General features: G+C 44.5%; 3 long non-coding RNA genes across 4 annotated transcripts; 1 reads left to right on the top strand and 2 right to left on the bottom strand.

Annotated features, from left to right (window-relative positions):
* Positions 1-30,423: 30,423 nt before the first annotated feature.
* Positions 30,424-83,033, bottom strand: LOC135391437 (uncharacterized). The gene is made up of 3 exons (XR_010421946.1): positions 82,929-83,033; positions 56,746-56,922; positions 30,424-30,770 (listed from the first exon to the last, which is right to left on the bottom strand). It is a non-coding gene; the product is annotated as an uncharacterized LOC135391437 (long non-coding RNA).
* On the bottom strand, positions 77,763-81,623 carry LOC135393010 (uncharacterized). 2 transcript variants are annotated; one of them, XR_010422375.1, is made up of 3 exons: positions 78,814-81,623; positions 78,443-78,666; positions 77,763-77,868 (listed from the first exon to the last, which is right to left on the bottom strand). It is a non-coding gene; the product is annotated as an uncharacterized LOC135393010 (long non-coding RNA). The 2 variants fall into 2 exon arrangements; XR_010422374.1 differs by having other exon boundaries at positions 78,443-81,623.
* A 3,755-nt stretch (positions 83,034-86,788) lies between the features above and the next one.
* On the top strand, positions 86,789-90,232 carry LOC135393009 (uncharacterized). The gene is made up of 3 exons (XR_010422373.1): positions 86,789-87,276; positions 87,447-87,585; positions 88,266-90,232. It is a non-coding gene; the product is annotated as an uncharacterized LOC135393009 (long non-coding RNA).
* Positions 90,233-144,179: the final 53,947 nt, after the last annotated feature.

Raw genomic sequence — 144,179 nt, 5'->3', positions numbered from 1 at the left:
ATTTGAGAAACCGCATACTGCTATGGGACAAGTTTAACGTACGATTTATCAATGTGCAACAGCGTCGACGATGGTATGTAACGACGAAAGACGTAAAACGAAATACAAATCACATTTTAAACTTTTTGTGGGATTCTGTGCATTTTCCAGAAGCTTTCTTTGAATCACACACTCCCATGTCACGCTGCGTTGTGTGGTACGCTACAAACTACTGCATTTTATGTCTAACATCTGGATATTGTTTGTAATGAACACCGTCGCACAAAAACATACACACGAAAGCTCCAGTAGCCATGTGGTTGCACACTATGCAGACGCAAAAGAAGTACCAGAGCAGATATTGCCACTTAGAAATGTGGTGTCTGAAGAGTTAGGGCATAGCATAGATCCTAGAAATCACGTGCACCTTATCCTTCTGTAGAGTGCTCTTTCAATTCACAACTCAGCCCATGGGGTGTAAAAGTGTTAAAGGCAATTATGTGACTTGTCGTCCTGGGTGACATCACTGGCCAGCCTCGGGATTAATTCCGTGCTCAGGAATTATTGTACAAATCACTTTGTATGTAGGAAGTGATAAGCAATATGTAAGTAGCAACCTTGTCTGCAGCGTTCTCGATTGCCTCTTACCTTTACAGTTCGAGACACGTTACCAAACCTTTTGCAAAGGGCACTCTTACAGGGGCCGTGTAACTTGAGTTTTTAGTTTATAAAATTTATAAAAATATAAGTATACAATATGCAATATGAAATTTATATAAAATCAAAAATAACATTTATAAAAAGAATTGATAAAAAATAAATAAAAAGGCTTTATGGAAGCAATCCGTTAGCATACCCATTGCACATGAAGCACAATTATATATGCTTGGACATCATCTAATTAATCTTCTGGACCATATGTGTGGCTGCATACGAAATTTTTTATGCGCATCCTCTCGCTTCCTATTCCTACATGTGCACACGAATAACAGTGCATATATGTGAAGTGGCAAAAAGAAACGCTAGACTCTACCATCATTGTGCCCCTTTAACTTTTCCACATTTATGTCTGGTGAACAGGGAATATCTCACTAGAAAAGAAGACATTTGTGCATTGTTTGGCAAGCAAATAAATATATTTATTTACATTTTCCATAAATCAACAATGTTGTGACCTGGTGCAAATATTAATGTCAACAAGTAAAGTACTTACAAATTATTCCTATGTGCTCAAATGCAGATATGACAATTCTGTTTTTGTACCTCAGCACAGTACAGTTTCAAAGTTAACAAACTGCACAGCATCAGCAATGTTAAAGTATCTGAAGAGGCAAATCACATAAAGCTCGAATAATAGACTGTGCAAACAAAGCTAAAAAACAAAACAAAGTACTTCAAGAAAAATCTGAATAATCGGTTGCCGTTGTGATATGTACTACTATGCACAGTTCATGAATGGAACATGTTACCTCATTGCATTGCCTCCATGTGAGCACTAGAACAGGCAGCTTTTTAGGTCGCTCTTTCCGTGTTTTTCTATTGTCTTTTTTTTGTTTTCTGTTTTTGCAATAGCAAGCATGGCCATAGTGAATCACAAGCAACCAAGGACAGGATGAGACATCTACAATGCGACTGCTAGCTCTAAACTGATATATTTATTAGCAGACTCTGGAATATACACACATATGCTGCTAAGAAAATGACAATTTAACCAATAGAATAACAGACAAGAAAAAGGGTTATATATCTTCCCCTCTCCTCATTCTATTTCACAGGCAGCCCTAGTATCATTCTGAGTGTGTCCGTGCGTTCCCTTTGAGATAACGTATCTCTGACAGAAGCAAATCCAACAGCGGACTGCTTACGGATGCAACTGTCTTGGATTTCTCTAACCACTTGTTATTTAACCACTGCCTTGAGCTGTGTGTTCTGGAAATTTAGGCAGCATCCAGAGTCCCTGTAATGTGTTGCCATGTTTCTCGAGGGCCAGTGTTTCACTATGGCTCTCAGATACAAACTACCCCATTTCAACACAGTAGAAAACACAGATTTGTAAATAGCATCTGTTGATTGCACTGTACATACCCCCCACGTAAAGTATCATAGTGGATACTACATCTTGTGCGATAATGTCAGGATCACAAAAAAGCTAGATTTGAAACCACTCTTACGTCGTAGTAGTAGTATTTGTGTGAAGCTGCGCAATTCCTGTCCTGCAAATAATTTAAACCATATGTTTCATCTGCAAGCGTGATGATCCCCTGAAAAGCAATTCACACTTGGCGGGAACTACCGGTTCTGAAACCTATCCCTGACGTGTAGCCATCAGGGAGGAAACCCAAGGGCTGCTGTGGAAAGGACAAACACACACGGGCTATGTTCTCTCTGTGTATCAGCTGCTCTGGCTACTAAGAAGAACATGTTCCAAATCAATATAACATGGCTTGACATGATACGCCAGCGAAAGCTAACCAATAAAATTAGTAGTTAAATGTACAATACGTAAACACTTGCCATAACATGACAGTTTCCTTCCTGCATTCATGCGCTACCATTCAACCCACACAAACAGTGTACTGAATCTTTTTATAGCATTACAGGTTGTTTGACAGAACTTGAACAAGATTATATAGCACACGATAAAAGTAGAGTGAACATAATGTGCAGAAAAAATGGCTGCAAGCAAGCGAGCTGGTGAAGATGATGCATATGTAAAACCCCGAGACTAGGGAACACAAAGGGACATGTTTGTGTCTGTCTCTTCGTGTTCCCTAGTCTTGGGGTTTTACATCATGGATAATGTGCAGGTTTCTATTCACGCTTAATGGCCGTAGCAGTAATGCATGAAGATCACTGCTAAGTTGTGTTGAGAAACACCACTTTATGTTCGCCATGTCTAAATGAAACGTACCTGACCTGATCCAAATTAACCGTTCTGAGTCTGGAACACACAAAGAGAAAAATGCAACACACGCCACAACATTAACAGATAGCAAATGAGCTGTAGCGAGCTCCACCTTGGGACAAAGTCAACAAGTAATTCACCAAAAGTCAATGAGCGCCTGAAATGTAACATCTCCAGCGGCGTAGCCAGACCTCAAAGGTAGGGAGGGGGGGGGGGGGGCTCGATACGAAAACTCGCCCCCCCCCGCTGATCCTGTGTCCACAACACACACATACTTGTGCACACTGCAAACTGAGGATTAAAAAAGGGAACGAAAATAGTTGATTTAGACGTTCACAGTACGATTACATGTATAGGCTGTCATGACCAATGAAGTGGTGTCACGAGATTGGAAGTATTTCGAAAAGCTCATACTTTGAAAACCATTCAAGAGTGCTTCGTAGATAGACGCCATGAACTGCAAGAACTTTCGCGATAGTCACACGGGTCCCCCCCCCCCCCCCCTAATATATTATGTTCTCGGATATGCACGATTTGTGTGGGTCGGTCCGTGGCAGGTGGGGGGGCTCGAGCCCCCCCCTAGCCCCCCCGTGGCTACGCCACTGAACATCTCTGACTGGTAGCAGGACGGTCCACGTTCAATTCCTGGTCCTAGCACTGACTGGCTTTTTCATGAATTATTTGTTGGAAGTTTCGATGTGCTTGAGAACCATTCGTCAACCATTGTATCCTCATGAGGTGATGAGGGTTTGTCATCCCAAAGAGACTCTCTTTCTGGCATGTGTCCTTATGGATGCTCATCACTGCAGAAAAAAAGATCTGCAAAAGATCATCACGGCAGAAAAAGAAAAAAGAAAGAAAGAAAGGAAAAGCATTTAATGACAAGAAATGGGTAGTCGCATTTACTGTATAATGATTGTGCACAACAGAAAGAATACTTTTGCACAGAAGGCTGTACTTCTTGATGTCCAACATCAAGTTACAAAATTCCAAAATATATGACATGTTGTAAGGTAGAGAATAAGTAGAGTTATTGAGTTGTCAAGTTGAGTTGAGGGGGGAGTTGTACCCCCTTTTTATTTTATTATATATCATTACATAATTATCTTTATGTGTGTACCACCCCTCGCTCTCTACATTACAACATGTTTTATATATTCTGGGATTTTGTAACTCCATGTTAGACATTAACAAGAGCAGCCTTGTGCACGAAAGTCTCGTCTCATTAAAATTTAGATGCTCTCAACAGTCTTCTTTCTGTTGCGAATCTCTATCGCAGCATACCTGCACATTGCTGTTCTACGTACTGTGACTTTGCAGTAAGAGTATGGACTTCGGGTAAAAAGACTATACAGCACTGCTCAGGTATTTTTTCTATCGAACAGTATGTATGTATGCATTATGCACACAGTATTTGTGCACCGGACCCACTAAAAATGTAGTGAATGTGGCATTGCCCACGGTAATGCACCAAGTTGAACACAATTATTGTCGGATCCAGGTATTTTAGCTTACATGTCAAGCCAGTACCACACCGGTATCCAGTGTGAAGTTGTGACAAATAAATAGTTTCCATTTTTCTTAGCTCTCAGAAAACAGGCAGTGAATTAATAAGAGTAGACAATGTTAACATGAATTCTGGGCTGTTCTCCAGTTAAAGATTCACAGATAGTAAAGGCACCTTCCTCAATGGACGTTGATGACACTGAAAGTTCTAAAACGTTATCAGAGGCGACATCAGCTTCGGTGTGTCAAAGGATTGTATGTCCAACAGTAACAAAAATGTGCAAAAGACAAATTAACTGAACTAATGTAACGTACCTTCTATATCAGACAGTGAAGCTTGTAACACCCCATCCACAGGAACCAGTGTCCAGACACAAAAGTGCTTGAACTGGGAGATAGCAGCTAATCGGAATGGCGACCTTTTTTCTTCCACCCTGAAAGCACAGGTTGTAACTTTGAGGGCAGATTTAAAAGTGGTGTCAAGATGTCTGCATGCGAGTGCACATGAAAAGTTGAACATAGATGAATACTCAAATTATAACATCACATTGTCATACCTGTTGGTGGAGGTGGACTGCAACTAACGTGTCAGCAATTTCTTCATGACCAGATGCAAGCCAGATCATGCTTCATTTCCGCCTTCAGCGTGCACCTGTGATAATTCATAAGTTAGATTATCAATAGTACTGTTGTGTTGTTAATCGTGGTTATATCAGAGTAAGCGCAGTAGGACAGCTGCACAATCGATTCATTAAGCTTGCTATTCTTTATATCTGAACCTCGACTTACCTTTTTTTGCTCTCGTTTTTTGCCTTGATCCTCCGTGGCACGTTCAAAATGTTATGCGTCGGGCACCTCAGATTTTCATCAGACGATTTCGTGCCGAGATTCCAAATTGCCTCTGGAGTCGCGCGTAACCTATGATAACGTTCGTGGACGAAATCCTTGCAGTGGAAATCAGCAGGCACCACTGTCAGCCAAGAGCTTCGCACTGCTTGGTCATTTTGGCAGCTTATAATAGGTAACACTTGAATGATCCGATGAATTGTTCTAACAGCGTAGCACTGTCGCATCTTCGACAACTTCGCCGTGGCATATTCACGAATCATATCGCTCCAGCCCATAAAAGGCAAGGTCAGAACAAGGAAGTGCACTTTCCAAACGACGCTGTGCCAAAAAAAAAAACTTTCACATGCTTTGTTTCCGGCTTAGCAACAACATAACAGCTGTCCGCTCATGTACGATGCACAGAGGAGGAAACGAAAGAAGCCAAGCAGCCAAGCCAAGAGTCCATGCCAAGCCAAAGACAGACAAACCGAGAGCAGTGACGTCGGTGCGCCCGTGCGCAGGGTTTGCCGACGGTCTCACGGCCGGGCGTGGGAACTAAAAAAACTGTTTTCTAAAAAACTACGAACAGTTGGAGCAAGATATTTGGCACACACATAGTGTTGTAATGAACACACAGCGCGAGTATCGCTCAGTTCTGCTGCACTTCAAAATCGGCATATCTGACCTTTAACGAAGGTGTATGAAACTTTATGGCCTAGCGGCTTCCCTCTTTCACTTTGAATTCAGTAGTGGGTCCAGAATGAAAAAGACGTGTTTCTGTGATGTATATTTGCGCTGCGTGGTTACGAAAACTGTTGCCCTAAATTAATTACTGCTTTGACTTTGTTTCAGATGATCACTCGATTGATATTAATAAAAATATTCTATGAGTTTGGAAGGTACTTCTGTGTTGTGTCTGTTGATTTCCTCTGTAGAAACTTTTTACATTAAATTGCATTTCAGATGAGTTGTTTGCTTGTGGCTTCTGCGTGTTGAAATTATTGTTTCAAAGTTATCATCAAGATAATGTAATTAAATTTGTTTCTTGTGTCGAATTAGTCTTGTTTCTATCACTGTGTAAACTTGACTTTCTCTCTTGGCTTCAGATGTTCACTGGATTGAGATTTTGTGAGTTGAGAATAATGTATGCATGATAGTTGTGTCTGATCTGAAATACATTAAATACAACGTTTCTCGTTTTGATTGAGTATTGTTTCCACTGATAATATTTCTCGTTTGCTTAGGTAATATTTCTCTAAAACCAGGTTGCACTGACATGAAAGTCTGTTCTTAGATTTTTTTGGCGGGCTCTTGTTTGTTTTTGATAGAATTCTTGTTGTGTTCTTGAGGATCGAATAACTCTAACGTCTATTTGCGATAGTTGATCAATAAAAAAATTCGTCTCTGTACACCATTCATAAGAATATTTCCGTTTGGATGAAAGAATGTGAAAGAGAGAGAGAGTTCCCCACCCCATAGATTGACACAGGACGTTCGGTTTCCTCGCTTTGGGCTGTATAGAGGGAAATAGAGAGAGAAAGACCCCCACTGAGGTTCAAGTACCAAATATTGGCTGTACTGTGTAAAGGTTTGCTGTACTGCGGGTGTTGGATACCTCTGTCAAGGTAATGTTTATAGTGCCTGAGTAGGACGAAAATTCTATATTGTTCGACTAGATTAGGTCGCAAGGATGATTTTATGATAGTTCAAAAGATAGATTACTTCCATTTATTTTTTTAATTTGTTAATTTTGTAATGTTTCTTGTTTAATAGTTTGTTTCGATATTATTTTCTTGCGTGGGTCTGTTGTTTACACGTTGGTAGATGCGCCGTTTAGAGTGTTTCTCTGCTATTTAGTGTTAAAGAAACTGTAAAGTGAAATTCGACCCCTTGTTTCTGTGTGCGACCTGGTAGTGTTTGCCTGTGTGATACCTCACATAGAGCCTAAGCACTCAAAGCGCGTTAATTATTACACAGCATAAATTAGAAAAAATAAATCGGACGGTAGGTTGCGCCCCGCAACAGCTAAAAAAGTCATGATGGGAGTACTCCCGTCACGTGATACCTAAGTAATACACAATGAGCTTATCGCCGGCTACTAATCTCCAATAAACACTACTTTGAGAATCATAAGAATTACTGGGACAATTCTTCAAAATATCGATGAAACAGTATTCCAAAATACTGTCAGCGCCCTCTGTTTCCTCTCCTCCCAACCATATCGCACGGTGGCGGTCTTGCGAGGTTTGTGTTTGTGTACGCAAAAAGGTTCATTTCCTGCCGAAATTGAATAAAGCTTTACCTGACAGCGATGCCAGGTATCTACTGTAATGTTTGGGGATACACCAAGTATGCTCTTTCGACAAGGGACGTTGTGTACCACAAGATTCCAACGAAAAATGCGCGGAAACGAAAGTTGCTGCAAGCACTTGGTCAAGACATTCGTGAGCTACGCCGTATTTCTCTGACGACTCGTACGAAATGGTAGCGGCGGATGGTCGAAAACTTCTCAAACGGACCGCAGTCTCGACACCAGTGTTTCACCTTGTGACGCCTGACGATGCGAACACCAGTGCACACAGGTATGTTTATTTACCGATTCACAGGAAGAATACATGTATGTGGTTCACTTCAAAATAAAATCAGTTTTTGTGATGCATATATATGCTGTGTAATGTACCAAACGCAATATCCCCCTTCCCTGGGGAGTTCTGAGCTCTCGCAGGAGAATATAAGTGTCAAATAAATTATGCGCCATTGATACTGACCGTATTCTTCATTCATATCAGCGAGACAGGCTTCCATCGTGACTGACAAGAATGTGGAACTCCGAAGTAAAAGCGTGCAAACGCATGATTTACCGTCAACGCCTCTCAACCTGTCTTCAATGATGAATTCAATACCTATTGTCCATACACACTCGTGCTCACAGGTGGGTCAAGCTCTTGTTTTGTTTAACATTTTAACTTCAGCAATTCCTTGCAGGTGCATGATGACAATATCTGCACCACTGGTGGACCCAGCTGTTTAGTCATTCTGGAAATCTGAAGACAACAGTTTCGAGTGGCCTGCTGATACAAGTTTGCAGATACTAAAAGCTCATCTCTAGTTTGCAGTGTTGTGCCCTCTGCTTCACCAGACCAGAAGGAGTACATGAAATGTGCATCAAATTCAGAACTTCCGGTGCATCTCACAAAGTGGGCACAGATGTTCACGTCACGCTTCTCACCACAAAAGCCGAATGCCCAAGTGAACACAATTTATCTTGGAAACGTCAGTCAGAAGTGAACAAGGTGGCTGTGGGGAACATCTTGCTGTCTGGCGCAATCCTTTTCAATGGGACGAGTGCAGCCAAGATGTGAATTCATAGCGCCTTTCTTCACAGATTCAAATGACTCCTTGTAGTATTTGCTGTTGACCAGGTTCCTTGGTTACTCGAGCTGATTAACATTAAAGTCACCTCAACAGACCTCACCTACAACACCCATCAGAAGGGTCGCAGGCTCCCTTTCGTGACACAGGTAGGATTATCAGAACTCACGGCCATAAGAGACTGAAACATTCAAGTAATCTTACTGTAACACAAGCTTTCGAATAGAGTTCGTACTTCATTAGGCATGATACAGACACACATGGCACAGATATTTATACTGATGTACATTAGAGAATGGGAACGGAGAAGGTAGTGAGGAGGAAACCCATATTCTTGTTGGAAAGTATTGAGGGCGCAAAAAAATAATACAAAACAAGGCACGCGGGCTTTGCGTAGTTGACTTTTCTCTTACAACAATTCTATCTGCAACCATGACATAAAAGGTACGTGTAGTAAAAGGTAAAAAGATCAAGCTTGTACAATTGCAATCTGCAATTGCCATCCTCGGGAATGCTTAGTGGCCATGTAGTGCACAATAGGATCTTGTAACAGAGGGTTAAGAAAAAGCTTGAAGCTGCGGTCAAGTCCCGTTCATGTGCTGAGCTAAACTCGTGGATGCAGCATACTTGTAACCACCTTTACTGGTGTAGTTCCAATTCTGAAGGAAATGCAGAGCTTCTGCTTAGCATGTGGAGAAGTATGAGCTTACGTATACAAATGAGCTGTGATTCAGGAAACAGTGTATACAAGCTTCGAGATGTTCCGATATAAAGAGCATACTTAGCGTGACCATATCTTATCTTCGCAGAGGATGTAGATCACCTCCGGAGAGAAACACCAACAACTTGCAAAGATGTGAGCTACAGTGAAATAGTAGCGGTCTACAAAAGGCCTGAGCCCGCACCAGTGACTGCAATTGGACTGGTATGAGGGAACACATGGGAAGTTTATAATAAGAAATTGAGAAATGGTTGCAAAGATGGATGTGCACAGAAAAGGTCTACAATAGGGATGCCTCTGAAGAGAAGTCTCTGTTGATGCCCACCTGAGGTATTCTTATACTGATCAAGTGATGAACTCGAGATGTTTTGTAGGCAAGGTGATAGCCTATGTTCTCTTAGAGCTTATGGACTGGAACGTGTTTGTGGCAAACACATGTACAATGAACATAAGAAAAAAAAAGCATACATACATTTCGTTACTGGATGGTGCGAGGTGGCACTTGCAAATTGATATGAACACAGTATGGGGATGTTGTCCTCCATTGTTTGCTTGTTTACTGCTATTACTTGTATGCTCATTCATAAACAAAGTGATTAATAAAGCAATATTACAAGCTTTGATGTCTGTAGAATGTATTTTACTGCGTAGTGGCTGTCTGATTATTCCAGAAGGGGGAATATAGGTTGTGGCGGCATTGCCAGCGCCATCACATCAAGGCGCGAATAATAAATAGCCTTGCCTCGCTCAGCCCGAGCTCTCGCTCTGACCTGGCAATTCCACCGCCATGTTGTTGCCTGGTCTCGTTAGTGTTCAGTAGCACTACAGTGGTGACCCGAACAATACCTTGGACAATACCTGACGGACCTGGACATGGCAGTCGTCAATTCCTCCGGCTTCTCGGAATTGCCCGCTCCGCCTGTTTCCCAGGTCAGCTTCGAAAGCTCCGCCCACGCCTTGTCTCAGCAGGTTCGTCACCTTACCCAGCTGGTCGCAAACCTTTTATGCCGACCAAGATCATCAACTTCCTGACGCGCTGACCATCGCGCAGACTCCCCATCGGTTTCTGCGCGTTCCTGCTCGCGAACCTCCAGCAGACTTTGTCGCTACCATCACCGTTTCGGCGCCGATGCACAACGCTGCCTCCTACCTTGCTCGTGGTCGCGACAGCCGAATACCCTTTCCACGACAAGCGCGCCCGAGTCCACCAGCAGCCACCTTTTCCACATCATTGACCGTACCACCGGGATGCGCTTCCTCGTTGATACGGGCGCGGAAGTAAGAGTCATACCCGCCGACAAATTTTCACGCCGACCCCGACAGCAGTGCTTCAGCCTAAGAGCCGCCAACGCCTCAACCATACCCGTTTACGGCCAACGGTCTCTAACCCTCAACATCGGGCTCCGAAGAGATCTTAGGTGCCTTTTTCTTGTCGCCGACGTCACCCAAGCAATCCTCGGAGCAGACTTCCTCAACACTTTCAAGCTGCTCGTTGACGTCAACGGCAGGCGCCTCATTGATCGCTCAACGTCCCTGTCAGTCTGCGGCCTTAACCTCCCTGCACCACCATCCCGCGTACCTTGCACTGCGCCGGACGTCCCCTTCGCCTCTATCCTGAAGGATTTCCCTGCGTTGACTCAACCACCAGACTGGACGAAACCCGTACAACACGACGTTGTTCACCCGTGGCCCACCAGTTCACTTCCGCCCGCGGAGCCTCGCACCCGAAAAGTTCGCGTGGCAAAGGCAGAATTTGACCACATGCTTGAACTTGGTATCATCAGGCATTCATCCAGTATCATCCAGTGGCATTCATCCAGTACGTGGGCTTCGCCGCTGCACATGGTGCCAAAGAAGACCGGGGACTGGCGCCCGTGCGGCGACTATCGCGCATTGAACAAAGCAACCATCCCCGACCGCTATCCCATCCCGCACATCTTGGACTTCTCAGCTCATCTCGAAGGTGCCACCACGTTCTCGAAAATAGATCTCGTCCGCGCTTACCATCAGATTCCTATGGCAGAGGAGGATATACCAAAAACCGCCATCACGACCCCATTTGGCCTGTTTGAGTTCCTTCGAATGCCCTTTGGCTTGCGGAACGCTGCCCAGACTTTTCAGAGGTTCATCGACAACATCATTCGCGGATTACCATTTGTCTACGCGTACATGGATGACCTCCTCGTCGCAAGCCGCTCCCCAACAGAGCACGAACATCATCTTCGGGCGCTCTTTACCCGCTTACAACAGAGTGGCATCATTATCAACGCCGCTAAGAGCGAATTCGGAGTCGGAGAACTCGACTTCCTTGGCCACCATGTCACCAGCCAGGGCATCATGCCTTTACCATCCCGAGTCGCTGCCATTCAAGACTTCCCGCAGCCGGCTTCCGTGACCAAACTACGACAATTCTTGGGGCTGGTGAATTTTTATAGACGCTTTGTGCCATCATGCGCAGCCAAACTGAGTCCCCTCGAAGCTCTGCTCGCCACCAAGCGCTCGAAACACTCTGTGCTGGTTTGGACCCCTGAAGCGGCAGCTGCCTTCCAGGCAATCGAACAGGCAATCGCTTCATCGTCCCTTCTATTTCATCCTCAACACGATGCCCCAACGTCCATCATGGTCCAGCACAGCTGTCGGCGCCGTCCTCCAACGACGTATCTCTGGCGCTTGGCGCCCTCTAGCATTCTTTTCACGCAAGATGAAGCCCCAGGAGACTCGCTACAGTGCCTTCGGTCGCGAGCTCCTGGCCATATATCTCACCGTCAAGCACTTTCGCCATTTCTTGGAGGGCCGACAATTCACTGTATTCACCGATCATAAGCCCCTGGTCTACGCATTTTCTTCATGCAGCACAAGCTACACCCCTCGTGAGACCCGCCACCTCGCATTCATCTCGGAGTTCACCACAGACGTTCAGCATATCAGTGGTGCAGATAATGTGGTGGCGGACGCTCTCAGTCGCGTCAACTTCATTGGGACAACCTGTCAGTCTTCGCTCCTCGACGCACTGGCCCAGGCCCAATCAGCCGATCAAGAACTCGCATCTTTCAGAAGTGACCCTTCGTCTTCCTTAACCATAGAGGATGTCGACCTGCCAGGCACTACACATCCTGTCGCGTGCGACACGTCACAAGGTCGACCCCGCCCATTTGTTCCGGCGGTACTTCGACGAGAAGTCTTCTCGACCTATCATTCATTGTCCTCATCCTGGCATACGCGCAACTCAAGAACTCATTTCTCGGCGCTACGTCTGGCCCTTCATGAACAAGGACATCAAGCGCTGGGTTCAAGCCTGCATTCCGTGTCAGCGGACTAAGGTTCACAGGCACACCCGCCTCCATCCTTCTCAGTTTCCCGCGCCAGACAGTCGCTTCGCTCACATCCACATCGACTTGGTGGGACCACTCCCAATATCATCCGGCTATCGTTACATCTTCATCATCATTGACCGCTTCACCCGTTGGCCCGTGACTGTACCGGTACCCGACGCCACTGCATCCACAGTTGCAGCCGCCCTCTTGAACACCTGGGTGTCGCGCTTCGGTGTACCCTCTATCATCACGTCAGACCGAGGTCCCCAGTTCGAGCCCGCCCTCTTCTCTAGACTCGTCAGTAGTAATGTATCAGCTCAACTAGCCGGCAAGTCACATCTTTGTCTGGACGCCATTAATTAGCTCTAATTGCTAATTGGGACCCCCCACATTAATCAGGACCCACCAGGGAGTCATTTCACTTATTGGGGATCATCTAAGACACGTCCAGACGAAGATGTGAGTTGTGGGCTAGTTGAGCTGATAAAAAATAAAAAAATAGGTAGAAAATAAAATAAAAAGATAGAGATAGAGTGGAGAGAAGGAGTTTAGTTGAAGATCAACGACGTCATCTTGAAGAAAGCGGCCCGGAACGGCCGCTGGGCGACGGAGCACAGAGGCAGGTTGCAAAGCATCGCAGCACCAGTTCCGCACATCCTGTGACGTCAGCTGTGACGTCATCATGGCATGTCTGGGCAAGTTAGGACAGCTCTGGACATGCAAGGAGAAAAACACTCGTAATACAGAGGCTGGGAAAGCAAGAGTATGCAAACCATCAATAGCTAACAAGAAAAAACAATTAGTTACACAACAAATGAGCCCACCAGAACAGGAGCGCAGAACCGTGCGACTGCTCCATCCGAGAGGCAGGCAGAAACTGACTCGTAATGCTTTTTTGTCCTGTATAAAGCCCCGCAGCTGCACCCCCTAGCGGTTACTTTCTCAACTAATCTCACAACAAAATTATTAAGAATCACGCCAGCGCTACTCCCGGTCCCAAGGCAGAAGATGATAGAAAATGGCGGGAATGCCCGGACAACAGCAACCAGCACTGGCACGAAAATCGCAAACAAAGCGGGAACAAAGTTGACGAAAGCATTAGTTACGCAACAAATCACCTCACCACAGCAGGAGCGCAGACCGATGCGACTGCTCTCGTCGACAGCCAGGGATCAAGTGACGACGGAGCGAACGACCGCACGTCTTCTCCAAACGAGAGCCAGAGGTGGACTGACGTAAGCGCCACTCTACGGGTGCTACGCATGCGCGCGCTCGTAGCGCCCTCTGCGCGCTCCTACCGCCACCTGCGAGAGGCTAAGAGAGAGAAGAGCATTCCTGCGCCCCCTGCTGGCAGTTCTCATTGGTCCAGACATCATCCTATTGTCTCAGGGCTACACTGTTTTTTTTCCACTAATGCTCCTTTGGTCAATCTGCAGTGAAGCCACGGTATGACGTCATCATGCACCTGCGTGGCTCAAGGACGCGTGCGCTCTAGACAGGGGACCTATTATTTATTGAATCACTATCCCAAGATTATTTCCTTTATTCTTCTATAACGATTGCATAGGAAACTATTGCAGAAGAGCACCATGCATGAAAGCTGATCGTAGGAATTCCAAAGTCTTACTAAATGAGACTTGCAAAAGAACAAAACATCCTAACATGTAACTCCATCAATGGCTAATAAGAGGACTAGGCACTCAACAAATCAACGCGCGCAGAACTCGGGGCAGCACTATCGTCAAGACGACAATGTTCCTTGTCAAAAAAGAAAAAAATACTAAGCGTCAACAAAGGAAAGCATGCATATCGGGGCATATCAGGACACGTCAGGACAAATCGTACGACTGCTGGGCAACAGAGGAAAACAAACACTTGAACAGAGTGAAAAAGGCACTCACCATCATTTTTCCCGTTCACAGCATTCCCTCATTGTAAATCCGCTCGTCACAAAATCCACCTGCATCGTCGAACACCATTCACCAGTGACGAACCACACATCCGCACCCCATCATACGCTCTTCCACTGACGGCCAACGCCAGGAGCAGAATTTGCGTGTCGAGACCCGTCAGTGTCCAAGAGAGAAGTGAATCCTTGCGCCCCCTGCAGGCCGTTCTCATTGGTCGTAACGTCATCCTATTGTCTCAGGGCTACACAGTTTTTTTTCCCACTAATGCTCCTCTAGACAAGGTCAACCTGAAACAATAGTCTCTCGGTATGCGGTCATCATGCAGGTGCGTGGCTCAAGGACGCGTACGCTCTAGACAGGGCACCTGTTATTTATTGAATCACTATCCCAAGATTATTTCATTTATTCTTCTATAACGATTGCGTAGGAAACTATTGCAGAAGAGCACCATAGACAAGAGGAGATTGCAGCATTTCATTCCCAAAGTCTTACTGTACAGGAAAAAAAATGGTTCAGCAAGACATAAAGTCACACACCTGTCCCCCTCGCGGTTACTCTCTGAACTAAATGAATCGCAAAATTATTAAGAATAGCTCTACTCCCATTCAAGGCAGCACTATCGTCAAGAATATGCCTTGTACAAAAAGAAAAAAACTACATGTAGAAGGAAAGCATGTCAGAACAAGCCCAGGCATGTCAGCGCATGTTTGTCAGACAACAAGGGGGAAAAAGCGAAAAGAAACAAAGAAGGAAACCAGCATCAAACTATTTCCAAGCACACGCACTCCTCTTGTTCAAAAACAGTGCACATCATAAATCCGTCCAGGGCAATACACACTATTTTTCTATTGCCACACTTTTTTCCAGTGACGGTCAATGCATTGCTACAGACTGCGTGACGTCATCACATCCTGTCTGAAGAAGAAGACAGCGGCAAAGACTCCTATTAATTATTGAATCGCAAGATTATTTCCTTTGTCCTACTCTTAATGACATTGATTCTCTCATTAAAATTCAACAAAAAAGCACCCCGCATATTAACGATTTTCACCCCAAAGGCTCATCATGGTCATTAGAATTACAGTAAACTGCCACTGCTCTTTTAAAATAATAAGTGAGACCACTCAACATCACCTCCAGGCTTATGTAATACGTGACCCTTTCTATGCTCATACATTCGTTCTCTGAGGCTACACCTGCGAGCAAAAAAGGCGCGGAAGCCGGGTGGGCAAAGTTCCATTCGCGCATTGCGAGCATAAAGGCGGGAAAGGCTGCGAGCAAAGTTCTATTCGCGCATTCCAAAGCACAAGACAGAACGCCTTTACGGGAACACGATAGCATTCCTATACTATATTAATGATTATTGCATTGCAGTTTAGAAAAACTACAACTAAACTATAATTTTAGGAACCCAACTTTCTATGGAAACTATAATTGCCCTATTACTTGGATCGCTACTAATGAAGCGCTCCAATTTTTTCTCTCTTCCCATTTCAGCCTTGTCATGCAGGGAAGCAGACTCATATCCAACATAATTAATTTACACTGAGGGTGTCGTGCTTCAGGAATTCCTATCCTGCGCTCAGGTGCAAGCATTTCTTCACGGATACCTTTAACAGCTGACTTCCTCAACATATCGAACACCCAACAAAATCAAACAAACAATCAGAGAAACCCTCTTCTCAGCTGTACCATGCGACTGTCTTCTTCGTAAAATCGGTGATCTGAGGAAGAGAGCAGCGAAAAATTGCGCGCACTTGTGCTTGACTTTAAAAAAAACTGAAGCATATGCCAATAAACCAAGAAAAAGACACTCATGTCTGGTATCTGATAGTGCCACATACACAGACGCATTGTCGCAAAGAAAGCACAGGACAGGGATACACAAATTTCCTTAGGTGAGCAGGGAAAAGGCTTAAGACCTCAGGAATGATAGCAGAGTCACTGGACATCGCTACGCGGCTAACACAAGATAACAAGATAATAGCGGCGGGTAAAATTGCAACACTGCTAAACAAGCCCCAACATGCCATCATGACGTCGCAATCCAGGAAAAAGAAGCACGCGCGCGCACACAGCAGCTCAGGAATGCACAAGGAGAGGTGCTTTATAGGAATTTCTACTCCACACACTCAGATACCAGCATTTCTGCACAAATACCTATAACGGCTGACTTCCTCAACATATCGAGGAAAGCGAATACTAACACTCAACATATAACAAAAAACAAACAAATTCCATTCTCATGAACTCTCTCCTCTGCCGAGCGGCTTTCTCCTGCTCTACCTGGATGCTGACTGTTTCCCCTCATCTACATTCTGAGTAAAAGCCGTGAAAGGAGAAAAGAACCGCGAAAAATTACACGCATTTGTGCTCCAATAGCTACAACTGCAAGAAACCGTAGCGCACGCCAATACACTGAGAAAAAGACACCCATTTCTGCCACCAGATAATTCTTACCACATACACAGTCGCATTACCCTTGCGTAAAGAAAGCACAGGACAGGGATACACAAATATCCTTAGGTGAGCAGGGAAAAGGCTTAAGACCTCAGGTCACCACACATCGCCACGCGGCTAGCACAACATGACACCAACAAGATACTAGCAGCGGGAAGAACTGCAACACTGCTAAACAAGTCCAGACATGCCACGATGACGTCACAAATCAGGAGAAAAAAAGCACACGCATGCACGCAAAGAGGACAACGCATTAAACACACGGAGCGCTCAGGAATAATCGTAGCGTTACCGCACATCGCTACGAAGCTCAACGTCTAACACAAGACGACAACAACAACAAGATATTAACGAAGGGTAAAAATTGCAGCACTGAACAAGTCCAGACATGCGACATCGCATACAAAACACTGCTCATCGGGGAAAAGGCCTAAGCCCGCGGCGGATCATCATAGAGCATACACAACTTCATTTTTCTACTTCGCGTAAACTAAACGCGGTCTGCTTGGAAAACGACGTACAAATTTTCTTAAGGAGCAGAGAAATATAGAAATTTCTACTCCGTGCTCAGATACCAGCATTTCTGCTCACAAACCTGCAAAATTAAGCACTGCTTACTTCGTCAAGATATCGAACACCCAACAAAATCAAACAAACAACCCCACTTCCACTGGTAGAACACTATTCAGCTTTTACGCAGGAGGCTTTCTTCTACATAAAAGTAGAGAAAATAAGAAAAAGAGCAGCGAAATATTACACGCACTTTTGCTTGACTTAAAAAACCTGAAGCATATGCCAATAAACCAAGAAAAAGACACTCATGTCTGCTATATGATAGTGCCACATACACAGACGCATTACCCTTGCGTAAAGAAAGCACAGGACAGGGATACACAAATTTCCTTCAGTGAGCAGGGAAAAGGCTTAAGCCGTACCGCCTAGGAATAATCGGAGAATCACCGCTTATCGCTACGCGGCTAGCACAACATGACAGCAACAAGATATCAGCGAAGGGTAAAAATTGCAGCAAGAAAGACACTACTGAACAAGTCTAGACATGCGACATCGAATGCCAAAACACTGGTGATCGGGGAAAAGGGCTAAGCCTGCGGCGGATCATCATAGAGCATACATAAGTTCATTTCGCGTAAACTAAACGCGGTCTGCTTGGAAAACGACGTACAAAGTTTCTTAGGGAGCAGAGAAATATAGCAATTTCTACTCCGTGCTCAGATACCAGCATTTCTGCTCAAAAACCTGCAAAATTAAGCACTGCTTACTTCATCAAGATATCGAACACCCAACAAAATCAAACAAACAACCCCACTTCCACTGATAGAACACTATTCAGCTTTTACGCAGGAGGCTTTCTTCTACATAAAAGTAGAGAAAATAAGAAAAGAGCAGCGAAAAATTACACGCACTTTTGCTCGCATAGCAATAAGAGAAAAAAATAAAATAAAATATCGACACACACGCTAATAAACTGTGACAAAGACACCCATTTCTGCTATCAGATAATTATTGCATAATGCTAAATACTCATTTGCATTGTCCCTGCGTGAAGAAAGCACAGGGCAGGGATACACAATTTATCTTAAGCGAGCAGGGAAAGTCACTTCTACTCGAACAGCTTAATACCATAAAGTCTGAATTTTTGCAAAGCAAATAAAGCTTGAACAGCGCTACGAACGTGACAGACACATACTAACAAACAAACAAATAAACATACAGACAAACAAACAAACAAACACTTCTATTCATTTCTATTGATAAAGGCGTAAACCACACTACAAGAACAAAGCACGCTGCTTCAGGAAAGCGTATCAAATGCGTCGCAACAGGACCGGCTCTCATAAAATAGCCTGCCCAAAACGAAGACTTCACCAGGTTCGCGAGGTAATTCCATTAAAAACGCTCTCGGTCTATCCTACAGATAGCAATGCAAGCGCTGCTTGCCTTATTTTTTAAGCCACTATTCCACGCAATGGTACATAAATGTATCACTCGTGTCACATGAAAAAGCACACACACAAAGAACTTACTTGTCAAGTGGGATCCCTGGTTCAGGAAAGCGCGCGCGCACACACAGACACACACTCACATTTTCACAATCACAAACACAACGTCTATTCTCACAACCACATAAATCCATATTATTCCTCAGGTCAATAATTATCCTACCATCGTCAAAGGATGGCTCACTCTTGTATGCGATCGCAAAGCGATAGGTCCTCGTTCCGGATGTAATAGGATATCGCCACTCGGCCGACGCGAACCAAAAAAGAAAGAAAGGAATGCGCGTTCGCTATACCTCCACAAAGAAAACGGTGCCGTGCTTCTACGCAGCGCTCATCATACAGGAGTGAATTGTCTTCTTCGTTTTCCTTTTATTTTCTTGCACCCATATATTTTGCAAGAATACTATAGAGCAGAACGGACAAATGTGAACATCATTCGCTACACACTGTAGCTCTCATCATTTTTAAACCAAACCACTTAACATGTGTTCATAGGTCTTCACTAAATAGGTGAGCCGATAATGACTCAAAATGAAATGAAATCAAATAAAATAATCATTCCAGCATCGCTGGCTGCAAGCTTGGGTACCCTGCTTGGGTCTGCTGGCGCTGGAATAAAAGATTTATCGCGAGGGTACTACAATGGTGAGCTCTGCTGCTGTTTAAGTGATAAAACAGTGCTCCCGAACCGCGCCCCACGCGAGCCGCGCGCGGAGCCGTTCTCGGGACGCGACGCGCGCGATTCCCCGTGCGAGCGCAACGCGGGCCTCGCGGTTTGGACGCGCGCGATCCCTTTCCCCGAGCAGGTGGACTGTTTTATCACTTAAACAGCAGCAGAGCTCACCATTGTAGTACCCTCGCGATAAATCTTTTATTCCAGCGCCAGCAGACCCAAGCAGGGTACCCAAGCTTGCAGCCAGCGATGCTGGAATGATTATTTTATTTGATTTCATTTCATTTTGAGTCATTATCGGCTCACCTATTTAGTGAAGACCTATGAACACATGTTAAGTGGTTTGGTTTAAAAATGATGAGAGCTACAGTGTGTAGCGAATGATGTTCACATTTGTCCGTTCTGCTCTATAGTATTCTTGCAAAATATATGGGTGCAAGAAAATAAAAGGAAAACGAAGAAGACAATTCACTCCTGTATGATGAGCGCTGCGTAGAAGCACGGCACCGTTTTCTTTGTGGAGGTATAGCGAACGCGCATTCCTTTCTTTCTTTTTTGGTTCGCGTCGGCCGAGTGGCGATATCCTATTACATCCGGAACGAGGACCTATCGCTTTGCGATCGCATACAAGAGTGAGCCATCCTTTGACGATGGTAGGATAATTATTGACCTGAGGAATAATATGGATTTATGTGGTTGTGAGAATAGACGTTGTGTTTGTGATTGTGAAAATGTGAGTGTGTGTCTGTGTGTGCGCGCGCGCTTTCCTGAACCAGGGATCCCACTTGACAAGTAAGTTCTTTGTGTGTGTGCTTTTTCATGTGACACGAGTGATACATTTATGTACCATTGCGTGGAATAGTGGCTTAAAAAATAAGGGAAGCAGCGCTTGCATTGCTATCTGTAGGATAGACCGAGAGCGTTTTTAATGGAATTACCTCGCGAACCTGGTGAAGTCTTCGTTTTGGGCAGGCTATTTTATGAGAGCCGGTCCTGTTGCGACGCATTTGATACGCTTTCCTGAAGCAGCGTGCTTTGTTCTTGTAGTGTGGTTTACGCCTTTATCAATAGAAATGAATAGAAGTGTTTGTTTGTTTGTTTGTTTGTTGTATGTTTATTTGTTTGTTTGTTAGTATGTGTCTGTCACGTTCGTAGCGCTGTTCAAGCTTTATTTGCTTTGCAAAAATTCAGACTTTATGGTATTAAGCTGTTCGAGTAGAAGTGACTTTCCCTGCTCGCTTAAGATAAATTGTGTATCCCTGCCCTGTGCTTTCTTCACGCAGGGACAATGCAAATGAGTATTTAGCATTATGCAATAATTATCTGATAGCAGAAATGGGTGTCTTTGTCACAGTTTATTAGCGTGTGTGTCGATATTTTATTTATTTATTTTTTTCTCTTATTGCTATGCGAGCAAAAGTGCGTGTAATTTTTCGCTGCTCTTTTCTTATTTTCTCTACTTTTATGTAGAAGAAAGCCTCCTGCGTAAAAGCTGAATAGTGTTCTATCAGTGGAAGTGGGGTTGTTTGTTTGATTTTGTTGGGTGTTCGATATCTTGATGAAGTAAGCAGTGCTTAATTTTGCAGGTTTTTGAGCAGAAATGCTGGTATCTGAGCACGGAGTAGAAATTGCTATATTTCTCTGCTCCCTAAGAAACTTTGTACGTCGTTTTCCAAGCAGACCGCGTTTAGTTTACGCGAAATGAACTTATGTATGCTCTATGATGATCCGCCGCAGGCTTAGCCCTTTTCCCCGATCACCAGTGTTTTGGCATTCGATGTCGCATGTCTAGACTTGTTCAGTAGTGTCTTTCTTGCTGCAATTTTTACCCTTCGCTGATATCTTGTTGCTGTCATGTTGTGCTAGCCGCGTAGCGATAAGCGGTGATTCTCCGATTATTCCTAGGCGGTACGGCTTAAGCCTTTTCCCTGCTCACTGAAGGAAATTTGTGTATCCCTGTCCTGTGCTTTCTTTACGCAAGGGTAATGCGTCTGTGTATGTGGCACTATCATATAGCAGACATGAGTGTCTTTTTCTTGGTTTATTGGCATATGCTTCAGGTTTTTTAAGTCAAGCAAAAGTGCGTGTAATATTTCGCTGCTCTTTTTCTTATTTTCTCTACTTTTATGTAGAAGAAAGCCTCCTGCGTAAAAGCTGAATAGTGTTCTACCAGTGGAAGTGGGGTTGTTTGTTTGATTTTGTTGGGTGTTCGATATCTTGACGAAGTAAGCAGTGCTTAATTTTGCAGGTTTTTGAGCAGAAATGCTGGTATCTGAGCACGGAGTAGAAATTTCTATATTTCTCTGCTCCTTAAGAAAATTTGTACGTCGTTTTCCAAGCAGACCGCGTTTAGTTTACGCGAAGTAGAAAAATGAAGTTGTGTATGCTCTATGATGATCCGCCGCGGGCTTAGGCCTTTTCCCCGATGAGCAGTGTTTTGTATGCGATGTCGCATGTCTGGACTTGTTCAGTGTTGCAATTTTTACCCTTCGTTAATATCTTGTTGTTGTTGTCGTCTTGTGTTAGACGTTGAGCTTCGTAGCGATGTGCGGTAACGCTACGATTATTCCTGAGCGCTCCGTGTGTTTAATGCGTTGTCCTCTTTGCGTGCATGCGTGTGCTTTTTTTCTCCTGATTTGTGACGTCCTCGTGGCATGTCTGGACTTGTTTAGCAGTGTTGCAGTTCTTCCCGCTGCTAGTATCTTGTTGGTGTCATGTTGTGCTAGCCGCGTGGCGATGTGTGGTGACCTGAGGTCTTAAGCCTTTTCCCTGCTCACCTAAGGAAATTTGTGTATCCCTGTCCTGTGCTTTCTTTACGCAAGGGTAATGCGACTGTGTATGTGGCATTATGCAAGAATTATCTGGTGGCAGAAATAGGTGTATTTTTCTCAGTGTATTGGCGTGCGCTACGGTTTCTTGCAGTTACAGCTATTGGAGCACACATGCGTGTAATTTTTCGCGGTTCTTTTCTCCTTTCACGGCTTTTACTCAGAATGTAGATGAGGGGAAACAGTCAGCATCCAGGTAGAGCAGGAGAAAGCCGCTCGGCAGAGGAGAGAGTTCATGAGAATGGAATTTGTTTGTTTTTTGTTATATGTTGAGTGTTAGTATTCGCTTTCCTCGATATGTTGAGGAAGTCAGCCGTTATAGGTATTTGTGCAGAAATGCTGGTATCTGAGTGTGTGGAGTAGAAATTCCTATAAAGCACCTCTCCTTGTGCATTCCTGAGCTGCTGTGTGCGCGCGCGTGCTTCTTTTTCCTGGATTGCGACGTCATGATGGCATGTTGGGGCTTGTTTAGCAGTGTTGCAATTTTACCCGCCGCTATTATCTTGTTATCTTGTGTTAGCCGCGTAGCGATGTCCAGTGACTCTGCTATTATTCCTGAGGTCTTAAGCCTTTTCCCTGCTCACCTAAGGAAATTTGTGTATCCCTGTCCTGTGCTTTCTTTGCGACAATGCGTCTGTGTATGTGGCACTATCAGATACCAGACATGAGTGTCTTTTTCTTGGTTTATTGGCATATGCTTCAGTTTTTTTTAAAGTCAAGCACAAGTGCGCGCAATTTTTCGCTGCTCTCTTCCTCAGATCACCGATTTTACGAAGAAGACAGTCGCATGGTACAGCTGAGAAGAGGGTTTCTCTGATTGTTTGTTTGATTTTGTTGGGTGTTCGATATGTTGAGGAAGTCAGCTGTTAAAGGTATCCGTGAAGAAATGCTTGCACCTGAGCGCAGGATAGGAATTCCTGAAGCACGACACCCTCAGTGTAAATTAATTATGTTGGATATGAGTCTGCTTCCCTGCATGACAAGGCTGAAATGGGAAGAGAGAAAAAATTGGAGCGCTTCATTAGTAGCGATCCAAGTAATAGGGCAATTATAGTTTCCATAGAAAGTTGGGTTCCTAAAATTATAGTTTAGTTGTAGTTTTTCTAAACTGCAATGCAATAATCATTAATATAGTATAGGAATGCTATCGTGTTCCCGTAAAGGCGTTCTGTCTTGTGCTTTGGAATGCGCGAATAGAACTTTGCTCGCAGCCTTTCCCGCCTTTATGCTCGCAATGCGCGAATGGAACTTTGCCCACCCGGCTTCCGCGCCTTTTTTGCTCGCAGGTGTAGCCTCAGACAACGAATGTATGAGCATAGAAAGGGTCACGTATTACATAAGCCTGGAGGTGATGTTGAGTGGTCTCACTTATTATTTTAAAAGAGCAGTGGCAGTTTACTGTAATTCTAATGACCATGATGAGCCTTTGGGGTGAAAATCGTTAATATGCGGGGTGCTTTTTTGTTGAATTTTAATGAGAGAATCAATGTCATTAAGAGTAGGACAAAGGAAATAATCTTGCGATTCAATAATTAATAGGAGTCTTTGCCGCTGTCTTCTTCTTCAGACAGGATGTGATGACGTCACGCAGTCTGTAGCAATGCATTGACCGTCACTGGAAAAAAGTGTGGCAATAGAAAAATAGTGTGTATTGCCCTGGACGGATTTATGATGTGCACTGTTTTTGAACAAGAGGAGTGCGTGTGCTTGGAAATAGTTTGATGCTGGTTTCCTTCTTTGTTTCTTTTCGCTTTTTCCCCCTTGTTGTCTGACAAACATGCGCTGACATGCCTGGGCTTGTTCTGACATGCTTTCCTTCTACATGTAGTTTTTTTCTTTTTGTACAAGGCATATTCTTGACGATAGTGCTGCCTTGAATGGGAGTAGAGCTATTCTTAATAATTTTGCGATTCATTTAGTTCAGAGAGTAACCGCGAGGGGGACAGGTGTGTGACTTTATGTCTTGCTGAACCATTTTTTTTCCTGTACAGTAAGACTTTGGGAATGAAATGCTGCAATCTCCTCTTGTCTATGGTGCTCTTCTGCAATAGTTTCCTACGCAATCGTTATAGAAGAATAAATGAAATAATCTTGGGATAGTGATTCAATAAATAACAGGTGCCCTGTCTAGAGCGTACGCGTCCTTGAGCCACGCACCTGCATGATGACCGCATACCGAGAGACTATTGTTTCAGGTTGACCTTGTCTAGAGGAGCATTAGTGGAAAAAAAACTGTGTAGCCCTGAGACAATAGGATGACGTTACGACCAATGAGAACGGCCTGCAGGGGGCGCAAGGATTCACTTCTCTCTTGGACACTGACGGGTCTCGACACGCAAATTCTGCTCCTGGCGTTGGCCGTCAGTGGAAGAGCGTATGATGGGGTGCGGATGTGTGGTTCGTCACTGGTGAATGGTGTTCGACGATGCAGGTGGATTTTGTGACGAGCGGATTTACAATGAGGGAATGCTGTGAACGGGAAAAATGATGGTGAGTGCCTTTTTCACTCTGTTCAAGTGTTTGTTTTCCTCTGTTGCCCAGCAGTCGTACGATTTGTCCTGACGTGTCCTGATATGCCCCGATATGCATGCTTTCCTTTGTTGACGCTTAGTATTTTTTTCTTTTTTGACAAGGAACATTGTCGTCTTGACGATAGTGCTGCCCCGAGTTCTGCGCGCGTTGATTTGTTGAGTGCCTAGTCCTCTTATTAGCCATTGATGGAGTTACATGTTAGGATGTTTTGTTCTTTTGCAAGTCTCATTTAGTAAGACTTTGGAATTCCTACGATCAGCTTTCATGCATGGTGCTCTTCTGCAATAGTTTCCTATGCAATCGTTATAGAAGAATAAAGGAAATAATCTTGGGATAGTGATTCAATAAATAATAGGTCCCCTGTCTAGAGCGCACGCGTCCTTGAGCCACGCAGGTGCATGATGACGTCATACCGTGGCTTCACTGCAGATTGACCAAAGGAGCATTAGTGGAAAAAAAACAGTGTAGCCCTGAGACAATAGGATGATGTCTGGACCAATGAGAACTGCCAGCAGGGGGCGCAGGAATGCTCTTCTCTCTCTTAGCCTCTCGCAGGTGGCGGTAGGAGCGCGCAGAGGGCGCTACGAGCGCGCGCATGCGTAGCACCCGTAGAGTGGCGCTTACGTCAGTCCACCTCTGGCTCTCGTTTGGAGAAGACGTGCGGTCGTTCGCTCCGTCGTCACTTGATCCCTGGCTGTCGACGAGAGCAGTCGCATCGGTCTGCGCTCCTGCTGTGGTGAGGTGATTTGTTGCGTAACTAATGCTTTCGTCAACTTTGTTCCCGCTTTGTTTGCGATTTTCGTGCCAGTGCTGGTTGCTGTTGTCCGGGCATTCCCGCCATTTTCTATCATCTTCTGCCTTGGGACCGGGAGTAGCGCTGGCGTGATTCTTAATAATTTTGTTGTGAGATTAGTTGAGAAAGTAACCGCTAGGGGGTGCAGCTGCGGGGCTTTATACAGGACAAAAAAGCATTACGAGTCAGTTTCTGCCTGCCTCTCGGATGGAGCAGTCGCACGGTTCTGCGCTCCTGTTCTGGTGGGCTCATTTGTTGTGTAACTAATTGTTTTTTCTTGTTAGCTATTGATGGTTTGCATACTCTTGCTTTCCCAGCCTCTGTATTACGAGTGTTTTTCTCCTTGCATGTCCAGAGCTGTCCTAACTTGCCCAGACATGCCATGATGACGTCACAGCTGACGTCACAGGATGTGTGGAACTGGTGCTGCGATGCTTTGCAACCTGCCTCTGTGCTCCGTCGCCCAGCGGCCGTTCCGGGCCGCTTTCTTCAAGATGACGTCGTTGATCTTCAACTAAACTCCTTCTCTCCACTCTATCTCTATCTTTTTATTTTATTTTCTACCTATTTTTTTATTTTTTATCAGCTCAACTAGCCCACAACTCACATCTTCGTCTGGACGTGTCTTAGATGATCCCCAATTAGTGAAATGACTCCCTGGTGGGTCCTGATTAATGTGGGGGGTCCCAATTAGCAATTAGAGCTAATTAATGGCGTCCAGACAAAGATGTGACTTGCCGGCTAGTTGAGCTGATACATTACTACTCTCGTCAACACACTGGGCTGCAAGCGGATTCGAACGCCTGCCTACCACCCGGCGTCAAACGGCCTCGTGGAGCGCTTCCACCGACAGCTCAAGGTTGCCCTCCGGGCTGCTCCCGAAGCACCCTGGCCAGAAGTCATACCGCTCGCGCTCCTGGGGATCCGCTCCACCTTCAAACCTGACATAGGCTGCGATGTCTCCGAGCTGGTATACGGCACGTCCCTACGCCTCCCCGGAGATCTCATCTGCCCGTTGCCAGGCAGCACTGCTTTCTCACCAGCTGACTACGTTTCGCGGCTCCGCCGTACTATGGCCGCCCTTCGTCCAGCAACATCTCGGCCCTCGCGTGTGTCCTCGGCCTTCCAGCATCCCGACCTCGCCTCCTGCACACACGTCTTTGTGCGCTGTGACCCTGTACGGAAGCCCCTGCAACCGCCCTACAGAGGCCCTCACCTCGTGCTGCGCCGTTCACCCAACTTTTACACCATTCAGCTGAACGGCCGCCTTTACACTGTTGCCTTAGAACGGCTTAAGCCGGCGTACGTCGACGCTGTACCACCGTTGCCGCCCTCCTTCTCCGTGGAGCAACTCTACGACTCACCCTCCACGGCAAGCTGTCCGCTCACTACTCCAACTACTCTTCCCCCACCGTCGCCTCCTCGGCTGTCTACCCGACTCAGACCGCCCCGACAAGTCACTTGGGCTCCCAAGCTCGTTTCTATTCGCCAGCTTCCAGCGCTTGGCTAGGGGGGAGGCCCTGTGGCGGCATTGCCAGCGCCATCACATCAAGGCGCGAATAATAAATAGCCTTGCCTCGCTCAGCCCGAGCTCTCGCTCTGACCTGGCAATTCCACCGCCATGTTGTTGCCTGGTCTCGTTAGTGTTCAGTAGCAAGGTTGATGGCAAAGAAAAAAGTGTATGTGGCAGACCTCTATTGTGCATAAAAGGCATACTGTTGTGATCAAGCATTATTCACGGCCAAACCATCCAGTGTACCTTGTCAAGATGGGAGGCATCCAATGCTGCCTACAAGCACCTGAATGAAAAACGAGAGCTTCATGTCAGAGAAAGCAAATAAACACACATATGGTCAGACAGCACCCACTGCATCACACGTCAAAAAGGCAAAAACCTTTGTATGCTTGAGAAGGAAAGTTTTCCTTTATGGCATGTACTGCACATGCTTCAAAGACTTTTTTGCAGTGATTTCCTAATGGTCCCCAGAGTCACATGGTAAACTGTTTGAAGGCAACGTACCGAACCTTCCTGCATGCACAATGAACAGCGTAAAATTATGATATGTACAACTACTAATAACAAACCGAGAGCACACGTAAATGAACTCACTTGTTCAGTTTGCTGTTCCTGATAACACTACTACGTACTCGTCGCTTTCTCTCACGTAGCAGTACGATACCTGGAGCGACTCAGTCTTCAGCCACAGTATTTCAAAGTACAGATTTATTGATGTGCAACCGCTGCACTGCTTCAGTAACGTCTCATTTCGCGGCAACAGATGCATTCTTCTGCCGTCGGCATCGGCACGGATTTGCCGCAAGGACACCTGAACCGAAAGAGCAATGCCATATTTCCGCTGCGAGGTTCTCAACATTTTCATTACAACATGAAGAGTGTTTCCCACGGCGCCCAGGTAACGCCAATGACGGTAATTCATCCTCCGTCGACGATTCTGCGGATGATATCGTGTCATTCTGCGTCTCCCGCATGCACTCGTACGAAGGAAAGTTTTGCGGGCGTGACTGCTGGAGTATCGCAAGCTCGAGGGCATTCAAGTTTGGAAAAATTACACTCCAATGTGGACACTATCAAAAAATGTGGACCTCAAAACAACATTACGGCTTCGCCATAGACCGGCCGGGAGACGGACTAGAAAGGCGAGACTAGCCGTAGCCGACACGAGCCAACCCAGTCTTGTTGCTGAGGGAGTACTGAGCTTTGCGCTCGAATCTTTGAAATTCGATTACTCAAAACAAAAAGGGATTCAAAAAGAAATATTTCGTAACTGATACTCTTCCTAGGCTTTCATAAAATCATAAGATAACCCTGGGTTGAAATTCACTTTACAGTCCGTCCCCGGAACCACTCACGCACCGCCTGAAAAAATGTGAATGAAGTCCACCCAGGCAGAAAAATTGTCAAAGAAGTCGGCCCAGGTGAAAAAAAATACAGAATGACAAGGGCACGCGCAGCCCTCCGGCTCGGCGGTATGCACTCAGACAGCTCCTCACCCGCGTGTACGTACTTGCATGTGAACCACTCACGCACCACCTGAAAAAATTACGAACGAAGTCGGCCCAGGCAGAAAAATCGTCACAGAAGTCGGCCCAGGGTGAAAAATACACGACGATAAGGGCACGCCCAGCCCTTTGGACCGCTGGTAAGCTCCCGGACAGTCCCGCACCCGCGCAGCACCCACCGCGCGCTGGAAAAAAAAATTCGTGAGAGAAGACGGCCCAGGTTGAAAAATGCCCCACTGTAAACGAAGGCCCTCTGCCAACCCCCTCCGGTCACTTCATAAGAATCTGATTAATTGTGCTATATTGGAATACTAGCTGTTGTCTTGAAGTTACATACATCCTATCAGAACTTTGTAATTAAAACTCCACTATGGTGCTCACGTATAATAATGTGAGACTTTTTATAATAAAACTTGTAATTTCGATTGTAATAATATTGATTAAAAATATCTTCTTTGATTAGATGTGCTATCCCATTTTAGTTCTGCTTAATTGAAAATGCGTAATTACCACTAATAAAAAATATTGTGTATGATGTGTGATACCCCTTCAATGCTATTGCATCAGATCTGTAATAAGTGTAACCTTTGTTACGTGTATCGTATTGTGTTTCTTCTGCTTCAGGTATTTTTTTTGCTGGCTTTTTCACCTTCACATAGAGTCACAACCTACTTTTCTACACTATTGACCTGAATAAATGTATTTTCACTTGTACTTTTGTGTATGGCTATCTTTTGCATGTAAACCGCCTACTCTGCAGCTGTTGTATCGGGAAAAAAATTACGATTGAGCTCCGCACAGATGGAAAAATGACGAAAGAAGTCGGCCCAGGCTGAAAAGTGTGCGAGGGTAAGCGCGCACGCAGCCCTGCGGCCACGCGCCGATACGAGCCTCCACCCAAGCGCCGCCCGCCGGACGGGAGAAAAATACGCGAATGACTCGGGGCAGGGCCCAGGGGACAAGGTTGCTGAGTGAACACGGATCTCCTACGACACTCCCTCCTACTACCGATCTGACGACTCCCACGAAACCCTACATTTCGCTTGCTCGTTTCCCTGCGCGACAAACTGCTGCAAAGTGGCCTCCTTTATGGCATTTATTGCAGGTGACGTTCTTTGCAGGGCAAGAGTTTCTTGGGTGACGTAAACGTCCACACCAACGGCAAGTTCGCTGCTTGATCACAGTTCTTATGCGGTTCACCGGTGTAGATCGCTGTTGCTGTTCCCTCTGCGCAGGGCGTGACCTCCTACCGACACGTTTGGTAGCTACGTGGCCCAGTAAATAAACCCTTTTTAAGCGCTTCAGTAGAACGCAACGTATGCCCTCAACATCCGCAGTCGCTATCGCACAGGCAGGTGTTCGTGCACTTGATAAGACAAGAGCGCGCGTCATTGCTTATCACACAATCATCATCATCATATATCATTTGAGATCGATCAGCATAGAGCAAACGTCCAGGGTTTGGATGTATCACTGAGAACATGTGTATACCGATGCCAAGAAAGAAGAAAAAATCGCGCCATGAGGTGATGGAAATGCGAGAAATTTCTGACAAAGAAATTTTTGCTTCAAATGGTCCAAAACCGTGACCGTTTATTTCGCATATGGTGGTGGCGTCATTTCTTGTGTCGCTAGATGGGCCCGACGTGACCACTCTTGATTTGGATTGTACGTGTAATTCGTGAATCCTGGATCAGGTTGCTGTTGTCCCATTGTAGGTTGGAATCCAGGAACCATCACGACAGTGGGTGCAGCACTGGACGCCATTGCCGACTGTTGCACGACAGTGGTATTGGAGATGTGGGTGTCCTTCCTACAGCAGCCGCAGCAGAAGTGACAGATGCAGAAACACAATAAGATGAGGACGATCAGGCCACCTACTGCTGCCACAATTGGGACCCAGATTACTGAAAAGAGTAGTACGTGTTAGTGTAATAATTCCTTATTTCCAAGCCAAGATTATTCCCTCAGAATGCATAACGAACTGAAAACAAAGCTCGCGCTTCATTCGTACCCTAACAATGCAGGTGCATTTCCATCGACTGCTATTATGTAATCTAAAACTGCTAGTGACAAGATCACATGCAATTATAGTACGTTTAATGCTTTACAAAACGAGAGCAGGCGACCAGCCCCTTGATTGGCAGCACAATGATGGGTGTATGCATTGTATCACTAAATGCGCCGCCCTCGATGGTTTAGTCGGTAGCATGTCCGCCTGCTAATCCCATGATCGCGTGTTCAAACCCGATCGAGGACAGTGGCAACTTGGTGGAAAGGTGCCAGTTTATTTTACACTCAGGGTGTGGAAGTTCAGGGCCAAAAAGCCAAACATCTTGACCAGGTCCTGCCTCCCTTACACTACACTCAATATTTGATATGAAATAAGAGTCAAAATACAACACACGAAAATCAAAACTGCACAACAAAAATTTGAGATGGGACGAATCGAAACTTTTTCGAATCCGAATCCAAGGAAGGTTCAACGACTCCACGAGTCTTACAGAATCTAGAATCTTTCGAATCCTTTCTTCAAAAAAAAGTTTGAAAAGCAAGAAAAAAAAAAAGAAACAAACCCGTAGTGAAAAGTGTTTTGAAGCAGAATGTGATACCTAACAAGTTAAATAATGCTTCTGTTTCAGGAGAAAATATACCCATATAGTTCTTTTTAAACGTAACTTATTTAACATGTTGTTCATCGACTACAAGAAATGCATTCTCGAGTTTGAATTATTTCCATAAAACTAAGCAACAATCGAAACCAAAACCAGGTTACTTTTAAACTTGTAATGTAACAGTTCCTGCCTGAATTCTGTCAGACCAGAGCAATGTAAACAAACAAACAAGGAAACACCTGCCGGCCAATGAGGCTTTTGGCGGACTCCGGAGGCGCCAATTTGAAAAAGAAGCAAACAAAAGTGGTTGCTGGATTCGAAAGATTCGATTCGCCGTTTTCGGTACTGGGATTCGCGAATCTCGAATCCCTGCCTAGGATTCGAGGATTCGTGGATTCGCGGATTCGGTTGGCACATGACTAACAAAAATCATTTTCATGTCAACATTCGATAAAGCAAAAATATTAACCTCATTACAATATACCTGAATCACAATATAGCTGGTACGTCAAGGAATGTGTACCATAGGCCGTTTGACGGAGAGGTAGGCCAAAGTGTGGCGTATTTCTAACAGGACACGTACAGTGATATTGAGGAGCTATTACAGTTATATTGAGAGAAATAATATCCAAGTCTTAAAGGGGCTATGAATTCTACCAAGCCAGCCCGACGACTGTCTCGGTTCCAAAGGGCGATTTTAACTTGTTGGATGTGACACCTTTTGTATTGATGAATCTGATAGGTCCTTATCTTCACTACATATAGCACGCTGCTAACCAACGATCATCCCCAAGGACAACGTTCTCGCTCTTGGTTTTTGGATAACGCGAGGCGGAGTCTTTTATGTTACCATTATATGTACGTCATTATGGCTACAAAATAGGCTCTGTCTGCCGTTTTCAACAAATCAGGGACGAGAACGTTGCCATTCGGTATGATGGTCGGCTAGGAGCGTGCTATGTCGTGACGTTCATTTATTCAGACTGCAGACCAGAACGTTATGTGTACCCCCGTGTTGTCGTCTAATTGGGTGCTGCAATACTTCAGGATAGAGGTATCTGGATGGCGGTATGTCTACTTGCCCGTATCCGAAAAATAGTGCGTTTTGGTATTAACGCTGCACACGTTATGAGGAAGTATTGAACACTAAATTGTAAATAGAATTACTAAGCGTAGAAGAACAATATTACACCTATTATACCCGTAACTAAATACTTGCAGATAGGAGTTGTTACCCCCTTTTACTTTTTACCTTTGTCATCTTTTTCTAAAATTTTAACAAGCGCGATCCTTATACAAAAAGTTTATTCTTCAAACTATACGCGCGTTGTGCACGTCCCGCGACATGTTGTAAGAAACACTACTCCCAGAGTTTTAACATTGCCTACATACGAACTTCCATGTCACCGTACCAGAGTGGTTGATGCATTAAGAATCAATACCACAATGCCTAATACCACACCTCTGATACCATAACGAAAGCGCTTCGATAAGAATATTTTATGATCAATACAATCAAAAGCCTTACTGAAACCTAAAAAGGAACTTTCCTTATCTTCCGCAACCCCCGTTTGTCATCGAGGCGGATGAACACGAAATTCACAGACGGATAGCTGATCCAAAAAGCGCATTGGTGCACTGCTCCGCGCAAGATATATGTTAACCGAAACCAATTAATTACTCGGAAAAATCACTATGTGTCGACGCGGTTCTTTTTCTTCTACCAATATTTTTCGCTTCAGGTCCCGATGCGTACGACAGAGGTTCCGTGAGCGTGCGAAGTAGAATTTAAAAGTTAGGGTGTTTATTAAATTAGTGAGCGAACGCAAATGAGCCGCTGACTACTCAGTTCATAGCCGATGTCCCAGGGATCTTTACCAAAAAGAAATTTCTTCGATGACGCCATCTGTTCACGAAGTATTCAGCCACGGGATTTTCGTGAAACACCCTGTATCGTGTTAAAGTTACAGGTAATGTTATGCGAGATACATAATGGTACAGGCAGCACAGCATGACGATGGCAATGATTTAATGGGCAGAATGAGAATTCGCGTGGCATGAGTCGCGTGACATGAGTCGTCGTTGTCGTTGTCACAAGCTTCCTTGGTTTGTGCTCGTACTTCCGGCGATTCATCAAACACTTCGCGAGTAAGGCACGACACCTGAACGACCTTTTGAAGCAAGGCATTGCATTCTGCTGGAAAGACGCCCACGAAGCTTCGTTCAGTTGCTTGAAGTCGGCTCTCACTTCTTCACCGCTGCTCCGCCACTTTGATACACGTGCGCCAGTTGAGATCCATACCGACGCTAGCGGTACAGGCCTTGGCGCCGTGTTGACCCAACGTCCTGATGACGCTGAGCATCCAGTGGCGTTTGCCAGTCGTTGTTTGTCTGCTGCAGAACAGAACTACAGCGTCACCGAGTAAGAATGTCTGGCGGTCGTGTGGGCGGTACATAAGTTTCGCCCCTACCTCTACGGGAGCCATTTCAAAATCGTCATAGACCACCATTCGCTATGTTGGCTCGCTAGCATCAAGGCGCCATCTGGGAAACTCGCCCGATGGGCACTGTTGCTACAAGAGTACGATTTCGAGATTGTCCACAAAGCCGGTCGCAAACACCTTGATGCCGATGCTCTATCACGCGCTGCTCTACCGGATGTCGCTAATACCTCATCATTGGTGGACTCTACTCCCTTCGACCCCCTCCCGCTTTCTGGGGAATAACGCCGCGATCCCACTTTACGATCGGTCATCCAGATGCTGCAGGCCAACGCTCCGCTTTCTCAACAGCAATCCCGACGCTCAAGGAACTTCGCCCTTCGTGACTCAGTCCTTTACAAGAAAAATTACGATCCTTTTGGACAGCCATATTTGATCGTGATCCTGCGTCATCTTCGGCAAGCTCTTCTGCGGCCTCTTCATGATGACGCAACGTCTGGACATTTGGGATTTGCACGTACATACGACAGGGTGATCTGACGGTTCTTCTGGCCTGGAATGAGACGTTTCATTTCAGCGTATGTACGGCGCTGTACTGAATGTCAACGACGCAAGCACTAGCCGTCCGCGCGACCAGGACCCTTGCAGCCTATCTCTCCCCGTACTGGCCGCCTTTCAACGCCTGGGCGCGACCTCCTTGATCCTTTCCCTACTTCGAATGATGCCAACCGATGGATCATTGTCTGTGTCGACCACCACACCAGATACGCGGAGACAAAAGCCCTTCGGACCGGCACCGCGCCTGACATAGCCACGTTCCCTTTGGAGCAGGTTACACTGCGCCACGGGGCGCCCAGAGAACTCCTAATTGACCGAGGTGCGGCCTTCTTGTCGACCATTGTCTCAGAGCTACTCCAAGCCTGCCAGATCCGCCGACTCACTACAACCGCGTACCACCCACAATGCAACGGCACCACCGAGCGACTGAACCGCACCCTCGCGGATATGCTTTCTATCTACGTCGACGCCGCCCACACCAACTGGGACACAGTTCTCCCTTTCGTGACCTATGCGTATAACACCTCCCGACACGACGTCACCTCCTTCAGCCCGTTTTTCCTCGTCTTCGCCCACAATAGGGACACCACTTTGGACATGTTGTTTCCTTACCTCGATGCCGGCCACAGGACGGATTTTGTCACCGAACTCATGAGTCGCGCCGAAGAAAGCCGCCAGCTCGCTCACACGCATACGATGCTCTCCCAAGCCGACCAAAAGGCCCGTTACGACGACGCGCACGCCGATGCCCAGTACCACCCAGGAGCCCTCGTGTGGGTGTGGATACCCGAGCGCAAAGTTGGCCTCTCTGTGAAGCTCATGCGGCGCTATTTCGGCCCGTATGAAATTCTTCGTCAAATATCGCCGGTCAATTACGTCGTCCAGGTTACTGACAGTGCACGTCGACCATCCCGGAGAACGTCAAAAGAAGACGTCGTACATGTTTCACGCCTAAAACCCTACCATTCGTAGGCAGTTGATCAGGATGATAAACCTCTCCGTGAGGAGAATATTGTTACATGACGACGAGTGGTTCAGCGCGCGCACCGGTGATTCGGCTCTCTCTCTCTGGCTGCTCTGAGCATTAATGCAATCGTGTCTCTACTCGCGTCAATATTTCTTGGGAATGCCTGCCAACGTTTGCATAATGTTTGTTATATATATTAGCATGATTATTATTAGTGACAGTATTCCACAAATTCAGTACTATAGTTAGCTTCAGTTACAGTATTTCCAGCGGTAACTATATTATCAATTTCATTTGTATTTCCCGTGCTGACAATGTTTTCTTACAACATGAAACATCAAACAGATTACTGTAATAATTCTGTTTCACCTTTCTTAGTTCGCCATTTACAAACTTACACATTTTCTTATATTCTGATAACTTCGTTCAGTCCCTCGTTTTCAGAAAACCCGTCCATAATGGATGCTTTTTCCAAATGAGTGAGAATAATTTATGGGCAACCCAACGTTTCTTTGCGCGCTTAGCCTTGCGAATCCTTTTCGACGGATAGCAGTCACCATAAATGTTGATGATAATGATAATGATTACGGGTTTTCTGGCGCAGCGACTACAAACGTCATAATGCGCCAAACATGGTTATGAACACAGATGAATCTAGTTATAAGAATAAAGTGAATGAAATTCAACCTAAAAATATACTGATGTAATTAAAAGAAGTGTGTGTAAAGTTCCCTTGAGGAAGGTAACTAAAATGTTATAGGCTCCCAAGCAGGCCTATGTCCCTAAAAAAGTTCTGGACATTATCAAAAGGAATGACAGGCTCATCACCCAACAAGAGTGCTGGGTGAAGAGGTGTACAATGCTTGTAGCATTCAGTGAAGTAGCGCTGGCGATGAGGTTCGTGTTGTGGGCACGTGATGAGAACGTGAAGGATGGAGAGTTGCTCGTTATAATGGGTGCACCGCGGTGGCTAGTCTCCACGAAGTAGATGGCCGTGCGACCAAAATGTGTGCCCAATTCTGAGCCTGTGTCTCAGCACGTCCTGGAGCGTTGCTGGATTGCATGTACCTTATGCCCTACGTGTGGTTTTGTAAGATGAAACTTGTTCACAGCTTGTTCATCTCAGAACGGCTGACGTCTGTGTACGTCTGAAGTCATGGAAACAGATGTCGAATGGGCTAATTCTGATGAAAGAGCTGTTGCTGCGGCTTGGTCTGCAAGTTCATTTCCTGGGATACCCACGTGACTGGGCACCCAACAAAATGTTAAGTTATAACCTTTGTTTATTATCCTATTGGCCAAAGAACGTGCTCTCTGAACTAGAAGGTTCTTAGCCCGCTGCAGACTACTCATATCATGCAGAGAGCTAAGAGAGTCTGTGTAAATTACTCCAGATTCAATACGTGTTTGCAACATAAAATTAAGTGCCAAGATCAGTCCGTATACTTCAGCAGTAAAAATTGATGCTGCTGGATTTAAACGGTGCGACCGTGTCACCGCTGCAGATACCATGGCGCAGGAAACGCTGTCAGCAGTCCGTGACCCATCTGGGTATATTTCAGTGTGGTGACCAAAGGAATGTTTTAATTCGAAGAACTCTTGCTGAAGGACTAAGGGCGGCTTATCCTTTTTATTGTACTTTGTTAAGGAGTCGTTCAAGTGCTGCTGTGATTGCCAAGGAGCACTTTGTCACCCTGTTCTAGGATCCAGGAATCCTGATACAAAAGGTTATCAAACTCTTGATACTCCAAGGCTTGCATGCTAAAAGGTCGTATCACTGATGGTCTGTTTACAAACAGTCGCTGAAGCCCTGTGCCTTGGACACAAGGCAGGGCAGGATTCTGCCTGTGGCTTTTAACTTTAAGACCATAAAGAATACTAAGGTAAGACCGTCGTCTGTCCAGAGACCACTCATTAGACTCAACGTACAAACTTTCCACTGGTGAGGTGCAGAAAGCTCCAAGTGCTAATCGCAGGCCTTGATGATGTACTGGGTCAATTAACCTGAGGACTGACGTACGCGCAGAACTGTAAACAACACAACCATGGTCCATCTTAGACCGAATTACTGATGCCTATATCTTGTGGAGGGTTGTTCTATCTGCTCCCTAAGACTTGTGAGCGATAACTTTCATGAGAGGAATATTTTATGCGTTTTGCTTTAGTTGTTTGATGTGCGGAAAAAACGTAAGCTTTCTATCAAATACCATTCCCAGAAATTTGTGTTCTTCTCGGACAGCAATGACTTGACCATTCATGGCAAGTGTAGGGTTCGAAAGTAGTCACTTTTTTTTGTGGTAAACAGGATGCAGATAGTCTTTTCTGAAGATAACTTGAATCCATTCTGGTTTGCCCATTTAACCAGTCTGTTTATTGCCAGTTGTAACTGCCTCTCACAAGTTGCCAAATTTGCAGACGAGTAAGAGATTTGAATGTCATCCACGTTCAACGAATACGATATAGACGGAGGGATTGCAGTGGCTATCGAGTTCATTTTCACGGTGAATAACGTCACACTGAGCATGGAGCCCCGAGGAACTCCATTCTCCTGAAGAAATGGTTGTGAGAGAGTGGTGCCCAATTGGACTTTGAAAGTTCTGTGTTTGAGAAACTTACTGATGCAACGTAAAAGCCGGCCCGGTATCCCTAAAAAGTACAGATCTCAGATGATACCATACCTCCATGCGGTATCATATGCCTTTCCTAAATCGAAGAATACAGAGGCACAGTGATTCCGCCTGACAAACGCTGCTCGGATTGTGGCCCCCAAGCGAACAAGATGGTCTGTCGTTGAACGTGCAGCTCGGAATCCACATTGGTGCTTAAAACAGTTTAACGTGAAACAGTTATTGCATTCAAGTCTAATCGGTTGTTGACAATTCTTTCGAATGTTTTGCCCAAACAGGTGGTGAGGGCAATGGGCCTGTAGCTGGTGTGATCTGAAGCTTCTTTGCCAGGTTTCAGAAGTGGAATTACAGTTGCTACCTTCCATGTTGTTGGCATCTGTCCGTTGTCCCAGACTTTGTTGAAGAAGTTTAGAAGACACCCTTTGGATTCCTCTGATAGGTAGGTGTATCATGGAATATGTCACCCTCTCTTGACCAGGAGCACTGACCTACACTGAGCACAATGCTCGCAGGAGCTCAACCATAGTGAACGGCTGGTTGTATGCATAATTTTCACCACACACAGTTGAAACCACTTGCTTTTCTGCATTGTTCTTTACAGACAGGAACCTTTTGCTGTAATGTGCAGAACTGCAAACACTCTGGAAATGTTGACCTAGGAGGTCGGCCTGTTCGTCTAAATTCTGCCATGGAACACCACTGACCTGAAGGAGGGGAATGGAGAAACCCTGGTAGTCTCCTTTAACTTTCCGGACCCAATCCCATACTTTCTTTGATGGGTCCCATGTGTTAAAGAAGAAACGTTGTGCCAAGAAGGCCTTTTTGCTTGCTTTCTTGTCCACCTTGCTTTGACACGTGGTTTTTGAAGGCAAGAAGATTCTGTGATGTGGGGTATCTGCGAAAGGTACCGCAGCCACGATTCTGTTCCGTCTAGTCTTTGCGCAATCGTCAGTCCACGAAGGTTTTGGACGTTTGGGGAGCCGACCCAATGTCTGTGGAATAGATTGTTGGCGGCAGCCCTGATTGTGCTTGCGACAAGAGATTTACCTCTTTGCCTCTTCGATTGACATGTGTTCAAAAGAAGAGGACTGGAGGTTGGCTTCCCTTTGGAATACACTCCAGTCAGCCTGAGCTAGTTTCCATCGGTGTGGTCGCGTTGTGAGTGTATTTGTAGCACCACACAATTTCACGATGACAGGAAAGTGGCCACTCCCTCGTGGATTCTGCTCAACTGCCCAGTCTAAGCAGCTAAACAGAGAGGGACTGCACAGCGAGATATCTAGACAAAAAAGCTTTGTGTCGCTGCATTGACATAAGTAGCTTGTCCCGTATGGAGCAAGCAAATTGACCTTGACATCAGAACCGTTTCCAGCATTTCCCTTCTGATGTCTAACCTTTTGCTGCCCCACAGGGGACTGTCAGCATTTAGATCCCCAAGAATAAGGAAAGGTTGAGGCAGCTGGTCGCAAAGACTCAATGTCAAGACTCAACGCTCAATGTCTGTCTGGTGGATTACTACTGAAGGGGGCAGGTACAATGAACACGGTGTAATGACTCTGTCGAGGCATATTTGTACAGCTGGGTGATTCCATCTCAGCTCAAGCAAGCTGGTACAGACACCATGAGTGATTGTTATTGAAAAAAAAATATAGGTTGTAGCCTGACTCAGACTGAGAATGGGAGCGCAAGTGTTTCTTCTCTTGTCTCCGTAGTTCCCGAGAAAAAAAATCCCGGAAGAATATGGCAGGTCCGGCGCGCTTTCAGCCATTGCGGTTTCGGCGTTCAATATCTGTCCAACGAACGCATTCACAGCTTTGAATTTTTTTCCACGCACTGTCAGCTGTGTTGGCTTCTAGTGCTTGGGTTCGGTTGTGGCGAGGATTTTGTTATTGCGGAGCTAAAAATACCCAAAGTTGGTGGCGACGACGAAAATCGCTCATATTCTTGCGGCTATTGCGGCACTTCTGTGCATGCCAGTGAAACGAGAAAGGCATCTCCCTGTAGCGGAGACTGAGCTATATAATTTGATGCCAAATTTAAAAGTCTAGGCCAAGTTGGTGTCACGCATGGAGGCGTCTACATCACGTGACATTTGAAAAAATGCGGTTTTTGAGCGCTCATATCTAAAAAACCCCCTCCTCGAAAATTCTTCAAACTGCATAGGCACATGCTTCCGTATATGATATTTGAGTGCACAGAAAATCGAAGGTTTTTTCCTTGCACGATAAAAGTTAGAGCGCGCGAAAGTTTCAGTGTCGAACTGTGGTGCCTGTAATTACCATGGAAGCGCTGCGACAAGTTCACTGGTCGACATTCGAGTTTTTCTTGTGACAGCAGCCCGTGCTGTTCGTGCTGCTATTTGGGAACCCAACTAGTCGAATATTCTCGCAGGACTTCGAAAGCAGCACGACGGTTTCACAAGGACACTATAGAGAAATGTAGATTGAGTGTGTGTGTCACTGCTTGCCCGCTACGCGAAAGTAAATTCGATGTTTACGTCCAGCACTCTAGACCATGCCGGTAGAGATGAGTCACTCTTTATTTACATTGGACTGATTACATTAGCAGTTGTGGCAAAGATAGTCAGATTCGCGCCAGTTACATACTGTTCAGGCGTCAGAACGATTGTCATCAACGCAACGTCCAGCGAAGATACACGGGCGGAGTTCCTTTGAAAATATATCTTCTGTCTGTGCCTGTTCATGTAGTTCGCGCGGTAGACACGGTCTTTACTTAATTTCATGTCCATGGCGAAGATTCAGACGGCAAAGCGACGGCGAATCGAAACAGTGTCAAAACACACCTGTTATAAACGAAATCACTGCTGGCAAAAGCTAGAGGCAACTCACTCTCGTAATGACTACAAACTAACTTGGGTTTTGTACCTGAAGCCGGATACGACTCTAGAGCGGGTGGCGCGAATCCTGTTACTCTTCTGGCTGTTCATTAGCAGCGGTGGCGGCTCCAGCCACGGCAAAGTACTCGCCGACGGACACAGAAATCGTTGTCTATGCTTCAATGCTAACTGAAGGACGTCTCCTTGGGTAGACTACACTTACCACGGTCCGCTGTCTCAAGAAAAACTCGAATATCGACCAGTGAACTCGTCGCAGGTCTTCCATGGTCATTACAGGCACCACAGTCCGACACTGAACCTTTCGCGCGCTCTAACTTTTATCGTGCAAGGAAAAAAACTTCGAGTTCCTGTGCACTCAAATATCATATATGGAAGCCTGTGCCTACGAAGTTTGAAGAATATTCGAGGTGGGGTTCTTTAGATATGCGCGCTCGAAAACCACATTTTTTCAAATGTCACGTGATGTAGACGCCTCCATGCGTGACACCAACCTGGCCTAGACAAGTGGCATAGACAAGTGGCAGGAATGTGAGCGATTTTTGTCGTCTCCACCAATTTTGCGTATTTTTAGCTGCAAAATAACAAAATCCCCACCAGAACCGAATCCAAGCACTGGAAGCCAACATATGTGACAGTGCGTGGAAAAAAATTCAAAGCCGTGAACGCGTTCGTTGGACAGATATTGAACGTCAAAATCGCTATGCTTAAACGTGCCCTGGACCTGCCATATTCTTTCGGATTTTTTTTTTCTCAGGAACTATGAAAACTAGAGAAAAAAAAAAACACTTGCTGTCCCCTTCGCACTCTGAGCTAGGCTACAACACATATTTTTTCAATAAAAATTACTAATGGTGCCCGGACCATCTTGCCTGAGTTGAGATTGAATCACCCAGCTACAGCCTCAAAGTCTGTAACAAGTGGAATGGAATTGAAAGGAATGGACTGTGGAGTAATCAGAGCCATACCTCCAGATGAACGTGAGGTGTCCGCACGACCATTTCTTAAAACATATATTGAATGGATGGATGTATACTTTGTTTGTTCAGGTATGTCTCTTGCAAACAGAAACAGACAGCTTTGTACTTTTCAAGAAGGTCATGTATGTCATGTATGTTGGGGAAGAGGCCTCGAGGTCCGGAAGAGGTCCGTGAGTCTGTTGCCTCTGCCTCTACCACTCGATCTCTCGCGTTTCTCTTTTGATTGCGAGAAAGTGCCTGGGAGACTCGAAGACGACTTCTGTGAAGCACAGTCTTCGTCGTCGAGCTCCATGTTAAGAGCAGATGCCTGGGATGGGTCTTTGGGCAATCCATCCCAGACGGATGCCGTGCAAGCAACCTGAGCTGAGGCCGCTGCAGGCACATGGGAAGTAATGAAACTGGAAGGAGAAGGAGATGCTTCCGTATCTCCCTCTTTCTGGGGGGGGGGGGGTATGAGGTGGAAGCCCAGCAGTTTTGGTGTCCAGAGACCTCCTCTGTGGTGCCACTCCCTTGCGCACCACTTCGGAGAACGTGACCTTTTTCCTGAAGTTTGAATGCGCATTTGCATCTTTATACGGGATATTTTGCTCTGCCTTGATTCTAAGGATTTCTTTCTCATCTTTCCATCCGTTACCTGGACCTGGACCGTTGCCATCCGGATCTGGAGTAGACAGGATGGTCACCCTTACAATTTGCACACCGCACTTCATTTCGGCAGGATTCTGCTAAGTGATCTGTACCAGAGCATCTGGGACATGTTTCCTGTCCACGGCAGACCTGAGACCCGTGTCCGAAGCGCTGACGCTTGAAACAACGCCGCGGATTAGGGACATAGGGTCGCACGTGGCAGTTGAGGTAACCAGCCTACATGGTTGCAGGAAGCTTGTTTAGTTGAAAGGATAGAACAATGTGTTTTGTTGCGATTTCTTTACCGTCCCGGCGCATCACTATTCGCTTTGCTGCCACGACACCCTCTTCTCGCCAGCCTTCACCAATCTCAGAGTCGGTGCATTCGAGAAGCTCACTTTCCGAGATCACACCTCTGACAATGGTGAGGTTTCTGTGTTTTGCAATGGAGACCGGTATGTTACCAATTTTCTTCACAGCTTGGAGGGCCGAGCTTTGCTCCCTGGTTTGCTCCGATATGAAGGTCCTCAGATGACAGTTTCTTTGCAGTGTAGGTCTTTCCGATTGATTTTATTTATCTATTTCCCTGGCAATGACAAAAGGTGACATCTTAGTAAGTGCTTTGTCTCATCTTCAGAATGGAGTACCAGGAATTTCGGAAACCATGGTTCTGAAGACAGGCTGAATGAGTTCACTGGTGCTTCGGTGCGGCGCCGCTTATGGCGCTGATCATGTTTTTTTAAGCGTGAAGAATCCATACAAAGAAAGAAGTGGTTTGGTGCAGCAGGTGTGTCGCCCACCATCGAGCCCTACGAGGGAACGTGTCCCACACGCTGACACTTGCCTCTGCACTATACCCTAGTGCAGCTTCTGGGGGGGGGGGGGGTGAAAAGACTGCCCAAGTTTGACCCTTGCCGCCAAAGAAGGTGAAGGGAGGAAAATTAGATAGTGAAGGAGTGGAGAAAGGAAAAGTAATGAAAAGGAAGATGGCGACCAGCTGAATAATCCTGGCCGGGCCTTCCAGGACCACGGAAGCAGGGGCCAAAGTAGTGTGTTGTACTCCCGGAGGGACCCCGAAGGGTCCAAAGCAACCTCCGAGTCCACTCAACTGCCAGGAGCAGTTTTACCAGCAGAAATTTCCCCACACACGGGAAAGTCACGCACAGCTATACGTGGGGGTCTCCCTCCTGCGGCGACCCAACCGTGAGTGCAGGAGGGGGGCTACTGCGGCTGCTGCCAGGTGATGGGGGCGCCACTTACCCGACGCCGGGTCATCATAAATATGTTTCACAAGTAAAAAGAAAGCATCATAATCACTGCTCTTCTCTCGGTAAGGAGTCAGAAATTTCGAATTTACATAAGCAAATTTACAACAAAAAGTGTCAAGCGTAGCAGAATTTACGTCTTGAAATCTAAGCATACCTGTCTTGTGCATATTTTATACACGCAGACACTACTAGTGGTAAGCGATCATTAATATAATTTGTGTTTATCATCGTTTGTAATAAATACATCAAGAATGGTGCTCGTGGTGTCAGTAATACAATTGGCCATTTTGATATGATTTGAGAAACCACAGGAATGAAGCAGTGAAACCAAGTCATTTCTACTACGCGAAGTCCCTAGGAGGTCAATATCAATATCATCACTTGAAAACTGAATATATCTATTTCCACACCATATAAAAAAAAGTAACTAAAGCAGGTTTAAAAACTGAGTTATAGACAACAGTAAGTATCAGTAGTACTAGGTGGGGCAGAGCCCAGCCCGGGGCGAATCCAGCACCCCCCCCCTACCCTGAGCCCTGCGCGTATTTTTCCCTGCGCGGCGCGTGTGGGGAGGGTTGTCAGCGCGCTTATCGGTGGGGGAGGGTTGCGCGTGCGCTCATCGTAGCATATTTTTCAGCCTGGGCAGACTTCTTTGGCCGACTTCACATATTTTTCCGATACAGCAGGTGAGCGGTTTACATGCAGAGACATGCAAAGAAGGGTCATACACAAAAAGTACAAGTGAAAATATATTTATTAAAGTCATTCAAGTTGAGATATATTTATTAAAGTCAATAGTGCTGGGAATTGTGACGCCAATCAGGTGAAGGAGAAAAACCCAGCCGAAAAAACCTTCACCACCTGTAACAGGGTGGTGCTCGGGTGGAGGGTTGCTGTGGTGGGCGGAGCGTGGCCGGAGGGCTGCGCGCTTACCATTCATCCTGAGCTGACTTCTTTCGTCATACTTGGGCCGACTTCCTTCCCATGACAGGTGGGCGGAGCGTGACCGGAGGGCTGCGTGCTTACCATTCACCCTGGGCTGACTTCTTTCACAATATTCCTACTTGGGCGTCGCGTTGCCGGAGGGCTGCGTGTGCGTTTACCGTTCAGCCTGGGGCCGCCGACTTTCGTCATTTTTCAGCCTAGGCCGTCGACTTTCGTCATTTTTTCAGCCTGAGTCGACTTGAATCGTAATTTTTCCAGCTACAACAGGTGTGCAGTTTACATGCAAAGGATAGCCATACACAAAAGTACAAGTGAAAATATATTTATTAAAGTCATTAGGAATTATGTTATGACTCTGCGTGAATGGGAAAAACTTACGTGAATGGGAAAAAACTTAGCCAAAAATCTGAAATAGAAGGAACACAATACACGTAACAATACTTATTACAGGTATGATACATTAGCATTGAATAGGTATCACAAATCAAACACAATATTTTTATTAGTGGAAGTTTTCAATGAATCAGAATTGATAGCGCATTTAAGATATTCTTAATCAATACGATTACAATCAAAATTACAAATTGTATTATAAAACGTCTAATATTCCTATACGTGAGAACCATCAGTGCAATAGCGGGAAGTTCTGATAGTTGTATGTAATTAACTGTGAACAGCAGAGACACTGGAAGACTATGGGACACGAACACAAGACGAAATAAAATCTATACCACTACAAAGAAGATATTCCACTTCACCACATAGCACGCTCCTAGCCAACAAACAGAACAAAGAACGACACGAACACAAGAGGAAAATCAGAAGAAAAAATCAATCTCATCAGAAAATAGATATGTTAAAAACGAACTTCACCACATAGCACGCTCCTAGCCAACAAACAGAACAAAGAACGACACGAACACAAGAAGAAAAGAAAAAAATCAAACTCATCAGAAAATAGACATGTTAAAAACTTCACCACATAGCACACTCCTAACCAACAAACAGAACGACACGAACACAAGAGGAAATAAAATCTATACCAATGCAAAGAAGATATTCCACTTCACCACATAGCACACTCCTAGCCAACAAAGAACGACACGAACACAAGAGGAAATAAAATCTATACCAATACAAAGAAGATATTCCACTTCACCACATAGCACACTCCTAGCCAACAAAGAACGACACGAACACAAGAGAAAATAAAATCTATACCAATACAAATAAGATATTCCTAATCAAAACAACATAGTAATCTATCATTCAGTATATCAGAAGAAAAAATCAAACTGATCAGAAAGTAGACATGTTAAAAACTTCACCACATAGCACGCTCCTAGCCAACAAACAGAACGACACGAATACAAGAGGAAATAAAATCTATACCAATACAAAGAAGATATTCCTAATCAAAACAACGTAGTAATCTATCATTCAGTAAATTAGAAGAAAAAATCAAACTCATCAGAAAATAGACATGTTAAAAATGAACTTCACCATATAGCGCGCTCCTAGCCAACAACCAGATCTAATGATATCTGACCTACATGATTTATTGAAGACGGATGCCGATAGATGTATGGAAGACCACGGAACACGAGCGACAAGAGGAAATAAAATCTATACCACTACAAAGAAGATATTCTTAATCAATACGATTACAATCAAATTACAAATTGTATTATAAAAGTCTGAGACGTGAGAACCATCTTTGCAATAGCGTGAATATTTGTCATAACATTTCGAGCGCAATAGGGAATCTCAGTTTCATATTCCAACATTACTCAACTTTTAATTTCTTATTAAGTGAACAGCATAGACGCAAGGAAATAACGAGAAACAACACAATCATAAGCTACAATTAATAGAGAGCCAAACCTGCGCACCGTCCAACACATAGAGAAATAATAGCTAATCAATCTATCAATGGCGAAATAGCACAGACTTAACGCTGAAGAACAGAGGAACACGCGGCGACATGTAAACATCAACAGAGGAAAATAATTTGTCATTGAACCATCATAAAATCGATCAATATACAATTTTCATTCTAACAAACACTACGAACCTTGATGGAGGTATCCAAGACATAGGAAATATGCACGGTTTTCACTCTTTTCCTCATAGCCAGGAGACTTTATGTCTATATCTATGTGACCATAGCACAGCGCATGCTTTATCACTCAAAGGGTTAGGGGCTATATTACTTTGTCCAGCAAACGGGGCGCTCTAGAGGTCAGATAAGAGAGTTCAAAGGCGATATAGTTTATTGTGCAGCGCAAATAGATGTCGATATCACTCGCTGGGGTCACTATCTTTTCGCATCCTCTCCCTGAAATGGAAATCTTTCGTCAAAGTGGTTGCCAAGTCGGATAAGTTTGTAGAGATGCGATATTGTTATTGAAAATGTAGAGACAGTCCAAATTATTAATTGGTAGCAACGATACTCAATCCAAAACGAGAAACAAATTTAATTACGTCAATTTTTGTAATATTTTGCAACAGAAATTTCTAATGAACCACACAGAAATATCAAATGTGAAATGCAACTCAGAGTTATTAGGCATTCCCATCTTAGAGGTACTTACTTGTGTCAATCGAGTGAACAATTGAAACAAATACAAGGCAATAATTATCTCGAGTGGTAAGTTCACAACTCATAGAATATCAGTCGAGTGAATACTTGAAACATAATCAAAACAATAATTCTCACGACAGGTGGAGATTATAGCATTCTAAATCAGATAATAAAATTTTAATCAATAAAATAAACATAGATATGCTTTTAATTAAGTGTAGACGTGCACTTGAAAACAGAAGAGACAATTGCTCTACTTTGAAAAGATGGACAGATTTTGTACTCGATACCATAAGTCATGGGAAGATGTGATAAAAAACTGCTTCGAAAAGGAGGAGCCGCGAAACGATTTCATTATCGCTGCATTTCAATACGTCCTAGACATGGTCGTATTCGGAGATATGGTACAAACTACAGAACTGAAGGTGCAAGAATTTATATGCTGAATCTACAATACTTATAAAAATATCTGCACATCAACGTCTGAAGGGCCATTGGGATTGATGGCGGAGTTTTTGAGGTTTGCCAACGAAGAATTGAAATACACTAGACCAGACGTAATTGTAATCATTGCAATGGGCATTGCGTACATCAAGAAAGCAGTCGGATCAAATTATCATATACAAGCGGTCTATATCGCACGATTCATTACGGATTTGTTGAAATTACACATATCTGAGATGGAAAGTACATAAAATCTTGTCACGTGATATATTCCACTACCACGGCAACGCAATTATTTTCTTCTACCAGTCTCTGCAACGATGACGAATCAACAGAAGTTCAATATTGTCGTGCAAGGTCTGATGTATTATCACCTATTGAAACTCAACAAACATATCAATTGCGGTGGACCACCGGACGATTTTCATCTAATACTCTCTTGTACGCCATTCAAGAACCTTCATACAAAGAAAGGAAGCATCAATAAGAGACTCTGCAAATTCATCGCGACAAAGTGCAAGTTGTTGAAGCAATACAAACACGGCGACAACATAGCGCCTGCATTAATCAATGCTGGATTCAAGCGCCCAATAATCAGAATAAACTATTTAATGTCTTCGGAATTCATCAATGAAGAGAACAAACGAAAACTTCAGAGTTTGAAATAGAATTGTAATTTATCGAAATAAACAAGTGCATAACTGAAACAATAATTGTAATCTTTGTCATCATTAAAATGAATTCTTCGCATCACAATGAAAAACACTTTACATTTAGCATGGCTAGACTGAGAACAATGATCGCTAAGGAAACGAAATATTCCACAATTTGTGTAAGAATTCTCGTATGGAATGAGACCTGACCACCAAATAGGTTTTACTCGACTACACTCTGTACAAATTCAACACCCGAAGGATAGAATTGCCGGAGAAGGATCGGTCATTGAAATTTAGAGATATGATACATCGATCTATGATTACAAAAAAGGATCACTAATCTCATGTGAAAACTTATCATATTTCACGAATAGAATTCCACAGTGCATGTATATTTCTCAATCAGTTGCACTAGCCCAGACATAGTAAAAGAAGAAGAAAAGGCGTCTTTGACAAGCAACCGATTGGAGTGCGGAACAAATAAATAAATATTTTTGTCAACACAGTTGTCCATTTGTATGAGTAGGAAAAAGGAGCCGTTCAAGGCTTGCAGTGGGGGCCAAGATATGGCAAAACGGGAAGTAAGGCAAGATAACTGATTGCGGCCGGTCGTTCGCGACAACTTTTACAATCGCATTGGGGTTCACTGCCTGGGAGATGATACGAAGCCTTTGCGAAAAGCGAATCTATTATCAGATGCCACAATGCAAACGAAAGATTTTACGAGCACGACGTGCAGGCCAAGTCTACATTTCTAATCACATAGTCTTCGTAACACAGGGCACGCAAACGTATCTGAAATAATTTCCAAGTGGCAATCAGATTTTGGGAGAAGCGGATCACACAACTGCCATCAGAAGTGCTTAACCAATATACAATGAAGATGAGCGTTATGCATAAACACAATGGAAGATATGTTATATTAATTATAATAACCAGATCAGCGCAGGTCACACATAAACGTAGATCCAATTCAAAATATACTAGAGATTTCACATAACCATACAGAAAAAACTATCACATTATTTTAGTGTCATAGCATCTAGGCACTACAAATGGAAAGGCCATACTGTAATTTTATAAGTCTTTAGCTCATAACATTGTAAAACGCAAATTCCACACTAAAGATCATTTTCTTCTTTAAATTTTCAAAATCAAAACTGCACGCTATTTCTTGCATTTCTCTAAAGATATAGATTAAAAAGTTGTGCATATACTCACACATACTTTACAAGATATTTGTTTGTGGATTAATTGCTAAAATTTATCGGTTCACATTCAGGAGAAGTGGTGACTACCACACATCAGTAAGAGTTTAATCACAATTTGAACAAGTGTTGCGATTTATGATCAGTGTTGTAGAACGTGTAATTTCACAATACGCAAGCTTTAGGTCGTTCACTTTGACGAGCACTCTTTCACGATGTCAGAGAAGTTATCCGAATGGATTGATATTTTCTGTATACACTATAACATAATGCGAATTCCTTATGTCGTGGATATTAAAAGTTACGAATATTTTTCGAACGAAAATTTACTTAAGACTCGAAGAAAGGGTCACCCGGGTCGACGAACCCGTTTCCGGAAAAAGCAACACGCTCGCGTGCGGTACCGCGTTAACGCGTCGGGCACAGAATCGCGTTCGGTTTCGGGTACGGCATTGGGGAAACGCGGCACGGCGTGTTGCCGAAACGTCTTCGACGACGCGGGTGACCCTTTCTTCGAGTCTTAAGTAAATTTTCGTTCGAAAAATATTCGTAACTTTTAATATCCACGACATAAAGAATTCGCATTATGTTATAGTGTATACAGAAAATATCAATCCATTCGGATAACTTCTCTGACATCGTGAAAGAGTGCTCGTCAAAGTGATCGACCTAAAGCTTGCGTATTGTGAAATTACACGTTCTACAACACTGATCATAAATCGCAACACTTGTTCAAATTGTGATTAAACTCTTACTGATGTGTGGTAGTCACCACTTCTCCTGAATGTGAACCGATAAATTTTAGCAATTAATCCACAAACAAATATCTTGTAAAGTATGTGTGGGTATATGCACAACTTTTTAATCTATATCTTTAGAGAAATGCAAGAAATAGCGTGCAGTTTTGATTTTGAAAATTTAAAGAAGAAAATGATCTTTAGTGTGGAATTTGCGTTTTACAATGTTATGAGCTAAAGACTTATAAAATTACAGTATGGCCTTTCCATTTGTAGTGCCTAGATGCTATGACACTAAAATAATGTGATAGTTTTTTCTGTATGGTTATGTGAAATCTCTAGTATATTTTGTGAATTGGATCTACGTTTATGTGTGACCTGCGCTGATCTGGTTATTATAATTAATATAACATATCTTCCATTGTGTTTATGCATAACGCTCATCTTCATTGTATATTGGTTAAGCACTTCTGATGGCAGTTGTGTGATCCGCTTCTCCCAAAATCTGATTGCCACTTGGAAATTATTTCAGATACGTTTGCGTGCCCTGTGTTACGAAGACTATGTAATTAGAAATGTAGACTTGGCCTGCACGTCGTGCTCGTAAAATGTTTCGTTTGCATTGTGGCATCTGATAATAGATTCGCTTTTCGCGAAGGCTTCGTATCATCTCCCAGGCAGTGAACCCCAATGCGATTGTAAAAGTTGTCGCGAACGGCCGGCCGCAATCAGTTATCTTGCCTTACTTCCCGTTTTGCCATATCTTGGCCCCCACTGCAAGCCTTGGACGGCTCCTTTTTCCTACTCATACAAATGGACAACTGTGTTGACAAAAATATTTATTTATTTGTTCCGCACTCCAATCGGTTGCTTGTCAAAGACGCGTTTTCTTCTTCTTCTACTATGTCTGGGCTAGTGCAACTGATTGAGAAATATACATGCACTGTGGAATTCTATTCGTGAAATATGATAAGTTTTCACATGAGATTAGTGATCCTTTTTTGTAATCATAGATCGATGTATCATATCTCTAAATTTCAATGACCGATCCTTCTCCGGCAATTCTATCCTTCGGGTGTTGAATTTGTACAGAGTGTAGTCGAGTAAAACCTATTTGGTGGTCAGGTCTCATTCCATACGAGAATTCTTACACAAATTGTGGAATATTTCGTTTCCTTAGCGATCATTGTTCTCAGTCTAGCCATGCTAAATGTAAAGTGTTTTCCATTGTGATGCGAAGAATTCATTTTAATGATGACAAAGATTACAATTATTGTTTCAGTTATGCACTTGTTTATTTCGATAAATTACAATTCTATTTCAAACTCTGAAGTTTTCGTTTGTTCTCTTCGTTGATGAATTCCGAAGACATTAAATAGTTTATTCTGATTATTGGGCGCTTGAATCCAGCATTGATTAATGCAGGCGCTATGTTGTCGCCGTGTTTGTATTGCTTCAACAACTTGCACTTTGTCGCGATGAATTTGCAGAGTCTCTTATTGATGCTTCCTTTCTTTGTATGAAGGTTCTTGAATGGCGTACAAGAGAGTATTAGATGAAAATCGTCCGGTGGTCCACCGCAATTGATATGTTTGTTGAGTTTCAATAGGTGATAATACATCAGACCTTGCACGACAATATTGAACTTCTGTTGATTCGACATCGTTGCAGAGACTGGTAGAAGAAAATAATTGCGTTGCCGTGGTAGTGGAATATATCACGTGACAAGATTTTATGTACTTTCCATCTCAGATATGTGTAATTTCAACAAATCCGTAATGAATCGTGCGATATAGACCGCTTGTATATGATAATTTGATCCGACTGCTTTCTTGATGTACGCAATGCCCATTGTAATGATTACAATTACGTCTGGTCTAGTGTATTTCAATTCTTCGTTGGCAAACCTCAAAAACTCCGCCATCAATCCCAATGGCCCTTCAGACGTTGATGTGCAGATATTTTTATAAGTATTGTAGATTCGGCATATAAATTCTTGCACCTTCAGTTCTGTAGTTTGTACCATATCTCCGAATACGACCATGTCTAGGACGTATTGAAATGCAGCGATAATGAAATCGTTTCGCGGCTCCTCCTTTTCGAAGCAGTTTTTTATCACATCTTCCCATGACTTATGGTATCGAGTACAAAATCTGTCCATCTTTTCAAAGTAGAGCAATTGTCTCTTCTGTTTTCAAGTGCACGTCTACACTTAATTAAAAGCATATCTATGTTTATTTTATTGATTAAAATTTTATTATCTGATTTAGAATGCTATAATCTCCACCTGTCGTGAGAATTATTGTTTTGATTATGTTTCAAGTATTCACTCGACTGATATTCTATGAGTTGTGAACTTACCACTCGAGATAATTATTGCCTTGTATTTGTTTCAATTGTTCACTCGATTGACACAAGTAAGTACCTCTAAGATGGGAATGCCTCATAACTCTGAGTTGCATTTCACATTTGATATTTCTGTGTGGTTCATTAGAAATTTCTGTTGCAAAATATTACAAAAATTGACGTAATTAAATTTGTTTCTCGTTTCGGATTGAGTATCGTTGCTACCAATTAATAATTTGGACTTTCTCTACATTTTCAATAACAATATCGCATCTCTACAAACTTATCCGACTTGGCAACCACTTTGACGAAAGATTTCCATTTCAGGGAAAGGATGCGAAAAGATAGTGACCCCAGCGAGTGATATCGACATCTATTTGCGCTGCACAATAAACTATATCGCCTTTGAACTCTCTTATCTGACCTCTAGAGCGCCCCGTTTGCTGGACAAAGTAATATAGCCCCTAACCCTTTGAGTGATAAAGCATGCGCTGTGCTATAGTCACATAGATATAGACATAAAGTCTCCTGGCTTTGAGGAAAAGAGTGAAAACCGTGCATATTTCCTATGTCTTCGATACCTCCATCAAGGTTCGTAGTGTTCGTTAGAATGAAAATTGTATATTGATCGATTTTATGATGGTTCAATGATAGATTATTTTCCTCTGTTGATGTTTACGTGTCGCCGCGTGTTCCTCTGTTCTTCAGCGTTAAGTCTGTGCTATTTCGCCATTGATAGATTGATTAGCTATTATTTCTCTATGTGTTGGACGGTGCGCAGGTTTGGCTCTCTATTAATTGTAGCTGATGATTGTGTTGTTTCTCGTTATTTCCTTGCGTCTATGCTGTTCACTTAATAAGAAATTAAAAGTTGAGTAATGTTGGAATATGAAACTGAGATTCCCTATTGCGCTCGAAATGTTATGACAAATATTCACGCTATTGCAAAGATGGTTCTCACGTCTCAGACTTTTATAATACAATTTGTAATTTGATTGTAATCGTATTGATTAAGAATATCTTCTTTGTAATGGTATAGATTTTATTTCCTCTTGTCGCTCGTGTTCCGTGGTCTTCCCTACATCTATCGGCATCCGTCTTCAATAAATCATGTAGGTCAGATATCATTAGGTCTGGTTGTTGGCTAGGAGCGCGCTATATGGTGAAGTTCATTTTTAACATGTCTATTTTCTGATGAGTTTGATTTTTTCTTCTAATTTACTGAATGATAGATTACTATGTTGTTTTGATTAGGAATATCTTCTTTGTATTGGTATAGATTTTATTTCCTCTTGTGTTCGTGTCGTTCTTTCTTCTGTTTGTTGGCTAGGAGCGTGCTATGTGGTGAAGTTTTTAACATGTCTACTTTCTGATCAGTTTGATTTTTTCTTCTGATATACTGAATGATAGATTACTATGTTGTTTTGATTAGGAATATCTTATTTGTATTGGTATAGATTTTATTTCCTCTTGTGTTCGTGTCGTTCTGTTTGTTGGTTAGGAGTGTGCTATGTGGTGAAGTTTTTAACATGTCTATTTTCTGATGAGTTTGATTTTTTTCTTTTCCTCTTGTGTTCGTGTCGTTCTTTGTTCTGTTTGTTGGCTAGGAGCGTGCTATGTGGTGAAGTGGAATATCTTCTTTGTAGTGGTATAGATTTTATTTCGTCTTGTGTTCGTGTCCCATAGTCTTCCAGTGTCTCTGCTGTTCACAGTTAATTACATACAACTATCAGAACTTCCCGCTATTGCACTGATGGTTCTCACGTATAGGAATATTAGACGTTTTATAATACAATTTGTAATTTTGATTGTAATCGTATTGATTAAGAATATCTTAAATGCGCTATCAATTCTGATTCATTGAAAACTTCCACAAATAAAAATATTGTGTTTGATTTGTGATACCTATTCAATGCTAATGTATCATACCTGTAATAAGTATTGTTACGTGTATTGTGTTCCTTCTATTTCAGATTTTTGGCTAAGTTTTTTCCCATTCACGTAAGTTTTTCCCATTCACGCAGAGTCATAACATAATTCCTAATGACTTTAATAAATATATTTTCACTTGTACTTTTGTGTATGGCTATCCTTTGCATGTAAACTGCACACCTGTTGTAGCTGGAAAAATTACGATTCAAGTCGACTCAGGCTGAAAAAATGACGAAAGTCGACGGCCTAGGCTGAAAAATGACGAAAGTCGGCGGCCCCAGGCTGAACGGTAAACGCACACGCAGCCCTCCGGCCACGCGACGCCCAAGTAGGAATATTGTGAAAGAAGTCAGCCCAGGGTGAATGGTAAGCACGCAGCCCTCCGGTCACGCTCCGCCCACCACAACAGCCCTCCGGTCACGCTCCGCCCACCTGTCATGGGAAGGAAGTCGGCCCAAGTATGACGAAAGAAGTCAGCTCAGGATGAATGGTAAGCGCGCAGCCCTCCGGCCACGCTCCGCCCACCACAGCAACCCTCCACCCGAGCACCACCCTGTTACAGGTGGTGAAGGTTTTTTCGGCTGGGGTTTTTGTCCTTCACCTGATTGGCGTCACAATTCCCAGCACTATTGACTTTAATAAATATATCTCAACTTGAATGACTTTAATAAATATATTTTCACTTGCACTTTTTGTGTATGACCCTTCTTTGCATGTCTGTGCATGTAAACCGCTCACCTGCTGTATCGGAAAAATATGTGAAGTCGGCCAAAGAAGTCTGCCCAGGCTGAAAAATATGCTACGATGAGCGCACGCGCAACCCTCCCCCACCGATAAGCGCGCTGACAACCCTCCCCACACGCGCCGCGCAGGGAAAAATACGCGCAGGGCTCAGGGTAGGGGGGGGGGGTGCTGGATTCGCCCCGGGCTGGGCTCTGCCCCACCTAGTACTACTAGTATCTCACCTTTGTGCCGCACGCATAATATTTCATAATCTAACGTAGATTGCCAAAATTTACTCAACAAATTAAAACAACTTGAACGAACCAACATAGCACGACCACCGCCAATGGATTGCTAGCGTTTGAACCCCACAGAGGAAGACCTGTGACGCTCTGGGGACACAACTTCCAACCTATGCAGCTTCCAGTTGTCATGAATTTTAAGGCACAGGAACACCCCTTCAGAAGTTACATGTTTTGCGATTAAGTGGTTTGAGACGTTACTGTACTTAACTGGTCGAAATCATTCTTGCAACCACCGTGCGCATTGGTGAAGCGCCGTGTTGCTGTCGCAGACTGCGTAGCGCCTTCTGTGGGCACCGAAAGGTTATTTTCGTCGCTTCGGTTGCTCCAATCAAAGTTACGGAACCGATTCGGAATTGAGATGGCCGCGAAACTATAGTCTTGCTCATGCAATGCGTGAACAAGCGGTAGTGATTTCGGGGCTCGTGCCCATACGTGTCCGACAACACTGTAGTCACCAGGGGCGGATCTCCTGACCCCCTCTTCAATTTCTGTCTTGAAATAGTGCTGAATTGACCTAGATTGCGTATCTACCATGCTAGGCCAAGGCTGGGCGCCCTCTCAGAAAATTCCTGGATCTGCACCACGTAGCTACGCGTACTTGCACATTGTAAGTGCAAGGTGCAGTGTTTCTCTGACCTGGTTGAAGTAAGGTGTACCATAGTAGCTGTGAATCTCAATACGTGTGTTCTTGATTGGTTGTTATTCTAAACTGCACGTGACACTGCCCCACTCCTTCATCGCCATTTTAATTTTCCAACAGATGTCATTTTCAAGCAGGCCATAAAAAAAGGGGAAGTGATTTATGGCAGAAAAAGTGACCTTAACCACGATTAAAATCGCTGATTGAAATGAGAGTGATTTAAATTGCGCAGCCCCGCTTGCGAAACACAATGAGTGCTGAGGATTAGTGCAATTTTTTCTCGTTAGAATACAGCAGAGAGGGCCGCTAGAATAGTGTCCTTTTCGGAAGAGGAGGCACTCTTGTGTCTGAAGTGCTTCGCAGGAAATATTTCCCCCTTTTGTGACGAGATGATCACGTGTTAAAGTGCTGCAATGCCTACTTACACGATCCGTCATCTTGAGAAACGTTCGAAGAAACGACTTCAGAGTGTATGTACCGAAGATCTCGTATAGCGTTATCTGCTGCTTCAAGTGCATCATCTGCATTCAAATAGTCGTCAGCTCCTACTGTGAACACCAGCAACGCAGTTATTGCTGCGAACAAGTAGGAATCAGTCATCTCTGAAATGAAGGAGCGAATAGAATTTGACACCATTACTACACACACATACACATATACATTGGATGATGATAATGTGGGCGATTCACCGTCGCTGTGACAGTACACAATGAATTATTGCGGTTACGACACAATGTTCAACAACAATATTGAGCGGTAAAAGTGCTGGGGTGTAGGTGAGCGGGTACATTGTAAAACGATGAAAAACCTGAGACAAGCAGCAAAAAGGAACACAGAAAACACGTCCTCAGACGCAGCACCGCCTACATCCCTGTAACCTCCTGTAGGGTGGAAAGGAGCAGACAGAGGGAACACTAGCTCAGTTGCCCCTGGACATCACCTTGAACTCAGCTGAAACACGCCCGAACCTTTTCAGGTCCATACGACTGGCATCCCGCTATTCGAAGAGACCATTGTTTTGGAAAAGATGCATGACCCGGTGAGGCGTGTTTTAGCCAGAGCATCAAACCCCTTTTTTTTTTGTTCAATTCTGGTCCAGGCATAATGGCATCGGTTCCGGTTCAGCTCCAGGATGACACACATATCGGTTCCGAACAGGTTCATGATGCTCTAAACTAAAGAAAGAAGGGAGAGGCTGCAGGCAAGCTGGTATAGAATCATGGTAGGGGTCCCAGAGACACGGAACGACAATTTGTCGTCCGCTCTTCTTGTTCCGTGTCTCTCGGTCCCCTACCATGAGCTCTAAACTGGTTTCGAATCGGTTCATTGCACAAGGTGTATGCCCTAAAATAAAAGGTAGGAAATTTCCGAAAGTTTTATTTCTCTTCGCATGTCCTAGCGTAGAAGTAAATATATCTATCAATTTTATTTTACTACAAACTCTCTTGCATCCACAAATAGACCAAGATCACCGTTTTACTTTACAAACTGTTCATGAATGAGCTTTCCTATCTTTTCAACGCGCTGGCCACAGAGCTGTGACGAGAGCGCATGAGAGAGACAATGCAGTGCACGGTTGTCTGACGTTGTCTCCATCGATTCGGGCGAAAAAGCTATGCATTTCCGCTTGTATTGTAGACTCGGGTTGCAAAAAATGTCGCATGAATCGCTCACTTTATTTATTTATTTATTTATTTATTTCAAGGTACTGCTGGCTCTTCTGGAGTGGGTAAATACAATAACGTAGAAAGTACGCCCACACACGACAAGAACGAAAAACAAAAGAAAAGGCAAGAATTGATCAGCAACTATCAAAGCCGTCTTGGATACGATGAGAACTTGAAATGGGAATCCAACTTTCCTGTAAAATGGCGTATGACTGGGAGCTACAAATTTCATAATGTAGATTGTACATTCTTCAATTGTTCTTGACGAAAATGAGGATATAAATGCATCTGTGCGGCCAGGAATTTTCTTTAAAAATAACTTATGACAACACGTCAAAGTCAACACACTTTAAGCTGAATATGTAAGTGTCTAAGTTGCTCTTATAATGCCCACATAAAATTACATAAAAAATTAGTTTTTCTTTCAGGGACAACACTTCGATGGTCTTTAAATTCGCCTGATGTTGCAGCGTATTCGTTTCTGCCGAACTAATTAAAAATAAACGTAACCACATACGTATAGGCGGCCCAGACAACTTTGGCATACATCATGACCAGCAATAAAAGAGATTTATAAGCCAACAGTCATACCTCGGATGTGGAGTACCGTAATAACCTTCTCAGGTAAAACAGCTTTCTCCTAGCTTTTGTAGTTGTGTGTTGATTATGTGTATGATTATTGTGTATCTTAAGTTCTCTGTAACGACCACACAGAGGTATCTGTATTCATTTACTTTAGGAAACAACTTATTAGACTCGAGCTGAATCATTTTTCTGGAAGCAGTGTGAAATAAATACAATTAGAAACAAAAAAATAGACCCCAGAGAACGCCGGGACAAGATTCACGCTTTCAACGAACTGCAGTACGAAAACAGTGCCCCAGTACACCGAGCCACCGAGCTGTGAATTGGAGGAGCCGTGCCCAGTCCACGACCCATCCCGCTGAGCTTCAGAGCAGCAGAAACGCTTGCAGAGGTTTTGCAATCACGCTCGCCGCGACCTTAGAAGTGAGATGAAGAACGCGCCAAGAAAAAGTTAACCGGAGGAGCGCCTTTTCCTATCGAGAGAAAACTGAGATGTCGCCAAAGTGCATTACATGTAAGCGAACCACCAGACCTGTAAAGTAATCAATCACAAGTAATTGAATTACTGTAATTAATTACTTTCTTAGTTATTAATTACTACTTCTGGAATTCCATTAGGTTCTATGTAATTGTAACTGTAATTAACGAGTAAGTTGATGTATGTCGACTAACGTGTAAGTTGTTTAAGTTGTAAGTAACGCGTAACGCGTTTTGGATTACCTTCGGATTGGATTGGATTGGAAAAGAAAGAAAAATATGGAGAGGTTAGTCCCGACCCAGTCAGAACTGGCTACTCCAAAACGCGTTTGTTGGTAAACAAAAAGAAAGAAAAAGGTCAGCTACGAAAAATAGGACAAACAAACAAACAACCAAGCAGGATAAAGCATAAAGGAAGACGGGGGAAAGGAAAGGGGGAGACGTTCGACGCCGAGAATCACTCACTGCACAATGTCAGATATAGTGCGGACACAGTGTCACCGACGTTTTCACAGAGTGTCCAGCAAGTCCGAAGCGATAAGAAAGTCCACAAGAGCGCGCAATGCCGGCACCTGGTGTTGGGCGGGCCAGCAGCCTAGAACCTTCCCAACGGAGAAAGGGCGATTGTCGAGGCGGGCTAGTGCCGCCTCGAGGGAAAGACGAGGCTCTCTGTATCGAGGGCAGGCTTCTATAACATGCTCTGTGTCCTCCAATACCCCGCACTCGGAACAATTCGGTGTGGAAACCTTCCCAAGTTTAAAGAGGAGGCGGCCGGTATATGGCACATTGAGACGTAGCCGGTGAATGATGGAGGTAACGGCCCGGGGGAGCGCTGGGGGCATTAAAAACTGCAGGTCTGGATCCACTTTGTGCAGCAGTGAGTTAACTGGGACGCATCGACGCCAGTGTTCCCCGCGCAGACGTTTCACTACTGCGTTTATCGTGCTCTTTGCATCCCCTCTTGTGAAGTAGACGGGGTGCGTGCGAACGCCACGCGCTAGATGGGCACGCCTGGCAGCTGCATCCGCAGCCTCATTTCCGGGGACACCGCAATGGCCAGGGACCCACTGCAACTGGATGTCATGTCCCCGTGATACGGCAGAAGTGTACACTTCAAGGACGTCATGCACCATTGGAGACAGACATCCCGATCCTGTAGAGTGGAGAAGGACTTGTAAGGCGGCTTTGGAGTCGGTGCAGATGGACCACTGAGCTGGGGATGGAGAGGATGCTATGAAGCCAAGCGCCATACAAATCGCGTGCAGTTCCGCCGCCGCCGCCGACGTGCGGTGTGAGAGTCTTGCACATCCTTCAGCTGACAACTGTGGGATCACATAGGCGCAAGCAGAGCCGGAACGCGTCGTTGATGCGTCGGTGAAAACCTGAATCTTCCCTCTATCGCTGTCAAGTACGGCCAAGGTGAGCTGCCGTAGAACAACCGTCGACGCAGCTTTCTTCGAGGACACTCCAGGTATCTCGACACGGACAGGGGGTGTGGGCAGGGCCCATAGTGGGTCAGGGTGCTTCGGCAGAGGTTTGTGCTTGGGGATGATGCTTCGGTGGGCAAGAACGGCTTGGCTGTACCCAGACCTTCGGAATTGAACGCTATCTCGGAAGGCCCAGTGTTTAAAGTTTGGGTCAGTTCCACACCGTTTTCTTTTTCTTTTTTTTTTTCACAGTGAATTCAATTATTGTAATTCAGTTACTTTGTAAACTGTAATTTTTACAGGTCTGCAAACCACGAAACCATTACATTCATTCGCACAGATCTGGGAAACCGCAGCAAGTTTGTCGAATTTGTTGATTACAATCAATTCCTGGATGGTTACTGTCGGGAATGACATCATTTTGGACCAGATATCATGGCTAGTGTGCGGAAAGAAGCTGTTTTGTTGCATCTCCCATTTGCACTGAAAATTTGACAAACTTTCATTCGCCAAAAATCAGTGGATTGCTTCACGATTTCAAAATTGTGTCACTCCCTGGATATACTCGAGAGAATTCGCCTGTACCAGTTTTGTGTAGAAATAGTAATAAAAATAATGATAATGATAATAACAATTTGTTTTCCAAAACGTTTACAATGCAGCAACGCCTGCTTAAGCCAATTGACTTAGCAAATTTTTTATTGCAAATTTAGCGAGGTTTGCGATAACTCCGCATAGACTTTCTTAAGAAGTGAATCCGCCTTATTAGGGAGTTTAAGGAAATCGTAGGCGGGTTTTGACTCCGTATCGCTGTCACTGAATCAGATTTCAGCCACCCCAAAGGAACTAGGCGACTGGCTTGTCATGTTTTCGGGTACGTTATCGTCATATTTCTAAGTGTTTGTAAAACTCCCTAACGAGTTCGACTGACGATAACGTGACATTCCGTATAACTAGTCACCCAGTAAACGTATGACTTGCATATCAATGTTCGAAAGATCAAGGAAAAAGAAGATTGCTTGCTTCCGCGCGCGATATACACACGCTTCCACGTAGGGAGTACTGGCCGATGTGATACCTTTCTACACCGGTTCCGGAGCTTGTGAAAATGAACGGACACGGAATGAACACGAAAATAAACTAACACGCACACACGGGAAAATGACGGAACTTTGCAAATGACAGTACCACCCGTTCACTGTTCCCGTGACTACCACGTGGTGGCAGCACTAGTGGTGGCGCCTATTCCTTGAATCGCAGCTATTGTGTATGGGAATCACTCGACCACACTTCGATTCATACGGAACTATTCCATCTTCCAAAGACATTATGAAAATAACTCAAGGTATCGGGCAACCCAGTCAGTGTACCGCTTCAAAAACTGGTTCGGAATATCATCTGGTGACACCACACACAGCAGTCTGTGACCAAAGCGGTTTTGACTTTCTTGAGCGATTCAGGTCTTATGAATAGCCTGTGAACTGCAGTCGTGCAATCTCACTTTTCAGTGCCCCACTCTCAAAGCATTAACCTCATGCTTTGCTTTTAAAGTCATCTTCTGTAATTCATTCCTACCAGAAAATAATTCCTGAGGTTACCACAGAGTTAGAGGTCTTGAGGTATTATGGGACATCTGAGGTTTTGAGGTTGCCTCAGAGCTTGAGGTCCTGGGGTTGCCTCAGAGCTTGAGTTTCTGGGGTTACCTCAGAGCTTGAGGCCATGCGGTTACCTCAGGTCCTGTGGTTTCCACAGATTGGACCTGAAGGCGTGGACAACACAGAGAGCCCATAGCACGACTTCGTGTTCAAAGACTTTTTATTGGTACTGAGGTGATCAGATTCTAAATATTTTTTAGACACTTTAATTTGTCGTTCAGTGTCGCGACACTCTTCATTTTCTTTCTGTGTCTTCGCCTTCCTCCGCTCTGCTCTTGAAGCACCAGAGGTATGCACCTAGAAATAAAATTCAGTTCAGGTACGATAACCAAAGACGTAATACAAAATAATACACGAAATACCGAATAGTGATTACCAAATTGAGTAAGCATGTCTGCATATACGAAAGTAATTTGCCCTCCGCAGTGACAAAACTATAAAGTTCATTACGGTAAATTGCCATACTCAAAACACAGACGGTTGTGACCAGTGGCATACCTAGAATCTCCAAATAAGCTTACCCTATTGAAAAAACCCATAAGTAATTCATATAGGTCCTGTGTAAAATTATATAAGATGCTACAGGATCCTTATGGGTTATTTAGGAACCTATATAACTCCTGTGTACGTCATTATGGGATCCTATACGAGTCCATGCAGGAGTCATGTAGGAGCCATAAGGTCCTATATAACTCCTGTGTAGGCCATTATGGGATCCTAAACGAGCCCATGCAGGAGTCATGTAGGACCATGCAGGACCCATAAGTTCCTACATTGAGGATGGGTCACACGGTTGGGATACACGGATGGGATACACGGGTCCTATATGTAGACCATGCAGGAGTCATACAGGGTCACATACGGCCACATAGGAGTCATCCTTTGTCGACCAGTTATAAGTCGCTGAAACCCTGAAACAAGTAAGAACGTGCAGGAACACATATCAGCCAACAATTTTTACATGTAAAAATTTATATTGATTTTAGGAGGGCTGATATGTGTTTCATCAGCTGCAGCTTAAAATAACTGATGTTCGATTCATTTTTGGAACATACATACAAGTCCATTATTGATCGGCCAAACATCAAACATAAAATGATGCGTGCGTTCCATGCACACATTTGGCACATTACAGTACTTGGCGTTTTTCAACCGTCCAGTGGTTGTTGAACCCCATCCAGCGATATTGCTTTGTCGCTCGATGGGTTTCCGGGTCTAATATCTCGGCCTGCAGCTGTCATATCGGGACGCCGTTTTTTGTGACGAATTCCCGTTTCTTCCCCCTTCGCCTGCATGCTCGTGGCTTGTGAGAAATCCTGACAGTTGCCGAGATATTTGGAAATTCAAGGCGCCACCGGTGCTTCCGACATCTCCAAAGTCCCGTACCTCTCGCCCCGTTTGTCGGATCGAGACCAAAATTTAGGTCCGAACAGGTCTGGAATAGCTCTACGATCGCTCAAATCACACTAGAAGCTGATCTCTAGTGGTTTAGAAGTTGTACGAGGAGACGCGTTAGCAACGCCGTTTTTCCCAACTCGGGGCCCTTTTTCGGAAATAAGCTCGCGTCGGACATGATGTATCTTTGGAGAGCACACTGTTATCGACACGGTGCACGTGGTAAAATTTACCACACTTTTCCAACTTTAGCGGTTCTCGAGTTACAGGTTTCCGCGTTTACTGGCCTCCCAGTACATGGGACCGACGGCTTTTTCCTCCCAAAACGTTCCCCTTGCTGCGACATGGTCGTGTTTCCCTTCGTTGTGACAGTCTCGATGTGCTCTTTCGAACAGCGTTGATCCCGTAGACGCGCGACGTTCCGTTCTCGCGATATCGGCTTAAGAGTATGACGAGGCGACCAGTCTGACTAGCGCAACCCTGAAACGCTTCCCACTATTTGGAGTCTCAACTCGCATACCCGACGTCCGATTCAGTCGAAATTTTGTGTGCATGTGCTCTGTTCTCTGCTGTACAACTTTCTCATTCAAACCACCCGTCCATTTCCAGCGGTTAAGGCGTCATTGTCGAAATTCCTGACACCGACCACCATTTCCTGACTTTGTCTCCGTTTTCAGGTTCCAAGCCCGCGGCGGATGCAAATTTCTTTTTAATGGATAAACGCACTCGACATAGGCAACGCGTAGAAACTTGCGGCACCTTTCTATCCCTCTCGGTTCCCGAGTTAGGACACCGTGGCAACGGCGGCCCTCTTATACATAGGACCGGAGGCATTTTTCTCGATATCGGGTTTTTGTTGGCGTAGAAAGGCGACTGAGGTCTCTTTTTGACGGGGAAAGCGTCCTCTTTTCGATAGTACTAGGCACGTCTTCGCGCGACATTCCGTTCTCTTGCCATAGTGCGAGGAGCGCCTGAACAGCGTGCATCTTCCTTCCCTTCCACCGTCGCCACCAGGCGGGGCTCTGGCGCTCTCTGGCGTCCATTTCGCTTGCAAAGTTCGTTGAGGTTGGACGCGTTGGTTCTCGCATCCGGATTTTCGCGTTTCGTTGTGGCTCTGGGCTCCTCTGGCGCCCCAAACTGCTGTGGATGTGTTATTCTGCTCTACAGGTGATGCCTGGACGTGCTTTCTTGTGTGCGTGTTGGAAGATACGTCCAGAAGCCCTTAGATTTGGTGAAGTAAAGGTTAGTTGCGTGCCAGGAGTGTCATGTTTCGTGCTTTTTGTTCAGTATCCTTTGCAGCATGTGGGTTCCTCCTACTTTATGCTCTCAGTGTGAATATTACCCTTGCGATTCCTATTACTTATTTCTATCTGTTAGCTCAGTGTCCCTATTGGTAAACCTCCAACGCTTATCAGGCTGAAGATGTCACATGGGATGCTCCAGTGGCCCTGCTACTTACGACGAATTTGTGAATTTCAGATGCTTTTCACGGATCGATTTTCGTGAAGAACGCAGATGAGCCAGTACACACACGACGTGGGAAAGGGAACAGATACGTCACGGAAATGTTGAAAGACATCAAGTAAGTCGCGTCAAAGTACGTTGCAGAGCTCTTCACTGATTTGTGTTTACTGTGAAACAGATGAGGCATACGCCTCACCCATGCAACTCCGTCATCTGCTCCACGGCAATGCAAGCTTTTACAGCTGTGTCCTTGAATGTAAAAAATTGTGAATGGTATTAATAAATAAAGGGAAGTAGATGGTATTTTATTGTACTCCTCTCTTATTATCTTTGTTCATTGCATGTGTATGCATGTATCGCCACAGCCAAATTTCATACCGTGTCCCCATACACGCGGTGTACAGATCATATAGGAGACGCAGGTCCTACATCTCCTATAATACCTATATTGCTCCTATATAACTCCTGTGGTACCTACACCACTTATAGGTCCTATATCCAACAACATCATATGAGGATCTACATATAGGGTTTTTCAGTAGGGATAGTAGCTCTATGCATACCAAGAATATGCGTATACGTTTTGAGCAAAAAAAATAACGGTAAATGCTTGTCAAACGAGAGGTTGAACAGTCTGGTGAGCAGCACCCTCAGGCACGTTGTCGAATGAAAACCAACAGAAGGACAGAAATTTGGTGCCGTTAGTATACCGTTCAAGATATGTAAACACTCACATTATCCTGCGGTCGTTGCGGTCCCGGCTCACGCCTTGATGGTTTTCCTATTCGCTCTCGTTCGCTGCAGGGCTTGGCGATATCTTCAGTGCCTATCACGCGACATGCGATCTATCTGAAATGCGTCGCAGGGAATCTGAAAATACGGTATCACAAATACTAAAAATTCAAAGTTACATCAACTTCCAAAGTGCCAGTTTCCATTCAGAAGATATCAGAGCATAATTTTTCCTTTGAAACAAGACACACACACGCACGCACACACATACAGCGAAAACTATATACAAGAAAATTTCCTTCACGTACCTCCCCGAAAGAAGCTTCCACGGGTTTTCTCGCCCTCCTTCCGGAAAATAGCGTGCACTGGATATTCCATGTTCCAATTGAAAACCTGTTCCATCGTTGTCTTCAGAAAAATTCCTCACGTCGTCCACAGAACCAACAACTCGAATGTCGTCAAGAACCTCGCGTATACACATGTCATCATGACACCTTATAGGGTCGTTCGACTGGAGTTTGGCACGGCGACAGTAGCGCCGGCTTTCTCCCCCGGCGGCGGGCGGAAGAATGTTTTCCAGCATGTTCTACAAGTGTAGAAGACGATGTTGGAGATTTCACGCGTGCCCGTGTGTGCATTCTGTCTTGTGCTCGACTGATTTCCTATTTGTGTGCAACGTCTCTCGAAATAACTGCAGGAAACTGGGAAATAACTCACGTAAATACCTGAAATAACTTCATTTCAGCCTATTCGCACCGTAAAACACCGTAGGCCGCCATTAGGTAACTCAGTTGGCTCGTAGTGGATTATAGTAGGCTACAGATCCAATCTAGGTCCAACCTGAGTCGCAGCAGCCGAATCCAAAGCCCAAAGCGTCTTACGCTATGGCGGACTAGCGTACTTCTAGCCCGCCATACTTACGCCGAGAAAACAACATGGAGGAACGCGCAGTTTGTTCGCGATGCTTGTATTTCTCTTTTTGTGTGTTCCAGCCTCAGAACAGTTACTTTCAATCGTGTTGAGAAGTCCAAATGACTCCAGTGTTTTATGTGTGATTGTTGTCTTCGCAATCTGTGTTTGCTTTTCTGAGTTTTCCGAGTACGAAAGAAATGGACGTCCGTGCAGTGCGTGTTCGTATGGAGCAGTTTGATAGAGTGAGGTTGTTTCGTACGCATGGAATGAAAAGGAGTCGTTTACTTTACATAGTTACTTTACTTAGTTACCTAGCAAAGCCACAAAAAAGATTACATATCTTATTGCATTGGGAGGACCGTCCGCATTGGGAGGACCCTGCTTTCTCGCGCTACCGTCAACGAACGACACCAGGGCTACGAGGCTTTCTCCACGAACGCTGGCCTCGACGTCGGATCGCTCAGACAGCTGATTCGAGAGGTGGTACGCGAAGAAGTACGAGCTCTCCTCTGTCCTGAGAAGGCTCAAGACCCTTTGTCTTCGATCGGTGCGCTCATCAAGGACGAGGTTCAGCAGGCAATCCAGACATCGTCAACTGCCAACCCCGACGCCGAAGTACCGAGACCAACCCACGCCGCCGCTGTGAGACAGGTGCCACCTACTCGTCCGTCGTACTACGGAAACCGTTGGACGCCTCCTCGGCCTGTCCAACCTGCTCCGAGCGTCCCGCCACACTCTCAGCTGTTTCGCAAAACGGACGTTTGGCGGACTCCTGATTTCAGACCGCTCTGCTACCACTGCGGAGAGGCCAACCACGTCTATCGCCGATGTCCCTACCGACGACTTGGCCTTCCCGGTTTTTCACCCGACGCCCCCCGCCCCCAGCGCGGTAGTCGCCCCGCCGCAATTGAAGACTATATACGGCAGCAGAATGCTTCTGCTGGCTCGCGACGCGACCTGTCCCCGAGCGTCCCCCACAGCAGCAGGTCGCCAGGAAGAGCACGTTCACCGTCACCGGCAAGACGACCTGTGTGGCGTAGCCCTAACCGGGAAAACTGAAGACTGCAGCTCCGGGAGGTGAAGGTGCGGACCGACGACAAGTTACAATTCCTGAAAACTCGACGAACAGCAACGCAGCACCAACACGACGCTCGAAAAATTACCAATAACCTGAAAATACTCATCGACGGCCATGAGATGATTGCGTTAATCGATACCGGAGCCGACGACTCTGTTATAAGTGGTAGGTTGGCTAAGAATCTTCGCAAGGTGCAAACGAAGTGGGATGAGCCTAACATCGACACTGCTGGTGGACACGTCGTACCACCGACTGGCCGATGCACGGCAGTCATACAAGTGCGTGACATCCAGTACGTCGTCAGCTTTGCCGTCTTGCCGAACTGCCCACGGGATGTAATACTCGGAATGGACTTTCTAGTCGACAATGAAGCAATCATCGACTTCACAAATGGAGTTATCTCTTTTAATACGCCGGAAATAGCAGAAGACAAGTGGTGGGCACGAATAACCCCGGAGAAACGCGCAAACACGGCCGTAACCGCCGTGACGACGGCGGCGTTGTGTTTTCTTCCTGACTTGTAAGTGAGGTTACGTCATACTCCTGTAATCGGAGGCTCCATCTCGCTAGGCGTCCTGAGGGGTCCCGTAAACCAGCCAGCCAGCACAGAGAATGGTGGTCTGTTACCACCTTGAACGGCCGTTCGTACAGGTAGGGGCGCAATTTTGTGATGGATTTTCGGTCGTCGAATAGTTCTTCTCTGCCTTGGTTAGGGTTCTGCTTGCGTAAGCGATGACACGTTCGACGCCGTCGTGAATTTGAACGAGCACGGCTCCTAGACCATCGTTGCTTGTGTCGGTGTGTATTTCTGTTTCGGCGTTTGGATCGAAGTGGGCAAGCACGGGTGCGGTCTGTAGACGCGTCTTCAATCCATCAAACGCCTGTTGCTGGGCTGGCCAAGACCGTACACCACTACGTAAGGACGTGCCGGGAATGCCAACGACGAAAAACGCTGCAGGTACGACCTTCTGGGTACCTTCAGCCAATCGCACCGCCGTCGGCGCCGTTCGAGCAGATTGGGATGGATCAACTCGGGCCCTTCCCACGTTCGTCTTCCGGAAATCGTTGGATAATCGTCGCCACCGACTACCTGACAGGCTATGCTGAGACTAAGGCACTTCCACAGGGCACAGCAACAGAAGTGGCGAAGTTCTTCATCGAGAACATCGTACTACGGCACGGAGCTCCGACCGCCTTAAAGGGACCGAAAAGTGAAAAATAACCCCCATATTTTTGCCCACTGTCGTGCACAACATCGTCGTTTGGTAAGACACAGAAAGCATTACTTCTCAATTCGGCATATTTTTTTACGTATAAATATTTTGAAGATTGCCTGAACATGGACGGTGCTGCCAGCGAACGGCGAAAAAGAGCAACTTTTGTTTCGGGTCCAGGCCTCCCAGGGATTGGTCAACCCTTACCACGTGAGAGCTAATTTTGTAGAGGACAAAGTTGACGCACATTATCTTACAGCTAAACGCTATTTTAAAAATGACGCTCTCTTCCATAGCTTTTACGTTAATAAAGCATTCAGCTACTTCGCCGCTACGAGCTACGATCCGCCTCGCCATCTGCAAGGCCATCTGTGTTATCGCGTTTATTGTTTACGTCGTGGGTGGTCATGTTAATCGTGCGAAGGAGAAAGTATAAGTGAATGACATGGCCGTGGCTGTTGTGTCAATTATTGAAAAACCTACATATGCCTGGTGTAGTTTTGGTGTTGGGGGATGCAAAAATCATTTTCGTTCACCATCGGCGGCGGGCGTTTTCAACAACAAGATTCAACAGGGGAGTGTGCGAAAACGAACGTGGTTCGAAACACTCGGTTATTAGATGCAGCTGTCGTGTCGTGTGTGCTGAGCTCATTTTGCTGCCGATGACTACGAATATGCCGTAGAAGGCAAATTGCGAAGACGTTACGAAGCACGCTGATGCTCAGTACCCAGTGATTTTGGTTCACCGAGGTGACGGGTTCAACACAACGTGTTAGGTACGTATACAGGCGTCACACATTAATTATAATATAGCGGTGACGTATTCCATTTAACTTATCCTACTTGTCCCGTGCTCAACATTGTCAACATAAACAAATTTCATTTTAGGGGCCTTCCAGGGTTGAAGTGGCGCAAGACTGCTTCGTGTGTGTGTGACCATGGCACTCAAGTTGACATGACAGAAATAGCTGAAAGCGGGTATGCAAACTCCACAGATGGAAGCACTAGATTTTTTACGTGTTGCAGGATTTGTGACATTTTTTGGAGCCTTTGGACAGGTGCAGAACATTAGTATGACGTCAACAATAGGAGAAGAAACCGATGAGTACTACTAGCTTGATGAAAAGGTTAGCCAGCTGTAGGGATCGAACCCACATCTTCTGGATTGCCGGTCCAGGGCTCTACCAATTGAGCTATGCTAACACGCCTCTCCAGCGACTTTCGGGGTGCGTCATCTGAAGGGACGCCAAACCAGCCACTCACTCTCACTCCTTTCACTCTTACATTTTTGCTCACTCATACACACATTCATACGACGGAAATCGACGCAAGCGGCACCTGTTGAACATGAGATGAACTGATGTTCTGAGGCTGGTTGAGGTTTGGTTGTATCTGTCCTTTCTATGTTGTTCCAGCCTCAGAACATCAGTTCATCTCATGTACTACTAGCTTGTTTGAAGGGTACAAGAATACTTCCTGTTGAGGTGTAGTTATGACTTTATGACTAAGGAACGCTAATTAATTTTCTAGAGATGCATCCTCTACACTTGAATGCCCAATGAACCAGCGAACGTTCATTGTCTTTGAAGCCCCACTACTGGAATTGTTCAATGTGTGTCAGAGCTGTAGTGAGCAATGCAAGGTTACCACATCATATTGGTCCTAAAGTTGCAGAGTTCCCCTGTCTCGGACGCAACTGTCATTTCTCTTTATTGCTCTTCCGATCCTACCTTCTCAGGGATTAGTGTGGTTCACCATACACTGCATGGGCACTGCCTTTCTCTACTCATGCTTTCGGTTTCTTGTTCTGTTGAATAAATCTTCACTTGAGTTTGCAGTCATCACGCTGTCTACTGTGTTTGCCCCTCATCTATATTGATGTGCTATAACGGTGTAGCACATCAACATGCCAACAACGCACCAACAACTATCAAACAACCTGGCCTAGTCCTACTTTTGGATGGAAACTACACGATGTGGTAACATCCACATATTTAAAGTTTTAGTCGACTGATATTTGCTGTTTTTGTACAACCTTCATTGTACATTTCTTTTGTCTCACTTAGCACGCCTGAAGACATGTTCTCATCTTCAGCAAGATGACAGGTCATTGTTTGATCTGCAGCATTATTGTTCCTGTAATCTTTTCACCAACAGAGAATACAAAAGTAAACAAATGGTAAAATACAACTAGCTTGTTTAATTCAAAAGCAAAAGACAAAACTGTCTATACGTCTCTTGTTTATTTTGTTGCAGGTTTTAGAACTCTATCAAGTACGTCAAAACATCAGAGGGCAGGACGTCCTACTCTGTTTCCTAAATCCCTGGACAATAAAAAAGAAAGATATAGTTGGAGGTGTGACAAAACGTTGCTTCTGCTCTTACGTTATATTTCAATCAAATGTTATGGTGCAGTTGTAGTGTACACTGAAGCCAGTTTCAATTTGCAGGGCTGTCAAAAGTACTTTACAAAAGTACATCTCAATTACAGTAACAGAGAACTTATGCAATAAATTATTTAGCCATTTTGGAGTACTATGCACACCAATGGTGCATGGTTAACTTTGAACCCAGATCAAGGGTTAATAATAATTGAAGTCAACCCTCAAGTCCTTCTTTACAAACGTTAGTTGGTGACGTGATAATGAATCAGTTACAAGTACTCCGTTTAGCGAAACAGAGTTAATTAAGTGTTAAATCCCAATCTTGGTTCAAATATTAATTGACATTTAGAAACGTGGTCACTAAGAAGTATACTACAAGGTTATGAACACAGTTCAGCTGAATGACACTGATGAAAATTATTTTACTTACTCCCCACATATACAATTGAGACATGACTAATAACCTACAAATACATCTACGCCCACAGGTTACTTAACCCTCCAGGAACAAACTAGTAATTATAATATGCTGTGACAGCAAAGAAAAAGCAATGAGAAAAACTTGCAGCAAGCGCGAAATGAAAATATGCTGACATCAACATCTCTACAAGTCTGCGCACTGATGGGAAGGCATCCCTAATTGCATGCATGACGCAGATCGAGATCCAGTGGAGTACTTTCTATTGTATTTTCTCGGAGCTCCCCATCTCCTTCTTGTCAATGGAAGACAGGTGGTATAACGGAATTTCCTGCAGAAATAAGGGTTTTCCGTCCAGTTTGCCGTTCAAGTAGCGCGTAAAGACCACACGGCGCTGCCGTGTATGTTGTCTCTTCGTTTTCTCGGATGTATGTAAAAGACACTTGCAGTACTTCAGTGTCAAGGCACAGTATTTCGAAATATTCGTTAGTTCTGATGCAATTGTCTGTCTGCCTTCCACACGAATTCTCTACCTCTCGGCAGCAAAAACCGTAGTATCCATCCGTAGTACCCGTCGGTTTGCATTTCACACATATGAACACCTGCACGACGAAAAAACAGCGCTTGTTTCGGCCTACACAAGTGCTTCTCCCTGATACATCGAAATTTCACGAAGCAGTCCATGTTCACGGCACGGTGTGCTACTGCTGAGGACGAATGTGACTCCGACTAATCTCTGGACGAGGAATCTTCTGCTGCTGCGAACACACTTTCCACCACGCTAACGCACGAACAACAGTTCTATGTGAGCGAGAGTTCTCGAATGCGGAAATGCGGAATTCCAGCGCACTCATGTTCAAGAGGCTCGACATTCTCGACGTAGAAAGTGGTCACAAATGCCCATTGCCATTTTCGTTTTCGCCGGATTAGCGCCCGGAAGTGCGCGCATTACATATTACATGCGTCCTTGACAGATGGCGCGGGGTCATGCCATTGTTGACAGACTGCTCGGTTTGCTACTAGGTCCCTGGACATGCAATTATGGAAAATTCGATTACAGAAAAACTACAGCGATTTCAGCGGAGTTCTCTGATATTTGAACTTTTGAAGGTTCAAGCTTTTCGCTGAATATAAAGTTTCGATAGGTTTATATTCACTTTTCGGTCCCTTAAATAACCGATAGGGGAACGGCATTTACAAGCAGGCTAACACAAGAAATCCTTCGACTCAGCCACACCGCTCACCGGCGTACCATCCGCAGACGAACGGGCTCACCGAACGCCTAAACAAAACCCTTGCGGACATGATTTTGATTTACTTCGACGTCGAGCACAAGACATGGGACGAAATACTGCCTTACGTCATGTTCGCCTATAACACGGCTATGCAGAAAACAACGGGATTCACACCGTTCCGCCTTGCACACGGCCATGACGCATCGACTATGCTGGACGCGATGCTGCCCCACGAACCCTGTGATGTGGAAAACGACGCTCTGGACTTCACACAGCGAGCAGAAGAAGCCCGCCAGCTGGCCAGACTACGGATTGGTCAACAACAACGCGTCGATGAAAGAAGATACAATTTGCGCCGACGAGACGTACGCTTCAGTCCAGGCGACTTGGTATGGGTTTGGACGCCGATTCGACGACGTGGCCTGAGCGAGAAGCCACTGAAGCGGTACTTCGGTCCCTACAAAGTACTTCGACGCATTGGAGACCTGGATTAAGAAGTGGTACAAGGTAAATATAAATGGTAGCGAAGGCGGGAAAAAATACGAAATCTGTGTTAGCAACCCTGCGCCCTTCATGATACACATGCGAGCGTGGTTGTTGAGGGGCAAACTATGAAGGTAAACAAAAATAATGTAATCGGAGGCGCGAATAATGTATGTACTAATACAATATGCAAGTTTTTAATGTAGCAATTCGCGCGGTCTGCAAGTAATACGCAGGATTATAGGCAGAGCCGAGTACTCTTCCGGTTCCTGTCGCTCTCCATGTTGTTAGCTACGAGTTTGCTGTACGTTGACTGCGCACTTTATGACTGTTCATAGCCGTTTTCTTCTTCATCGTCGTCTTTTCAATTTCAAACCACCAAGTCCAACTTCGGACATTTGTCGGGGGGATGCCACATTTCAGGACAGTAGCCAGTTGTTGCTTTATTTGAGTATCAAGAATGTGGACAGTACTGACTTTGGAGCTGTCGGTTCCTCTTCCTGCCTTTGCGACGTTTGTGGGTGCGTGTGAGGAAGCCTTCAAAGCCAACGTTAAGACATTCCTCACCTCCCAAGGGGTCAGGTCCAAGCTGTGTGAAGCGTTGGACATACTTGTGCCAAAGACATTGAGTTTGTGTTTTTCATCCGTGTATGATGATCTATTTCACTTTTTTCTGAGGGTACGACGAAAAGAATGAGGAAGTACGAAGTAGTACGTTACGTCAGAAGGCACTGCAGCAGGCAGCGAGACTAAGTTCGTAATCTCTGCACGTTGTTGTGATGTAGCCAGAAGTTTTCTTTCCATGCAAAGTGATATGCATGGTTCTGTTGTCTATTCAGTGCTTTCAGTTGTAACCTAGATTACACATGATCTCTTGTAATTCTTTCATTCCTGTGAAGCATACGATTTGTCAAAGTGCACTTTTGCACATAGCTCCTTACTGTGTTGTTAGTATTTTGACAGCCATGCAGAGTTCAGTAGTCTGTGCCGATTATTTATATGTTTAGTGTTTACTGTGTTTAGTGTTAGAGATACCTAGCATACATTTTCTATTTTGAATCTTCAGCAGTTTGCCTATTCTTTGATACGTATTAAGTGTATACTTGTGTACATAGTTCCCTAGCACGTAATTTTATATTTTGAATCTTGGGCTAAGTTCAGTAGTTGTGTGCAAGTATGTAGGAGCAGTTATGTGCAGGGCTAAGCACCTTGTGCAGCTTGCAAATCTACACCACATGGCAAAATGTGCACAAAATAGCAGAAGCACACAACATTGTCGATGCTTTGACATTCCTTTAATACAAAAACGCTGTTGTAATCAAAGTAGAAGCAGTCATCAGCAGGGTATGTACACACTGAACAAGGTTGTCATTGTCAGCTTCATTGCCGGAAGCTGATACTGTTGTGGCTGCTTTGCAAGGTAAAGTATCACAGACTTCTAAAATGAGCTAATGAACTTGTGCCTTCTTATTCCCCCATATCATTCGTTACAGTGCCAAAAACTATGGGCAGACATAGCACCACACAGTATGCAAATATCATATGTGATCTTCAAGTGCCGATATGTTCACTTCCACCTTCTTTGTACGAGAGATATGTGGAAAGTTCCAGATGTACATGAGGACAGCTATAGCAGCATGCATTGGACATTAAGGTCCTGGGCCCCACCTGTGTTTGCTGGAATTTGTACATTATCCTTTCGTGCTTATTCAGTACATGGACTGTCATACTGGTTATTTTGTACATTATTCTGTCGTGGGTATTTATGATGAAAGATGGAAAAAGTTACTGAAAAGTCACTGTGTTCCAGCCTCAGAACATCAATTGTCTCATGTGGGTATTTATAGTGTTTACAACGGCATGGCGAATTTACCTGTGATAAAAGAAAGCAAGCCCCCACCTGGTCTCCTGTGTCCTTTGTTGCACGCATGTCGCTAGTGTTGATTCTTCTCTGTTTACAAATTGTTTGAGTTTTTGCTCTTGGATTTGCTTTCAACAGCGGTTCTGACATTCCGCGGCTCGACATCGCGATGGAACGCACGCGCAGCGCGAGCGCCCGCCCCGCGCATTACGTAATGGTGACGTACTAGGCGACGTCATTATGACGGAATTTGTAGTTTGCCCCGCAACGGATGGATGGCGCTGACGGCCTTTATCATGGCCGCCCTTGAAGACGTGGTGGCCAATGCAAGCTTCGCTACCATCTATATTTACCTTGAGTGGTACCTGAGGGCAGCGTTCCCTCTCGACGACCCCCGAGGACTGAAATAGTTCACGTCGTTCGACTCAAGCCGTACTACAGCAGGTAGCGCTGAAGACTGGCTGGAAGGAAACAACATGAAAAAAAAAAAAAACGAAGGAGAAGGAATGGCATCGAGACGATGCCCCGTCTACGGAGGGGGCAATGCCACGAATCATCATCGCGATACTTCCAGGGCAGGCACGAAACAGTACATCTCATCCCGGCGCATGCTGAAGAAGAAGCAAGAAGCTTCCAGACACATCGCCTGCTCTCTGGCAAACGCACGTGCTGTTTCTAGACTTTTCGGCGCGACGCTTAAATGCTTGTGCGCTCCAAGCTGGAGCATTCATTCTTTGAACTCAGTTGTGTTCAGGGAGCTATCACTCTTGTGTTTTGCTACCAAGTAGTCTAATAAACCGTTCGCTGTTTATTCGACGACTCGCCGACCCATTTCGCTTCGTGACAATACCAAGTGGACCTGACAGAATAATAATTGAACCTCTGTGTGCAATAAGGGAATGTCCTGGTTGTGATGGCATCTAACGACTATAGAGTGCACCAGCAAAATAAAGTTAAGGACCGTATTTCATTTTGTTGCTGCTACAGGAGATGGATCGTTATATTAGACCCCTTTTCTACCCAGTCATACAAATCGTGTAGCTTCAATTGTTGTAACAATCAAATTGTTACGATGTGGACATGAACTTAGACTTCCATTCGGGAAACGTGTTCGCCATACCTCACGTGACAGTGTCAGCAGTGTAATCGGAGAAACATGTGCACTATACAATAAGTCATGTTATTTCTAAGAGTGTGCTCGTTTTGCAGCACAATAAGCACAACCATAGCTGCTCCGGTTATACCTGGTTATTCTAAGCCAATACATCCTACCTGCTATCACCATTGTGAGCCATCATGATCTGACTCGTAGACATATTTTTCTGTCTTTTTTCACCAAATCCCTGTGCTTGGGGGTGTTATATTAAAACTGTGAGAATTCATTTCCTGGATTTTGTTGAATTAGAAATACCCTAAAACGGTGCTAACAACGTATGCATGTAGAGTAGATATACATGTGCATAGGGCACATTTTCGATTTGCGTTATTCAAAGAATACCAACCACAATTACCTTGCCAATTTCACTTGAAGCTTTCTCGATTTGGAATTTTTTTGCTTATTCCCTTGATGCACACACACACATTCAACTGGCATTTCCACTCTCACAACACTTGTCACTTGTGCGACTACAAAATATTATTTCCCGAACTCACCATATTTCTAGAGCATAGGATCCTGGTACTGATCACTGAATATTAAATGGACTACTAGGACATAATTTCGAACAAAAAGGAGACAAGCCAATAGATCAGGATTATATGTTTCATATAAAGTACTACAGGCTTTCTACAACATAGAAAAATGCAGGAAGCAAAACCTGGAACGTTATATCTGATGCGTCCGTGTTCAGAACAACCTTTGTGCTACACATGAAAATGGTGAAATATAAAAATATGAAAGAAAAACATCTGTGCCTTCTTGTCCCCCGTTTTCATTCATCACATAACAAGTAAAAAAAAGTTGCCCATTTTGAAGGAATATGTGAATTCGTTTTCTTTTTCTTCCCGTTAACTATCATCATTATTACTTCACTCGGTAATTTTATTTTTTCAAACAACAAACCAAACTGCATGTTGTACTGACAACCTAAAGGCACAGTGTCAGCAATGAAATCACGGATGGTGAACATGATTTTATTCAAAAATAAGCTACTGCATTTAGTATAGCACAACACGTCTGAAAATTTTTGTTGTTGTGTGACTTTGGATTGCTGAAGGACTAAAAGTAGCACAGTAGCTATGTCTTCTCAACTTGCAAGGCTTGTCGACGCTGCCTTCCGTTCTCCCAAATGCCCCTATTTGATGAGAACGTGCTGGGTAAAAGTACTTGGAGCACAGTACCAAGTACACACATTGAAAAGTACTTAAAATAAAATACAAATACTCATTTCAGTCTTAGCTACTTTAAGTACCGCCTAACACAGAATATTTGTTACACCAAAGCAACATTCACATATTTCAGCTCCGTCTGAAACACCGTTGTATTCATTTATATGTACATAGCATATGCAAGCTGGAAAGATGTCAGCGCAAGTGCATGAAGGGTGTGGAATTCTGGATCTCTGCAATACAAAAATAAGGCACAAAAGTCATGGAGAGGTACATCAATGACTCAGATATATAACTGATATAGATGGAACTGCTATACACATAGAATTGTAGCAGAATTCCACATTCATAGAGAAGTTAGCAAAGCCGCAGTATCAGTTTAATGATTGCGCTTTATGTTCCACATCCAAGCGTTCTCGTGCTGTATTGTTTGGATAAATGAAAACTGGAAGGTGAAATGAAAACTACATTATCAGAACCTTTAGTACCATAGATATCTCATAGAAAACCCGCGCTTCGAAAATATATATGCATTTGAAAGAGGCTAGAAAATAATCCAGAAGATGTATCCAGATATGAATCGGTAATCCAGAAGATGTGGGTTCGAGTCCTATAGCTGGCTAACCTTCTCAGTGACTTTCATCTTTCATAGAAAATATATCTTGCTTTTTGCGTACTACGAATTTGCAACAATATATTCACTGGATAACTAAGATGATGATACGTCGTAGAATCACGGGCATATGAAGCCAATTCAGAGAAACACAAACTACAACAATTCAACGTCCATGAAAGTGCAGTACTTACTTGCGGAAAGGTCCTCCTTATCCTCTGTCCCACCTTCGATTACAGCCCTCTACGGCGCATTTGCATGGTATGTTCACCTTATTGCCACAGGAAACCGGAAAGCAAACGCAGATGATTGCCGATAAGGAGTGTTTTGTAGCGGTTTTAACAAGCGCCTTGAGGCGCTAATTAAAGTTACCTTGGTGCAGCTTATGGTCTGACAGCCACAAAGCAGAAACAGAAACCTGCATTGAGGTGAACCACGTCTATCTAAATAGAATGGTAAAATGCACAGTACGCAACTCATTTCTGTTTCTAATCGTTTTGTTCGGTCATCTACGAAACTTTTTTTTGGTATGAGCAAGAGAAAGCAGGAAAAACAGAACGATTACATAGTTAAGATTTCTTTCGCCAAAACTAGCAGGATGCATCAACTCTGGTTGGACAACTCGGGGGCACAATATGGCAGCCTCCATCATTTGACGACGATTCTGAAGGAGTTTGGGTCACCTGGTACACGGTGCCCTTCCATATGCGAGCTGGCCGCGGAGCGGTGTGCGCAGCAATCCTGCGACGTGCAGCGCCCTCCCGTGCGATCATCGTCAAAACGGTCTGCTCTCCGCCGGTGCACGGTGCGGGAGAACTGCGTAGAGCGCAAGAGACGCGCGGTACGTGAAGTCCTATCGGTGACGACTCGCGTTATGTAATCAGTTCTGCTATTAAAACTGTGTGCAACTACAACAGATGATGCCCAGGATTCAGGTACACCATAGCAATACATCATCGAAGGCTTCGAGGTCAAATCGCACATCTGCATTACTGTATAGTGTGTCGTCGTGGCATCACACCTACCTCAATGGCCTCTTCGTTATACAGCGCTGATCGTGTGTATTTCGTTGACTACCGCCTCATACACAAGAAAAAAAGTGCTATTGACAAACGACTTTCGCTTTGCCTCGGAGACCGGCGTAGCTGCCATAAAGACTGTGGTTCCAGCAGATCAAGCCGAAGGTGTAACAGAAATGGGCCAGCAATGCAGAAGCTGCTTCAAGTGCTTCACAGCAAAGGTGGCTGAATCGCAACACGCAGCAATGTTACCCACATTTGAAAGAAGCCCACTCGGTGAGCCGTTTGTGCACCAGCCCAACGTGGTCGAAGAAATCAATGAGTATGAGTATATATATATATATAACCTGAAGCTATTAACGTCACACCGCCTAAGCCAAGAAGGAAGTCGACTGAAGCATATGCACAGAGAAACACTCCGAAATACTTGAAAAAAATGGGCAGAAAGACTCGGTGTTGCCTTGCGAGGAACATCCAGGGCTAAGTGCAAGGATTGCAGCGAGTTAGCATGTAACGTGAGAAGAGCCTATCCAGAAAATCTGACAAGAACCTGCCACCAAAAGTAACACTAAGCAAAGTGGCTCCTACAACAGCCTAAAGCGGTTCATGACACGAGCACTCTCATCCTCCCGGAATGCTCTGCATAACTTACGTTACCTTCTTACCTTCATTACCTTGTCTTATTCGGTGTCAAGTTGTTGTTATTCTGTGTACTGTAAATATGCTTCGATATTATCACCGTGGACAAATATACCTCTTATAAAGACGCAAAAGTATCCTAAAGCATTCTGTTCTTCACGGGCCCCCAGCACTTGCAATGCATGTGTGTCATCCCGCAAAAAATGTGAGCACATCTGGTTGCTCCACAATCTACATTCAGCGATTACAACACTATTATGAGCGCAAGCGCTCAGAACGGTTCCAAATGATAGCAATTACTTTTTATGTGAAGACAGAAGGTGAAAGTCCCTTTGGAAAATTTGATTTTGCAACACGCGGGGCACGGTGCCACGGCTTGAATGCGCTCCGCGTACAGGGCTGTCAAAAAATTAACAGTGCGCCTACCGATCAAGTCCGAATTTTGATTTTTCTTCTGTGCATAGTCTAAAGAATTACCTACAACATATAAAATTTTCGAGGCAAGTTTTTAGTGGTTTTGTTTTAATAAAGGCTTCCGATATTCGTCATTTTTCGCTGGTATGGTGCTACTAAAAGAGGTATCGCTTAGATTCCTGAGGGAGTAGAGCAACAAATTATACATCATTCGATAGCCCCATGAATGACAGATTAAACGGCATAAAGCTCAATCTTATCCGTTTTGTACATCGTCCGCAAAGTTGCAGTGAATATGGTGCCTTTCGGCACTTTGAGTCAACTTTGATATTTTTTTGCAGACAAACAAAAACGGACACAGCACTGCCAACGCAGGATCCTATTGTGCCCTAAGTGGTCTAAAGCCAGATCAAGAAATTCCTAAGATGCGACAATAAATAGCCTTGTAGCGAACGCTCAAATCCGCGCGCGACAACATCGTCTTATGAGAGGCAGAAAAGAGAGAGGAAAAGTAAGAGAGTACTCTTTTGTACACTTTTGTTCCTCCTCTCCTATTTCCCGAACCGCGCAGTGCAGAGATTTCGGAAAGCGTTTATTTCTCCTAACTCACCGATGGCTTCAACACACATTTTTTTCCCGTTCATTCGAGACATCAAGTGTACCGGATTGTTCGATTTGAGTTGGAACTATCCATTTGTGCTGTGGGAACATTGCAATATTTCGGATATCCAGGCGCATAACTGTTTCTCGTATTGAATACGGAATTATATGTTCGAATTGCGAATCGAATCAAAACAAAACGAAACACGCGGTGACCGGCATTTCCTTGTTATCTCCTCACTGTTGGTTAAGAGAGATTTGTCGTTTCAACCTTGATGCCGCTATCAGCAGAAGCATAGAAGAGGGAACTGAAGGGGAGGATCATCCTCCCTTTCACAGCTTTGTACAGGGTGGGTGCTATAAAAGGTCAGTCACATTTTCGCCTGTGGTGCTATATCTACTTGTGAGAAAGACTTCTGCCACCACACAGTAAATAATTTATGCCAGAGAAATGCACAAAAGAATCGTGGTTGCTATGCGCAAAAAAAATTAATACGACCACGCAGATTTTCGTCTTTGTGCATTTCCTATGCGCTATACCGATGGATTGAGACGAAAGTTTGCGTGGTCGTATTTATTGTTTTGCACAGTGCTTTGTAACCACAATTTTTTCGTAGGTTTCTCGAGCGTAACTTCTTTACTCTCAGGCAGTGGAAGTCTGTGCGTCAACGAGGTATCGGTCAAGGCAGCATCGCTTCCCGCACGAAAATGTGACTGACCTTTTAGAGCACCCACCCTGCGTGACGGAGTACTTAACGCGGCTGACAATTTGCGTATCAAAGAAAAGAAAAAAAAAGAAGACATTTTTGCTTAAGCTATTATCCTTGTAGTCGACGAAAAAACAAACAAAGACGAAAGACGAAATGCACTTTCTGTTTCGGAAAACAAAGGAAAAACAGAAAGAAATGAAACAACAAGCAAACGAAATACATCAACAACAACAAAGTTCAATTCAGGAAACGCTATTTCTCGCGACTGAAAATCGACGAATTCTGCTTGCAAGTCACGGTGCAAGTTTGTCGAACGACGGCAATCAGTAGTAACACCGCAGAGTATATTTGTAAACGCCTATTGTGTGACACATTACATGTGTTACATGTTTGTCAGGTTTATAAATAAAACCCGGTTTTATTACATGTGTTTATAAGTCCGAAACGTCGCCACTAGAGACACGGGCTCAACCTTTTCTCGCACTGGACCACGCTATGCTTTTTTCTTGGGGGGGGGGGGGGTTTGACCGCCCTCACCGGACCCCCCTTGGGACCGCCAGTGACAGCACAGCCGGTGACAGGATTCGAACCCGTGTCACTTCCCAGTCTCGGCGTAGAGAGTGATCATCCTAACCACTATGCCACGGGAGCTGGTAAAGGCGTCTTCCCATACACTCATGATAAATGCGGAGTCAGTGGTACTGTTGTAAACGCACGGCAGCAAATGCGGCCGCCATCTTTCTAACAAAGTTCAAAGTCTCCTTGAGGTTTTCTAGAAAAAATGTAGAAGAAAGGTGCGCAACATCATTTTGACGTCACGGAAGTTCTGCCAAAAGCTAAATTTTCTCTTTCCTTGAACTCTGGTTTGATTGACAACAAACGCCGTGACGTCGGCCAGGGAAACGGTCCAACGGCTGTCTTTCCCCATATCTTCTGAACTGTTTACGTTGTCGAAATTTGCAAAGACATCATTCTCCCCAGCACGCAAAACATCATTTTAAATTTTTAATGTCGCGACAATATTTCAAAGTACGCCCGTCTCGGTAACCTAGACCAGAGGTTTGGTTGGCCAAAATACTCGGGCCATGGCCGGACCCCTCACATCAGATGCAAGGCCTACGAGTTGTGCAGTTTCTATGCAGCACTGAACTAATGGATGTGCCGCCATAACGGCAATAGCTGACATCATCATCCCATTTATGTGTGGGTTCCGCATGAAAGAACGTATTACCATTCTGCTACTGGACCCGGAAACAAGTACGCAAATGAGAAACAGAAATGGTCCAAAAATAACATACCTGTTCCCGTGCGCGTCAGCGTGCAGTTTATTCTGAAAGGGCTAGACCGTTGAAGAGCAGCAGCATATAATACCCACTAGTCTTATCATATAGCGGTACGTAGAAGATTGTAGTTCATTATCTGTAAGTACATGTCAATTTGTTTGCACTGTGAACCTCGTTGAATAATAGCGATTGCTATGATGGAATGGCTCCAAAGTACTCAGCCACGTATCGTTGTGAGAACTACACGTGACGTTCTGTTATCTGCAGCTATTATGGTACGCTATGGATATCCTCTACGTAGATTACTCGCATCTCTGGATAATAATCATCTTCGGTTGCGAACAGTGAAACATTGAAAATAGCTGCTGACTTTGGGACCTCCCCGCTATCCGCAACGGCACAATTCTACCGATTCTACCGAGTATTTTAGGTCGCATCTTAGTTGATTTTTATTCGCCTACTTTATTATTTTTATTTATCAATTTATTTGTTTACGTAGAGGCTGAAAGGCATAATACATGGTCTTGCAAGACCATAAGTTACAAGTAACAAATGTGAGCAGCATGTAGTCAACTTCTAAATGCAATACTGACACAACCAAGGAAGCCCGGGATACGGACCCACTGATCAACGACTTCAGAGAACCGTGTCGGGAGCACTACATGTGTTGTAAAGTAAGTCGGTCAACGTGCACTCGAAAGTAGACTTGTCTGCCATGGCAACAATGTTGGGCGGCAGTCAGTTTATAATTAAGAAAAAAGAACGGACTCGTCATGATAATACACTCTTTGAACTAAACGTAAAGGATGAATACGAAAGAAAGCGAGATAGTTGATGGGATCCATAACTTAAAAACTCGAGACTGTGGTTTTCCATGCTAGTTTTTCACACTGGGGACCGCTCTGTGGCGTCGTTTTTTGTCCCCCCCCACTCTCGGGTTATTTGGTTATCGAGAAAGCTGGGTGAGGAAAGAAGGACGATGATATCAGAGTACTTATATGCACTTCACAAGCTGTAGCTGCTGTACTGTACATATGCATTTCATTTATTTTCTTTAAATATATTTAGGGACTGACTTTCTTAGGTTAAACCCGATTCCGGCCAACCAGTCCCCCCCCCCCCCCGACCCCGAACTGTACTCCGACCAATTCAGGTTAAACCCGATTTGTCCCCAAATTCCACTCACTATGGAATCCGCAAGTGACGTTTCCACTGAAGAAGAACAAAGGTTGTCACGTGTAACACTAAGAATGGGTCACTTACGTTCCCCGAAATGCACCCATGTATGTCAGTACTGCCTATGCCTTCGGGGTTAGAGCGTGTCAGCCACAACCCCCTCCCCCCCCCCCCCCAAAAAAAAAGACAGAAAAACAGAGAGAGAGAGAGATTAGGAAATGGCTTAACAGACAACAGGAGAACCAAAATCGCCTGATAACATCCGAGGTACAATTATAGCACGATTTCTCCACGAGTTACAGATTTAAAGATAGCGCCCAACGTCCCCTCCCCCGAATTTGAGTGAGGCAGTTAACCCACAAGTGTCACTCCCTAAATATATTGTGTGTCAATAGGTCCGCTACCACCCGAGTTTCCAGCTTGATGTATGTTGAAAATAAATGTGTGTGAAAATGCAACATGTTTACTCTCAGTTACCTCAATGATATTGGAGAAGTTCATATACTGGTAATTTCCAAAAAATAGGGACAAACTATACAATGAGGCTAATAAAACCAGCGTGGAATCTGTCTCCAGAACATACATAATTTTGACAAAAAAGTTGAGAACTCCGACTTAATATAACAAAGTAACAAAGTTTACTAAGACGTTTCGTCCGTCATGCGACGGACATCATCAGTGCCAAACTGAATGAGAGATTACAAAACCGGTCGCTATTTAAGGAGATAGGAGTATTGTTCGGGAAGGGGGCCGCGGTTTTTGTTACAAACTCAGGGGTCACCGCGTATGTGCCAAGACTCTAGAAGCTTTCTGGGTCCCCATCTTTGTTCTCGAGCCAAGGTCAGTGCGTTGTCGAAGTCAAAACAATGTCCCGTGTCCCAACAATGTTCTGTAAGCTCCGTCTTAAACCGTGTGGCGTGCGTCGCGTTCTTTATGTCCCGCTTATGTTCTTTGAAACGAGTGTTCCGTTTCCTGCCTGTCTCGTCAATGTAGCATGTGTCACAGTATTGGCATTGTAGTGTGTAGGCTACTCCAGACTGGTCTTCTGCGGGAACGAGGTCCTTCGGTTTTGATATGAGACTTCGGAGTCTAACATGCGGTTTGAATGTAGTTCTGATATTCAACGGAAGCAAAGCCCGGCGGATACATTCAGAAACGCCTTTGACATAAGGAATGACAACGTGTATCTGACGGGTTCGGTTCCCGTCTTGCGGTCCAGATGCTTGCATGCGTTTGCGAGTGTCCTCAATAAACCTTCGTGGGTAGCCACGTTTATCCAAGTAATCCGCGATCGTCGCGTCCTCAGAACCCCGTAACTCGGTGCAAGATGACAACTGTTCAGATCGGTGAAATAATGTTCGTACCACACTCCGTTTGTGCTCCGTGGGGTGGTGTGAGTCAAAACCAAGGAAACTGCCAGTATCACAAGGCTTTCGGTAGACACACGTTTAAATGCCTCACGAGCTACATCGGCGCGCACACACATCCAAGAAAGGAAGCTTGCCATTTTGTTCCATCTGGTACGTGAAATTGATGGATGGCTCAATGCTGTTTAGAACCGAGTGGAACTCCTTAACGTGGTCACTGTTGAGAATCACGAACGTGTCGTCGACGTATAGCGGCGATAGAACTTGACCGGGTGGCAAAATCGTTCCATGGCAGTATCTTCAATATGCTGCATGACGCAGTGTGGTACGAACATTATTTCGCCGATCTGAACAGTTGTCATCTTGCACCGAGTTACGGGCTTCTGAGGACGCGATGATCGCCGAATACTTGGACAAACCGTGGGTACCCACGCAGGTTTATTGAGGACACTCGCTAACGCATGCAAGCATCTGGACCGCAAGTCGGGAACCGAACCCGTCAGACACGCGTTGTCATTCCCTATGTCAAAGGCGTTTCTGAATGTATCCGCCGGGCATTGCTTCCGTTGAATATCAGGACTACATTCAAACCACATGTTAGACTCCGCAGTCTCATATCAAAACCGAAGGACCTCGTCCCCCCGGAAGACCAGTCTGGAGTAGTCTACAAACTACAATGCCAAGACTGTGACACGTGCTACATTGGCGAGACAAGCGGGAAACGGAACACTCGTTTCAAAGAACATTTGCGGGACATAAAGAACGCGACGCACGCCACACGGTTTCAGACGGAGCTTACAGAACATTGTTGGGACACGCGACATTGTTTTAACATCGACAACGCAGTGACATTGGCTCGAGAACAAAATGGGGACCCAGAAAGCTTCTAGAGTCTTGGCACATACGCGGCGACCCCTCCGTTTGTAACAAAAACCGTGGACCCGTTCCCGAGGAATACTCCCATCTCCTTAAATAGCGACCGGTTTTGTAATCTCTCATTCAGTTTGGCACTGATGATGTCCGTCGCATGGCGGACGAAACGTCTGAGTAAACTTTGTTATTTTGTTATGTTAAAGTTCAGCTACGCCGATTTTCGAGTGTTACAGAATGGAATGGTACTCACAGGATGTGTTCATAAGGGAACACCGATTATGTATGCAAAATAGTTTTCCCAAACTCCTCGTGGTTTTCCGAAAAAGTGAATTTTTAGTTTCACTGACATCTGGTCTTGTGGCCCGCAAACCCTGTGTCGACGACACATTCGTGGTCTGCCCGCGCTCCGGCTTGGCATGACTTTTGGCTTGGTTTCTTCCGCCAAGCCGGCCAGTTTCTTCTGCCGAGCCGTCTGCTGCGCAGATTCACATTCGGGAAGTGGTAAACAGTTCGCTATTAGGGAGCCAATATATTTCTGGACTTCCCTAAACCCACAAGGAACGTGAGTTTTGCTTCCTTCGACTGCAAAGCATTTGCTAGGCCAGTACAGACTTCCTGGTGTCATTCGTGTTTTGTGCTGCGTGCCGAGAATGCGTGAGCGTTTTGCTCCCGTCTGCAAGAACACTTCAGCATGCAGTTCCAATGTTTCAAACCACAATTTTCTGAAAGGCGAAAGAGAAATCTATTGACTGCAACAATCGGTTACAACTCCGACTGGGTGCCACCTTCGAAAGCAGTGATTTGATCTGTTCTTCTGGCTGATACGAACGTTACGGAAGCAATGCGCAACTTGTTTCACAAGAAGCTGAAAATATCCCGTCCGGGATGCTGTGCCAACCTTATCTGCAGCAGGAGATTGCAGGGGCAGGAATAGGCAGCAGATAAAGGTGAGACGCGTAATGTTAGACAAGTCAGTCATGCGGTGTAAATTGCATCGTGTAGAAGAGAAAAAACACGCTATCTGTCAGTTACTGCTTCATCCTTTAGAGATTACGCCCCAGCGGGTGTATTCTCAGTACAGATTTGGAATTGCCTTATTTGTTAAATGATTTCGCAGGCATTCTGGCACCACCGAAAAGCTTGCACTCCACGTCTCAACTATCACCGTCTGGGTTTCAAGCTGAAGGCTTTCACCAGTGCCAACCAGACGCCCCTTCAAAGTTCATATGTTTTTGTTAACGGAACAGTGACACCTGGTACTGAGACATTTCATTTTCTGATTAATCAAGTTCATTCCATCACTTGTGCTCGACTTCCTGTGTTCGTATACCCTTGCTGTTGCTCGCTAGCTTAGAGCAACCATGCCTGAGGTGCCAGCGCTTTCAGAATACATTTAAGCAGTATCATCGTATAATATGCACGGCAGCACATCTTGTGTATTTTGAGTAAGGTATAAATTCAATGTTGGCTCAGCTGTTGTATTTTGGTCACCAATAAGGTGTTCTTCCAGAGCGCTCAAGGGCAGTTCAAGCAGTTTCATGTGTGCAACAGCACATACTTTTTCTCAGTTTTGACTAAGGTAAATCGAAATCTTCCAGTTGATGTCTTTCGGTCATAAATTATGTTTTTCGAGACATTCAAACAGCGTCATATGTGCAACAGTACATACTTTTTCTCAGGTGAACTAAGGTAAATCTGTCCGCCGTGGTGCTCTGGCAGTGCAGCAGAAGCTTGTGTTGCATTCAAGTGGTATCATGTATACAAAAACTTGTTTTATGCCTTTCTCTAGCTGCTGTACTAATATTGTGAGTACAGAGACATTCCTGCATAACATATCGGAGCATCTTGTGTGCTATTGTTGGTATGATCTGCAGCAGTATATTGATAATGTTAACTATTCAATGACTTCAGCTAACATTTACATTCTTACTTCCAGGTAAACCTGTCACGCAGATGCCCTACCCCTTGGTATGCATAGTTCGAGATTGTACCGAAACAATTCACATGGAGCATTACAACACACCACATACTGCATGTCTATGCTGCGTGTACAATGCATCAAACCTACTCTCAGGTACAGGCCAGCTGGTACGCAATTACAACATGAAACAACTGACACAGGGACCGTAAAGTCATGCCTTTTCCTCCGCGCCTCGGGTTTCATGTTATTATCCTCACATGCAGCTCAATTCGCCTGTGCTGTGCAGCATGAGCAAAAGCATATATTGTTTGTGGTCACATGACACGGAACATAAATACAGTGAAACCTTCCTATGTTGGACACCCGTGGTTCAGCAGTCTCCTACTTATAGAGGTGTCAGAGTTACAGAATATGACGGCAACAAAAAATGGAAGAGATCACAGCTGTGAGAAATGTCCCCCTTCTTCAATTTAAGTTCCTTAGTGGTACCTGGTGGTTGTGCCTGGTAGTGGTACCTCTACCCACTCACTGATAATTATTACTGATTTTAGTATATTCAATTCCGTTCAGATTCTACTCAATGGCATTAACTCTGGAGCCTTTCGAGCAGCAAGGACTTGTCTCTGAAGCGTCAGCCTACTTCTCATAGCTTTGGTGCAGTGCTCGTTCAAAGGCTCTAGACAAACTGAAGACAAGTGCTCACATAAAGAATTACAATGTAGACTGACAGCACTTGTTTTTGGACTCTAAAAACTAAAGCAACAAAATGCTGAGACCAGTATAGGGGAAAAAAGGGGCAAAAGTCAAGGCCACTGGCTCATTTTGGGTCTTCTTAGTGCAAAGATGGGCCGATATTGAGGTAATTTGGCCAGGGTTTTGTCCGACTTTGCAGGAAAAACCCTATCCTACTTCCAAGATTGGGAGGTGTCCGACATAGAGAATTTCGTCCCCATGTAGTTTCAATGGGAGCCTGCCCGTGCAATGAAATCATGGAGAGTTGTCCGAGGTAGGGAGGTGTCCGACTTTGAAGGTTTTACTGTACTATAGAGCATTCTACATCATGTAATCTAACAGTTGTTCACGTTTGGATATTTTAACCATGGAATTCGCCCTGCATGCACCATACCATGCCCAAACACTAACAACTGCTAGAGACCAGCATGTACTGTTTCCGTATAGCACTTATGGCTTGCGTCCTGTGATCGGAAACAGTGGTGTCTTTTTTCTGCTACAACCAGTAAACTACAGTAAAGATTTAGAAATACTGTGTCATACCATAAAGCACTATGGGAAATGGCAGTTTGAAAAACTGGAGAAGACTGTCATTAGAACGGGGGACATGCTCTACGGTGAAATTTTTTACAGTGTGTGCTGCACCACGTAATGCACTGCGCGCCTACCACAGTATGGTGACGCTCTGAATACTGATTTGCTCAAAAAAGGAATCGTTTCGTGTGCGTTTCGTGTACTAACTTGTGTGCGTTTCGTGTACTAACTTCCCCTTATGCAAAGTAGTAGAAAAATGTTTTCAGCCAATGGGGAGGGAGAGGACATCATTCTGGAGTCTCGTTGACCTACAATGTGTCGTGTGTGAAGGTCGTTTTGAAGAGTGTAGGTGGTACAAGACTGTGTTCCCACGTTCTTGGCAGTGTTGACTAATAACCATAATAAAGTAGAAGGTACATTTGTTGCTTCATATATTTGTGTCATGGCAAAGTATGTAGAGATACATCAACATGTAGGTGACAAAACTGCATTTTATTACTAAACTATGACATATAGTTGTCTCTTCAGCACCACTAATCATGTGCCGGCCTCCATGACATGTCTGCGACATTCCAAAGTGATTAACATGTCCCATAGATATGTGCAATGCTGAAGATGACTGTGTACCTTCTATGGATTCTTGATTCAAGAAAAGTACTGTGTGATTTGCTAACAGCGCCTGGCTGTACCTTCACAATTCTACATAAAAATATGTAAAGTTTGCCAAAGCAAATATCATGAAGGTCCATAGCGAAAAACCCTGAGACGAGGGATAGGAAGGGACATACACAATGTCTCAACATAGCTTGTTTATTTCCCTTCTTGTATCTCCTCTTCAGGTCTCGCCATCATGGACACTATCACCAGCTAGCTTGCTGTTGAACCGTTCTTTCAACGATAAGGGTCACTTTTATGGACTGGATGGCAGCCAACATGCTGTCAATAAAAAGAATAATGGAAGGAGCTCAATATGATCCTTAGGCTGTGCGTGGTCATTTTCTGACAAATGGTGACTCTCTGGTTTCTTTCTGACAAATGGTGACTTCGAATATCAGGACAGTGCCTGCAGTGGTAGTATTCTTGTGTTCTCACCCTTGACGCCCATTGTGTGTCATCGGTCACCTATAATCTGCTAATATGCACATAGCTAAAACAAAGTATATTTGTATTTTTTTGAATACAGTTGGTACAGCACATTGTTTTTTACATGTTCTTTGAAAAATATAAATAAAAAATTCTCTACTCTGCAGGTCTCCTGTCAGCTCTACAGAGCAGCTTCGAATTTCACTAGAAGCCACGTTTTCAAACCTAGACCAAACTAGTGGTGAAGGTCCATATAGGTCATAGATAGATACTATTATTATTATTAGATCATAGGTCAGGCTTAGGTCCTGGTTGGTAGCAACGCATTTGAATTTTATTAAAAATTGGTGCAGGAGATGACCAACATAACTAAATACACCAACTGACTCTCACAAATTTTATGGTGTTATACTTTTGAAACAACATTAATACGCTGCAGTGGTCTTTTCTCCTTTTAACCTAGAAATATTAGGTCTTCGGCACCACCAGCCTTAGTTGCTGAGCATGCAGTTATTTACGTTGAGCACTGCAGTTTCATATTTGTTTCTCTGGACAAGTAAGCCCGCTTCCCCATTTTGATAAGAGTCTTTCAGATTTGACAGGGCATTTGGGGACAAGGAAAACATTTGGACTATTGTGTATTTTGCTATGAAGTGCACCGTACAAGGCAGAGGACAACATCAACCATTTCCACTAAGGTTATTAAATTTGTGATAAAAGAGATATACATTTTGTCACTCACTAATTTGGTGGCAAAGTTACTTGAGTGGCAGTTGTGCAATTTTAAGCACATGTTTAAAAAAAATAGGATATGGGAAGTGTGACTGGTTGAACATGTGGAGTACCCAATATAAAAAATGGGGGTTTACGTCGCGAGACAACTGAGTGTGGAATACACAGCACAGTGTAATGTTCCTTATTCTGGCAATGTTAGCATGGTTCAAGAAGTGGGAAATGTTGCACTGCCCTTAATAACATACCCGTACGTGTTTATTTGCGAAACTATTATGAATGAAATATGGCTTGTGTGGTATAGAACAATGCGCACACTCAAGTAAACATGCAAAAATACGTATAAGGGCTCTCGACCTACATGCCGCGATGCGCTCTACGAGATAAACAACACACGACAAAACTACATCCAACACTTTTTGTGCGGGGCAACTCTAATGAACACTTTCATATAACCGACGAATGGTTCAACGAATGCAGTTCGAGTGGTCACGATACATTCCTACGTCGTTCATTGCAGTCGCGCTATGATGCTGCACAATATATGTATCTCGTGTAACAAGCCTGGCAATCGCACGATGTGCATGGGCAGCCATACGGCCTTCTTTATTTGAAGATCAGTCTTCTGCAGGTATATGCTCAAACAATCACCAAGTCTCACGTTGTTGCTCAATCGCTCCCATTCCTGCACTTGTAGTAAAAACAGCAAACGGGTTGACGTGAATGGCAGCCGAACGGTTGAACTGCGAAGTTCTCGAGCACATAATCACAATTTCACGCCGAAAATGATGTTGAGGTGAGTTCGCGGTTGTTGTTTCCATCGTTCAATAGTTCTCGGGATTACGTCGGACGAAACGCTCATCGTAGCCGGCGGCCATAACTGGATTTACTCGCAAACATGAGAAGACGCCAGGGAAGTCAGAGAAAGCCTCAGCTTTCATTCAATCAGGCGCACGATTCTCTATCTACGTAGATGGAGCAGGTTTATCCCATCTACGTCACAAAAATGGCTGCGCCCATGGCCTGTTTTGGTTTCTTTGATGAATTAATTTTCGTAATAGGAAGACAAAATTGAGAAACGAAGGCGCATTTCGGGGGCAGTTGGATGTGCTCGTTCTGAATATCACAACCGTTTCAACACATCGGGAAATCGGCGTAGCTCACTTTTAAGTCGGAGTTCTCAACTTTTTTGTCTAGTTATGTCGTCTCCCGGCTTTTGGAGTATTTTTGCATACATAATTTATTCAAGTACTACACTCTTACCGGAGTTACTTCTATTGTTACTTTTAGACCGTTGTTACGTGTATTTAGAAGTAACATCGGCTCAAAGGAAGAGGTAACACAGGAAATTGCGAATTTTAGAAGTAAATTGGGTCTCGAAGAGCTGGGGTAGAGGTAACCTGTGGGGAAAACCCCTGTCTTCTCCTGGTTACTTGTACGTGTTACTTGTAGTGGGAGTCCGTTACTTCTACGTCGTAATGCGTTCGCAAACAATCACAGCCGCTTCTGATCGCTTTTGGTTGCTCATCTGGCAACAGTTTACAGTATCACACGAGAAGGGACACTATATCGCGTCCTCGTGTTTTGACGGTTACATCTTTTGAAATGTGACGCCTCTGTGGCTGACAAGTTAAATCACGCTCGTGGTTGTAGATGTGTTGTGAACTGCTTCCAAATGGTGTTTACAAACAAGGACTTCTGGGGTGTGCCGAGAGGCAGATGCAAAGAGTGCGAGGACTGCAAGAAATACATGGTGGAGTCCGGCAGTCGTCATCTAAAATATGAATACTGTGCGCACAGCCCGGTTTCACATAACAGGATCCGTGAAATAGGTAAGTGCGTATTTCATCAGGATCGTTCTGAAGTAGATTCGCTGTTAATTCCTGTCTTATGGCAAGTCATACATGATGTGCTTGCTGTCTGCGCACGTGTAAGCTGTTAGTCGCTGTGATAACGCTCGGCCTCAGCGCATTCTGCTTTCTCTTGCCAGCTTTGCTCCCTATTAGACTTTACTTCGTATCTCTCCATGTCGCCTTCTTGTCCCAGCATCTTTCGTACGCTGAAAGATATACGATACCTATAGTCATTTTGACATTGGGTTTTGTGTAATGAAATTTAACTACGAGCAAATTGTTTCCATTCAGCGTTGAAGAAGAGTGATAAGCGCTATAGTCTGTGTGTCGTACCAATGACAACGAAAAGAAACTGGATTTTTCGTAGTACATTGTTCTGAGAAGTATTTAGTTCTCTTATCGTGGGGTTATACTTTTCATTTCGTGTTTTTCTGACGGACTTAATCTATTTTGGTGTATGGGCTAATTGCTAAAAAACTAAAGCCTAGTCGACTCACTAATGAAACGATGCGCGATATGTAGTTCCTCATGAATAGGCAACTGATTGACCACTACAGTAATTTTATGATTGCTGACCTGATTGCTTGATTAATTTACAGTAATATTATGTTTCTTTATGCCCAGGTGTGTGTGTGTGGGGGGGGGGGGCGATTACTATTTTCTTTACTTCTTGATACGGCTTGATTTTGACTTGTTCAGGGTCCTGTTGTCAATGACAGGTTATTTCGTCGTCTTACTGGCTGGTTGATGAATTGACTCAGTCTGATTGCCTTCGTAAATTTCACTGACTTCGTGGTGAATGGGTCAACGGATTGCACGGTATGACTTGAGCCACTGTGATTGGTCTATGTGGTTAATTGACCGGAATGGTTGCCCACATTGATGCCTTAATTGGTTGTTATCAGTGGTTTGCTAGTACAACTGACCACCAGAGAGCATCTTGCGAATTATGCCAATGAAGAAAGTCAAGACAATCAATCAATCAATAACACCGACTAGTCAGTAAACTGTTAAAAAAATAAGAAATCGATCACATCTGCTACTGCTGAATTACATTCAGATGAATTTATCTAACGGGCAACCTAAATCGCCATCCCGATGAGTCAGGCAGTGGAGGAGCGGGTGGGCTGGTGGTAATTAATATATCAAGGGCCTGCAAACTAATGTCGACTGATTTCCCTCAGGTAGTGAAGAACATGTTCAGGACGTGAACTTGCAGCCACAGGAGGAAACGGGACATAGCTGTAACGTTTTCCATTGTATTTATTTTCTTACATAACGACCTGCCATCCCCAAAATATTTTGCCATCTGTGTTTGTTGGAAGTTAACATTTCAGAACTCTCTTCTTTTTATGTGCATGTATCGCTGGCCTCACTATTATGCTGCATTACACCTTGCCTTGAGGATGTTCAATGTGAACTCCATACTGTGGCTGCTTTCATTACTGCCGCTACATGTACAAATATGGAAGCTCGTGAATAGGAAAATCCCCCGTTTTCGGCAAACGACGCTACGATACCGAACACCGAGTCTTCCAACATATCAGGTATCTACATTTTTTGCATTCAGTACTCGTGCTTGCACAAGTGTAATTAAGGTCTGCTTTTGCTATTAATGATGCACCCAAACAACGTGAGAATGATAAATAAGGAGTGCCCATTCCATTTTAGATATTTATGGTGGGAAAGCGGCACCGTCCCCACAGCAACAAGCAAGAATGAGGACAAGGTCCGTATGCATGCATGCATGCCGGCCCTGCAATTTTACAACACAATATTTCACGCGATTCTGCGAACACATCAAAGGCCCTTTGGAGCTGTGTTCATTGAAAAACAATTGAGAAACAATATCTTCGTTATCTTACGTTGCCAATGCTTGGTTGTGTTTTCCTGATATTCACAATAAAATACGTGCCCAGGAAAGCCCATGGTCATTGTGTTTTAGTATGTCACCCGTGTCGTGTTTCGTGTGTGCCTGCATGCAATTTGCTGCATGCATGCACGGACGCGAGGAACGGGCGGGTGCAGCCCCGGAGCCCCGGGAACGGTGTTACTTCTAAATACACGATGCCTCTGGTTACTTTTAGAGAGGTAACCTCGGCAGAGGTAACGCTGCACCCATCTAGTGTACAGGTAACAATATTGCATTTCTTTCACCTTTACTAGAAGTAACCGGGCTAAGAGTGTACCCTTTATTGAGCAGGCCCAAACTCTGTTTTCTTTACTGTCCATTCGACTCACTTCGTGAAGCCAAAAGAGCGGGAAAGAATTCCATTTTCTCATTGTGTCCCCGCTGTCTCCGCGCTTCTTTGTCAACATGGATTTTCCGCAATATTGCTGGTCTATCTGTCTTTTTTTGTGTCTTTGTTGTTGTTGTTGTTGTGGTGCCTCCCCACTCGACTGGCTCTCATTTGACTGTGAGGAAGACTTATGTTCGACGCATCCTGGTAGCCTCAGAACTTCAGGCTCTAGGCTCTCATCAACTGCTTCATATTCCTTAACTCTTCATCACAAGGAACCGGAATAGTGTCCGTGTCTGTAGACCTGTTATGATTTCGTATGTCACTTCGTCTCTTCTTCATTGTTTGAAATCTATTATGACAGTGCTCTGCAGACTTTCTAGTAACAAGCTCATGTTCAATGTCGCATGAGATGGTTTCCCACATAGCTTTTTAAATGCCTTAATGGGCCCTACTTGCTTTAAGGGTCTCTGACCAGAAGCTGGAGGGACCTTGCCGCAGTGGCTACCGATAGAATACACAAAAGCTACTTCACATACGAAAATGCATGCCTCAACACCTCGTAGTTTTCGTAAACTCGAATTTTAAACATCGCGGTTCACGCCGACGCTGGCACACCTAGCGTCAAACCAAGAAAATGTACGCATATATAGAAAACTCATCTAGTCATCCCACTGGGATGACGTCGCCCATGCAATCAACGCGCAGAATGCCGTCACGTGATCAAGCACTACTACAACAACTTTCTGCAAGAACCAACATTTGTACGCCAATACACTGTTGTCACAATGTCTGGAAATAAAAAGTATGTACATGCTTCGACATCTGCGTCCTGTTTTATAACTGCGATAATCCAATTAGCGACTTCCGTGGAAAGCGGAACCGCGGAACTAGATGAGACGACTTTCGGGATCCAGCGCGCCGTTTTACAATGTGTGTATATCTAAGTTTTCTTTTTTTATATCTTTTGGAACAACCGATCAATTCATTGAGGTACACTGTTGGACTTCATTTGACATGCCTCTCGGTTGTGTCGTCAAAGCGAGGTTTCTCGGCGGGCATTCAGTTCCATACGATACTGCGCAGCGGCAGCTATGGCTTGACAGTATTGGAGGGTGTCCTGACAGCGGCGTAGAGAAGTGCAGATTTTGCCAATCACATTTAAAGGATGCAGACTATGAGAGGGAGCCGTCAGTTGAGCAACAACTGGGTTTGAGTAGCAAAAACATCCGCCTACAGCAGTGCGCAGTGCCTTCCTTGAATCTATCTTCCAAGACGGTTGTATCTGGACGTGACGAGGTTAGTGTCTTCTGTATAATCAATACAGTGATTACTCTGCTTGTGGGAATAACGTTGTGGCATGCAGATATTAGGAGACCATTTACGCAACAAAGAAAAAAAAAGGATGGAAGCCGATTGAAGTTTACACACTAAATCAAAAGATATACTGTACAATTCCGTGTGTTGTTCAGAATGCAGCCATGCCAATGCAGTATGCAACATCCACAGTATTTAAAATGAAGCTGTGTATTCCGCATCTAGGTGTAACATTTTAATCGTCACATCAATGTGCACCACTGTAGTTCATGACTTCTGTGGACAAGATGTGGAACCAAATGTTGGAAATACAAGGCAGGGATCAGGTACAAGTTTTATTCTATTTGTTTTCCTTGTAATATGCAGCATACCGCACACACTAAAGGAGGGTTCTGGATTCTAAACCAATCCAGTTGAAATCCTTAGTTTACCCCAAGCTACTATTGTTGTCTAATCTGGGCAACACCACAGAGGGCAACAACGATAAAATTGCAGTGCACCAAAAAAGGATAGCCTGGTATATGACAACCGTGTCTACAGGTGCAATGCCCCTCAGCTCCTTCAAGACATGCAAATACTTACAGTAGACAAAGTGTTCACTTGGAAATTAGACATTTACACAAAATCGCCTTGCAAATTCAGAATCTTTTAGCGCCATCCCAAACACTTGCCATTACGGTATGAAATCCATCATTGTGCCACCTTACAAAGTTCCACTGCTACGGACCAACTACGGAAGGCAGGAGGCACCCTTCCTTTTCCGAACAAATTTGGTCACAAATTTGGTTTGATCAGAAATGGCCTTCCTGTGTCCAGTTTCAAAACACAGTTACACAAACTTGTCCAAGTCTTATTAGAGACAGACCACTCTGCCATGTTCTTTTTGTATATGTGTGTGGGTGAATATATGCACAGCTTGGTGTAGTTGTGTATTTTATTGATGTGATTGTAATTTTCTGTATGCTCGTAGTGGTAATATCTCAGTTATCGCATACCTGGTGCCAGGCACATCATCAGGCTGATGACTTCGTGTCTCATTTAATTTGCTATGAAATGAGATTCTCATAAATTTGTATGGCTTTTTTTAACAATGTTAGGGTGATGACTTCATGAATGTGGTAGGAACAGGAGAGGAAGACATCTGCAATGGTCATGACAGTTGTCTGTCAGGTACGTGACCAATTTCTTTTATAAATGTGGTATATAGAGTGAAGTTGTTACTAACAACAATTTTTTGTGCCCTGTAAAGGAATCTACAGGTGGTGAGAATGCGTACGCACTTGACACATCTCAATACAACTTAGACCTGCCAGTTGCACATGAGGTGTGTGACTCTTCTTACACACAAGCTTCTGCAGGTTTGATGCATGTATATGTTGAAACGTGAAAGACAGAGTGTTAAAAATGTATCTAAGGTGAAAAATTGAGCAGTTCACTGCAGTAATTCTATCAATTTATTTTCAGCATTTTGGGAAATACATAATAATGGCAGAACTACCTGGGTTATATTGCCTGACCATCTGCTAATGGAGTTCCATGCCCTAGTTGTTATATATAATAGTTGTTTGAAGTTATTACACATTTATTATGCAGGTTTTGTACCTGCGAGTTCCTGCAAATTGTGCTCTGCGGTGATCATGCTGGACAGAGAGAGCTATGCCTGTATAATAACAGTGACTAATGTTCTCCTGCCCATAAGACGTGACTGTCATTGAGCAAGCAGAGGCCAGCATACAGGGGGTTGCTGAAGAGAGCTCAAGTAAATTTCAAACTCGAATAAAATAACTTCATGATGAACGAAGGAAGTCACTGAAAAGGTTAGCCAGCTGTAGGACTCGAACCCACGTCTTCTGGATTACCGATCCAGGGCTCTTACCAATTGAACTAACGCGCCTCGCCACTTCCAAGGGTGCGTCATCTGAAGGTGATGTCACCCTTCAGGTGACGCACCCTTGGAAGTCACTGTAGAGGCCTGTTAGCTTAGCTCAATTGGTAAGAGCCCTCGATCGGTTATCCAGAAGACGTGGGTTCGAGCCCTACAGCTGTCTAACCTTTTCAGTGACTTCCTTCTTTCATCATTCATTTCTTAGACACTTGAGGCTTTGTAAGTATTTGTCCTTTCTATGTGTTCTTTCTTCAGAACATCAATTGCCATCAGGTTCAAACGAACTTCTTCATACTGTCATAGTTGGAGCATTTTATGCATATTATTTTAAAACAGTGTCTGCTAAAATGTGTCAGACACCGTTACCAAGGATGCCGTCTGTCTCAGGTGAAATTTCCCAGATTGTTTTTTCCCAGAAGCCCAATCATGTATGGCGCTGCGTCACATATGCTATTTTGGAACAATATCTGCAGACACATTACGAAGATACTATCTGAGCGCCACAATAAACTATATGAAATACATTTCATGTTACATCATCTTTCACTACAACAGGCATATTTGAGTATTTGAGCAGCCCAATATACAGAGCTTGGTTCCTCAAGGCATACATCCTACTCGCACTGAGCGCACACTTTGCACACCAAAAGGAAGATTGAGGTTTTGGATAGTTAACGTGTGTAGTGAGCACTTCTGGAGGACTGAGAGCGGGAACCGGAGGTCACACACAGGGTAACCTTCATAACGGTCTGATTTACTTGCACGTAACGATCGGGGCTTACACAATACTATTTGGGTGCTATCAGACCGTAAGAGTTTGAACAACACTTACGGCTGGCTGACTAAATGGGTGGACAAAAGGATGCGTCAGAACAGGGGTGGAATTGACAGCCCAATGTAATTCTTACCAGGCGGAGCTGCCTGATGAGATGATGCTTTGTGTCAGGGATCAGCAGTGATGAGTTGCACAACACACATCACATTCGACCCGTGACTACAGTTTCACACTCCGTTGACCTGATCTCAACACACATCCATTCACTTGCTCTACTTGTTTCCTACTCCCCCTGGTCTCTGCAGTCTTCCTGCAATTTCCCCTTTACCAAACTTTACAATTCTCAGAAACATTGTCATAAACAATACAGGCTTCTTACTAAGAAAGGGAGCATCCCTAAAACCAATTTATGTGCACACCCAGTGACGTCACTAGGGTATGCATGACCCGGTGCGGGAGCTCCGTCACCTCCGGCAATAATGTGTCAATTATTTGCAGCGCACTGGGACCGTGCTAAGCTCGGTGCGCGGCGATGACGATGATGCTACATAGCCCCCCCCCCCCCCCCCCCCCGCTGGAGGAGAGCTATAGTCTCCAAGTGACTGTCTTGGGTGAAGGGCTGGACGGGGGATGCGAAGGTGGAGAGAAACTTGGCAAGGCTTCAGTAGAGACGTCCAGATTCAAAACATGGGCCGGCTTTAGCCTGTCGTTAGAGACAGTCTCCTCTCTGCCGTTGATCCTGATGATCGATGTCTTGGGGGTTCTCGAGAGAACGGGATGAGGCCCAGTGTATGGCGGTTGCAGAGAAGCGGGGCGCGTCGTCGGTTGCAGAATGCTGCATCGTAGCAAAGGCCGAGTCACCAGTGTAGCGCGATCCAAGGAGGGACAACCGGAAGCCTCGGGAGGTCAATCGAAAAGTGATTTATTCGCAGCGCACGGGGACCGTGCTAAGCTCAGTGCGCGGCGATGACGATGATGCTACACACGATAAACAACGGTAACATATCGTACGCAGAAAAAAAATCACACGCTCGCTGAGGGCTTCTTATGTTGTTTTTGGCGTCACCTCGCTACAGAAAAAGAGAGGCGGCGGCGGTACTGGTGCAGCACGTCACCCCCTTCTGTCATGCAATGCAACCCCCACACCTCCCTCGTGACGCCACTGTGCACACCAGACAACATTCTGTGGTTACAGCTGTGCTCCTGTTCGCCCATTGCTTCTGGAGAGAGGCCACGCACAGAAAGAGTTCTACAAAGGGACACAATTTGTAGAAAAAGAGAAAAAATAAACTTTTTCTAGCTTTAAGTACTGAGGTCCCCTTCCTTGTCTGTGAACTACATGTGAGCTGTGGGAGAATGTCAGTAATGCATGTGTGACCAATATATGTACAGGTCTAGACAAAAGCTTGCAGAACACCAAAGCAATACCTTATGCAGCACTGAACAGGAGAGAGTACACTTAATGTGAGGTGCACAGAATACACGGTCAGTGGTGGGTTTATGGGGATGGGGGGTTCAGATGTTGTGACCCCCTCCTCAATTTCAGCCGTTACACAGGTTTCAGTTGACTTTGGTGGTGTAACACCAGGCTGTCCAAGTTAGGACAACCCTTCAGAAAAATCCTGGGTACGCGTCTGTGCACAGTCGTCTGTCTGCAAGCGTATCTGTTCCTGTTCCCTGCAACATGTTGCTCCTGTACAGGTATACACAGTAAAACGTTTTTACACCCTTAAGGGCGTTTTCTAAGCTTTCCCACGGCGAACACCGTTAGGGGCAAACACACATGCTTGATTATAGGATACCCATCCTGCGGTCAAATTAGTACGGAATTTGCATTGAACAAGCATGTAAGACTGTCAGCGCATGTGAACTGGCATCGATAACGAAACCCTGACTTTGGGGGAAACATAACGACACTGGCTGTGTTGTCTATTTGTCCTCTCAATCTCAGGGTTCCGTTCTGTGTATTCACCCCATCGCGTCTGTTTCCTCGCCGATCTATCCGTTATTTCGTTCCTTTCATAGATTAAGAACTCTGTTATAGACATATAGGTTGTTCCCCGCGGACACAGCAACTCGAAAACGGTTAACGTACTGAGTGCAGAACTGCTGTCAATAAAAGCCAGTATGCAACTGCCAGAGCGGCGATCACTCGCCTCTGGAAAGCGGGACAGTCCGTTGCTGCTCGATCTGCAACGGTCGCAGAACTGCTAGTGTAGACCACGTATGGTGTGACAAACTTCTCCATCGTTCATGTCGCTACTAAAGCTTATAGTTTTACTTTAAAACCCTCAGAGTCCACATATACACAATGAGAGCAGCCGTAGCTATGAATACGTTCCAGAGCCTCAATACTTCCCTCTTTTTTATTTTTATTTTTATAATAAACATATATTCCTCACACAATCCCGTTCCCTGTATTCAAATGCTGATTGCAAGAACGTGGGAATTGAGACATCCGCGGACAGTAACACTGTCATAAGGTGTTATAGGGTGCTATTAGGGTGTGTTTCTAACGTACACCCATTTTACACCCATAAAACACCCTTGTAGTTTGACAAGGGTGTAGCGAAGGGTGTAACTGGAAAAAGTGGGGTGTTATCCGCAAATTGCACCCCTTTTACACCCCAAAGGTTGCAGAAAGATTTTCTGTGAACACCACAGTTTCTCTCTCAAGATAGACCAAAAGCCAGGGGACATTATGAGGAAAGCTTACACACACTGGCTTCACGTAACAATGAAACAAAATGTAATATGACGTTTCGATGCCTGTTCGGGCATCATCATCAGAATGAAACAAGAAACAGTACGCCATCCGAGTTCTACTTATAACACTGCATGTAACAGTCACAAAGGGCCACTAAATGATTGCTACAAGGTCATGACTAAGCTATAAGTAGAACTCGGATGCCATACTGTTTCTTGTTGTATTCTGATGATGATGCCCGAACAGGCATCGAAACGTCATATTACATTTTGTTTCATTGTTACGTCAAGCCAGAGTGTGTATAGTTTTCCTCACAGTTTCTCTCTGCGTTCACATTCAAGATCCCAATCTCTTACAATGCAAATGCTTGCAAAATGGACATTGACAAAGTGGCTCACAAAAGTTTTAAAAAATGTGGTCATGTTGTTTTTGTCATGCTAGAACACCATGAAGTACAAATATGATTACAGCTGATGTGGCAATCAATTTTTGTCTTCACATACTTGACAACTCAAGTTACAGATATGTTTGATAGCACCAGCTTTATGACATTCTACATGAAGGGTACACAATTTAAATATGGGTTATAAAGTGTCTCAAGATCGTTCAAAAGTTGTTATAGTCTTAATATTCGTATAGTATGGTAAGGAAGGAAAAGTTCGTATGGTATGGAAATTATGGTAAGACGTACCTCCACCTTCTATCTTGGGTATTTAAATCATGTAGTAGTTACTATGGAAAGGCTTTGCGTATCCTGTTGACCGCACAGGCTGATATAACCATTCTCTTGTTTTTTCCACGTTTGTGCAACAACCATCGCAGAAACTGTTGGTATGTAGTGTATCTGTATTTCTTGTATGAAACACGCGAGCTTTGAACAAAGCTAAAGCTAGTAAGACGGCGAGTAGTATTTCAGCTGCACTCTTTCGGAATAAGTGGCGAACAATGACGAAAAGTTCAGAATAACAATTTTGTATTGAAACCCACCAGCATGATTGTGCATGAGGCACGCTTCTTACTTGTGAATATGAGCTCTCATAGCTTCGTGCTGCCCTCGAAGTTCTAAATATGCTACTTTAAGGACAGCTCCTTGCAGCATAAGCACTCGACTTCTTTCGGCATTATTGCGCATGAACCACTCCGCTGTTGACTCCGCTATGCTTCCTCCTTCGACGTCCATGTTGAAACAAATCACCCCGCAATACGGAAGTTGCGGAAACCACCCGATCTTCCGGTGTGGGCTTTCCTCAAATAAACGCCGCGGGCGTTTTACGTCATACACTAGGGAGAACCTATGCATAATAGCTAGACTTTTGCGCTGATCGGACGAGTTCAGGGTTCAAAGCGAAACCGCTTTGCGGCTCCTTGTTTAGAATAGTTCGCGACTCCGCAGAGAGAAAATTAGTAATCACAGGACACAGACTGCCGCCTACTCACATCTAGCCTTAAACACGATTTAATTAGCAATTATAGTTAATTAGGACCCCACATTAATCAGCATCATCCAATGAGTTATCACACCAATTTGGGAGCGTCTAACTCGTGTTCAGGCCAGCTGTGAGTTGGTGGCAACTTGTGTTCATAAAAAAGAAAAAAAAAATAGATATAGAGTGGAAAGATGGAGTTTAGTTGAAGATCAACGACGCCATCTTGAAGAAAGCGGTCCGGAACCGCCGCTGACCATCGCTGACCGTCGACGGAGCACAGAGGCAGGTTGCAAAGCATCTTCAGCTGCGACCGCAAGTTCTGGACATCCTGTGACGTCAGCTGTGACGTCATCATGGCATGTCTGGGCAGGTTAAGACAGCTCTGGACATGCAAGGAGAAAAACACTTGTAATACAGAGGATGTGAAAGCAAGAGTAAAGATGCTAACCATCAATAGCTATCAGCAAAAAGAATCAGGCACAGAAGCAAAACAGCCCACCGCAACAGCAGTCACGGGGAGCGCAGAACGATGCGACTGCTCCATCCGACAGCCAGGCACATGAACTGAATCATAATGCTTTTTTCTTCTCTATAAGGTCGCGCATCTGCACCCCCTAGCGGGTACTTGCTCAGCTAATTTCATGACAAAATTATTAAGAATCACGCCAGCGCTACCTTCGTTCCCAAGGCAGAAGAAGATGCCTGAACAACAGCAGCCAGCGCCCGACGTGCACGGGCATGAAAATCATAAAAAGGGGGACAAAGTTATGACGTGCGAAAGAATTAGTTACACAACAAATCACTCCACCACAACAGGAGTCACGGGGAGCGCAGAACGATGGGACTGCTCCATCCGACAGCCAGGCACAGAACTGACTCATAATGCTTTTTCCTCTTCTATAAAGTTACGCATCAGCAGCCTCCATAGCGGGTACTTGCTCAAGTAATTTCATGACAAAATTATTAAGAATCACGTCAGTGCTACTCCCGTTCCCAAGGCAGCTTTTTCAGAATATAGAAAATGGCGGGCATGCCCTTACAGGTACAACATCAACCAGCGCTCGACATGCACGGGCATGAAAATCGCAAACAAAGTGAAGACAAAGTTGGCGAAAGAATTAGTTACACAACACATCAGGAGCGCAGAACGACATGTCCATTCCGTCCGAGAGCCAGGCGCAGAACTGAATCGTTACGCTTTTTACTCCTCTATAAAGTGATGCATCCGTCCCTCTGGCGGTTGAATTCTGAACTAATTTAATTACAAAATTATTAAGATTTGTTCTAGCACTATTCCCATTCAGGGCAGCACTATCGACATTGTCAAGACAAGGATGCTCCTTGTAGGAGACGTTTTCCGGCAAACGGCCAAGGTCGAGTGAGGAGGAAAATGTAAAAACAAAAAAAAAGACCGGAAGTCACGTGACTGGAGCGGTGGCGCTCTTGCAATGTGCTGTTCAGAGGGCTCTCGTGCTGTACGGGTCGCTGGTAGTGCTGTTTGGCGCTGCATAGACGAAGAGTGGGTGTTTTAATCTCTAAAGTCAGGTGGTATTTTCAGTATTTTGTATTTACATGCTGGGTGTGCGATCAAAGAAAGACTACTGTGATCGCTGCTATGACAAGGCAATTGTCTCCTGCTGACACGACCTATCGACGATGACAACGCCCCAATGTTGCGCAGTTCGAGGAGCGTGGACTTGCGTGTGTATACGGTGGTATCACATAATTGTGCTGCAAGCGTATGAATGAACCTGTCGCATACTTTGTGAGGCTTGTAGCGTGAGTATAGTGTTAGCATAAGTTCAGAAGCTGTGCTGACTGTGCGTGAACGCCAAGAGGAACTCTCCTGTTGTTCACAGTCTTGATATGCACAAGAGAGAACTGATGTTCTGGGACTGGAACAACATAGAAAGGACAAACACATACAAAGCCTCAAATTACCTAAAAAATGAACGACAAAAGATGAAAGTCACTGAAAAGGTTAGCCAGCTGTAGGACTCGAACCCACATCTTCTGGATTGCCGGTCCGTCGGCATTCCATTGGTAGGCTCACCATTTGAAAGTGGGCTTCACCTAACACTTTTGTGTGTTGCGGGCAAGCCCACTTCAAGGAATGCTGAGCGTTGCTGAAATCTTCGTTATCTCGCTGTTTAGCGCGCTTTTGCAGATTTTTTTCGCAATTTTTGGTACTAACCAAGTTGCTGATGTCTTGCGTTAGCTTACTGAAATTAGGATAGATTAATTGGGCAATGGCAGCTTGCTTTGCGCCCAAAACCGCTTAGATAATGCTGTTGGGAGCGAGAGGCAAGCTGCAATAGCCGCACTAATCTAACCTAACTGATCCCTAAACAAAGCCTATGATGTCTTAGGTTAGTTTAGTGAAGTTAGGTTAAATTAATAGGGCCATGGCAGCTTGCTTTGCCCACTAAGTTGCTTCGATAATGAGGTTGAGAAGGAGATTCAAGCTGCCACAGCCGCACTGATCTAACATAATTTATTGCTAAACAATGTCTATGATGTCAGGTTGAAGTTGGCTTTCCCGCAGCACAAATAAATGAATCGAAAAGTTCCGCAAAAATTACAAACAAACAATTCAGCAACAATTAGCGTTCGTTTAAGTGGGCTTGCCCGCAGTAGACGGAAGTATTAGGTGAAGCCAGCTTTCAAATGGTGACGCTTACCAAAGGAACGCCGGTTGGTACTTGGTACTACACAACAGGAGAGCTATCACAACTCACATGCTAATCGCGCGGTGGGAAGTTTTCCTGCAGCTGGGAGACACAAAAGGGTAAATCACCATGCCATCTTTCCATGTTAATCGCCTTTATCAACAGAAAAGGAGGACGGGTGTAGGCCTCAACATGGCAATACCGTTTTGTAACTGTGAACTGGACAACTGCAAGTTATATTGCCACAAAGACTTGTTCGTTAAAAAATAAAAAAGAGCTGAGGATGTTGTAGTCATGAAACGATGTCACACTAGCACTGGGAAGCATGGTTTATCGAGAAAGTTGTGCCGCAGGTGCTGTCGCAAGACGCTACAGAGGTGGTCACCACCTGCAGATGCTGCAAGGCGAAAAAAAATTTATGGTGTTGTTGGGGGTCTGGATAAATCACTGCTGCAAAGTTTTAATTTTAAGTATGTTTGGCATTGATCCCTTTCTCAATTGTTTTTTGTCTTCTCGTGGGGAACAGTGTTTTTATGCTTCTTGCTCAGTGGCGGATCCAGGGGGGGGGGGGGCGATCGCCCCCCCAAAACGGCAGTTTAGACATTGGATTTCCCTCTCCCCCTCCTCCACTACGCGCTCCGACAAAGAACCCCCCCCCCCCCCCCCAAACCGAGTGTCTGGATCCGCCCCTGTTCTTGCTATGATCAATCTAGAGCCAGGTGTAAAACCTGCAATCAAACGCTCGAAATATGTTTTATTTCTCAAGCGCAAATATAGTAGCCTCGCTGTCTATATTTGTGGTGCCTTCTGATACGTTTCACGTAACGTTGCAGCGCTCTCACCAAAGCGTTCCTTGGAGTGCCAATGTTCTTGACTGGCCCCACGCCATCGTTTTAGTTGAGACACACCTCCTGGCCCTGTGTGGTGATCGGCAAGCCGCCTTTTGCCAAAGTATCCCTTCGTTGGAGAACCACGCAAGTCCTAGCCCTCGCAAGCTGGTGTGCCTGATCGCAGCTGTGCAGAGCAGTCTTCTAGCTGTTGGAGCACCCTTTCGAGCACCATGACATCTGTGCAGTAGTACGTGAGACTCTTTGCTCTGTCCCGCTCTCTCTGTATCTTTGCCCTGAGTGTGCCCATGCTGTCTGAAGATGACCTCTCCAAGTCTACGCTGTAGTCTACAAGGTCCTCTGGCATGTGAATGGTTGTGTTCTCACTGTCATTGCTGACATCTTGCTGCACAGAGCTGTCCGTGCCATTCTTGGTCCATTTCTGTACGCTTCTGGCAGCTTGTCAATACCCCACTCACTGTACAACGAGAAGACAGCACAAAGGTGCTTGCACGGAAGGTGGTGTTTTTTTAAATCTGGGCACCTGCAGCTGTACACAGAGAAATCAATATGGTAAACAGTTCCGTCACGAGTGGCACTTTGTACATCAAAGGTACCATCAGATGCACTTGGCTTCACAGACCTCTAGTCAAAGTCTTTTGCTTCCGAGATTCTCGTCATTATGTGCAGGACTACTGCATGTGGTCGGTTGTGCAAGTACGATGGTACTGCATCATGGTAAAGTCTGTCCTCAGAAGAGCACCTCAAATTTTCACGCTGAAATTGCTTTTCTCGATCAGCCAGAAAGGTGTGCAGCGTTTGTAGAAAACCACTAAGGCTTCGTCGTCCGGTCTTGAGGTAGTGCTCCTTCAGCATTTTATTTTGGGCATCTGCCCCGTTGTTTGTTGTCACCAGAAGCCCTGGTCGGAAGCATGCTACCTACATGTCATTTACTGGAAGCCAGTGGCCTTCGATGTACCCACGATAAGCGGAGTTATTGGCCCAGAGATCACTTGTGCTCATTTCCTCAAACGCCACATCAAACTCTTCCACTGTCTGGGCCTTTGCCAGTTGTCGTATCAGACGTAGTGCTATGTTCCTATCGGCTACATTGTTTTCTTTCTTTCGGCACCATCTTTCCCAGGCTTGCTCCCTGTGAAAGTCGCAGAGTGCCACCCTACTGGCTGGAAATGTTGAATTTATGGCGTTTATTTCTGCCTGGCTGAAGTCAACCATCCAGTGTTTTGAATTTAGACTTGGGCACCATGACTTAAAGATCTCTAGTGCTTCTGAGATACACTGTGACGTTTCAAACTGAACAATGAACACACCGCAAATTACGTAGCTTGTTGGCGTCTTTACCACAAGGAAGAACAAAGGAAGAGCATAGTCAGTTGTTTTATGTGTGGCGTTGAGACACACATCATCATTTGAGTACTTCTCCATGGCAGATTTCATAAAAGTGGTCTGCATGCAGAACATGAGCGATTGTTGAAAGTCATTCGAGACATCTTGTAGCACGTCGTCATTCTCGTGGGGCTGAGGTGGAGTTCCCTGCTCTTTGCAGAGCTGAAAGAAGTACTTTGTAGTGGGATCCTTTCGTTGCATATCCTCGACCAGCTTGAGTGCATTTATCTGATCTGTTGGGCTGTATCTGTCTCTCCGTATGGCGGATTGTATGTGTGAGCGGATGTCCTCTCGTGTCGGGTGGAATGCCCTACATGTACTTTGTGGTTTCTCCTTCTCCGCAAAGAGAACATCCTCAACATAAAACCGTAGGCATTTTTGGACCTCACTGACAGAAGTGATGCACTGTTGGACAAGGAGCTTGATTTTTGCAGACACGTCGGTATTCATGGGCTGTCCGTAACTTAGTGCCATTCTAAAGTTGTGCTCTGCATGGCCATTCTTTGGCGAGAAGGCCACATAAATTCGGATCTGACGTGACACATGCTCAGGCTCCAGTGAAAGCGCAGTCTACAGTCTCTCCAGTGTGGCCTTTGAAGCTTCTTTCCTTTCGTATGTGGAAGATACCAGATAGAAGATAGCATACCGTTCTAGGTAAGCAGATGCATGCCAGCATATGCTAGCACTTTAGTTCTGTGTGGCAGTTTGCAAAACTGTCAGGTCTTTCACATGACAGTCTTGGGGATATGTTAAGAGCAAGCCGTTGACCGACGCAAAAAAAGCCTAGCGGTCATGACTCTGTTATCTGCTTGTTATATTCTCTGTTGGCTGTACTACAGAATACCAGCTAGTTTCTTAAAACCTTTCTGCTTCCATCCACCACTGTCAACAGCATGGGTTAGTCATGTCTATGTTTTCATCCACCATGTAAGGCCAGGTTTCACGATTGTGGTGCAAAAACCAGAATGAACATAAGGTGCCTCAAGCTCACCCCATATTCGGGAAACATTTCTATAATTTTCATGTGCAGCCTGGCAACACAGCCTTTCTTCTTGGACCCTTGGACCTTGACCTTCTTTCTAGCAAAAGTTGTTGCATCCCAGTCGCAGTCAGCTGTGTTTGTTGCTTCCTTTGTAAGAGAAAAGGACAAGTAGGTGATCAGCAATGTATGTCCAGACGCTCTCTCAACATAGCTGTGGCATATATTCCATGGTTTCAGGAAGAATGTGAGTAATGAGTCCTGTGACATTTCTTTTAATCCATGATAGCACTATGTTGCCTGTCTAAACTGCACAGGTTTCTAGGGATGTTATCTGAAGATCTCAAATGCTTTGCCTACGTGAAATTATTGGTTTGATTTGGTTTATCTGTCCTTGGCTCTCTATCTGTGCATTCTTCACCCTGCCTTACCCGCTCATCTTCACCAATTATTTTCTTTTGATACATGTATATACTTACTGTGCTGTCTTTGCCATGAACACCATGGCGTTCTCTTCCAAACACACATCCTTTAATTTGCTTCCTGAGTATTCGAAATGGGCAGTTGAGTTCGACGGGCAGGACACACCCTTTCAGCTTTGTGGTGAACAAAATACGTGCTAAGGGAGATACAAGCAGAGAGAGCACCGGGATTGTAAATACGGGTTGAAACATTGTATGCATGCTCAGGACCATAATACTTTGAGGTTTCAGAGGATTGCTATGGATAATATAATTTTACATCACTGATTGCCAAGATATGAAGTCACATGTGTGTACCAAAAGTCATGCCTTGTGCAGTGCAGAAACACTCTTATACTTTTACCTGTGCTTCTCTATGCAACTATACATTGAGCAGCTCTTGGATCTGTATATAAATGAACTTCATGGTATTTAAAGCTCAGCTCCGCCGATTTTCGACTGCGACAGAATGGAGCCATGCTTGGGCTGTGCGTTCGTTTCCGCACAGGGAGCATACATGTGAAAGATTTTCACCGATTTGTTTGTAGTTTTTAAGAAAACAATTTTTTAAACTTCCCTGGCACGGCGGTCCTGTGGTCGGCAAACCCTGACCAATCCCGGCTTCGCCCTGGCTTAGCCGCGCTCGCGGCTTGCCTAACGCCAAATCGTCGATGCGATGGCGGAGATCTATGGGCGAAGGTAAATATTTTGGGTGTGTTCCGTGATAATTGCTGTCGTTAACAGCCTCAAAGATAGTTTTGCCGGTCTTCTTTAACAAGCCTTACAGGATGGCCTCGTTGTGCAACGACGGCCGTCGTGAGCGGACATTCTGTGCCCGCACTGTGCTTCATGTTACCAAGAAGACCTAACACCTAACGTGTGACGTACTCGTACGCATTCTCAGTAGCTTTGGCAGTGCAGCACCAGCAGTGCAAGCACCACCAAAGCTATTGAGAACGAGAACGAGTACGTGCTCGAAGACGAAGTATTCCTTATAAGAAACATGATAAAACGGTGCGGTGGTCCCCGATAGCTCGTGACAGCTATTTCAGCACGATACAGCGGCCATGACGGAGTGTAAACACAAACTGGTTGCCAGGCAGAGCTGGCTAGGTGTGGCTATCCAATCCGCGCAGTTCCAAGTATGACGTCACAAGTGGAACCGCCGCCCGGTAGTTTTTCTCAAGTTTCTCACGAAGGAGTATGGAAATTTGGAAAGCAATGTGCGTTTATGAATGAAGTTGGGACCACGGTTCTGAATATCACAACGTCTTCATACTTTCAGAACAGCAGCGGAGCTGCACTTTAAGCTGATATCCCACCTTTGTCAGCTTCTCTATGGGGTGTCACTTCTGTTTGAAAAGACACGTTGATGCAGGGGAGGTCGCGCTCGAACTCTTTCAGGGCCCCTTCGCTCTCGACGTACCCAGTCCAATTCTCATCAATTTTTCTTGCTTCTCGAAGGTGTCTTCGCACGACAGTCTCTTCTTCGCGAAGCTCCTCGTCGGAAACAGTATTCATCGTGCCCGAGGAGATTGCGCGCGAAAACACAAGTCCGCGCGCGTTCGCGTTGTAATGTGAGGACGCGAGTACTCGTGTTTCCACGCGCAACCTTTATGATGCGGGTTCCGATGGGAAGTTTCGCGATGAAGAGGTTGACGTGTGGAGGAAGCTCGCGTGCATCAAATTTGTCTTTTCAAACAGAAGTCACAACCCAGACAGCAGCCAATATGCGAAGGGGGGTATCTGAGTTAAAAATTTTAGGCACGTGTGCGAATATTTGGCCGTTTCGAATATTAGTTCGAATAATGAAGTATTATAATTAAAATATTAATGTATTAAGTATTAAATATTAAAATATTAGTAAAATTATTTGAATGTTTCGAACACTTTGGCGGTCGTTCCGCCTGTAATATAGGTTTCACCTAGCGCTCAAGTGCACGGCGGGAAGCCCACCTTACAGAAGTGTTAGGCAGCAGCTGAGGTAATACCCTGCATGCATTGGCAAGCAAAATTTTTAAGCTATTCTCTGTGAACGCCACTTCTTGCAGTTATTGAGCATGCAGCTAATTTATTCATTACTTGGGCATTCGGTTATACGGTAAAACCTGACAAACCGGGCTAACTGGTAAACGCGGTTTTATTCATTTATTTAATTTAGTCATTTGTTGTTTCTGTTTTTGTTTGTTTTTAATGTACGCAAGGCGCACGTGGCACGATACCGTGCACTGCGTGCAAAGCCATGTCAATCCTGCTTCAGCAGCCCCTCCGAAGACGAATGAACTGCTCATATCCTATCTCCCGCAGGTCGGCCTCACGCACTCATCACCCAGATCCACTTCTATTTTTCCACCAATGCCGATTGGTCCTGCATCACTCAATTTTACCCTGTTTAATAACTCCACATACCAAGCCTGATATTTATCCCTGACTTTGAAAAATAAACACAAAAAAAGTGAGGGCCCTATTCGTTACACCTCTGCTAGCTTGAAACCACATTTATTCTGCTAAAGCTAAAGATGCACAGGACAGTGGATGAACTTCTACCCTGGTGCTGGTACATGCATTATGGAGACTGACTATTTTGTGCATGAAGAAAAACTAATTTCCAAAGCCTACTCAGCACGCAGTTTTCTAATATGCACTCTTTCCATAAAGTCATATATATTTCATAGATACTTTGCTAACCTTTGTCACATATAATTATGGACCAGGTAATTATGTTCATCGTCTGGCTCTCAGTTAGATAATCCTTAAGCTTCTCTTTTCTCCGTTCTGGGCCACTAGAATTGCCCTGTTACTTGGATCGCTATTAATCAAGTGCTCCAATTTTTTCTCTCTTCCCATTTCAGCCTTCCGGGTCTTGTCATGCAGTGAAGCAGACTCACATCCGAAATAATTATTTGATACTGAGGGTGCAGTGCTTCAGGAAATCCTATCCTGCGCTCAGATGCAAGCGCTTCTGCACGAATACCTATAACAGCTTACTTCTTCAACATACCGAACTCCTAACAACATCTAACAAACAAGCAGAGAAACCCACTTCTCATGAATTCAGCTTTACCATGCGACATTCTTCTGTGCAAAAGCAGTGATTTGAAGAAAGAGCAGCAAAAATTGCGCGACTTGTGCTGGAATTGCTATGGCTTCAAAAACTGAAGCATATGCTAATAAACTAAGAAAAAGACACTCATGTCTGGTGTCACATAATTCTTGCATAATGCTACATACACAGCCGCATTGTTCCTTCGTAAAGAAAGCACAGGACAGAGACACACAAATTCCTTTAAACGAGCAGGGAAAAGGCTTAAGACGGAGCGCTCAGGAATAATAGCAGAGTCACCGGACATCGCTACCAAACTCAACGGCTAACACAAGATAACAACAAGCTAATAGCGGCATGTAAAATTGCAACACTACTAAACAAGCCCCAACATGCCACGATGACGTCGCAAACCAGGAAAAAAGCACACATGCGCGCGCGCACACAGCAGCTCGCAGGAATGCACAAGTAGAGGTGCTTTATTGGAATTCTCCTCCACGCTCACATACCAGCATTTCTGCACAAATACTTATAACTGCATACGGCTTACTCCATCAACATATCAAGCAAAGTGAATAATGACACTCAACAACATATAACAAAAAACAAATTAAATTCTCATGAACTCTCCTCTGCCGAACGGCTTTCTTCTGCTCAACCTGGATGCTGACTTTTTCCCTCACCTACATTCTGAGTACAGTGATGCCACCCTCCAATAATAATTTGGAGCAATTTTTAGAACAAGAAAATTCTGATTTCGGAGCACTTTGGAGCAAGAAAATCCTGATTTCGGAGCACTTTGGAGCAAGAAAATTTTGATTTTGGAGCACTTTGGAGCGTGCAAATACACTAGTTACCACCAAATTTTAGTGCACAAAATTTAAACAGAGTGCACAAATCACATTATATTCTATCAAGCCTAAAGGTATGCTCACTAATGCTGGCCTCCACAGGGAAAACAATCAAAGCAAAGAAGAACGGAGTAAACGCTGCGCAGGATCACTGCGAAAACACTGTAGCATAAATACTTGAAGAACAATAAAAACATGGCAACATTGAAATAATTTATTGTTTCAAATACACAGACTTTGCCTCAAAGTTTTTGAAGGCTTTCGTTCACCTCTGTTAGCCTACTCATATTTTCAACCAGGCTTGTGTTAGCTTCCGAAAGCAGAACATGGCCACTCTCGATTTCCTCCATGTTTTTAGTGGCAAGCCCCGTTTTGATGAGCTCACGAGCACGTTGAAGCATAGCCTTGGAAGACTGTAAACTCCGCTCAAGGCATTCTTTTTCTTCACTGAGCTTCATCCTTTTTTCCACAGCAGGATTCGCTGCAGCCGTGCTTTTCCTCTTCTCTTTGTCCCTCTCCTGAGCCTCCCTGTGCAGACGCTCAGAGTACACCCTGTGTGAGTGTTTCACTGCGTTGATTAGGTCTCTCGTAAGCGGTACACTGGAAGGGTCACTCCCAAACCGTCTTGCAAAGGTCTTCACTTGCCGGCTCCCGTTGATCTTTGCAATGCACAAGTTTGCTCGGTTGTCCATTACACGCTTGTTTTCACTAAAGCCTCGTTCACAATCGGCATTTCCATGTGGCAGAGAGAGTAAGGCCCGGATCAACATAGACAGCAGTGGGTACTTCTGGGTCTGACCAGCACATCCAAGAATGCCTGCCCAATACATGTCGATAGGTTTAGAAGAACTGTCCTCAACCGGAGGCTGGCACTGCAATGAATACCATTCATCTATCAAGGATGCCACCTGATCGCCCCTCAGTATCTGCGGCACCCTTGCAGCAACATACTTAAGTGAGTGAACAGTCTCTTCAATTGTGACAGGGGGATGTGGATCCAGGAACCGCAGATGTTGTAGCAACTTGTTATCAAGTGGCAACTGTTTTAGCAGGTGCTTCGTAGTTGTAACATTGAATGCTTTAACAGCAACCCTAAAAGTTTTTTTCTCTTGAGGGGACCAGTTGCGCATTTCCTCTTCTGTGTCCATCCCACTTCGGGAACTTGCTTCAGGCCCTCCGCTGCTCCAACATCAAGCTGTTTAAGTTCTGCACCAGTCATTGTAGCTACACCTCATGCCTCATGAAGCGGCTCAGCAGCTTCTTGGTTAGGCAAAGCGATTCTGAGTGCACGATGTGGACGAGCGGTTCTTGTTTCTGGAAGAGTGCCTGGAACCCAGCAAACAGTTCAGCTGTGTTCCTAAGGAAGAGCATCTTGGCTAGCATCTTCTTGTCTGCAAGTGCAGTTGCCAACCGCTATTGAAGAGCAGAGCTTGTTGGTCGGGCATCCACGTCGGTATGAAAGTAAGCTTTCAGGGCAGTGTACTGCTCTAGCACTCGCTCGAGGCTGTCTTGAAAGGTTAGCCACCTGTTGCTAACGTGCCGAAGAAAGACGTGCCGAATAGAATACTTGAAAAAGTAATAAATGTCGTTGACTAGTTGCTCAACATCACTGCCAAAGGCAGTCAGGCCTGAACCGAAGGCGTTGTGCACTTTGTGAAGGTTGCATTCCCCAATGTCCAAAAGGTTCGAGTTGACAGACTCCTTCAATTTATTTCACACTTTTCATTGTATTGGGTCCATCACTGAAGAAGCAAAGCAGCTTGTTCTTTGGGAGTTCGACAAGACTTGTTTCGATGCAGTCAACTATGATAGCAGATGTTGCACGACCTAGGTTAAGAGACTCCAAGTGCTCCACGACAACCCTCTGTTGTGACTTTGAAAAGTACCGCAAGAGAACGTCCCACTGCTGAACATGTTGCTCAGGTTTCGGTGTTTCATCAATCTGGATAGAATAATGCACGCCTGGCCAACTTGCCTCCTCTGTCACTTTCTTTTTGAAATAAGGTCCCAAGCCATCTGAAATTATGTAGGATACTTTTGTTCTTCCACAGGAGAACTTCTCTGCTATTTTTGAGTCGGGAAACACTGCAGCAAACGTACTTGATGCAGTGTCCGTATACGTGAAAGGCACTGGCCTCACAGCTAGTGAAAGAGCGAACAGTGCTTCCGCTCTGGTAACACTGTCGTCTAGTCGCAAAATGTTAGCTCCTCCACTGAAACTGAGCGTTGGTTGAAGTTCCTTCGGCCTCATCAGCTTCCGTTCTGCATTACGATGCCTTTATGTGGTCTTCAGGTTCATTTTTGTCGAGGCATGCCTCTTGATGGCAGATGCCCCATGCTGCGTACAGCATATGTCCACATTGCAGAAAATGCATTTCGCCTCCGTACTTTTGAGGTCACCACTAGCCACGCACCAAACTTTGATGACATCACCATTGCTGTCCGTTTCATCAAGCACTGACGGGTTGAAAGAAGTCCGTCGGGCTGAAAAGAAACAGCACGCGGAGCCTTTGTTAAGTTCATGGTACATACACGCGTCTACAAAGGGTCCAACGTCAATCATTCAAAAATGCAATAGAAATACATTTGTGAGCGCTAACTTGGGTTGTGTTACCGCCTCATGTGGCATACACGGGTACATAATTTACGCGGTCACGACGTGGCTATGTGAGCTATTTCAGTGGCAGATGGACAGTAAACTGTCGGCCGCCCTCGAAGATGCTCTATCGGTATCGATTTTCATAATGATGTAGTTTGAGCTGCCGCGTTTGCGGCCGAGATCGGGAAAACTAATCAGCAACAGCACCACTGGTACGATTCAACTAAACGCGTCACTCCCACGATCGACATACACCGAGTTCACTTTGTAAGGGTCGAGCACGGCAATTGGGTCGAGTTCAAATCTAATCGACACTCAGCTCGACCCACTCGTGCAGAGCCAACGGAAGCAGGGCTTCTGAAAACTAGCAAAAGGTAAAACAAACGAGCAGTACGCGGGTAACGTCCCTACCAGTTGGTAATCCGAAACTTTGCGAACGGGAGCCTTCGAAGATGCTCACAGTGATCACAGAGTAATCGTGTACAGGGTGTCCCAGGATAAAGTACCCATTTTGCAGTGGCAATCAAAGGAAAATAAGGTACCTTATCTTGGGACACCCTGTACTTCAGCCTGATTGACAACACTACGTTCGGATGCGCATTACAAACAAGGGAAATACCTTTTTTCATCGCGTCCACACGTACACTGCTCCAGCTCGAAGAATTTCAAGCCGTGGACCTATCCTTTGACACTTGTTTCAAGTTGCCAAAACGCCTGACTCGGCAATAACAACAGGAACGCGCGCGCGTGCAGCGTCATGCAAGCAACGCATGTGGTGAAGAAAGGAGGAAACCTCACCCTCTCTTTGGTGATCCACTGGCAGCCACGAGCGGGCCACACGGGACCGGGAGTAGGCGAAGCGCAGAGACAGCAGAAGAAAGTCGATGCTCTGTTTGGAGCACTTTGGCGCAAAATTCTCGATTTTTATCAGATTGGCGCAAGGAACACCGCTTGGCGCAAAATGGCGCATTTGGCGCAGGAATGGCATCACTGTGAGTAAAAGCAGTGACAAAAAACAGCGAAAAATTACACGCATTTGTGCCCCAATAGCTGTAACTGCAAGAAACCGTAGCGTACGCCAATAAACTGAGAAAAAGACACCCATTTCTGCCACCAGATAATTCTTGCATAATGCCACATAGACAGTCGCATTGCCTTGAGTAAAGAAAGCACAGGACAGCCCCTTACAAAAAACCTTAATGAGTTTCTAAAGAAAAGTCAATGACTTTTGCATCACACTCATCAGAATTTCTGATGACTTTTTTATTGATTTTCTGATGTATTTCTGTTAAAAATTGGCCACCGCGTTTCTGATTAGTACCTGATGAGTACATTTCTGTTGAGTTTCTGACGTGTTCCTTGACAGTTACTGTAGAGTTTATAATGTGTTTCTTGACAGTTTCTGTTGAATTGATGATGTGTTTGTGTTGAAAATTGGGCACTGAATTTCTGATAGGTTCCTGATGTGCATGTAGAGATTTTGACGTGTTTATGCAGTACTGTACAACAGTGTTTGCACTACGAAACCACAAAAATATAACACCACAGAACATTTATTTGAGCTCTCTGACACCATCGAGGACAAACTGTTCTTCAGCTGAATAACGGTGGTGTCAAACTTGCTACACACAGAGTCTGTAAAACGACAAAAAGCTGAAAATTAGTAAGTACCATAGTACAAAAACTTACTGCAACACATCAGTAGTAATATTATGTTGGGAGGGAGACCGCATGAGAAGCTACAACACTGCCACCACGGCAGCGCCACCGTCACGCCGCCTTTTTTCGCGTATTTTTCCTCGCGCGCGGCAGGCGGCGCTCGGGTGGAGGCTCTTACCGGCGGATGGAGCGTGGCCGGAGGGCTGCGTGCGCGCTTACCCGCTCACATTTTTCAGCCTGGGCCGACTTCTTTAATCATTTTTCAATCTGTGTCGACTTCAATCGCAATTTTCCCCCCGCTACAACAGGTGTGCGGTGGGCGGTTTACATGCAAAGGATAGCCATACACAAAGTACAAGTGAAAATATATTTATTAAAGTCATTAGTGTCAGGAATTATGTTATGACTCTGTGTGAAGGAGAAAAACTTAGCCAAAAATCTGATGCAATAGCATTGAAGGGGTATCACATTTTTTTTATTAGTGATAATCACTGAAGTTTTCTATTAAGCAGAAGGAGTAGCACATTTTAATCAAAGAAGATATTTTTAATCAATACAATTACAATCAAAATTAAAAGTTTTATTGTAAAAAGTCTCACATTATTATACGTGACCACCATAGTGGAGCTTTAATTACAAGTGCCGATAGATGTATGTGGACAGCAGAGAATTTGGAAGACTATGGGACACGAACACAAGAGGAAATAAATTCCATAACACTACATTAACCAAAGAAGATATTCTTAATCAAAACAACAGAGGAGAAGAATAATCTATCATTTTAACTATCATAAATACTATCATCCTCGCGACTTCCCCATACAATTTTCATTCCAAGAGACACTACAAACCTTACTTTGTTTTATGAATTCAACACAGAAAATATATTTAAAAAATGAACTTCACAGCACAGCACGCCCCTAGCCAACAATCAGTTCTAATAATATCTGCCCTGATTTGTTGAAGACGGGAGGCGTACACCTGTTTTGTGTCAGTTATGAACATTTTCGAATGCAATAGGGAAGATAAGTTCCAACATTACACAATTAATCAATTTCTTATTAAATAAACAGCATAGACATACGGAAATAATGGCAAACAAAACGATCAACAGCTAATAGAGAACCAAAACCCATCATATAAACAACAGACACATGCAGGAAAATAAATGAAAAAGAATCTATCAAAACGATAAACATGCACGGATGAATAGCAGAGAAACACTTTGAACGGCACATGATGAATAATTTAATACAGCACAGAGCTAACGCTGAATAGCAGAGAAACACTCTAAGCGGCGCATCTGCCAACGTGTAATCAACAGACAGGAAAATATTATTGAAACAAGATCAACAGCTAATAGAGAGGCCAAGATCGAACACGTAAACAAGAGGTACGCAAAGGATAAATAGTTGAAGAACAATCTAACAAAACAAGAAACATGCACGAATGAATAGCAGAGAAACACTCTAAACGGCGCATCTACCCAACGTGTAAACAACATGCAGGAAAATAATTGAAAAAAAAATCTATCAAAACGAGAAACATGCACGGACGAATAGCAGAGGAACACTTTGAACGGCACACCATCCACATACATGTAAACAATGGACAGGAAAATATTATTGAAATACAATCAACAGCTAATAGAGAACCAAAAATCATCACATAAACAGGAGGTACACACAGGATAAATCATTGAAAAACAATCTATCAAAACGAGAAACATGCACGGATGAATAGCAGAGAAACACTCTAAACGGCGCATCTGCCAACATGTAAACAAGACAAGAAAATATATAGCGAAACAAACTATCAAACATTAATAAATTGAAACGGAAATAATATATCTTTTGAACTATCATAAAATCAACCTTGCGACCTAACAATATAGAATTTTCATCCTACTCGGGCACTATAAACACGCAGCACAGCTATGCTTTACACAGTACAACCAGACTCGAGACCGGCGGGGTCACTCTCTCCCTCTATAGAATCTGTTAGAATAGAATAAGAACCTGTTGTCAATCTATGGAGTGGGGAAACCCTCTCTCTTTTTCACATTCTTTCTTCCAAAAGGAAATATTCTCAGGAATGGTGTACAGAGATGAATTTTAGTGTTGATTGCAAATAGGCATTGGAATTATTCGATTCTCAAGAACACAATAAGAATTCTATCAACAAACAATAGCACCCAAAAAATCTAGGAATAGACGTCAATATCAGTGCAAACTGGTTTTTAGAGAAACATTATCTAAGCAAATGATAAATATTATCGGCGCAAACAATACCAAACGAGAAACGATGCATTTTAATGTATTTTAGATCAGACACAACTATTATGCATACATTATTCTCAACTCACAGAGCATCAATCGAGTGAACATCTGAAGCAAAGAGAGAAAGTTAAGTGTACTAAGTGATAGAAACAATACTAATTCGAAAACGAGAATCAAATTTAATTACATCGTTTAATGATAGCTTTGCAATAGTAATTTCTGCATGCAGAAGCCACAAACAACTCATCTGAAATGCAAATTATTGTAAAAGCTTTCTATAGCGGAAATCAACACACACAACTTAAAAATACATTCCAAACTAGTAGAATATTTTTATTAATATCAGTCGAGTAATCATCTGAAACAAAGTCAAAAGCAGTAATTAATTTAGGCAAACATTTTTCGTAACCACGCAGCACAAATATACATCACACAAGCATGTCGTTTTCAGGATCCACTAGTGGAAACGAAGTGAGAGAGGGAAGCTGAGTTCCCGTACACTTTCGTTAAGGTTACGCCCTCAGGGAGTAGGGGAATCCAACAATGCTCTTGGTACACAATGTATAGTTGACAACCATAAACTCGCTCCTGCAAGTCAAGTTAGGGAAGGAGGGGCTCTAGCGCTGTCTTGTAGGTAGAATCATTGAAAGCACACGTTTTTTCATTACACATCACATCTTTTTTGTGAATTGACTGTCATAATTCTAACGTCCGGTGGAACATTCTAAACCTGATAATAAAATTAGCACCGATATGATTTAATTAAATGTCGAGGCACACTACAAAACAGAACAGACAATTGCCATACATTGAAGAGATGGACGGATTTTGTACTCGTTACCATAGGTCGTAGGAGGACCTGATAAAAAGTTGCTTCGAAACAGGGGAGCCGCGAAACGATTCAATTATCGCTGCATTTCAATACGTCCTAGACATGTCGTATTCAGAGATATGGTGCAAATTATGGAATTCAAGATGCGAAAACTTGTATGCTGAATCTACAATAGTTATACAAATATTTGCACGTCAACATCAGAAGGACCACTGGGATTGATGGTGGAGTTTGCAATTTAATTCATAAAATAAGCTTTTGCAAAATATTAGTGATCCTCTTTGTAAACAAAGATTGATGTAACATGCCTCTAAATTTCTATTATCGATTCTTCTACAATTCTTTCCTTCGGGTGTCAGTGTTGTATAGAGTGTGGTCGTGTAAAAATCTCTTTGATTGCCAGCGCTGATTCCATGCGAAGATCCTTGTACGTATTGTGGAATGAACGTCTCCTTAGCAATCTTCAATCTAGTTATAAGCTGTTTTCGTTGTGATGTGTAGAATACATTACAATGATGACAATGAATACAATTATTATTTCAATTATACACTTGTTTATTTCGATAAATTACAGTTCTATTCCAAACTCCAAAGTTTTCGTTTGTTGTCTTGATTGATGAATTCCGAAGACATCAAGTAGTTTATTCTGATTATTGGGCGCTTGAATCCAGTGTTGCTTAACGCAGGTGATATGTTGTCGCCGTGTTTGTATTGCATCAACAACTTGCACTTTGTAGCGATGAACTTGCACAGTATCTTATTGATGTTTCCTTTCTTTGTATGAAGATTCTTGAATAGTGTACACGAGAGGTGAAAATCGTCCGGTGGTTCACCGCAATTGATCTGTTTGTTGCGTTTCAATAAGTGATGATACATCAGACCTTGCACGACAATATTGAACTTCTGTTCATTCGATATCATTGCGCGAGCTGATAGAAGAAAATAAATGTTAGAGGCTCTAGTGGAATATATCACGTGATAAGATTTTTTATGTACTTTCCATTTCAACCGTTAGGTGTAATTTCAACAAATCCGTAATGAATCGTGCGATATAGACTGCTTGTATGTGATAATTTGATCTGATTGCTTTCTTGATTAACGCAATGCCCATTGCAATGATTACAATTATGTCTGGTCTAGTGTATTTCAATTCTTCATTATCAAACCTCGAAAACTCCACCATCAACCCCAGTGGTCCTTCCGATGTTGACGTGCAAATATTTTTATAACTATTGTAGATTCGGCATACAAGTTCTCGCATCTTGAATTCCATAATTTGCACCATATCTCCGAATACGACCATGTCTAGGACGTATTGAAATGCAGCGATAATTGAATCGTTTCGCGGCTTCTCCTTTTCGAAGCAACTTTTTATCAGGTCCTCCCATGACCTATGGTAACGAGTACAAAATCCGTCCATCTCTTCAATGTATGGCAATTGTCTGTTCTGTTTTGCAGTGTGCCTCGTCATTTAATTAAATCATATCGGTGCTAATTTTATTCATTAAAATTTTATTCGAGTCCGAGTTCTGCACGCGGATTCTGTTGCGCTGCATTTGATATGCCTTCCTGAAGCGAAGTGCTTTGTTCTTACCGTGTGGTTCACTCCAATTCTATCAGTAGAAGTGAGTAGGAGTGCTTTGTTTGTTCGTTAGTATGTGTCTGTCACGCTCGTAGCTGTGTTCAAGCCTAGTTCTCTTGGTAAGAATTCTGACTTTACCGTATTAAGATGTCCGAGAAGAAGTGACTTTCCCTTCTCGCTTACTGGATGTGTACCCTGGTTCTGTGCTTTGTTTACGCAGGGATAACGCGACTGTGCATGTAGCATTATACAATAATTATCTGATAGCAGGAATGGGTATCTTTGTCTCAGTTTATTTGCGTGTGTCTCGTTATTTTATTTTTTTTCTCTTACAGCTATACGAACAAAAGTGCGTGTAATTTTTCGCTGCTCTTTCCTTATTTTCTTTACTTTTACGCAGAAGAAAGCCTCGTCGTAAAAACTGAATAGTGTTCTACCAGTGGAAGTGGGGTGGTTTGTTTGATTTTGTTGGGTGTTCGATATCTTGATGAAGTAAGCAGTGCTTAGTTTTGCAGTCAGGGGTTTTTGAGCAGAAATGCTGGTATCTGACCACGGAGTAGAAATTCCTATATTTCTCGGGAGGCTCTTTTCGGCTGTAGCCTGAGTCACATGGGCGGAGCCTCTCCGATCATGTGACCGTCGCCTCCGCGTCACGTGACCGGGTCGACTGCTACTCGTGGCCTTCGTTGCTGGCTTTCCTGCGGAGCACGCAGTGGTAAAGGGGAAAGCGCACCATAAAGCGAAAGACTGTTTCGTGCAGGAAACTCACCTGCGCAAAAATTGCTGCAACCTGGGGCGGATTTAAGGGTCTGTCATGGGGGGAGCGGTCTTAAGGAAATTTCGTGCTTTGCGGCGCAGCATCGTCAGGGGATAGGGTTTTTACATAGGGAACACGACCGTATGGGGTGGGGGGTCGCCCCCCTTAAATCCGCCCCTGGCTGCAACATTGAGCTCGCAGAGCTTAGAGACAACGTGAAATAGACGAAGAAACGCCAAAGTGCAGGCCAGCAGGGGATATTAACGGGGACAACATGAGACGCGCGGCGGGTAAAGAATTAAGAAAGAAAAACCAAATCTGACACCGCATGCCGACCGCGCGCAGCACATGAAACGCCGGGACTAGACGCGCGCGAGAAGCGGCGTCTCCAGTAGCTGTTTTGCGTCTTGCTGAGGTGCCGTACAACTCTTGTGTTCACTTGTCTACTAGGCTTGATTCGCTTCTTTTCCCCGGAAAGAAGGCTAGGGGATGAATGTGGACTGTGATGAATATCAGGTGCTGAAGCAGCACGTTCACGACTTGCGAAAAGATCGGACGTGTTGGCATGGATATGTTGAATCTGATAGTTGTTTGAAAGATTTCGAACGCGACTTGGCTGCCATCGGGTTTTCGTATCCCACCGAATGCTCCCTGAAAAAGGAAGGTGATGAAGGTGAGTATACCTCGATTGTTTGGGACGATTTCTTGTAAGAGCTGCACATGTTGGTTTACTCCAAAACTATACCACGTTAGGTACCTTTGGAGGATATAATTAGTAACCGAACTTCAGTTACAATTACCATTTTCGTGAAGTAACTGCATGATTACAGACGTCACTTTATGCTTATCCTTGACGCCGCCAACGCTGATCCTTAAAACGTATCCAGGGGATAATGTGCCACATATCAGAACACAGCCCATATCAGAATCAGACATAAATGCTTCTTAATAAAAATATTTTGGGAATGAATGCCATGGTGGCTTATACAGGTGAGGAGGGCATTGCCTTCAGTAATGTTTAATTCCAAAATGAGCTATATGAAGGCTAACCCAGTGCATCAGAGTCTCCCTTCCACTGTACAGTTGGATTGACACATGAACCTACATCTTGGCACAGAGTGATCACGTTCACAAACACATTTTGAAGTGGGATAAAGATCCCAAGGGCAGTTGCCCACTTCTGCTTAAGTCTTTTTCTCATACATGTTAATGTGGTTACATTTGCCCTTCTAAATGGAATTATCTATTTTCCTACTTAATGCCTTTACAGGGGGAAAACTTCTCTTCTCCACAAATCAAGGGGCTGTGCCTGTCTCCCTTTCGTCCCCATTCACTGTCGTCGGATTAGTCAGCAAAGGGTGCGTCTTTCGAAGAGACCGCCACAAGGTGAAGCCACATCGGCAGAATGAGGAAGGGAACCAGGTCTGTAATGTGCCTGTATCGTATATGTTGTCCACAGTTCTTGTACCTATGTCATAACCCATGTTCAGGGGTACATCGAGTGGACAGGGTCTTGAGCCACGTAAAAAGAAAGAAACTGGATGTGCCCCTGTCCGTGCTCTTTTGTTTTTGCAACACTTACTCCCAGCAGTACCCCATCTGTTCACAGTGATGGCAGATACACAACTGCTGCAGTGATGCAGATACACAAATGGCAGATACACACAACTGCAGTGATGCAGATACACAAATGGCAGATACATGTGCTTCCATGCACATCAAGAAGGTCTTGATATATCCAGAGTACAAAGTAATTTCAGGTACTCACAAAAAGGAAATGGAAATATAATGCAGGCATTTGTTTTGCAAACAAATTACATGGGGGATCAAGGATTAAAGCACGTATTTGGCCTTTTAATTAACTGCTATGCACTAACATTACTACAATATTCTTGTTCGGGGTTTTAAAGGATCATGTGTGATGTTGTTGAAGCAAATTTCTACTGTTCTGTTCATTTGATGTATTCCCGAGCTGCTGCTATTATTATGCATAGAATTTAAATCATAGCATTGCCAATATTTATGGCCATTATATTTTCTCAATCTACAAATGTTACCACTTTTTCTCACACACTTTTGCAGTTGATGCTTCTGTAGAGGAGCTGAGGCACCATCAAGTTCTCGGAGCTTGTAACCTCAGCCCTCTATCTCAGCCCAAATTAAGATACTATACAGGATGTTTCACGTAACATGTCAAAAAAGTCATAGCAAAAGTTCTATTTGGCCTCTAAGTTCTCAGTTCTAAGTTCTCACGGCCAATGGTGTTTGATTTCGGAGAACTTTTGCTGTCATGTGATGACAGCTGGACCAATTTTTAAGTACAGGAAATTTGGTTTCTTAAATTGACAAGGCGAATCCCAGTTTTTCTTTGCGCAGGTAGAGTGTGCTTCACGAGTTTGCTCACATCCAACAAAAGTACAGTCAACAGAGTACTCGAAGTATCTGAAATTACTTAGCAAAAGTAGGTGAAAATTGCTACCACACCTCCTCCACACCAGCGACACAAAAAATTAGGCTCACAGAGAAGTGATAGAAGGAGGACTATTAGATCGGTGTGTGTTCACTTCCCCGCTGTTGCGAAATGGCAAAAGATCCAGTTGTTATCGGAAGTTGAATCAAGGACTGAATTACAGTGTGATCTTATCATCCCCTTTTTGTCACTTCTTTGCGAGCCGAATTTTTCCCGCTGCAGAGTGAGAGTGGCAAAGTAGCAATTTTAGTCTATTTTTGGTAATTAATTTAAGCTACTTTGAGTACTCTGTCGACTATACTTATGATGGATGCGGGCACACTCGTGAAGCACTCTTTGCCTGTGCAAAGAAAAGTTGATGGCTGGCAATTATCAGGGCTTAGCTAAAGAAAAATTTTTTCCGCAATCAAACATTGACCCAGTGGGCGTCAAGCGACGTCAATCTTCAAGAGCGTTCTACCCAACGCGGCCTGATATCGCCAGTTACATGTTTCGCAACACTACGCAAGGACAGGTGTAGTCTCTCCGACCAGAAAAATGCACTTGATCTTGTCCAGCAACTGAAAGAGAAAGAACCGTCTGGAAATATCTTCTTCCGGCCCTACAAACCAAGAGAGATACCACAACAACATGACAGAACAGACGATGCACTTGAGACTGTGGCAGCAGAGTGCTCAGACACCCTCCTGTTCTGCTACCAGTCCCAGTTTATGAAGGAGCTCATGGAAAAGTATGCCAACAGTGTCACATGTCTCGACGCCACGTATAAAACAACTAACTACACAATACCTTTGTTTTTCATAGTTGTGAAAACATCAGTTAATTACATGATAGTAGGTGTGTTTGCTGTGCAGTTCGAAACAGCGGACTCCATACGAGAAGCCCTTGCTATTTTTAAAGAGTGGTGCCCCTCTTGGAGACCACGATTCTTCATGGTGGACTACTCGAAGCCAGAAATAAACTCCATTCAGGCTGAGTTTCCTGACACGCAGATTGCTCTGTGTGACATTCACAGAGAGCAGGCCTGGAAGAGCTGGTGTGACCTTAAATCTAACGGTGTGACAGATAAGGAACGTCTCCTGACAATGCTCAGGCGTATAAGTCATTCTGCATCGCAAGTAGAGTACGCAGAGGCAGTAGCGCACCTCAAAGGAACAGAGGAATGGCAGCAAAATGAGAAGCTGCAACACTACCTGTCTCAACACTGGCTTTCTGTTCCTGAATGGTGGGTGAAGTGCCATCGTCTAGGTCTCCAGGTGAACCCCAACAATGGTACCGAGACCCAAAACCGGCTCTTTAAGGAGCACTACGTCAAACAAAAAGGAGGCAGAAGAAGCCTTGTATCTATGATCACGGTCCTTATTGGAAGGTTTCTTCCCGATCGTCAGATGGTGTACGTTCAAAAGAATGCAAAGTGTTCCTCAAGGTACCGCAACTATCATGACCACCTACCAGCATTTCTACATGACAAGCCACCAAAAATAGTAAGACACATGATGGCACGAATGACAGCTGCAGAGGAATATGCCAAAGATGACATACTCAGTGACAGTCAGCCTGGCATTTTTCATGTGGCTTCTGAAAGCCAGCCAGGGACGAGACACAGGGTTGACCTAAATGACCCACAGTGTAGCTGCAAGGACTTCCTCGCAACAGGATTGCCATGCAAACATTTTTTTTTGCAATATTTGGTCAAGTAGAGGCTTACAGTTTTGACAGTCTACCAGAAAGGTATAGAAATGGACCTCTTATGACATTGGATAACCAAGAAGTGATGCACAGGGAAGACACAAACACAGCAGGTGTCACCTTTGATGAGGCTGCAGTTGAGAATGTAACAGAAGACCCACCCACAGCAGAACAGCACAGCATGAAACATATGCGACGAGAGTTCACCTCGAGGCTAAGGAGGTGCGGTGATGGCATCTACAACTGCCACAGTAAAGAAACTATACAGAGGGCACTTGGCTTGATAACCAAATGCATGCAGCTAATAGAAGGAGATGTACCAACGAGTGGTGGGCTTCATATCAGGAGCTCCCCTGTGAAAGGTTGTTCAGGCACAGCCAAAAGGAAAGCAGATTGCCTGCCACATTTCAGTGCACTGAAAAGAACAAACAACAGCAAGAAGCACTGGCGTTCCCGGGGCCGTGTGGGATCCCGTGCTGAAGCACTCCGAGCGACATGTGACATCCCCGTCAGTACGGATTAGTGCTTCCACCATTATACGTACACTGTTGCTTCCACCGTGAGGCTCAGTGCTGACCAAGGTGACAGCACGTGAATGTGCAGGATATTGTAGCAAGCACGGTGAAATTTCCAAGATGACAGGAAATATACCTTATATCTCTCAAGTTTTTCTTTCAACATGTGCTAAGTGATACTAAATACCAAGATAAGGTAAGCACAACACAAAGTCAAGGTGAAAGACATCATGTTAAAGGGCATAGTTTGTGCAACAAAGGGTATGAGGAAATGCAGGGAAGTAGCCCCTGACAGTTCCCGAACGACTTCGGTATAAGTGGTGTTTCGTGTTTGCTACAAGGTAACTGCTTTTACCGCCTGGTTGTTTTATTAGTGCTGCATCTAGATATGCTCTACCCGAACTAAAGATACCCATTAATATGACGCTGTCTAATCAGTAGCACATCTGCAGAAAAAAATATATTGTCTGTGGGGTTCCATATTTTCAGGAAGTTATGAATAATAAAACTTTTCCTCCTATGACGTGGTGCCTGTGTTTTGTATCTGCACATGCCCTACCTGGAAAGAGAAGTTGACAAATCATATAAATCAAAAACGGAAACCGACAAGATCGCTCTAATGGTTGGATTGCAGTATGCAGTGTATCGTAGAAGCAATTTGTTGCACTGATACTACTTCGGGCTATAGGCATCAGTTTGCCTTAGCAAGAAGCTTCTGCAGCTTTCGTACAATGCAGCAATTTCTATTACATATAGGGCATGCGTATGAGGCTGTGAAACGCGAGGGTATGGCCATAAATGCACAATAGTTCAACAATTTCAACACATCTTCGCATCATGCGTGTGTCTGCAAGCCTACCCCCATATTGCGCTTCTGAAATAATTCTAGAGCTCCCAGCTCAACGAGCCGCTTCAAATGGTCCGATGGTTCCATTCCTATTGTATTGCAGGCACACGTCGGGATAGGGGCGAGGCAAATTTTTTCGCGGTTCTTTGCTTCTTTCACTGCTTTTACTCAGAATGTCGTTGAGGGGAAAAAGTCAGCATCCAGGTAGAGCAGAAGAAAGCCGTTCGGCAGAGGAGAGTCAATGAGAATTTAATTTGTTCTTATATCTTGTTGAGTGTCAGTATTCACTTTGTGCTTGATATGTTGATGGAGTAAGCTGTACGCAGTTATAAGTATTTGTGCAGAAATGCTCGTATGTGAGAGTGGAGGAGAAATTCCAATAAAGCACCTCTCCTTGTGCATTCCTGCGAGCTGCTGTATGCGCGCGCGCATGTGTGCTTTTTTCCTGGTTTGCGACGTCATCATGGCATGTTGGGGCTTGTTTAGCAGTGTTGCAATTTTACCTGCCGCTATTAGCTTGTTGTTATCTTGTGTTAGCCGTTGAGTTTGGTAGCGATGTCCGGTGTGGGAGCTAAGAAGTGAGCGACCACAAGAGACTCGGATCAAGCGAGAAGTGATGGTTTTTAATGGAACCGGGAAAAGCCCGCGGCCGTGTGCGCGAGATGCTGTCTTTTTCCTTGCCAGGTACCGATGGCGCTACAAGCCGCCACAGACACTCCCCCGGCCAGTCACGGAGTGGTTCGGACGTGTCTGTGGCGGCTTGTAGCGCCATCGGTGCCTGGCAAGAAAGAAGACAGCATCTCGCGCACACGGCCGCGGGCTTTTCCCGGTTCCATTAAAAACCATCACTTCTGGCTTGATCCGAGTCTCTTGTGGTCGCTCACTTCTTAGCTATGACGGGGGCGGTAAGGGATGTCAGGACATGGTTGTACCTTGACTGTTCGCTGGTAATGTGCCGTTTGGCGAATTCGGCTTCTACGAGGATGAACCAGAGTGCGGGATCATTTGCCCAGAAACTCGGCAGTTTCTGTTCTGTGACATTGACCTGGGGAGGAAGGTCGTGCTGTTGAGAAACTGGTGGAGTTGGGGATTGAGCCATGGCTGACTAGTGATGGTAGAAGGTGCGGACGAAATCACGTTCGGGTCACCAATTGTGGGAGCTAAGAAGTGAGCGACCACAAGAGACTCGGATCAAGCGAGAAGTGATGGTTTTTAATGGAACCGGGAAAAGCCCGCGGCCGTGTGCGCAAGATGCTGTCTTCTTCCTTGCCAGGCACCGATGGCGCTACAAGCCGCCACATCCGGTAACTCTGCTACTATTCCTGAGCGCTCCGTCTTAAGCCTTTTCCCTTCTCGCTTAAAGGAATTTGTGTGCCCTTGTCCTGTGCTTTCTTTACGAAGGGACAATGCGGCTGTGTATGTAGCATTATGCAACAATTATCTGATACCAGACATGAGCGTCTTTTTCTCAGTTTATTAGCATATGCTTCAGTTTTTGAAGCCATAGCAATTCCAGGACAAGTCGCGCAATTTTTGCTGCTCTTTCTTCAAATCACTGCTTTTGCACAGAAGAATGTCGCATGGGAAAGCTGAATTCATGAGAAGTGGGTTTCTCTGCTTGTTTGTTAGATGTTGTTAGGAGCTCGGTATGTTGAAGAAGTAAGCTGTTATAGGTATTCATGCAGAAACGCTTGCATCTGAGCGCAGGATAGGAATTCCTGAAGCATGGCACCCTCAGTGCAAATTAATTATTTTGGATGTTAGTCTGCTTCACTGCATGGCAAGACCCGGTAGGCTGAAATGGGAAGAGAGAAAAAATTGGAGCGCTTGATTAATAGCGATCCAAGTAACAGGGCAATTACAGTTTCCGTAGAAAGTAGAATTTTAATAGGCTCCTAAAATTGTAGTTTTGTAGTAGTTTTTCTAAACTGCAATGCAAGAGAGAAAATAATTAATATAGTGGGAACGCAATCACATCATATATCTGTTCCCGTAAAGGCGTTCTGTCTGGTCCTCCGTCGAGCACGAATGGAACTTTGCCCCCAGGCTTTCGCACCTTTTTGCTCACAGGTGTAGCCTCAGACAACGAGTATACGAGCATAGAAAGGGTCATGTACTACATAAGCCTGCTGATGATGTTGAGTGGTCTCACTTATTATTTTAAAAGAGCAGTGGTAATTTACTGGTGTTGTGATTCTAATGACCATGATTAGCCTTTGGGGTGAAAATCGCTAAGATCAAGATTCATGCACGGTGCTTTTTTTGTTGAATTTTATTGTAAAAGTGAATGTCATTAAGAGTCGGACAAAGGAAGTAACCTTGCGATTCAATAAATAATAGGAGAGTTTGTCCTTACCCGCTGTCTTCTTCAGATAGGATGTGATGACGTCACGCAGCGTCTCAGGTGTCTGTAGCAATGCATTGACCGTTACTGGAAAAAAGTGTAGCAATAGAAAAATCGTGTGCATTGTCCTGGACGGATTTATGATGAACACTGTTTTTGAACAAGAGGAGTGCGTGTGCTTAGATATAGTTTGATGCTGCTTTTCTGCTTTGTTCAAGTGTTTCTTTTCGCTTTTTTCCCCCTTGTTGTCTGACAAACGTGTGCTGATATGCCCAGACCTGTTCTGACATGCTTTCCTTCTACATGTAGTTTTTCTTTTTGACAAGAAACATTCTTGACAATGTCCATAGTGCTGCCTTGAATGGGAGTAGAGCTAGAACGATTCTTAATAATTTTGCGATTCATTTAGTTCAGAGCGTAAGCGCAAGGGGGCAGGTGTGTGACTTTGTTCAGGAGGAACAAAGCGTCATTATCAATCATTATTCAGTTAGCTGCCTGGCTCTCGGATGGGATGGACATGTCTTGCTGAACCATTATTTTGTTTTTTCCTGTACTCATAAGTCTCATTTAGTAAGACTTTGGGAATGAAATGCTTAATCCCTACAATCACCACTCATGTATGCTGTTTTTCCGGAATAGTTCCCTATGCAATCATTATAGTAGAATAAAGGAAATAATCTTGGAATAGTGATTCAATAAATAACAGGTCTCCTGTCTAGAGCTTACGTGCCCTTGAGCCACGCAGCTGCATGAGGACGTCATACCGCGACTCTATTGTTTCAGGTGCACCTTGTCCAGAGGCGATGGGTTGGGAATTAGTGGAAAAAAAAAACAGTGTAGCCCTGAGACAATAGGATGACGTCACGACCAATGAGCAAAGGCTGCTGGGGGCGCAAGGATTCACTTCTCTCTTGGACACTGGCGGATGTGGATGAGTTAACTCTGTTCCTAGCAATTGCGTTAGTGGAAAAGCGTAGCTTCAGTGGGGTTTCGTCTGCCTCTGATGGGGTGTGGATGTGTGGTTCGTGACTGGTGAATGGTGTTCGATGTGGATTTTGTGCCGAGCGGATTTACAATGAGGAAATGTAGTGTACGTGTCCCATGATGATGAGTGTCTTTTCACTCTGTTCAAGTGTTTCTCCGTGTTTGCTTTCCTCTGTTGCCCAGCAGTCGTGCGATTTGTCCTCGTGTAATAGCGCTCCTGACATGCCACGACATGCATGCTTTTTTCTGTTGACGCATCTAGCTTTGTATTTTTCTCTTTTTTGACAAGGAACACTCTTGTCTTGACGATGTCGATAGTGCTGCCCTGAATGGGAATAGTGCTAGAACAATTCTTAATAATTTTGCGATTAAATTAGTTCAGAAATCAGCCACAAGAGGGACAGATGCATGACTTTATAGAGGAGTAAAAAGCATAACGATTCAGTTCAGCGCCTGGCTGTCGGACGGAATGGACGTGTTGTTCTGCGCTCCTTGTGACTGATGTGTTGTGTAACTAATTTTTTTGCCAACTTTGCCCAACTTTGTTTGTGATTTTCATGCCTGTGCATGTCGGGCGCTGGTGGCTGTTGTACCTGTAAGGGCATCCCCACCATTTTCTCTCTTGTGCAAAAGCTGTTTTGGGAATGGGAGTAGCACTGGCGTGATTCTTAATAATTTTGTCATGAAATTAGTTGAGCAAGTACCCGCTAGGGGGCTGCTGATGCGTAACTTTATAGAAGAGAAAAAAGCATTATGCGTCAGTTCGGTGCCTGGCTGTCGGATGGTGCAGTCGCATCGTTCTGCGCTCCCCGTGGCTCCTGTTGTGGTGGGGTGATTCGTTGTGTAACTAATTCTTTCGCTCGTGATAACTTTGTCCCCCCTTTTTATGATTTTCATGTCCGTGCACGTCGGGCGCTGGTGGCTGTTGTTTGGGCATCCCCGCCATTTTCTATCTTCTTCTGCCTTGGGAACGGGAGTAGCGCTGGCGTGATTCTTAATAATTTTGTCATGAAATTAGTTGAGCAAGTACCCGCTAGGGGGGTGCAGATGCGCGATTTTATAGAGGAGAAAAAAGCATTACGATTCAGTTCTGTGCCTGGCTGTCGGATGGAGCAAATGGATGGAGCTTTTGTTGATAGCTATTGATGGTTAGCATCTTTAGTCTTGCTTTCACAGCCTCTGTATTACGAGTGTTTTTCTCCTTACATGTCGAGAGCTGTCCTAACCTGCCCAGACATGCCATGCTGACGTGACAGCTGACGTCACAGGATGTCCAGAACTTGTGGTCAAAGCTGAAGATGCTTTGCAACCTGCCTCTATGCTCTGTCGCCCAGCGATGCTCAGCGGCGGTTCCGGACTGCTTTCTTCAAGATAGCGTCGTTGATCTTCAACTAAACTCCTTCTTTCCACTCTATCTCTATCTATTTTTTTTCTTTTTTATGAACACAGGTAGCCGCCAACTCATAGCTGGCCTGAACACGAGTTAGACGCTCCCAAATTAGTGTGATGACTCATTCGATGATGCTGATTAATGTGGGGGTCCCAATTAACTCTAATTGCTAATTAAATCGTGTTTAAGGCTAGATGTGAGTTGGCGGCAGTCTGTGTCCAGTGATTACTACTTTTGTCTGTGCGGAGTCGCGAACTATTCTAAACAAGGAGCCGAAAAGCGGTTTCGCTTTCAACCCTCAACTCGTCCGATCAGCGCAACAGTCTAGCTATTATGCATAGGTGTTGGTAGCTGTCCCTGCTACAAAAGCTATGCCACTCCGGAATTTTCACTGTCAGAACGAAGGAGAGGAAGTCGCCCGTGTGAAGTTCGGTGACAGCAGTTTTTGTTAGTCTTTCTTTTTTGTTTGTGTGTGTTGTTTTCAGCTGACGGCAAATAACGCCTATGTCCTGGAAAATTGGCTCTATATCTATCGCGCAGAAACTGAACTGCTGCTGCGTGCCGTAGGGGACGCGGATTTTTTCTGATAGGATGCGGATGCAAAAAGCTCATCACCACAGGGCCTTAGCTCACACGATAAGATGTATTACTCAGATCTGTATATCACTGCTAATCTCAATTCTCCGTCGCCGGCACCGTGCACACCGGAAACAATACCATAAACTTAACCACCCAGGCTTGCAATACGTGCGTCACAATATGCTACAGAAGAAAAGACAGCAGTGTCTGTGCCACAGAAGAAGTGCAGAAGTCTGTGCCACAGAATATTGGCAGTGTGGCCGTCACACCCTCTACTTAAAAAAAAAATATTTTATCCTCTACACGGAAAAACACATCGAGATTTTTTAATATGTTGTTGAGGAAGCTCGTTCTATATAACTGCGTTGGTTTCAGACCTCTATTTCGACCTCTTCATTGCGTGTTTTACGCTCGATTGTAGCTCGATTTTGGAAAAATTGAATACTTCCCCTTTTTTTCGTGCAATGACTACGAAAGTTACATGTCTGGCGATATTTCCTGTTGAAGTATTTCATGAGTCCTTGGAAAGAAAAATAAATCATTAACATTTAATGGTTTGATTTTCCACACAACATAATCGCGAAATAGGAGGAAAGTTGGGAAACTTTCAATCTGTGTATACTAGAGCTCTACGTTAAACGTTTAAACGTCAAAACCTTTAAACGTTTTGTTAACAAACGTGTTTTGAAACACGTTTCACAGATTAAAAGTTTTCTTAAAACACGTTTAAACATGTTCTGTTAGATATACGTTCAACAGCACGTATACATATTTAAACGTTTTCCCGGGATACGTTTAAACGTTTTCGTTTGCATGAACGTACAGCGGCACGTATACGTACATAAACGTTTTCCTAGGAGACGTTTAATCGTTTTCTTTTACATAATCGTTTTCTTTCCTCCTCTGAACACTACAGCTTACTTTCCTTGACAGACAGTGCACGGTATCGTTAAAGTGGCATGTTACTTTGTCCCGCTCATTTGGAACCATCTTATGTTTAATCAAGAACAGTCACAGCGCCGGGCGCATTTTATTCCGTTTGTTGGTGGTTAATAGAGCGTTGCCACGACCCCGTTCGCAGCGTACACCGAACTCCGCTCCGCGTGCACTCAAGTCATTGGGATCGCTGACACTTCAAAAACGGAGCTTTATCTCATCGACATCGTCCGGCAGAATTACGATTATGGGTGTTATCCTGTTCTCCATCCCAATTTGTTCATAACGGGAGGTGTACGTGTAAAGTGAACATCCATTGAACGCCTTCTGGACGCGTTAGTTGGGATGCTCCAATGAGTATACAGCATCAGACGTCGTCCCACATATATCACCTTGTGGCCACCGTGCACACCCCATCCGCACTGTGTCCAAAAAGAGCTGTTTGAGCGCCCCTTTTCGCTCTTCACCCTCCGCCTCGTTCTTCTCTCCCGCTCTGTCGTCTGACTGCGTCGCCGCCAAAGGAGAAACCTGCGCAGAAGGCTTGTTTTCTCGCAACGCGCAGAAGAGAGAGTCACGTGATGCCATAGCCCGTTGTGTGGATGATTTCAAACGCCGCTGGAGAGCCTGGAGAAACTGGAGGCGCCAGCAATGGCTTGGAGTAATACGGTAGTTTTCAACGCGAACAGCACCAGTACAGCTTGAATTTTGTGAAGAGTTAGGTGCATGTGCCTTGTAGGTAACGGATTCTTAATCAGGGGTCACTACCTATGACCGAAATACAGGTAAACGGCCGTGGTACCTTTGTTTGTTAGCGCGCGAGTTTTAGAATCCTTTGTTCTTCTAGTCACTTTAGCCCACTGGCTAGTGAAAAAAAATTGCAATCGATCCTAGCTGAGCTTGTAATATAAGCATATTAGCACATGTGTGCTACTTTTGTTTTGTGGCCCACTCACTCTGTTCTTGATGTTCTTTCAGGCATAAACGGCTATACTGCTCAGCATGGGCCATTCATTGCTGTGTGCGTCTCAACGTCCCCCAAAGAGTGTGGGATGTTTTCCCGTAGGCCGGCCCTTGCCGGGCTTTGTATTTTTTTATGCGGGCCTGGGCCGGGCTCGGGTTTCAGCCACCGGGCCCGGGCCGGGTACGGGCTTGACAACGCTGGCTATGATCGGGCATGTACGAGCTTTTTTTTTCATTGGCTATGGGATATCATAGTATTCTCACCTGAGAATTATCACTCTTTTATATCTGATCATGCTTATTTCGTGTAATGGGTCTAGATTTCACACGTGCACTTACACACATTTGGGGATGATTGGTCTGGCGGGCGCGCTGAGAGTCCCGCACGCGGGTCAGTTAGGTTAGGTGTTCTGACATATTTTGTTCGCGCGAGAGTTCGAGAAAGGGGACTAACACCAGTGCAAGCGCAATAGAGCGGAGTTGAGTCTCTCTTGAACCGCAATATACATACATATCACCCACGCGCCGCTGTGCTGTGCCTTCCCAGCAACCAAGCACAGAGCGGCTTGCTGGCACAGAAACACAGCCGCTCCGTTCAAGTGTACCTCCTCACTCGCCACCAAGTAGCTGCGTCGTTTTCCTCGCTGCGCTGTGCTCTTTAGTAAATCTAAATACGCATCCGGGCCTCGAGCACACATAGAGTAGGAACACATAGAAGGGCTGGAACCGGGCGCGAGAATGGAAACAATCGGGTACGGGCTGGCCCCGGGCCGGGCTCGGGCTGGAAATCTATAGAAGACATCGGGCACGGGCCGCGTGCGGTCCGTAGCAGCCGGGCCTGATTATTAGGCCCGAAATTTAGGCCCGTGCAGTGCTCTGATACGGACTACAACGAAGACCAGTAAAACAAGACTATATGCATGAATTCTAGGATGAGAAATAAGCTTTCGCACACATCGATATATTTTCTTCTCAAATATGTCCCTTCTCGGTAAAACCAGTATTACATTATATGAAGTCTGGAATAATAAATAAGTGTTTGCACACATCGATATATTTCCCCCAAATATGTCCCTTCTTGTACCAGTAGTAAAATAATGTCAACAGAACTCTTAGGAAACTACAAGCACCGAACCAGACAAACAGAAGAAACAAAAACATGGGGACGTAGTATACAGCAAGCATGGTGACTCCTGTTAGTGTGACGGAACAGTACTTGTTTTGTTAACATCTGGCCCACTTGCACACCACAGGTTGCTTCAGTAATCCTTTGACTAAATTGTTTTAACATTATGCTCATGTACTTCTGCAGGACAACCTTTGCAAGTGTATGGCATGGCCAGGCTCTTCAAGATAGTGCTCGCACCATGGCAGCATGTCGCATGCTTGAGGATAAATTGCTTCAATACATTTCAGACAGTGACCCCCACTGCAAGCTTCGCAGGACTTGCTTACTCAAGGCGAAAAGTCTCCCCAGCACAACTGAGTAATCGTGTGACAAAAGTGGTCGGTTTCAGCAGTCCCCCGTTGTCCCTGAGTATGATGAGGATGTTTGATGCATCGTCAAGAATGAGTGTGTCGAGACACCCGCTGCAGGTGAGTATTGTGGAGATAATTCTATCAACAAATCATCCATTAGATGCAACAATGTCCTCACCAAACGTGCTAAGACCTGGTGGTTCACTGTAGTCGACACATTCAAGGAGGGCTGAGATGATGTGTTCCTCGGGAGCTCTCAAACTGGAACCCTCCTCAGAACCTGTGTCCTCCTCCTGATGACTAGGGTTTAAATGTTTTCTATTGTTAGGGCTACTGCTATAGTGGGCTAGGGCTACGGTGGACATCGGCAAGAATGAGCAGCTCCTTCTAGGCATGCCAGAACTCAGAGGCATGCGGGTTAGTGTACCAGCCACCCCGTTGCAGGATGCAGCTGAGGAATACCTCCAAGTGGTCTTGGCTGAGTCGGTATGTTGTAATGTACCTACACAAAGAGTTACTATGTTTATGCTTCTTGTTCTGTGGTTTTTCCTTCTCTATTTTACCTGCATGTGCGCCTTAGAAACAGCTAGTGTCTCTGCCAGCTCTATAACACTAGGTTAAAAAGCGATAAAAACCGGGCTGTTTGGTGGTACATCCTAAAAGCGACAAAACCCCGGTGCAGGGGACACAGAGAGACAAAACAGACGAAGCACTGAACAGTACATAAGACGTGTAGTCCCAACAATGAATGTAACGAACACAGTGAATGCCCGCCTGAATAGACAGTAGGTTAAAACGCGATAAAAGCCGGGCTGTTTGGTGGTACATCCTAAAGGCGATAAAACCCGGTGCTGGGGACACCGAGAGACAAAACAGACGAAGCACTGAACAGTACATAAGACGTGTAGTCCCAACAATGGATGTAACGAACACAGTGAATGCCCGCCTGAATAGACAGTAGGTTAAAAAGCGATAAAAACCGGGCTGTTTGGTGGTACATCCTAACAGCTTCGTCTGTTTTGTCTCTCTGTGTCCCCTGCACCGGGGTTTTATCGCTTTTAGGCTATAACACTCTTTAGTGTAAACGCCAAGGTGATCATGGACACGCGTCTGTCAGGCTGATCTGCTGGCTCCCCACATTATAATCGCAGTGTCACCAGTTTTGATGATAGTGTCAGCATCTTGTCCTTCTGGTGCAAAAAGGTACTCTTACGAAGAGGTGCCTTGAAGCCTTTGGAGAGAGGGCTATGTGAGTTCAGCATGTCGAAAGCTCAGGAAAATATATGTATGTGTAAGTGTAGTGTGCAGTAAAGCACATATGTCTTTAGATATCCAGCGGTTGGTTCAGTTGGGATGCTTAGTATGTCCAGTGGATATCCGGATATATCCAGATTACGTTGAAAGTCGTACTACAGATGATCGAATACTTGTCCAGATCACGTTGCTTGTACGTTGCAGAGATATCCCAGCCGGACGTTTCTCCCATCTAATTGACATACATCCGAAGCACATATGGATGTCCATCGGACGTTCAATATGACCACAGCTATACACTGTACATGTCATGCATTATGATACAAGAAATATTTTTCATTTCACCTGAGCAGCAGCACAATTTCACAATGTTTCTATCTCTTGGTTGAAGTGAAGTAATAGTAATCCAACACTGCACAGGTTTGAGTCACAAATCTTTTAATACACTGAAGAACAAATACTTTCAACACAAATCTCACTGAAATTGCTTGTAGCTCAGTACACAAAACTTTGTACTTCGGTACTTTCAGCGTCACATAGTATCACATGTGTTAAAATTTATAATCGCGACAGAGTTGTCTGAGGTCGCATGCCAGTAGTTCGGCAGCCCATATTATCATTGCTGCGCTCGAAAGTTACATAAAGACAATATTGGTATGACACAGCGTCTAGGCGCAGCACGGCATTTCGATAATGATGACAGTGCTTATACGCTTCACTGGACATCGTCACATGCTACAAAACTATGCAACGAACATACAGTAAGACCAATTCGAAATGTACGCACTTGTTCTGTGAAACAGACCCCTGAGTTCCAAGCACAAAACCACAGAAAAGAACAAAGACGCGCGGCGCGCGAGCACAGTCAAAGGAAATGGCGGGCGATGATACCGGTGACCATGACGATATCACGTTTGCCACTACCAACCAACTACCAATATTTTCGCAAGAGGTTCAGTACTGCTGAAAAAGCTGCAAAAGGCGGTATTTTACGTTCCCAAGTTGCCGCCGCGGCTCCAATTGACACACTTGTCACTGAACACAAAATAGCAGAATATGGAAAAAAACTGCGAGAAGACCCACGCGTGGCGTTTAGAATAAAAAAAGAAGAAATGGAAGAAGTCATTAAAAGAACAGATAGATCAGTTCGTAACACAGAGAGAAACTTTATTTGGCTGTACCTTTATTTTGCCAGTTACGCAACGACGACCGATTAAAAAAAATTGCTTAATATTACGTTTTTTTTTTCTTTTAATTTCGACGTTGGGTTATGGTGAGTGCTCGTTTTCGCACTGCCCATCAAACTAGAGACAACCTTTCCCATTCACCTTCTCGACGCCAAACATCTACAGGGTGTCCCAGAAAACGTGTCACTGAATTATAATAAAAAAACTACACCACCCTTCCTACAACTCCAACTACAACTCCCTTCCTACATCTCTACCGGTTCGCTGGATTTCTACCCATCTACACCACCTAGAGTCATGTGGTCAATGACATTTGTTCTTACTGGTTTTTTGCCACCTCCTCATGTGACGTAATGTTTGTAACGTATTGTGTTACGTGTTTGTGACGTAATCACGACATGTTTGTCGTGTAACGTAAGTTTAATTAAGTAAATTTTTGCGGCTTAAGTCGGAAATTTGCCTTGTAAAGGTCACTTTTTTACCCCACCAATGTGAAGAGCGTGTCTAATTTAGTCAAATTAATGATAATTGACAGTGATATTCAGGAGCTATCCCATCGGAAAAAATAGCCGAACATCATGCTCTACGGAGGTCGCATAGAATAGCGCACGATGAATTTTGCAGCGCAATCTTTGTCAGTCCGACGAAAGAAGGTTGGAAACCCAGCCCTTCCCGACATCGCAGAAAGAGATAAAACAGGAACGGCTTATCACGTCCGACTTTCGCTGAGATAATGCTTTCCCTCTCCCAATTTTAGGAATTGTTACTTTTTCTACTATCACTCTGTGGGCTGGCTTCGGAACCTCCTTTCGTCGCACTGAGAGCGATTGCGCTCAAAAAAGTCATCGCGCGCTATGGTTCGGTGCTCCGAAAAGCATGATATTCGGCTATTTTTTCCGATGCGATAACTCGTGAATATCACTGCGAATTACCATGAATTTGAGTGAACTCGGCACGCTCTTCATATTGGTGGGGTAAAAAAGTGACCTTTACTTGGCAAATTTCCGAGTTCAGTTCGCAAATATTTACATAATTAAACTTGGAGTGCATGACATTCACATTAGGAGGTGGCAAAAACCTAATAAGAACAAATGCTGTTGACCGCGTGATTCTAGGTGGCGTAGTTTTTTTATTATAATTCAATGACACGTTTTCTGGGACACCCTGTATATGTCTACAACACATGCGTACAACATATGGGGTGTCCCACTGAAAAAGGGCCAGGGTCTAAAGAAAAAACGGAGTGCTCTACACTAATGCAACCAACTGTAGGTGCTTGGCAGTTGTGTGGTCTATCCAAAAATATTTTTTCATCGCCCCTTGTCAATTAATTAGCGGCAATTACTTTTGTAACTTTTTAATTGTCGGTTTTAGCTCTCGGATGTCAATGCGGAATCGAAAAAGACACAACTGAAATGGTTCGAGGTCGCTATGGCTTGTGGTTTCGTTTTTTTCCGGGTTTAAAAGTTGGTTTCAGATGCCGGGCGAACCGCAGATCGCTGCCCACAGTCCGGCGCTCTCGCACGACGATTCCAGCGCCCTCCGGCGTACATTGACCTTGGGATTAGCGCTTGGAGACCATCCTTGGGCACGTCACACAAGAGGAATATATTTCACCGAACTTTCATTATTGGTCGCCAGAACTGTATACGTGCTCTGGTGAGCTTGTTTGTAGCTCTGGTGCCTTCCTTTTCTTGAAGCTATTGCAACTCCCACATAACCATTAACCGCTCATCAACATCCAGCGAACGTCGAGTTGTCGATGCTGGGTACGTCTCACGAACGTACACATTTGCTCCCGGATACGCTTTAACTACGCACGTACTACCTTGCTAATCAGGAGAAAATTTTGCGAAATGGACGTCGTAGGACCGCAGATGCGGGTCTTCGAGGGACCTGTGGAGAATCTATTGTGGTATTCTTCCATAGGTATCGCGCACCTATGGAAGTATCGTAATTTTATTCATAAAATAAATACATTGGGGCAAGTGTGCACCCAAAACACTTTATTTCTGTGTGGATTTTATTTACATGTGCATACGTACATTCCTGCTGGCACATAAGCAGTACAAATAATGAAAGAATATGACGAGGTGCCATATCCAGATCATTCCCGTTCATACAGATCGTGATCACAATATCGCCACGTTATGTAAACAACAAAATTCTACCGGTTGGCTGTATTTCTACCCATCTAAAAAACATCCATGTTACTCGCCGTATAATTAGTTGGTACCCTGCATGGAATCGACGCAACTGTATCGTCACGCTCCTTAACGCCTTATGAACGGCTACCGGTTTCTTTATATTGTTCCTTCGTGTCTTCCAGCCTCTGGAACTCACTGGCCAAATCGATGTTCTGCCGCTGAGACAAAGTGATAAAAACGGTAGGCATAATACAGGCATCATCGGTCTCTGCCTATGGCATATACGCATACCAGCGTTTGGCAATACTTCCCGTTCGTCTGGCATTCTTACTGCGACCATTGTGTTGTTATTGAGTTGGCACAGCGTTCCTTCACGGGCCGGACGGGCAAGCACGACCCCGAGAGTGGGAATGGTTCCCACAATTGGCGCTCAACATTTCTAGGGATGTGCTCGTACGTTCGGTGGCGGAGGGCCAGGGTGAGCTTCGTTTTCTATGTAAATTTATTCTTTTGAGGACGGTTTGAACAGCACTGTGCTGTTGTCCCGGTGCCGGTTGGCTTCCCTATCTTGGTGATAGGTTAGCCGGAAAACCGCGGTATTTTCTTTTTGAATTTCCTTATCACCCGAGTCTCATGCCTCCCGCACCACCGGAACGGGTGGGTAACGCCCCGTGTTGTTGAACTTGCTCGTACGCCCGGCCGTGTGCGGAACGCAGTGCGTTACTTAAACTAATTCTTATGGGGTAATTGGAGAAGCGGATTACCGTCAAAATTGTCGGGTGGGGGAATAGTATCAAGGGTATCTTTTTGTTTATTCCGTTATCATGGCTCTTCATGGTATTTATTTTGAGTTTTGCAGTCGTTTCACTAGTGTCCAGGGCCTGCCTGGCGCCCAGCATGCTCCTCACAGCTATGGGTATGAGTCCCGTCCCCCGTGGAGATGCCTCACCGATTGGTCGCTTCGGTCGAATGGAGGCCTCTTAGACGTTAACCCGTTGTCTCAGGCCTTCAAGTCGATGGGGTTATGGTGTCTGCAGTGCCTTCCCGCAGGACGTCTCTGTTACGGTGCCTCCAGGGCCCTAATTTGACGCTGTATTTATCGGTAGAGTCGATTAGCAACGTGCAACCGAGCTGTGCACGCTAAGGACGCAGCGCTTCAGTGCTAGGTTGGTTTCGCCGCCGTAAGCATCGCTGCACGCGCAGTTACGACTTGAATTCTGGTGCCTTCCTTTCAGGGGCACGCAGAGGATAAGCCGTTATCAGACTTCACAACCAGACGGGCCATCAGACCGACATGGGATTTGAAATTGATGTCATAATCACGCGCATCCAGCAGGCTGCAGTGATAGGCGATGCGTTGCACGGGCCATTCCCACCAGTGCCACACCCCCGCTTTCGCCCATATCTTCGAGCATTACGCTTTCATAGCTCTCAAACGATAGGGTGGAAAGATCGTACTTTCACGATATCGTTCTACTGAATCTCGTGTCTACTAAATTGAGTACCGGCTTTTAGCTGGTTGGAATGAGCAAACCATGGTCCTAGCCTTGATGCGATAGCGTGGGAAGATCGTAATGCTTCCGCTAACAACCCTATTACGGTCACCATATCCTGGTGCTCACGTTATAGTATTGCTTAGTGTGATTAGATTACCGTTACGCGGTCTTCCACTTTTATATTCGGGGAGTGCTTTTTCAGGCGCTCGCAGTGTGGAGTTTCCCTCTTACTCCTTTTCCCTGTGTTTCTTAGGCTCAATATGCAACGTCGTCGACAGCAAGACAAGGACGCCAGGGGATCCCGTTCTTGGTCCAGGGCTAGTGGAACGACGGACCAGCCACGATCCAGGTCCCTCGGTGGACGACGGAGATCGGCCGCTACTTGAACGGTAGTGCACCAGGGATACCCCGTGCTGTGGGTC

Source organism: Ornithodoros turicata, chromosome 4 (assembly GCF_037126465.1).
Source record: "Ornithodoros turicata isolate Travis chromosome 4, ASM3712646v1, whole genome shotgun sequence".
In the NCBI taxonomy this organism is placed as follows: domain Eukaryota; kingdom Metazoa; phylum Arthropoda; class Arachnida; order Ixodida; family Argasidae; genus Ornithodoros; species Ornithodoros turicata.
Note: the sequence above shows the minus strand (reverse complement) of the source record. Positions and strands in the feature narration are given on the sequence as shown.